Below are 115056 nucleotides of genomic sequence, written 5' to 3'. Positions count from 1 at the left end.
ACCATTTACTGCAGCCTGGCAGTCTCGTCAGATGTCGCTGACGCTGCAAACGCCCTCCAGCACCTCAACAACCATATGCCGTCGTTGTGCATTGTGTTACGTGTAACTAACCCAAGTACAATTGAATACACTCCACTATACGGCAACGATGAATTTGCAGGGTCCTTCGTCTGTTGGCACCTCATATTTCGCTTTGGTCTGCCTCAGGGCAGTGTTCTTGCACCACTCCTCATTTATGTTACGCGACAGACACCACTAACGGCAGCCCTTAAAAAGGAAATAGTTCACTTTCACGAAATTATTTTTTTTTTTGCAACGATTTATTATTTTTTATGTTCAAAATAATCAGCAAAGAAAATAAAACCTTTTTATAACAAAAGATTTTTTTCTATATTTTGATATAGGAAGAACTTTTCAGTTTCTGTAAGGCACACGCGATCCAGTATGAAAAGAGCATGGGTCCCGAAAATTCTTCAGAAACAGAGAAATTATCGCAGCCACCGGCATTTGGGCGATCTGCTCGATCTGATAATGTTCCCCTGAATGTCCTAATTGATCAGTACGAGAATTTCTCTAGAGTTCTCGTAGATAATTTCTCTAGTTTCTGAAAAATTTTCGGGACCCATGCTCTTTTCATACTGGATGGAAATATATGCAAGGCACACATCCTCAACGCAAGACACCTTTTTCGGGACGAGAAATAGAATATCTTTGCCTAGGGTGATCGTTGGGCTGTAAAAGCTCCTGATTTATGCTCGTCTCAGCCCAAGCTACGGAACTGCTATTCCAGTTCAAAACCCATGTTAAAAAGTGAAGTATTTCCTTTAAGCAGATTTCTTACTCTTGCAGGGCCACCGTTCCGTGCTTCTATAATCTATCCTCAGGATACTGAAATCCTTCTCCTCCACGCCTCAACCCCCCTCCGGGCTGGACAGGCAACTTTATCTCATGCGGGCTGCTCCCTTGGAGCGGCACCGCTGCTCCCGAGGGAGCGCACCCCGTAGCAGGGTGCAGTGAGTACCTTGGGGCTGGGTGGCCTGTCCTCTGGACGGGCTCAGCCCCGGCGACTCACTAGGGTGCCTGCCCAGACCAATGTCTCCCCCTTTATCCTATCATCCTCCCGGCTCTGAAATGGTCTTGCCAGACCGAAAGGGCCTAACCCAACAAAACAAACAAAAATCTTGCAGGGCCCGTGTAGGTATGGATGCGAATGACAGGAGACGCTGTGTATTGTGTGTAGTGAGGTGTGGTGTTTAGATCAACAAGCGGTCTTTTGAATCAGATAGAGCCCTTTCTTAACCCGCGCCGGGCCGGGGGGTGTTTGAACACCCCCCTGCGGTTTTCGCAGATATCTCAAAAATGGCAGCGCGGAGCGCCACCATTTTTGGCTCACCTGTTGGTGCATCATTTCCGCACATGTGAAAATTTCAGACCCAGGTCGCCTTAGGTCAGATCACCAGGTCACGCCAAGTGACCTCACCTCAGAAAAAATAAGAATGCTCGTCATAGCTACACCGACTGATCGATTGCCTTGAAACGTTCAGCGATTGATAAAAGCAACATTATCTATAAAATGTTAATCTCGGAATTTTGATATCGGTGACCTAAGGTCAGGTCAATTTTGCGGCCTCTCCATTATAAGTCAATGGGAGAAAATTGAAAAGCGTCTGTTTTGCACGAACGCTATTCTAGACACTCTCAACCATCGAGATGTAGGTAAAATTGACACACTGAACCGGGAAATGGCAACTGTGACCCCTCGTTATGTCCCCGAGGTCATCTCAGGTCACGAACAGAATCTAGCAGTTTTTCGCTAATAACTTCTGATAGATGCGTGCTAGAGCGATAAAAACGACTTAGTGTTCGGCTCGACGTTGTGGGTCAAATTATAGTTCATTCGACGCGTCTCGACGAGAGGAACACGATGCTGGCAAAAGTAATGTCATGGTTATGTCTTTTTTGAGTCAAAGGTTATTGCCGAAAATGCTTTGCGTAAAAACGGCTATTTTTGGAGTTTTTGCCCCCTGGAGGCTAAACCGTTGACCCGAGGTCAAATTTGAGAACATTATTCAGAAAGGTCTGTAAAAGGGCTATCGAATGCGCTTTTCCGCGGCGCTGTAGCTCTATCGGTTCCCGAGATAGCCGTCTGCAGTTTCCAAAATGTTGAAATAGTCAACCTTTGGTGACCTCTGGTGACCTGACCTTTGACCTGACCAAAAAAATAACCGAAGTGTTTTCGTCCTTATTTTTGACGTTCTTTCGATTGCCGGTTGCCGCGTGTCGCTACGTAGCCCAGGAGCCGAGTTAGAAGGGGGGTGTTCAGACACCCCCTCCGGCCCGGCGTAGAATCTCGGGGCACCGGCCCGGCGCGGGTTAAATAAAGAAGTCAATTTATGTTGAGTTCTTGCATATTGGTTACCTCCACTGCGCGTGTCACGTGCAAAATGAAAAGGTGTCAAATTTTCAGCAATTACAACTCTGCAATCACTGGCCCGATCACGCTAAAGCTTGGTTTGGATGAAAGCGCTCATCATGGCCATGTGCCTTGGTTTGGGTGATATTGCGCAGAGGCTACTTCCAGATCTCGAAAACGACTAGACCGATGGAGCTTTCAAACTTGGGTACATACACCATGGGACCAGCCACACTGCAGTGCACACGTCAGTTTGGATGTCCTTCGCACTTCTGCACGTGCAGGGCTTACCCTCGCGCTCGCTCGCGTGTCGCTCCAAAGTCCAAAATGCGTCTTACTGGTCTTAACCTGTCTTATGCCCGTCTCAACTCTCAAGGTTAAAATTTCATGAATGCTTCGAGTGTAACCTTTCAATCGCCGTCATGCAGTTATCGTTGCAATGCTTAGTTTCGGATACATGAAAGTATTAAACGCCCCCCCCCTCCCCCAATCAATTACGTTCGGGTGTAAATTCAGCCAAGCGCAAGTTAAAGGGGCATGGGGCATGGGGCATGATCCATGTCTTTGCCGCCACTGCAGTGTGAATGCTGCTTGCGACCTTCCCTGAATATCTTGCATGACATAGCTTTGGTTTCTAGTTATATACGTCACCCGTTGTAGGAACACCGTGTAAGTGTTTCGTGGTACTTCGCTCCTCATGTCTTCCATTCTTAACCAGTTACTTATCATTATATCAATCTCGCAGGGGAGGTAGGTACTATGGAGTTCCACAATAGACGAGCACGACTGAAGATTGCTGGGGATTCAGCCTACCTGTTTCTTTCATGGTTAACGAGGGATACACTGGCGTGCTTAGACTGACAAGCATTCTTCAACGAGCGTCTTAGTCATGCTCGTGTCACGTGTGCTGGTAAAAGAGCACGCGTTCGGCCGCGTGGCGACCGAACACGGGCCGGCCGCGTGGTGCCAGCCCTTTAGGACGGCGTCGCCTAAAGGGCTAGGCGACGCCGCCCACTGAAACGTTCCGAGGTCAGCTACAAGGTGGTGCCAAGGCTGGCGCTCGCATGTGCAATGCTGCACAATATTGTGGAGGAGCGTGGGGAAAGGTTCCGCCATCAGTGGCTGGGGGCAGCCGGCGCAGATGCCGCCGCCGAGCAGCCTCGGGGAATATCCCCCTAATATCGGGGAATATCCTCAAGTAGAAGCCTACATAGCAGCAGTTGCTGATCGTGATTCATGCTCATTGCTCAACTATCCATTGAGGCGCTAATCATCAAAACTTGAAAGCGAATGCTTAGCATTTCAAAAGAGACAATCAAGGAAATCCCATGTCGGCGCTGATAACGGAGCTACCTTCTGGTGAACGAATCGCGTCCCGCCACATGGCCCGCTGCACGGTGAACAATGTCATTTGGAGAGCACAGAATGACAGCGAATAAACCAGCCAAGCCATGTCGTAATGTCGAAAATGATGGAACAAATGTTGAGTACCAGGAAAGAGATGCTTCCAGCATAGCTCGAAGATGGAGGGAAAACGACAAACGTGATTAAACTCTAACCGTTCATGGGACAACCAGACTAGCTGACTTCTAGGCTGCTTTCAGCCTCCACTGGCTGCAGAGCGAGATAACTAATGCCGTATACCCAAAGAAACATTTGGAACCATAAGTAAGCGATGCTTCAAATACGAATTCCACCTGCCCCGACCGCGACCGGAGGTGGAACCGGACTGCACGCTGCCGGTGCGGCCCCCGCCGGAATCATGTCACAATCACGTGACCGGCAGCCACCAATGAGAGGGCCCGCTGCGTCCGCGCCCCTGGGATAGCGACTGTGCCGCAACGCAGCACGCCGCGCCGGCCGGTCGGCTCCAGCGTAATGTGGCCGTCTACCGGAACCCTAAAACAGAACCGAGCAGTGCAGCCCTTCTGCTCGATATTCGGTTGAGGTTCCAATTGCAAGAATTAATTCCAATGCGTAATGCGTTTTATCTCAAACGCAACTGTTATAGGAAGAGACAGGTGTTTCGCCGTTTAATGAAATTTGGCAGATATTGCATTAAATCGATTTAACCCTCGCCGGCCGAGGGGGGGGGGGCCGGTGCCGCCCCCCCCCCATAGGGTTTTTTCGCGATAGCTCCGAACACGCTGGCGATAGAGAGCTGAAACTTGGCATACCTGACCTTTGATCCAAGCCGCATCTTTTGACACCAACCGCATTTTTGGGTCAGGTCAGGTCACTGACCTATGACGTCAAAAGTTAACCTCTGCACGGTCTTCAGATGTCGCAACTTCGCAACGCCCTCACTGACAGAGGAGATGTCACAGGGAAATGAAACTTGCAGGATCTAGTATCGATTATGAGTCTCACAACTTGTATATCTCGGATTTTTCCTAAAGGTCATATGAGGTCAGGTCATTTTCGTGACCTCACCATTATAAGTCAACGGGGAAAAATGAAAACTGCTATTCTGGCGCCGGGAACGATCTCCAACTATCTCAAGCACACAGAATCGTGCTTTGATGCACTCCTTGCAAGGTTAGATGCGTCACTTTTGCAATGTTGACCTTCCGTGACGTCATTTATGACGTCATCAAGGTCATATTAGTTTTTCGTCAATAACTCCCGACCAAATTGAGCTAGCGAGTCGAGAAAGCCACCAATGGACTCAGGAAGACCTGCCGAATCGAATGATATGCGACATGACCTCTTTCGACCAACTTCGTGACCTGGGGGTGCTGACCTGACCTTGACCTGAGGTCAACACCCTAAGTTGACCTGACCCGAACAAAAAGTATATCATTCGACGCGCCTGAGCGAGGCGAACACGATGCTGCCAAAATCGCGGCTCTGCGGCTGTTTTTTTGCGAACTTATTCACCAAAAACTGAACCGTACCCTGGGGCACTTGACCTGACCTCAGAGGTCACCGGTTGACCTAGGACCTTAAAATCAGGTACCAATATCTGCGTCTCGTAACGGCGCACACGCTCGTTTTTTCCGCGACGCGCTAGCTCCACCAGGGGCGAAACGGCGAGGGGGGGTCGTACCCGCCCCCCCCCCCCTCGGCCGGCGCGTATGTAGAAAACCAATAGATCCGGCGAGGGTTAAGGACTAACGTATGTAACCGAACTTTGATTCGTTCCAGTTAGCTCTTCGGGCAAAAATGTTTGTTATGGACCAACCGACACTGACAGACATATTTTTATCGTCAAACTAACAAAAGCCGATCGAGGTCACATAATGTTAATGACCTTGAACCTGACTTTCCAGCAACCTTGACACCCACCATCATCCACGGGGAATTGGTGCATCATTTCACATCTTGGCACGTTTCTACTCGTAGTCACACAATGTTTGGAAACGTACGGATAATGTGCGCTGACATACACCGTATCGCCATTCTGGACTGATATGGTCTCGAGGAACAGGCCAGAGGTCAAAGGCCTTTGCGTCAGACATTGATTATTGAATTTTCAGGGCAGGTGTAAAATTGACCACCTAACTCGAGTGTCCTGAGAGTTTCGTCACCAACGGCCGCTTTTTGCTCGTCATTCGCGAAAAAACCGAGGGGGTCTGTCCGGTAAAATTAATAACATCCTGTTATGGAAAGAACGAAGGCGCATAGGCAGAGGAAGGGGGGGGGCGGCGGCACCGGGGCACTGGGCCCTCTTTTGATTTGGGCATTTTAACATTAGCCCTATGGGCGTTGCATGGAAAGAATGGGATCAAAAGTCGGCAGTGCCCCCCCCCCCCCATCATTGAAGGTGTTCCGCCGCCACTGCGAAGGCGTGTTTTCGATAGCACTGCAGTATACGAATACCTACTAACGCCTATTTCCTGACGCGCTTTGACAGATTACGACGGCAGCAGACGAGCGGCCACATTAGCTATTCGTGCCCGGTATGACGACGGACCGTCGGCACGAGCCGGTCACCACCTGCACAGTGCACTGTAAAAAGTTTGACACTTTTTGAGCCAAGCAATTTGACTGATTTAGCAACAGGGTGATTATTATTTAGATGTGCAGTGTGCACTGCGCTGCCGTGTATTGTGGTGCAATTTGTGACCTTAATATTTTTTTTTTGACAGAATATATTTATACTCGGCATGGTGATACAACTGCCTGTTTCAGAGCGGCTTTGGAAGAGCCCTGGGCCAGCTGACTGATCAATGACGTCATATCTCAGACCGCTCTCACAGCTGAACCATAGTGACGTCATGATCCGCCCACACCCTGTGACATGTTACATTCGGTGCTGTCACACTCCAGCACACCTTCACAGCCGGGCCGATGACGTCACACCTGTACAATGTATGACGTCACACTACCAGCTTTACCTCAGCTGTGCAGTTACATGATACCGACACAATGGCAAGTCTAAACGAAACACTAACACGGGACGGAGACGTTGGCCCCCGCCCGCGCCGCCTCGCACCCACGCGCGTCTTTCACGCGAGGCGGCGCCCCCTGACCACCAGCCCCACGAGCCACAGGCGGTCCGAGGGACGGGCCGGCGGCCCGGCCTGCCCAGCATATGCTGGGGGGCCGGGCACGGGTTGGCCCGGATGGGGTAGGGTGGGGGCCACAAATCGCACGAGGCGACGCTAACTCAATAATCACACAACGGAGCCAAGAGGTGCCACCCCTGGCCACATAGCCTCTTGGCAAGCGACAAGATCTCGAGTCCCCCAACCCCACCTCTCCCCCTCCCTACCCTCATTTCCTAAACGGCACTCTGTACATTCAGCTAAATACATCATCTATGGATATTTCAAATATAGTTGAGTGGTCCCTGTCCACTACAAATTTCCACCTCTCTCTAAATTTTTTCTAACGAATTTTTGTTTTTTGCAATTACTTCTTCTGCACGACAATGGTTTATGATCCCTCCTATTGCCCCGTTTAATGACGGTCTAATGTAATCTTCTCTTAACTTACATGATGTTATATATTGTTTGCAATAGTATCAAATTTAGGTACTACATCAGGGGCTTGTGCATACCCAAATATTACCGTGCTGACGGAAACAAAACTATCGGGGAGATTAAACTTATTCTTAAGCCGGGGCAGTACAACATCCCAAAGTCCAGTAACATCTTCACAGAGGTAGAAGAAATGTTGCAGGGTATCGACCTCAAAACAAGTTTTACACAGCTTGCTCCCTATAACGTTTCGGGACCAAAGGAATTTGCGGGTTGGAATATACCTGTGAATGATGCGATACTGCAGGGACTGAAGTTTAGTAGACGTGGTACATTTATATGGCAATTTATATATACTTTTCCAGCATTGAATATGAAATCCCTCTTCTTCCCACTTACTCTGGGCGGTTGGAGACCGCCATACCAAAAGGGAATCGTAAAACTGCTGGTTTTGAAGAGATCTCAAGCAAATTTCTTTGTCTGCACTAATATTTATAAGACAACAACTCCTATCCTCGGGGCTCAATGGCGTTCGATGGTCATGTTTAATTAAGTTTTTCCACTTCGTTGGTATTGCATTTTTAATGCTCTGAAAACTAAGGAAATGTATTCTAGCCTGTGGGTACTTTGTTTTGAACCTGTTAAAATTCAATAAGGATCCATCTGCTTCAACTAAATCATCAACAATTGTCACCCCTATTTCGTATATCTGTTTCAAAAGCACCGGCTTTCTATCTTCATTTATATTATCGTTATGCCAAATGGACTCCAGTCGAGCTTGCTTTGCACTTTTAACTTCCGTCGAAAACAAAGTCTGATATAGCTCAATTATTGACTTATAAAATTGCGGTATGCTCGCTTCTTTAACCCTATTCCTGGCGGGCTCCGCCGGGACAAGAAACTGGCGGGGGGGGGGGGCCGATTCGGCCCCCCCCTGAGATCTCGAGAACGAAGCAAGATAGCGACAAGCGGTAAACGGCATCGGATACGCACGGCCAAGATCTACAATTTTTACAAAGGTCATTTTCAGGTCAGGTCAAAGATGACGTCACAGGGGTCGAAAAAGTCAAAATGGCGGCGCTAGATATGGAGAGAGTTTTTCTCGAATAACTTTCGAATTAGTCCAGATAGGAACAAACTAAGGGCACCATCGTGATCCTCTCGTCAATCCGCATCGAATGATATATATGTTGACCTCGAAAGGTCAAGGTCAAAGGTTGACCTCAGGTCACGTGACCTCGAGGTCATCATGTATATCATTCGATGCGTCTTGACGAGCTGAACACAATGAGACCATCCACGCGTCTGTATCTTGTTCCTGTACGGAGTTATTGGCCAAAAACCTTTGGTGACCTTTGATGACGTCACATGACCTCACAGCTGCCCAACAGCAAAACAGACCTCAAGGTAGTGAAGGTTGATCGTATATGAAGTCATGTATGGTATATGGGGCCATTCCGACCCGTTTTAGTGGTAAAAACAGGGAGTTGATTTTTCCCCCATTGACTTATAATGGGGAGGTCGCGAAATTGACCTGACCTTAGGTCACCGATATCAAAATTCCGAGATATACAAATTGCACATACTGGTACCCTAACTAAACCCTGAAGAGAAGAAATTGATCGGTCAAAAACTCTAGCTCTGGCGTGATTGCAAACTTTTCTGAGGTAGCGTCACCAAACCGCCTCTGGTGACCTGACCTGAGGTCAGATCAACTCAAAATTTTCAGACATGTTGCGTAGAAGCCTTTTAGGAAAAGTCAGAAAATTTGAGCTTCTTAGCTCAACGCGTTTGGGAGATATAACCAAAAAACCTCAGGGGGGGGGGGGCTCCTGAGGCCCCCCCCCGCCAGGAATAGGGTTAACAAACCGTTTGGCTATATAGTTATCCATGGTTTGGCATTACGATTTTTCAGTAAGTCATTAAGCTTATATTTGCCAATGCGAGCCTGTAGGAGTTGGCACCACTGTGAGTTTCCGTTTGTGTACCTAAATCCTTTTAATCCATTGTAATCTCAAAGCTTCGTAGCTTTTGAAAACGTCAGGGGCCTTCAATCCTCCGTCCTGAATGTTAAGAGAGAGTGAACTGTGGGCGACTTTGGGTGGTCTACCTCGCCATATGAACTTCATAAGTAGACTTTGTATTGAGTGCAGATCTACTTTAGGAATAGTCGAGATTGACGTTACATAAACTAGCTTGGAAATCAACAAAGACTTACAAATGGTAATACGACCTTTAATGGTCATATTTCTTTGGCACCAGCTATTTGTTGCATTTCTAATACTCTGTATAATCGGCGCTATGTTCTCCTCATCACATTGTTTTGTGGCACTGTGAATGATTCCAAGAATTTTAATTTTAGAAACCGCTTCTATTCCACACACGCTTTCCATGTTGAGGCGTGTGGCGCCTAACCACATCATTTTGGTTTTGGATCTGTTGACTTTCAATCCTGATGCTTTTCTAAATTCATCTAATATCGATAATGCCTTTTGTAACGACTGCCGGCACTTCAAAAACATCGTCGTGTCATCGGCGTACATACTCATTTTGACCTCGGTGCCGCTTATTGAAATGCCATGAACTGCACTGTCCCTCCTGATTCTGTTTGCTAACATTTCGCCAACTAAATTGAAAAGCAATCCACTTAGTGGGGATCCTTGAAAAGTGCCACGGGCACAATCAAACCAGTCAGACGTGTAACCATTGTTGCAAACAGCAAGCAGCGCTCCTTTATATAAAAGCTTTATCCAGGCAATCACGTCCGGTCCAAAATTGAACGCTTCTAGCGTGTACCATATGAATTTATGTTCAATGGAATCGAATGCGCTTTGGTAATCGACTGCTAATAAAATGCCCTCAATGTCGTCAGCTTCACAATAGTTAATTACATCGGAAACCAATCTTGTATTTTCGCCTATATACCTTCCCTTCAGGAAGCCGGTTTGGTTCTTATTGACTATTTTGTCAATCACTTTATTCAATCGCATTACTATTACTTTCGGTGCGAGCGAATTTAGCGAGTGTCATTTGAGCGAACGTCATTTGAGCGAACCACTTTCAGCGACTGGCAACTTAGCGAATATCAAATTGAGCGATTATCAAATATAGCGATTATCAATTTAAGCGAAAGCTATGTTTCAGCGACATCTATTTCGTCGACTACAGTTTGAGCGACTGTCATTTCAGCGAAACACTTCATCGTCCCGCAACGGTGTTTTTTTTTTTTTTTACTTTTGCGAGCGTACGTACGACGAATGTTTCCGGAACTTTTCATGGTTATCCGGAACTGGATGGCGGATGTCACGTTCAAAGTTCAGACATCAACCTTCAAATTTAATGTTTTCAAATTTCAAATTTCAAATTTCAAATCCCCATGTTGTAAAATTTGTTCTTGCCCCAAGCAACGTACGAATTTCCAGATATTTGGGCGAGGTCCCTGAAACATAGACTGGACCCCCCTGTGCCGTCCCTCGAGTTTATTATTGGTCCTTGGCATTCCTTCCGTCGTCCTATCTCTCACGTTCCACATTTCCAGATCAAATTTGCAGAATCATGCAGAATGAGGCCAGATATTTTTGTGGTTTCCAAGCTTTAAAGAATTTGCCACGCGCAGCTTGAAGCATGACACATACCTACCAAGCGGGTATTCCAAGGGCGAGAATTCCCGAAAAGTAGCAAATGATTGACTTCCGTCGCGTTCGGTTTCGCTGTAACTGTATTCGCTCAATTGGTACCCCATTGACCTCCATATATTCGCTCAATCTGGTTTCGCTGATTCTGGTCCTCGCTTAAGTTGATATTCGCTGTGATTGAATTCGCCGACTTGGCAATCGCTGAAAAAGTCAATCGCTTTAATTGATAATCGCTGAAAAGGCTTCGCTCAAATGTCGTTCGCTGAAATGACGCTCGCTCAGGTGTCGCAGAACCTATTACTTTTGCTATTAATTTGTACATGACATCGAGGAGGCATATAGGTCTCTTATTGGTTATCAGTTTTTGATTTCCTTTCTTGGGAATGAGCGTTAACACTCCCCGCCTGTGTGTTACAAAAAGCTCACCGTTTTTAGCATCATTAAAATATTCCACTACAATGTCGCCTATCTCATCCCAAAAGAAGGAGAAAAATTCAGCTGAAAATCCTGAGACGCCGGCGACCTTATTTCTTGCCATGGTGGCTAGAGCAATACAGCATTCCTCTTTTGTTATATCTCCTTCACAGCTAAATCTATCCTCCTCGGAAAGTCTGGGATCATTATCACTGAGTGCAAAGGAATTCATGTGATCTGTTAGCACAGGATTTGATGCGTATAGTTGTTTAAAATGTTCTACGCATTTTCCGAGAATCTCTATATGACCGTAAACAAAAGATCCATCTTGATTTTGTAACACATCTATCCCTCTACGAGCTGATCTTTGCTGAACTGTCCTCAAAAAGTATTTAGTCGGTTTCTCACCTTCCTCTATCCATGCTGCTTGCGACCTTGTCATCGCAGCTCTACCTCTTACCAGCTTGATGTCCTCTAACTTACATTTTGCGACTTCGTACTTTTTCTTTATTTCTTCCGTCGGGGAGACGGCGATGAGCGCCTCCAGCTCATTCAAATACTTATACATGTCGCTCTCAGTCTGTCGTAATTCGCGCGCTAGCTTTTTACTCCTTTTAACCCTCGCCCCGTTGGGGGGGCCATTTTGGCCCCCCCTGTGGTTTTTCCTGAATAGCAAGAAAACGGCGGCGCGCAGCGCCGCCAAATTTTCAGTACCTTTCTGGGCATCAATTTGACACCTTCACACCAAATTTCAAGTCTTAGGTCACCTTAGGTCAGGAGTTATTGAGGTCAAACTGAGGTCATGTTCGAGCAAAAATGAGCAAAAAACATGCAATCTTGAAACGCTCACCAAATCTACAGTTATCAAGCAATTTCAAAGTTCTTTATATGGTCTAATAGACAAAAAGCGGCGCTACAAAACTGCTATCTCGGATTTTCAAAATTTTGGGTTTTTGACCCAAAAAATTTCAAAAAATTGATTTTTTTAGAAAAACTAAAAAAAATCCAAACTTTTTCCGAATTTCGAAAAAACCAGAATATATGTGATAGTCCCTGCGCTCTTCTATATACATACCAAATTTCAGATCGATATCTCGTTTTTTGGCCAAGTTATAGCGAAAAAACTGTTCAAAAATGATGACGTCAAATTTTTGAACTCAATTTTTAGCGATTCTAGACCTCGTACGGCAACACAAAGACCACCATTGAACTCCCCGTGACGAGCTGCATCGATTCGATACCCATTTTATGCAAAAATATCAACTTTGAAATTTGACCTTATTTGACCTGACCTTGACCTGACCTTGACCTGACCTTGACCAAAACGTGACCTAAGCTGGCCCCAAAGGCTGCCTGACCCACATAATCGCATTTGTCATTTAAAATGGACCATAAAACATGTATCACACGACACTTTCATATTGTGACCCCCCAGTGACCTGACCTCAGTGACCTGACCTGGTATCAGTGACCTCAACTAGCAAAATATGTGTTTGAAGAACATTTTCCCATCGATGATTTTCAATGAAATGCATTTTACTCGATTTTACAACGCATTTCTTGAAATGCCTGTAAACGGTGAAAATTGGACCTTTGACCTGACCTGTGACGTCATCGGTTTGACCTAGGTCAATAAAGTTGGGTCACAAGGTAGTTCCCTGATAGGGCTATCCAACACCGTTTGCCGCTTGTCGCTACGTTGCGTGGTTCTCGAGATCTTAGGGGGGGGGGCAAAATGCCCCCCCCCCCCCCAACGGGGCGCGTTGCTCGGCAGAGCCCAACGGGGCGCGGGTTAATAGCCGACACACGAATGTTACTCAGCAGCAACTCTACTTTGACGCCTTTCCATATAATCTTGTCATATGGTTCAAGCAGGTTTTTGGCTCTCTGGATCTCGGACTTGACCGTGTCCACAAATTCTGAATCATCTAACAATGCATTATTAAATCGCCATAGTCCAGGGCCATGGGGTTCCGCAGGAAGTACAAATTCAAGTATAACAAAATTGTGATCGCTTAGGAGACCTGCATCAATTTTTGTTTTCGCAATGTTATTGTTAAGTATGGCGCAGCTGATAAGGATAAGGTCTATTCGGGACTGTTGGAGAGGGTTTAGTCTTTTCCAAGTATGTATACCTCCTCTCCTTGGGATGTTGTACTCTCCAAGCGTCTTCTAACGAAAATTCGTCCAGTAATTCTTTAAGTTTAGTGCTTGCTCTGCTCTCCCGATATTGAGGGCTATCGCAGTCAAGGGGAGATTTAATCTTAAATTAAAATCACCTGCAAGAACAATATTTGAATAACAGTGCCCGTATAGAAGTTGTCTAAGCTGGCCAATAAATTCACATTTCACAGTCTGGTTATCCACTGCTGCAGCAGTGCTGGTGCATGCTGGTGCGTAGATACCTACTATAAGGACTTTCTGAGATCTAGCTCCTATCTCCACACACACTATTCTGCCTCCTGAGTCACTGTATACTCCTTTAATATCGTGTTCAAAGCCATTAGGCACTAATATAGCTACGCCCGCTTGACCTGATTCAGAACCGTGAGAGAAATAAATTTGCCCTGCCCACTCACTTTTCCACATTCCTTCCATATCTGGTCTAGAGTGAGTCTCTTCTAGCACTACCAAAGACTTTTTGTACGAAATACGGATATGTCGGAAAATTGAACGCCTCTTCACGCGATTTCTTAGTCCCCTAGCGTTGTACGAGACGACAGAGATCTCACTCATCTACCATATTACGGTAAGTTCCACCGCAAGGACCGCGCCGCCATGCCGGCGCGACAACCACACATAGACAGAGGCCATTACGCGATAAAGATATAACAACGACAAATCTGAAACCCAAGACAATGGAAAACAATACAGAGACAGTTTGGGTCATTCCGTGTACCCTCCTCCCTCCCCACCCTTCCCCCAATGCGACCGACCGCCGACCTGGCATCGGGCCAACACTCCCGACCGCTGCTGGTGAGATGCGCCCCGGGCGGCAGGGGCATTCCCACAAAAACACGCTGTCTAATTTAGCAGTGCCAGCGCAATACCGCTCAGCGACAGGTCACAGGTATGAAGATAAGTAGGAATAACTGACGACTACAGAGTTAATGAACACCGTATTGCGGACGCAATATTAGACGCTCAATCATTCGTCTTGACATGTATTTTAAGTTAGACTGACGCGTAAATAAAACAAATTAATAACTAACAAAAAACATCCTGAAAACAGCCAAAACAGATGAAAGTATTTTTGCGTCTGACCTTAAAAAGGGTCAAAACGTATAAATTATGCTCCGCGAGAAAAGCCACGTGAAATAACACATTTTGTTCAGAAGAAACTAAAAATGTTTAGGGCACTTTCAGAGGAACAGAACTGAAATTATCGCCTGGAACTAAAATAACGTTTAAAGCACTGACAAAAATATGTGAATTCGTAACATCCCGGCCTCTCTAGACCAACGCGTCTAGAACATCACAACGATTCACATATCACACGTCGCACGATATATTTACAGCCTCGACAGCATCTCGAGGCGTTAGAAGTGCCACGTCGATTGATGGCCCTGTCAGTCTCACATTCTCATCTTTCGCTAGCTTTGCCCTCAGCATCATCTTTGCACCACCATCAGTCTGGTACAGGCCTCTTCAAGACGTTCAGGACAGCCAGTTTCCTCACGGACCGGTGCAGCCTTCCGTGAGCGGTTTTGATGATGGCGGAGCGCACGATGCCGTCTCCACCCACGTAGACCCTCTCCACGATTCCTCGTGGCCAGAGTCCTCTGGGATGCTGATGATCGACGATGATGACGACATCCCCCACCTTGACGCTGCTAACCTCCCTTCTCCACTTGGTACGTTTTGCCAGTGTCGGAAGGTACTCGCGTACCCATCTTTTCCAGAAGTGATCAGCCAGCCGCTGAACCTGCTGCCACCGCTTTCTTAGACACTTCACGTGGCCATTGATTCCCACCGGGTACGACGGGGTGGCTCTTCCGATAAGGAAGTGATAAGGGGTCAAAACATCTTCGTCGTATGGATCCACTGGAACATGGAATAGTGGTGTTGAATTCATCACCTTCTCTACCTCGCAGAGAAGTGTCGCGAGGACTTCATACCTCGGCTTCTGCTGATTCAGCAAAGCACTCAGAGTCTGCTTCACTGTCCGGATGTGCCTTTCCCACACTCCTCCGGCCTCTGGATCACCAGGTGGATTGAAGTGCCACTTGATGCCTTCAATGCCCAACTTCTCCTTCATCGTTTTCTGGTCAATACTCCGGAGAGCTGCGTCCAGTTCTTTGCTTGCTCCCTTAAAGTTTGTGCCATTGTCTGACCACATCTCCTTTACGTTGCCGCGTCTGGCCTGGAAACGAGATATAACCAGGAGGGCGCTGTCTGTGTCGAGCCGATCCGCGAGTTCGAGATGAACGGCCCTTGTAGCGAAGCATCGAAATATAACTCCCCACAGCTTCATAGTGGTCCGTCCTTGGACAGCGTGTAGAGGACCAAAATAGTCCATACCAGTTGCCAAAAAGGCACCTCCTAGCATTGAGACCCTCGGCGTCGGCAGCGGAGCCATCTTGGGTTGGCATGGCTGAACTTTGCGGTTCTGACAAGTCTGGCACCTTGCGGCCACTTTTCGAATTTCTCGAGCGGCTTGAGGCACCCAGCACCTCTGTCGGAGCTCCACCAACACCGCGTCATGTGCTCTGTGACCCATTTTTTCATGCAGATGCTGTATCAGAAGTTGTGTATACGGGTGGTCACGAGGCAGGATCGGTGGATACCGAGCTGTGTTATCGATGTGAGGGCAGCGCTTCGTTCGAGTGTCGAAGCAGATCAGTCCGTCCTTCAGCACCGGAGAGATGCCGTTCAAGGCGCTCGTGCTTGCTAACGGCACGCCTCTCTGCATGTCCTGTAAATCAGAGGCGTACTTCTCCCTCTGGACCAGCTTCATCCACATCGTCTCAGCTTCGCTGAACTCGGCGGCTTCTTCTCGCTTACGTTTCAAGGCGATGTTTCTCCAGCGCAGGATCACCGCAACAGTGCGGACGGCGACTGACCAGCGTGAAAAACGCGCTGGGTCTGGCATGGCCTGTCGAACGTCTGTGCTTGTTTTGGCAGATGACGCACACACCAGTTTCGTTTCTGGGTCGTTCCGCAGCGTCTCTGCGACTGATGTCGTGCTGTCCCAAAGCCACTCCTCTTCCGGGGTACGGAGGAAATCGGGGCCAGACATCCATGGACCATTTCCTCGAAGATCTTCGAGGGCGTGGCCTCGTGAACCGCCGTCTGCAGCGTTTAGCTCTGACGGCACATAGCGCCACTGGTCAGGGCTGGTCGACTCACGAATTTCAGTGACTCTGTTTGCGACGAACACGTGATATCGGCGGTCGTCTGCTTTAATCCATGCCAGGACGTTTCTGGAATCTGACCAGAGAGTGGTTTTTGTCACTTTTAGTCGAGTTTCCAGCTTCACGGTCTCTGCTAGTCTTGTTGCCAAAACGGCGGCCTGTAGCTCTAGCCGAGGGATCGTGAGCGTCTTTGCCGGAGCTACACGCGACCTCGCGGCCACGAAGCTGACTCTGAAATGATTCTCCTGTATCCACCGATAGTAGAGTACAGCACAAAATCCCTTTTGGCTGGCGTCGCAAAAAACATGCACTTCAACGCTGTCGATGCCGGCCTCATGATCAAACATGTGTCTTGGGATTCGGATCTGGTTGATTTGTTCGAGCTCTCGCGTCCAATCTTGATACGGTTTCTCCCACTGGTCGGGAATCGGAGTGTCCCAGCCAAGCTCCTGCTTCCACAGCTGTTGCAGCAGAACCCGCACAGTGAGTAGCCACCCGGACAGGAAACCGAGAGGATCGAAGACGGACATGACATGAGAGAGCACTGTCCGTTTTGTGACTGTTTCTGGTGCCGGCTTGGCCTTGTAGATGATTTCATCAGTTTCTGGGGTCCATATTATTCCCAGGGCCCGTTGTGCCATGCTTTTATCGCCGAGACTGACGTCTCCGGAGGCACGAAGCACAGGTTGGAGAGTTTCAAGAACCTCTGATGAATTTGATGCCCACGGTCCGAGCTCGAAGCCTCCACATCTGAGAGTAGATGTGAGGTCCCGGATGAGGGCTGACGCCTTCTCGCTGGTCTCAGCGCCAGTGATAACGTCATCGACGTAGGTGTCATGGAGGATGGCGGCTACAACGTCAGGGTTATCTTTGCCAAACAGTTGACCCGTCTTTCGAAAGCAGTACCCAGCCGTACTGGGGGACGACTTGGACCCGAAGATGACCGTATTCGATTCATACGTGTCGAATGGTCCTTCACGACGTCCACCGCGCCAGAGAAAACGGAGACTGGCTCGGTCTGACGGCTCCACCTGAATTTGGCTGAACATTGCGACCACGTCCGAAGTGATTCCGATTGGCTTTTCTCGCCAGCGAAGGAGAATGCCAGGAATCGAATTGAAGTAGTCCGGTCCTCGCATGAGAAAGTCATTTAGACATTTGCCGTGGCTTCTAGCTGCAGCGTCCAGCACAAGTCTGACCTTGTTAGGCTTGTTTGCGTTGGTCACCGCAAGAAGCGGTAGGTACCACGTGTTCGGTGGCTCTTGCGCTGCTTCTTCTGTCGACAGTTTTCGTATGTGACCATCGCTTTCCATTTTGTCGATGCGCTCGTAGCACATCTTAGCAAACGTCGGGTGCCCTTCGACTTCATTTTTTGTAGAGCGATCCAGCTTGCGTTCGAAAGATATCGCTCTTTTCTCCGCCATTTTCCGGCTCTCAGGAAGCGTTTCAGCACCATTCTTTCGAAGCAGTGGTGCCGTCCAACGGATTCCGTCGTGGTGCACTTCTTTGTCCAGGATCTGCTCGGCTGCCTGATCTTCTGGACTGTACGCATCGTTCCGCTGAAACTTACAGCCAAATGATTCTGTCGTCCATGTAGACTTCACAAGATCATCTAGTTCGCGGCTCACTCCTTCACGGATGAACTGCACTGACTGGCGTGACACATCAGTGGCCGTCACGACTCGACCGGTGACGGTCCAGCCCAGCTCAGTTCTCTGCAGGATGGGTCCGTCACGAACCCGTCGCTTCGATTTAGAGACGAACCGTCAACTTCTGCGAGGCACGACCATTCGCCATCCGCTAGGGGCCGACCGCCGAGCCGAACGAAGAGGAGGGGACCGCAGTGCCGGCATCCCCATCCGGCCGCCGGTCAGACGTCAGGCGCGGAGCCGACGGGGACCCGGCGGAGGGCACGCCACCCCCGACAGGCGACGACGGCGGCCCGGCAGACGGCGACGACGATCCAGCAGACGGCGCCGCAGAAGGACAGGGGCCCGGCTGAAGATGCAGGGCGGAACCCGAAGCTCCCGACTGAAGTGGCGCAAGCGGCGGCGGCACTCCCTCACCACTATACGCCGCCGAAACGGCCGGCCCGCGACCGGCGGGCAGGGGCGGCCCACCTCCGACCGCAGAACCTCGCCCGGCGCCGGCGACGGCGGGGGCCAGCCCGGCACCAGATCGGCGGGCCCCGGCGGGCGGCACCGGCCGCCGGTCACGGCGCGGGGGCGGGAAGCGAGCGCCACCCAGGACCCTCCGCAGACCGGTCTGGTCAGAGACCAAAATGTTTTCGGCGCCCCGTTCTCGGCGACAGTAAACGACACCGCGTCGACTAAACACTGACGAGGTAATAGCACCATTCGATGGTTTTCTCGCCTCCAGCAGTTCATTGTAGATGGCTCTGTTGGCGGGGGTCAAACTCTCGTTGATGTAGAGTGGCTCTATCCGGTCCTCTCTCCCAGCCGCGGCCTCTCGCCAGGGGCCGGCTCCACCACCCGGCCCGCCCCGGAACCTTTGGCGGTTGACTTCGAAACGACCTTCGTAGATGACGTCACGAACCCGTCGCTTCATAAACTTAACAATCACTTTATTGTTGCTCTGCAGCCGATGTGCGGTTTGAATGTCCGAAGCGGACAGATGAAGATTTTCAAGCCGGCTATTGAGTGCATTTACCACCTTTTGTTCCATGTCTTCATTTGGGCTGCGTTTTTCAAACTCTGAACAAGTCAGGATCAGAGAAGAGAGCCGTCTATTCATATCCATGCTTTCCACTTGCTTTTGCAGCTCGCAGTTAAGCTTGCGTTCGGTTTCCAACTGTTTTGCGAGTGCTTTGATCTCGCTGTCTCGATCCATACCTTCACTCTCCAGAAGTGTAATCCGCTTCTCCAGGCGCTCGAATTTGACGTCAAAGGTTTTGATCACTTTTGAGATGCCTGCGTTGATCATCTCCTGAATGGAGGTCAGCGTGTCCGTGTTCAGGCTCACCGTAGCCGCGGAGCCGGGCTTGCCCGCAGCGGCCGGTCCGACCGCCCCGGGCGCGGCTGAGTCAGCGGACGCTCCGCCACCGGCGCCAGGCGAGCCGCGGCTCGGCGCCGCCCGCTTGGGCCGACGGCCTCCGACGCGGTGAACAGGGTCGGAGACGGGGGCACGACGCTTCCGACGCAAGCCCTCGGTCCCTGAGGTGGCGCAGTCGGTCGAGAAAATCTCGTCGCCGCTGTCCGAGTCCGAGGTCATAATGCCGGACCAGCTCAGGCGGACGGGACCAGCTCAGACGGGCGGGCAGGCTTCCCTCACTTGTTACTGGGCTCACTGTTCGACTGTCGCCAACGTCGCGTCGCCACCACGAGTCACAATTAAGCACTGTTTGTTAGGCCCTGCTCGGTACCTCCCACCGCCCGGGTACACGCACTCGCGCTCACGCCACCAGCATGCCGGGAGCCGCGGAGGGGCGGTCCGACCTTGGCCGGGGTCAGACGCCAACTCTTGTGACCTTAATATTGTTGCAATGTGATAAGGCATGATTTTGCGTGAGCTGTTTTCTTTCGTAGCATTTGTTCGTGGTTAACTTTTAGGTATCATATCGTGATTCGTAAATGATGTTTTCCTACATATAATTTAGCAAGCCACTGTGCAATTTCCACCTCCGAACCTTTACTTCGGGTGGTATCTCTAGTTGCTAGAATATTTTAACGTTTCCTTAGCACGGCGAAAACGAAGATAAAGCCCAACCAACGACTGTCCCGCCGAACATTCCGGCGAGGGGCTGAGGCGACGACCCCGCCCAGGAGGGCGTCGATGGGATCCGGTATGACCGTCGAACATTATGTCAGTCAGCAATCAGCATCAAACCTAAAATCTGTATTGTAACCACGATAGATGTGACAAGCGGCGAAAGCATAACAACCAATGCAGCAGTATTACGACAACCCAGACGAAAATATCATTGCTGATCAGTTAAACTACATCTCAGCTCACGTGGTAATAAATGCCGTAGAGGTCTCGCGGTCTCTGATGGATCACAAGTGAGCTACAGTAATTACGGACATCATATACGGATGACGGATCGTGCGTCATGTCCCGCATGTGCCGCAATGAGATCAGCCTCTGAGGCCGGTGCCATGGACGGATTTCCACAGGTGACCTTGCATTCGCTCCGCAAGGGAAAACATAGGATATGTGCACACAGACAAGCACTGCTGCCACGCGGGACGGTACCCATGGACAGGTGCATTAGTGACCAATAACACGGGCACCCCTTCTCTTCCACAAGACTGCCGACCGCAGTCTGCGGCCGCTTAGAAGTCGTCATCCTCGGCCTGCTTGGGCGGCTCCTCGGCACCGGCTTCGACGCCCTCCCCGGCGTCAGGCGGCGGCTCTGCTCCGTCATCGGGAGGCGGTGGCGGCGGCTCGGTGGCGTCGGCAGCGTCCTCCGGCGGGGCGGCATCCGCCGGCGGCGGCTCCTCGCCCCCGTCCCCTTCCGGCGGCGGCTCGGCCTGCTCGGCCAGCGGCCCCTCGCTGGGCGCGGCGGCCGGCTCCCGCACCAGGTTCACCTCCTCGTCACTGAACATGGCCGCCTGGGCCAGGTCGTCTGTCGGACACGCATTGTAGGAAGGTCGATCATTCAAAGTGCAGTTGTAGCCAGCACCGAAACTTGAACGTGTTGGGATTTGGAAACAACTGGAGTCGACATAAGCAAAAACGACTTCCATTCTAGCTGAAGGAGCCAGCATTAGCGAGAAGAATATCAAGATGAAATCATCAAACGAACACACTACGATAGGTACCCTCGCTGAGACCACCCGACATTCCCGTCGGCTCACCATCGTTGAGATCGAGGCTGGTGTCCGATCCGAGCTCATCGAAGTCGGCCTGCATGGATCCGAAGACGCGCGCGCCCGGTCGGCCCTTGGGCTTCTCGCCCTCCTCCGTTGGGGCCGTGAACATCATGTCCTCGGAGGTCTTGGCGATACGACCAAGGCCGATGTCGAGCTCCGAGTTGTCGGCCTTCTGGATCTCCTCCAGCTGCTGCTTCATCGCCGCCTGGGGAGAAGAGGTAAGAGGTGTTATGAAAGATGCGGATGCATGACTAGGAATAGGAATGCTTTCCTTAGCGTAACAAGGGCTAGAGGAAACGTTGCAAAGTAACCGTCAAATGTTTTGTCGAAAGTGCAACAGTGATATCAAACTCAAACAATCATTGCAGCAACGAGTTTACATCAGGGGCCATTGCCAATTTAGGAGGGTGGAAGCGCCACGCACCTGTCGCTCTTTCATGCGCGTCTCCTCGGTGCGTTCGTAGTCGTCCATCTCGGCCTCGAGGAAGGCCAGGCAGCGGAACTTGTCGATGTAGTCGGTATACAGCTTCTTCAGCTCCTCCTCCAAGCGTTCAAACTCGTCCATGAACGCAGGCCTGGAAGAGATGACCAGACATACACTCAGTGCCGAGTACGAGTTAAGTATAAAACCAGTATAACGCCTTTTGGGGCGACTAACGGAGCGAGCGAGGGGGTGAGTCTTGCACGTGCGAAATTTCGAGGGGGTACCTCCAGCTGACTTGTGCACGGCACCCTACTAACCGGTCTCTAGCGATGTGCCAAATTTGAGCACAATCGGCCCAGCCGTTCTCGAGATCTGGAAGCGGCACCCTGCACGTGCGCACGTGCAAAATGGGTCCCAACTGACTTTTGCACGGCACCCTACTAACCGGTCCCTAGCCATGTGCCAAATTTGAGCGCCATCGGTCCAGCCGTTCTCGAGATCTGGAAACGACCCCTGCACGTGCGCACGTGCAGCAGCACCCCAACTCTGGCACATGGATATACATTACCTAGTGGGTGCCTACCTACATGCCAACTTTCAGCGCAATCGGCCAAGTAGTTACCGAGATATTGCAACAATTACAAAAGTGACACCTCTTCATTTTGCACGTGGCACGTGCATAAGGGGTCACCCACATGCATCGGGAATAGTCCAATACTTGGTAGAAGGAATGAAGCTACCCTACAAAAATTACTGCGTGTAAATCGGTCAAGTGGTTGCTGAGATATAAGCCTCGCAAAAGCGTGACCACGGCCGGCCGGCCGGCCGCTCATACTCAGAAATTTCCGTTAATCTAAAGGCCGCCGTCCACTGTGCGGAACGCGTGCGGTCCGTACGGAATTTAACACAGAACCCTATGGGCGCATCCGGTCCGTACGGAAATCGTGTGCGTTCCGTGCGGACCGCATCCGAACGGCAATCAGCTGTTGATTTTCCGTCAGCTCTCCGCAAGCGTTTCGGAAGCGGTTGCTACGGAAACGAAATAACAAAGTCCGACATGTTGAACTTTTCTGCGGAGAACGCAGGCGGAACGGACGCGGACAGGTACAGTCTTCCGTCTTCGAGTTTTCAATTGCAAATTTAAGAAATAATTTCAACTGTTTCAAGATGAAGTAAGTAAACAAATTTTCCTTGACATGGCAGCACTATGATATGCTAGTAAATTGCTATATTTTCTTTTGTAATAACTGATAATTGCTCTTCACAAAGTGTCAGCAAGTGTCCGTGAGCTTTCCGTCTGCGGTCCGGATGCGGTCCGCATGCGGCGACATTCCTGACGGACTCCGGACGGAATTCCGTCACAGTGGACGGCGGCCTTAAGGAAAGACTACGCTCGCTTCGCTCGCTCCGTAACCACTTGAGGCAGCAAAACCACTATTTTTTCACAATGCAATTTTTAGCAAAACACTACTACCACTGATAATCTCCAGCCGTGTCTGAATCTGACCATACCTGACTTTTTTAAGCGTTGCCAGCCGCTTTTGACTTCGGTCCAGATCGGTCTTTTTCTTTTCGATCTTGGCATCCAAGTTGGCCTCATCGGTGGCGACGTTGGAGATGAGCTTCTTGTTCTTCTCGATCTCCTCCTTGATGAAGACGCTCGCCTTCGCAACGCTGGACTCCACGTCATTCAGCTCGATGTTCTTCGAGAGCACTTGCTGTCGCACTTCCTGAAAAGAGCGGTCACCTACATGACACAAAGCCACCAACCTCTGACCGGGCGGGAGCACGCACAGCGTCATCTATCGGTAAGTTGCAAGAGCTTCCGTATTTCAGGTAGGTCCAGCCTGGGTTCAGCTACCGACGAATAACGGCTAAATCAAAGAAATCCAGGATAAAACACAGCCAGCTTTCCATAAAACCAAGTGTGGAGCTCAATTTCAATCAAATCCAAACGCACACATGATATACCTAAAACTAGGATGGCATTTAGGTTGAACGTGCCTTTGCACATACGGTTGAGTCACCTGCAAGTCGCCATTTGCTACAAGATACAAAGCATCAAGTGTGAAAAAGAGACGCGTGTAAAATGCATGGTGAGTCGAGAAGGACGGGTCGTACGGTGAAAAAGGGCCAAAAAGTAAAAAAGAAACGTGGCCCGTCAACAAAAGCAGAGTGGTAAGCGGTGTCAGAGCGGAAAAGCACGACACGATAAATACGATAGTAAAGCATCCGAGCACTCAGCAGTCTCTTACCCGCAGGTCCACCTCGCGGCGCAGCAGGTCGAACAGCGTGGCGCCCTTTAGCGTGATGTCGGTGGCCAGTGTGCGCGTCTGCTTCAGCTCCTGGATCTGAGGTGAGTAAAACCATGGCGAGGAGAGTCAGGACTGCATGGGTTGGCGTGGGGTTACGGACGACAGACACTTGAACGGTCAGTTTGATCGATTGCTCTGCTAAATACTGGATACACTATCAACTATAAGAAAATATTCAATCACTTGTTGACGTAACAAAACCTTCAATAGCGTCAAATATGTGAATGGTTGTGGAATGAACAAAAACACAGCGGCTTGACGACGTTGAGCATGGAGTCATTTCCCGTTTGGACATTTTGAATTATTTTTTAATCATCAATTGGGTATTTTCTGCAGAGTCTGCAGTGAAATTTTCATCGGCCATTATTTGAGTATGCACGGACCGGGCAACAACCTGTTTGGATAAACGTCACGGCTGACGCAGTCCGTGTATCGCGGTATGTATTGATTGCCCGTCGCCAGGCTACGTCACAGAGGCGTACCACTGACCGTTGGGCGCTATACCGTGCATCGTGAACACAGGGCAAGTTCGTGGAAAGCGTTGCTTGTGTGGATCGCTTTCAAGTGACTGGAGAACGAAACGGAACAAAACTGGCCAGCAATTTTGCGTGACCTTTGACGGTGGCAAGTCGAAGGCTCATTCGAGATCGGTGTTTTACAAATAATTTTGCGATAGTTCGTGTTTGCTTTAATGTCTAAAGCAGCATGTCAGTTTTAAATTCGTCATAAAAAATGATCTCTTTATGCACTGGCGGATCCAGGGGGAGGGGCACTGGATCCGCCAGTGTCTTTATGACCTACAACAAGCTATAAGCTTGGATGCTGCCAGCCCAGCATAACAATCATGACTTGTTGAAGGAATAGAAGACGGCTTTAGACGACCTTTCGCAAGCAAATGCAATTAGGTGGACGTCATTTTACCGTCAGTCATACTCCGGACCCACCCGACTGCCGATGTCGAATGTGACGGGCAGCGCGGTCTCATCGGGCCGGTAGTCGCCGGCGCCAGAGTTGGACTTCATCGCCGAGTACAGCAGCGTGGTGATCTTGAGCAGCTCCTTCACAGCGTGGCCGTCCGCCTGGTAGATCTTCTTCGTGTTCAGCTTGATGTTGGCCGTAGTCGCCTGGGTTCAGTACGGACATGTCATGTTACTGGGAAAATACAATCGGGTCGCAAACTCATCTGTATATGGAAGAAAAGTAAGCTGTACGGAAAGTATGTATTTTTTTGGAACATCATGACTTAATATACGTTTTTAGAGGTAGCTGGCAGATTGCTAATAATTCATGAAAAATGTGGCACCTTCCAGCTTAGAATGTAGCTAAACGCGATATAACCAGGTACGAGACACCAATTCCAGCCCTCCGTCCCGACCCGGACTCGCCCTCCATCCCATTTGCCTCACCATGAACTGGGCCATGCTGCGGACGAACATGACACGCTCCTGTTCGGTCTCGATCTCCGTGGGCGGGTCGGCAGACGGCTCGTACCGCTTGGCCAGCCAGACGAGCACCTCGGCCACCAGCGGGAAGTTGGGGTTGCGGAAGTTCTCCAGCGAGATGAGGCGCGGGTAGCCGAGCGCGCGCATCATCTCGGCGAAATCTGAGGACGCGGCGCCGCAGCGGACGGTCGGCGAGCGCGGGGAAACAGCCGATCGATCTCGGATTGATCTTAACTTCTCCCCAGACTAACTCGTTCGCATTCATGTTCACGCTATACCTGGTCCGGACTGACGGCCACCCTCACCAGATAGCGGGCGGTGAGGTCAACCTTATCCCCGGTGCAACCTCTCCGGGATGACCCTTTGGTGACATGTCAATTGTCAGGTTGTCCCAACGGGACACTTCCGTCCCACCACCATTAAAGCGCGCTAGCTGGTGGCCCGTAGAATCCTATGCCTAAATCCTACCATCCCACAGCTCTTGTGAATGGTGATGAGACCGAAAGCATGTGCTACCTAAAAAAAACTTGACTCGCAAATATCACGCAAACGTTACTAAAAAGCTGCTAGTACTTCGGTCATTTGAGGTCATAAAGGTCAGGTCACCAAAAGTCATGACAGTCAAATTTTCCTGATTTCGACTTTTTTCGCCAATCTGCTCATAACTCGTGAGCTGGAAGAAATGCAGGCATAGGATCGCCGAAAATAAAACATTCGATGGCTGTCAAAAATATTTTTTGCTACTTCTAGGTATAACGTATCAAATTATTTCGCCCATCAGTCGATGCCATCGGTGGAGAATTGTAGGGAGCTGTGGGTGTTCGAGCAATGCAAATTTACCGCCCCAGGGCGCCGCCTTGGCTTTGGGGCCGCAGCAGACGGCGGAGGTCAAGCTCACCACGCTGGGGCGACGGATTTGCGGTGCCAGTCGCCAGAACACCCACAGTTCCTCACAGTTCTCCACGCATGGTCGATGCCTGATATTGAGATATGGACATCGCACAATGCAAATTGTTCTGTTGGCATCGTGGCCTAATGCTCTATGGCTCTATCTGTATTAGGGGCAATCCATGTCAACCGGGACAGCCAAAATCGGCCACCTCTGCGATTTTGTTCAAACTTGGTATACTTATTGGCTATTGGGTGAAACCTCTGAGGGTGAAAGGATTTTGTCATATGCCCTCGGGCTACAGAGATACAAGTCGCTAAACTTCTGCTTTTTGAGCAGAATTGGACGTGTATTGCAATCTTGAAAGATCTATAGCTTCAACATTTTTGAAGCTATTAATTTAAAACAAACTGAAACGTGTACATAAGGAGTTATGCTAGTAAAATTTGACAATTTTTACATTTTTGGTGATTTTGAATTTACTTTATTTTGAATTAATTTCTGAAAATGTAATTTGTGAAAAATGGGTACCCTTCGATTTTACTCAAATTTAGATATTGTCTTCCACTACACGTAAAGCACACGTGCTGAGAAAATTAGAGTGGGCCAACGATAACTTTGGATGATATAGCAACAAGTAGTGCAACGTAGCACGGGCGGTGGAAGGGGTCGATTTCGCTAACTCCACCTGTTTATCGCCAATAACTCACGCCATAATTATCATATTAACGTCAAACTTTCAGTATCTGTCCAGAATTGCATTGCAAATCCTCCCGTGCAAGAAATAGGTAAATCGGTCCACAACTGTTCTAGTAATAGCTGTGTAACGTCAAACATTCCTGCCGGAGCGGCTCGGCGGCCGGCGCCGGCCGTTGCCGCCTGAATGGTAGACTGTGCCGGCGCGGGACGGTTCCATCTTTGCACCGCGCTTCTCATAGGCGCGGGAGCCGGGGGGGCAGTGGGGGCAGCTTGCCCCCCCAACTCTGGGGCCGTGGGGGCGGTGCCCCCACAGCTTTGAGACGGAATACCACACTTTTTTTGCAAATGTTTTCTTTTTTTGTTGAAAAAGCCGAGGGGTGAAAAATAAGTGGCCTAAAACCGGTGAGAAAACTAGATTTGGGGGTACCCTACTATGCATTTCAGACCCCATGAGACCCTGTTTTTCGGCGATAATTTCTTCAATTTTTGTCCAATTAGCTTGAAATTTTGGCAGACCATGTTTCAGCTCAAGCGCCAATTTTTGTCAATATGGTCTCTTAACAAAATATCAAAATTTAGAGCACTTGTCGTTGGCTCGTAATGTTAATCAGTTTTTGCACCCGGATAGAGGCTCGCTCGTTGCCGCACCGGATTGGATAGGAGCGCTGGCCAATCACGTTATGCCGTGCTCAACTTGACTCCGCCCACCGGCCGTGACCGCGATGGGTCTATGCCGCTTCAGTCGGTGTCAGCACCGCGGAGAGGTCGCAGCGGGACCACATAATGGAGACAAGTTAAGCTGGCAACGTTATTTCGGGACGAAAGCCAAAAAATTATCCGTTCGAGGGCATTTGGTGTCCTCTTCTCCTTATTTTGGTATTTAAACGTCGAACCAGCTCAGAATATTCAGAATGATCAGAATCAAAGCTAGGATCTATTTGTATTGGAACGGAACCGGCCGTAGAAGGAAAGATAGATGGACTCTTGAACTCTGAATATTTATTTAAGCCGGAGTTGCACCTATCTCATCGTCAGGTTGGGTCAGGTCACTACCCGATTACCTATAAGGTCATGCGTAAGCCTCTGCATGACCAAAAAAATATTGATATATTTGGCAGCGTCAATAGATGTTTCTGAGGAAGGCGCAGAAAGCAACAGGGTAGGATGAAGAGTCTCGGGCACGGCCGATTGCCTGGGGCATCGCTCCCTAGCGAGACGACCGTATTCGTGATTCGTGAAGCGGTGCGGGGCGCCGGGTGGGGCAGAAGCGTAATGTGTCGTATGGTAGAATGTCATGTGTGTGTGTCATATTGTTAAGGCGTGCACAGAAAGAAATAGGAATGTGGCAGGCGGACGTTGGGCACTACACGAGAACGATCATCAAGAAACACAAAACTTTTTTTTGTTTGCAAAACTTATGTAGCAGTAGGTATGTCCTCAATGGTGAGGTAACTCAGGGGCGGATCCAGAAAATCTCCAAGGGAGGGGCCATTAGAAACCAGGAGCCCCCCCCCCCCATAATCCCACCTGTTGGAGGCCCCATCTTCCCACTTGTTGGGCCCCCCCCCCCCCCAAAAAAAACTGCGTCTATTGAGCTTATCTAGCTGTTCAGGCAACATCTCAACATCTGTGCAGGCTTGGAGGCCCTCTGTGCAGGTTAGGAGGCCCTGTAAAAGTGGTCATCTCTGTGAGTATAAGAGACCTCCAAGTTATGAAAAGCTTTACCAATCTTCTAACAAAGAAGTCTTCTCAGCTAGTCTTCTAAAAAATAACTAAGTGGGTAGGTTAAAAAAAACTCATCGGATTTCGGCCACTTTATTTTCAGGAGGCCCCCTTTTCAGCTTTTTAACTTTTTAACTTTTTATTTTATTTTTGGAAAAAATCGGCCAAGGGGGGCATGGCCCCCATGGCCCCCCCCTTGTATCCGCGCCTGAGGTAACTATCTCTATTCTCTAGGCTTTTACTTTTCATGTTTGCATTTCAACACATAAGATCTGGGGGTAAAGTTAGTCCGGCGACCTCCTCAACCGAAGTCGATGACAAAATGGATTACTCCTGAAGGTGTTCAATGCTTATGTTGCACCGGGATGATATGAATCGATCACACCGGCATACATTCCTAATCAAATTTCATATATCAAACACTTAAATTGCATCCTATTAATGGTGATTCTATTTTGCAATTTGAACGTAGTCTGACACGATACATAATTTTACGCAATCATTTGAAATCAACAACGTTTTTTATGTGCGCTTTTTCACAAGCCCCGAATCTTGTGTGGAAATAGATATTTTGTTGTGACTGAACAAGGTGTACGTATACATTTGTGATAAATGGAAAGTCAAGGGCTTCAGCTAGTGCGTTACTTATGCGCGCTATTTAGCTCATTCGATGAAGTTACGGCTGTAACGACAACTGCACGGCAGCTTCGCTCCATGCGAGCCGCCCCGGTGCGACAGCTACTGCCCCGCCCGCTCCACGCAGCCGACTGACCGGCCAAGGTCACCGCCCCGTCCGCCGGGAGGGCGGAGCTTAATGGTCACGTGTTTGTGACGTCACACCTACGCACGGATAGCCTCTACTCCACTGACGGATTTACGGGGCCGATTTTAACATTACGAGGCAACGACAAGTACCCTAACATTTGATATTTTGTTAAGAGACCATATTGACAAAAATTGGCGCTTGAGCTGAAATGTGCATTGTGAAAATTTGAAGCAAATTGGACAAATATTAAATAAATTATCGCCGAAAAACAGGGTCTCATGGGGTCTGAAATGCATAGTAGGTTAATCTCTATTATGGTGTGCCCCCCCAGTCGGAAAGTAGTTCCCGCGCCCCTGGCGCTTCTTACCGCTGATTAAGATCGATTCGTGTCAAATTTTGTGTGAAGGCTTTAAAATGTACAGGCAATCTAATGTTCAAATAAATATGAAAATCAACTGGTAAAATTGAATTATTAGGGTGCAAACTGCAAACACAATATGTGACTATGACGTTTCCCGCGTCGGCCGATCCCCGCCTCTGCCGGCGACATCTTACTCTTAGCAAGCCACAAACTGCCAAATTTATGGTAAGATTAACTAGAGATTCTCATAACACCACAAATGTCGTATAAAGGAAGAAATAGGAAAATCGGCCAGAGTCGCTTAGAGCTATGGGCGTATAAACGCAAAATAGTCACCAATAGCAAATTTGATTACCTACGTTTAACCTCATTTGATCTTGAATATATTGATCTAGGGCCATGAAATTGGCACACGATAAAGTTCCTCACCGCCCCATCTACAATTCAAATTCCTTTTTTAATACCTTTTTTGGCCAAACCTCCCCTAGCGCTGAGAGAGTCAGGTGTATTTTCTTTTTGCAACCAAAGAGAGGCGCTGCCCGGAGAATGCCCAATTTCATCATTAAAAAACTGGCTAACGATGACCAGCTATCTTCGTGGCTTAGTAGTAAGTGTGCCGAGTGTACCCACCTCGAAATCTAAAGGTCGCTGGCTCGCAGCGGGTCAGCCTGAAGTGTTCAACACCCATTTGTTTTTTAAGTAGCATCTGGCCAGCCGGCAACTGTCGCGAGGGCTAGGTAATGTTCGTACCTATCTAGGTAGCATTTGGCCAGTCGGCAACTACCGTGAGGGCTGTACATATTTACGCGTGTTACATTAGGTCAGGTCACGTCAGGTCAGCTTCGGTTTGCTTTGGTTTGGGGTAGAAAGAGGCATAGGCGGCGGAACGGGGGGGGGGGGCACCGGGGCACCGTGCCCCCCCTTGAATTCTGCAAGGGGGGCACCAATAGCAAGGTGCCCCCCCTTAAATTTGATGTATTAGTACCAGGAGCGGATTCGGGAAAACTCCAAGGGAAGGGTCATGAATCGAAGTGGTGCCCCTACCTATACCCAAAATGAAAACCTCAACGGATTTCGGCCACTTAATTTTGGTGGTGCCCTATTTTCAGTTTTCTATTTTCTTTATTTTTGGTTAGTCGTGTGATGACTGGTGCCCCTGCTAGGCCGCTGGTGCCCCTGGAAAGATTGTGGTACCTACCTACCCTACCCTGCCCCCTGACAAGCCCACGGTGGGCCCTGCACATGACTTAGGTGCCCATGGGCCCTGACAGGCCCGTGGTGCCCCTGACAGGCCTGTGGTGTCCTTGCTAGGCCTGTGGTGTCCCTGGGCCTTGGCAGGTCTGTGGTGCCCCTGGCGAGCCTGTGGTGCCCCTGTTAGAACGCAGGTGCCCTTGACAGGTTTGTGGTGCCCCTGACAATCCTAAAGTGCCAACGACAGGCTTGTGGTGCCCTTGACAGGCCCATGGTGCCCTTGCGAGGCTGGTGGTTCCCCTGCGAAGCCGATAGTACCCCTGGCAGGCCTCTGTTGCCCCTGGCAGGTCTGTGGTGCCTCTGGAAGACCTGTAGTGCTTTTGCTAGGCCGATGGTGCTCCTGACAGGCCTGTGGTGCCACTGACAGGCTCGTGGTGCCCCTGCTAGGCCTGTGGTACCCCTGGCGGGCCTGTGGTGCCCCTGTCGGCTGTCAGGCCTGTGGTGCTCCTGGCAGGCATGTGGTGACCCCAGGCCCAATGTCATGACCCATGTGACCTCCCCCCTGGGATTCGCCACTGATTAGTACTGCAATGGCTTCTTGGTAATTTGATACATGTAGGATTAACCCTCGCCAGGCGAGGGCCTTTTCCATAATTAGAAACGACAAATTTACAGGGTAGGTGGGTCCATGGGAGATCTCGCCCCTGGGAAAGTTTGGTGACTCTAAGTCAATATTTAGGGAGTTTTGGGGGTATGAATGCAAAAATTTTGCTTAAACATGTTAAAAGTTTTTCGCTTATAACTTTTTACCTAGCAAAGATAGAGCAAAAATAAAAGCACCAGTGAACTCAGGACGTCAGAGCGCATCGAATGGTATACTTTGTTACCAATTTTAGTGAACTTTGGAATTCAGTTGCCGCTAAGCTAGTCCAATTTTCCCCTGACCTTGTACCGGTTTTTCTGACCTGGTGACCTGACCTGAAAAGACTGGGACTTCAAATTTTCAGGAAAGGTGCGAAAATGTTGCCCCAGAGGGTATGCCAAATTTGGCGGCGCTACGCGCCGCCGTTTTTACGTTATTTGCGAAAAACTTTAGGGGGGTTGCATCAACCCCCCTCGTCGGGCGAGGGTTAATGGAATTTATCAAACGAGAATAAGGAAGAGACAAACACATAGGTACTTGAGGATCAGCTTAAAGTTAACCACACATATGGGGGTGTTCTGCCATTTTCGTTTAGTAAAAAAAAAATAAAAAAATAAAAAATCATCGTGTCAGGGCTGTGACGAAAAATAAGTGGCCTAAATCCGATGAGAAAACAGGATTTGGGGGTACCCTAGGTTTGGCCCCTTGAGCTGGTGCCCCCCCTTGTCTCAAATCGTTCCGCCGCCTATGGAAAGAGGCATCTCCGGGTAGCGCCTCTCCTTGGTTGCTAAAACGAAACACGCGAGTGCCAGACATTACGAAGTCCAAAAGACAGTTACGTAGACGTCGGCCCATTCTGGATTTTTTATATGATGTAGCAAATGCATAGGAGAATAAAATATGTAAAAATCAGCAAAATCGAAGGGTACCCATTTTTCAGAAAATCAAAATTTATTTTTTGAATTTTAATTAAGTTCACTAATTAGTTAATTACGTCAATATTGTTATCCTCAAATTAAAGCCTGACCTATCCCCTCCATTTCACACTTTGTCTCGTGGTGATATGTCTAAAATGTCAATGGTTATGGCGCTTTAAAGATGATAATGTGCCTTGCCTAAGTCAATGTTTGATGACGTGTATCTCGAAAACGTGACGTCATATCTTGACAAAAATATGTCTCCTTTCTTTTCACATGAAAATGAGTAGTTTCACAAAGTTTCGCAAAAACCGGAGGAGGTGAGGTTCAAAATGATCATTTTTTGTCCCACTTGACGTGGAATGCCCCATTAACAACGTCTATTTCATGTTATTGCCCACAAACATGTGACTTTGAACCTGGCCGCGGGACTTAAAAATTACACGCAACATGACCTGATCTACCTAGTTATTTTCCAATCACTTCTCAATGTCCTCCTGAATTATGCATTGCTTACAAAAAATGCCTTTCCTCAAAGAATTTGTTAAATCTTTTTCATTAGCTCAAAATGGGACAGAATGCCCGACAATTTAGAAAACACAATCTGTTGCCCCAAAACCGAATCTACCCATCGTGGGTTACAATACAATATTAACGGTTTGAGCATCAGCTTCGTTTGCTCTATAACTCCTTTTAATTGCTAATTGTGCCTACCTACAAAATCCCTTCTCGAGACGCCTTTGGAATCATCGATGGCTGCGAGTCGTGTGCATGAACTTAATCAAACAGAAAACGATTCATATACACTCAGTGTATTGCTCCTCGAAAAAACTTCATCGAGAGTGATAATGCTATATCGTACTGACTTGAGATAGAATAAATAAATGCACATTCCGTTGCACACTATAAGCTGCGTTAAATCAGACCATCCCGTGCTCTCGTTCAGTATCGTTCAGTTCTAGCTACTGTAGCGTCGGTTTCATCCCTGGAGTGCTCCTTTCACTTTCCATGATATAACGTAAAGAACAAAGGGAGCAAAACATTTCTACATAAGCGGTTGACTACTTGCCAGTAGCTGAAAGTCCCCACGAAACACAACCTGAGACACTGCTGCCACCAACAACCTGTCACAGCTGCCATCCTGACTGCCATGACTGACATGCCGATCACGTCAGGATCGGTCTCACTCGGCAGCATACACTGGCGCGTGGCAGAGCGGACAGGTCTGACGCACTGTGATCTCGCTCTCGAACGCCTGATGCTTGCACGTGGGGCACTCCCAGGCCTGGTTCGGGTCCATGATGGGCCGGCCGGACGCGATGCAAGACGGGAACCGTGTGCCACATGATGGGCAGATCGTTACCCAGTCGGGAATCATCGTCTCGCAGTGAATGCACTCGGCACGGTTGCTCTTGGAGTCCTTGGGACTGTACTTCATGAAGATCTCCATAGCGAGATCCTCATAAGCCTGACGCTCCTCCGGTGTGGCGTCAGGCAGGCTTTCCAGCCGGATGAAAGCCTTCGAGGTCGTCGAGAACGCACTGTTGGCGCAGCTGGATAGAGCTAGCAGACTGTAGACGTCAGCCAGTGGCAGGATCGTCTCGTAGTCACGCAGATGAAGGGCTGTCTTCATAGCAGCATCACGGGCGCCCTCGTACAGCTGTCTCTGAGCCAACAGGAAGAAGTGGTACGCTTCAGCACCTTTCCATGCGTTGTCTAGCACGCGCAGGTCTCCAAGCGCAGACTGATTTTCTGCCTCCATCAGACCCAGCATTACCGAACTCTTTTGACCCAGTCCTTTGCCCTTTGCGTTCATCATCTTTTCGTTGTGTTGTTGGACCATCAGGGCGGCGAGGACATACATCTTCTTGATCCTCATCGGTTTGGAACCTTTCTTCACCTCGAGGTCAGTGAGCTGGAAGAGCAGTTTGGCTGCCTCTAGGAAGTAACCAGCCTTCCTGAACAGTTCGATTGCTTGGATCCGCTTGTTCTTCGACAAGAGGTACTGCGCGTACTTGGCTAGGTACGAGCCCGTGTCCTGGATGTTTGTGGTGCGCGCCAGTTCTACAGCGTAGCGCCAGTTGTTGAGATACATGCACACTTCGACGGCTTCCTTATCCTTGTGGCATTTCTGGTAGGCCTTGACCGCCGGCTCGCAAAGGCCCACCGACGCAAACATCTTGGCGATTTCGGGTAGGGCCTTGTGATTCTCTGCGATGTTCTCCACCAGTTCCTCCAGCTTTTGGTAGTCTTCCATCAGGTAGTAACACTTGCAGAGCCGTTCTTCGTTCTGGTTTACCTGTTCGTAGTACTTCGCTGCCTGGTCCCATTTGAGGTTGTCGGCGTAGAAGTCTCCGATCTTGTTGAGCGCAATATGCATCAGCATATCATCGCCTCCAACACCCGTTTTCAGAAGCTGGACCACACGGAACCAGTTGCCCATCTTGCGGTGCAGATCGATGGCGAGGTCGCGTCGATCAGCATCAAGAAACGCTTTCTCGCTGTCCTCAAACTCACCGAAGTAGGCAAGTACCTCAGCCTGCTTGATATTCTCTGAGGAGATGTTGTTGAGTCGTTTCGCAAACTGAATGGCAGGATAGTCCTTACAGCGCACAAAAGCTGTTTCCGCGACCTCAGTTTCAAGCATTTCTAGTGCTGCCTCGCCGATGAGCCTCCACAGTCGAGGATGAGGATTCTCCTCGACGAACTCTTGTGCCTCTTTCAGACCGGTGTTCTCCAGGATCTCCTTGGTGTCTCTCATGGCCTTGCTTTCGAGCTGCGCCACCAGCTTAGGATGAGGACGATCAGGTCTAATCAGCACCTCATCAAGCTGAACAGTGGTCACCTCCAGGTCCTTGAACCTACACAGGTATCCAGAGCTGGCCACAGGCTCCTCCGGGTCCAGGTTTCGGAACACAAGCATGCGCGTCTTCTCCATCAGTGCGCACATGTCGGCATTATCCTCAGCCCAGATCAAGTCCCACACGTCTTTGCGCTCGAACTTGACCAGCTCACCAGCACGTTTTCCCTTCTCAGGGTCATTTCTTTCGAGGTCAAAGAAGTATAGGATGCCAGTCACGTCGATGAGCGAAATGCGCGTCGCATCGCAGTTCACTGCGATCTTCTGCGGACGGCACTCAACCGTGTAGCGGTTGCTGAAGATGAGTTGCGGCAGCATGTACACTTGCACCACACCCGACTCACGTGCGATGAGCAGCATCGTCTCATGACTTGCGAGACAGGTGATCGGGTCGTTGGTATGCTTACGGGCGGCTTGACGCTCATAGTGTCGCGAAGTTTCCACTCCCGAGATCATGTCGTCTACATGATAGACGCGTTCCTTGGTTTTCTGATCATCTGACTGTGTTGTGGCTATGTCTCTTGCCGAGATACCCTTGGGCGTGTGGTAATGCCAGACGAAAAAAGACTCACGGGACGCTGCGAACACGTGAGTTTTGGTCATCGTGACATAGCGTAGCTCCACATCTGTGTAACGCGAGTCGACTGGCGTGCCGATGGCGTTGCATAGCATCATCCCGAACTTGAGGTCTTGGTCGTCCTTTCGCACCAGAATGCAGCAGTGCTCGTCAGAAGCAGCCATGGCCAGCACAATGGGCGACGGTTTGTGGTACTTCTCGTTGTTCTTGACGTCCCAGAAGATGACATTGTAGTCTGCTTTACCAGGCGACAGGTAAGTGTAGACCACTGTGTTCAGGAAGTAGCACCACTTGTAGTCTGGCCGGATGTTTGCGAAGTAGATGAAAGAATCGACTGCGAGTGAGAGTCTCAGTGAACGGCCTTCCCACGCAACCGAGGCTAGCTGGCGGCCTGGAACCTTCAGCGTGCGCACATGATCACCGAACGGTGAGAAGAACATGACGGCGTTGCAGTCCTTCTCTCCCGACTGGGCTGCGTTGATGTTGCCGGCCACAGCTAGCATTGTGCCGTTGTGGTTCCACTGACAGTCGGAGACCGCCATGCCGGCGTCGATGATGACCGGTTTGTCGTCACTTTCGCTGCGCATGATCTGTACTTTGCCGTCTTCGTAGCAGACGAACAGAGAGGGGCATTCAGGCTCGATGTAGCCGAACCGGCCATTGTACCAGCGCAGGTTGACGATACGCACATAGCCAGTCGAGTTTTGGCCGTGACACATGATAATCATCTTGTTGAGGAACTCGCCCTGGCTATCGTACAGGTGCACCTCACCCGTGCCGATCGAAAACAGAAGCACATTTCCATCTGGTGACCACTCGACTCCTGTAAAGGACTGGCCCTTCAGCTCCTTGCCCCATATACGGTTGCCATCTACGGAGCCGACAATGACTGCTCCGTCCTCATAAACGATACAGATTTTCTCGCCTTCGGAGTTCCACGCCATACCAGTAACCACCGACTTGTTGCGGTTGTTGATCATCTCCTCGTACCAAGAGCCTTTGTAGAGCATCCAGACGATAATGAGACCATCCTGATCACTGGTGGTCAGCTTTTGGTGGATCTGGTTCCAGGTGATCACTTGGATTCGGCCCGAATGACCCTCCAACGTCTGATTCATGGACAGGTTGGAGGCTGCAGCCAAACCTTTGATCTTCTGGTCATCCGGTGCCTCCAGTTTCAAAACTTTCAACAAGCCATCGTCCCCACCACATGCTATGAAGCCCTCCGCTTTGTTCCATGATATCACGCTGAGCTGGATGTTGTTGGGGATGGCGATCTTTTTGCTCAAGTATATAAACATGTTGGCGTTTTAGTTGATCGAGTCAGCCAGACCAGGCAGCAAGAACTAGTCTGAAAGCAAGACAGGCATCTATCAGTGGCAAAGAAAATGAGCTTTAATCTGCATCGTATATACCCTTACATTACGAAAACCGCTGGAGACGAGACCAAACAAACTGAAAGCTCTCAGAGTTGGCTATTTAGATAGATAAGCAGCTCATATATCTCCATATAAATTGCATCATACAGTTACTAATAACGTCTTTCAACCAAGGCCATTCGTAATCGGCATAAGCGAGGTATAAGTAGGTGCTTTCGCTTATTTATAGTCTGGTCCACAAGAACATCAGATATGCTTCTGTAAAAATCACTTGCGCCGTGTCAAAAATGCAGATTCAAATGAATAGGTATATCGTTCGATATTAGGCATGCCTGTGATCTACCGGAGGCCATCAAAGCGTATAACGAGTGTACAATGCGTACAGCAGTCACTTTCAGCCAGCTCTAGTCACTGGTCGTTCCAAATTGCTTTTGGGGCATGCCCAAAGGGGGCATTACGAGTCAACTTGGTCTGGCTGACTCGTAAATTGTGCACAATCAATTGCAAAATCTCCTATAGCATTGATAGACACCGTGGTTATCAGTTGACCTATGGCATTTGCCATTGCCTGGGAGGTAGGTATTTATTACAATTTGAAGCGGAAGTTGTGGTGAAACTTTTGAACATACAAAATTATATCGTAAGTTTATTGTGGGGCGGGGGAGGGAGGAGGAAGGAAAAACGCATCTTATAAAACTGCTGACCGGGAGTAAAAACGAGGCTTGGTTGCGTCACATCCCTCACATCGCTTTTGGAGTGACAATCTGTTCCAAACTGGCCTATGAGAGTTGAAACTATTACCCTCAGTGCTTCTCAACTCCCAATCCATGTAGGATCTTCACCTGAATTACATGATTTAGCGGGCGCACAAGAGAACCCCGCCGTGTTGTTTTTTTTTTATCTAAGTGGAATCTGAAATATAATATATCACTTAATGCCTGTCTTGCTTTCAGAGCTTATTCGTCGTGACGAATATTATGTACGTACAGTCCACAGCAGAAGTAATGTGGGGTTTCAGTCATGGGCATGTTCTGCTTCTGAAGCTTAGGAACGATTAGCCAGACTACAATGAAACTTTGAATGTAGCTTATATGTATCGTCACCAGGGATGCGGAGCCGTGGAAATTTCAGACGGCTCCGGCTCCGGCTCCGGCTCCGGAGAAAAAAATCGGCTCCGGCTCCGGCTCCGGCTCCGGGTGAAATGTTGTGGCGGCTCCGGCTCCGGCTCCGGCTCCGAGTAAAATGGTCCGGCTCCGGCGGCTCCGGCTCCGGCGGCTCCGGCTCCGACTCAGTACATCCCCTATGCAATCAATTAAATACGGGTGGAAGAAACATTGGATTGGTTATACGCGTTACTCTTTGCCATGACCGGCTCACCGCGTCCCCGCGCAAACGCACCTCGGAGAGAACTGGCAGAACAAAGAACTAGGAAGCGATGGCATTGGAAACGCAGTCGCCGCGAATTGGAGTTCACTGAACCATCGTAAGCTGACACCAGTCTCGGCTGCATTGGGGGTGGGGTGGGGGAGGGGAAGAGACGGTGCTGGGAGTCGCAGTCCACTGCACTGGCTTGAAAACAATGGCCGTCACCTGATGACCGGTCCTCATGCTCTGGGGATGCAGTAGACGTGGGGGGGGGGGGGGAGGAGCAGACAAGAAGTTGATTGATTGCGTACTGTGGGATACTGGGGATATTCGGCTTTTTTCATTCACTTGATGGCCCATGACGTAAGTACCATGTTTTACTGCCTTGTACTGTCAAACCGAACTAGGTCAATTATTTTTTTCCTCTTCAAAAAATAAAAAGGAGCCGGAGTCGCCCCCTTTTTTGGCGGCTCCGGCTCCGGCTCCGGCTCCGGACTATATTGTTTCACGGCTCCGGCTCCGGCTCCGGCTCCGGGCAAAATATGCCGGCTCCGGCGGCTCCGGCTCCGACTCCGGCTCCGGCTCCGCATCCCTGATCGTCACCCTTGCAGCTGCAACTTTAGCTATTGACATCTTCTTTTCGATCACTCCGCATTTAAACAATCGCCAGTCAAAGCCAACCGTTGAGATTGGTAAAACCCTACATTACTTTAGCGGTGGGCTGAACATGCAACGTGATTCATGGGCTTCATGCTTTAATATCGAGATCGTTTGTAAGGTAAATATTTACACTTCTGATCCAACTTACCTACCTATACGTCTATGGGTAAGATCATGCTAGGTAAAGAAAGGTAACCAGCATTTTTTTTGTCCCGAACCTTTTTAGAGACACTAGCGATTAGCCCGCGCCCCAGTGTCAGTCTGGATTTTCCACGACCTGGTGTGTGTGTGTGTGGGGGGGGGGGGTGGGGTGTTGGAACACCCCCTTCTAACTCGGCTCCTGGGCCACGCATCGACACGCGGTAAGCGGCAATCGAAAGAACGTCCAAAATAAGGACGAAAACACTTCGGTCATTTGTTGGGTCAGGTCAAAGGTCAGGTCACCAGAGGTCACCAAAGGTAAAATGTTGACTATTTCAACATTTTGGAAACTGCCAACGGCTATCTCGGGAACCGATAGAGCTACAGCGCCGCAGAAAAGCGCATTCGATAGCCCTTTTACAGACCTTTCTGAGTAATGTTCTCAGATTTGACCTCAGGTCAACGGTTTAGCCTCCAGAGGGCAAAAACTCCAAAAATAGCCGTTTTTACGAAAATCGGGTTTTTGGCGATAACTTTTGACTCAAAAGAGCCATGACATTACTTTTGCCAGCATCGTGTTCCTCTCGTCGAGACGCGTCGAATGAACTATAAGTTGACCTTGTGTGGAGAACGAAATCATGGCCTCCCACTCCCCGATGGAGGCCCCAATTCCCTATCTTGTCTAGACTCTCTTTTTCACCGTCTGGCTCACTTCTGTCTTCCGTCTGGGTGTCTGGGGCGCCCAGCAACACGGGACCGTCGGCTCTTGGCCGTCGGCCACCCGGTCACGTGACGGCGTCCCGACACCCCATAAAAACCTATGTTTCCGTGAATACACTCACTCACTTCTCCGCCACCGTCTTTGCCGGACGTTGCGCCGGACCCGTCTCCGATGGCGGCCTTTCGCCGTCCAACATTGGTGGCAGCGGTACTTGAAAATTTGACCTCAGGTCAAGGTCATGACCTGACCGGAAAAGGTCATGTTGCATATCAGTCGATCCGCAACGTCGAGCCGAACACATCTAAGGCGTTCTCAGCGCTCTAGCACGCCTCTATCAGAAGTTATTAGCGAAAAACTGTTAGATTATGTTCGTGACCTGAGATGACCTCGGGGACATAACGAGGGGTCACAGTTGCCATTTTCCGGTTCAGTGTGTCAATTTTACCTACATCTCGATGTTTGAGAGTGTCTAGAATAGCGTTCGGGCAAAACAGACGCTTTTCAATTTTCTCCTATTGACTTATAAGGCCGGAACACAGCTAAGATGTCACGAGCAAAGGTCAAGTGTAATCAATAATCAACGCGTTTCAGCCGCGAGTTGGGAGCGCAAAGCGTTTTCCAAGCGGGACGCGTTTTCGACGCGAGTTGTGAGGGGTGAGACTAAATGCTTACTTCGAAATCTAAGCTGAGTTGCGGCATTGGCGGTTATGTGCGGCGTGTTTGCCGCATGATTAGTAAGCGGCAACCACTAAATTAATACTTTCAACCCTCGCCGGCAGAGGGGGGTTGATTCAACCCCCTAAGGTTTTTCGCAAATAACTCGCGTAAAAAGTGGCCGATCGCAACGAAACTTTCAGTAATCAGTACCCTCGCATTGATCAATTTTACACCCACCCTAAAAATTTCATGACCCTGACCCAAATGACCTTTGACCTGTGGCCTACTTTCCGAGACCATGTTTGGCCGGAATCGCGATTCGGCGTATGTCGGCTCGCATTAGCCGCGCGTTTGCAAGCTTTTCGTGGTATCAAACGTTCAAACATGTGATTTAATGTTGCTCCCATGCATTAGGGTGGGTGTCAAGGTCACCTGAAGGTCAGGTCAGGTAATTGACCTTTGGTGACCTCGGTTCACTTTTTCGAGTTTTACATGTTTCTAGGCTAGTTTTTAGAGCTGATTTCGAATTTAGCAACAATTTGAACATTTACGAAGTAGTTTTGGTGCATTCGTAACATGTTACGAAGCTGCAGAAGCGGTTGACACGTATTACGAATACCCGTCACGACCCCTACCGGTTGACCTGACCTGACCTGACCGACCTGGTCTAAATGCTTAAAGACGTCATCTCTGATCAAAACTAACACAATATTCGTGATCAGCACCCCGGAAAACCCCATGGCAGCCACATTTTACGACTTTCTAACTGGTCCCAATTTTCCCGATTTTCGGGTCATTGACCTGACCTGGAAGGTCACCCGATGACCTAGGACCCTAAACTTGGATATCATCGGCTTCCTCTCAAAACGGGCAACACGATCGTTTTTTTTCGCAAGGCTCTAGCTCGATCAGGGGCCAAACGCGAGGGGGGTCGTACCACCCGTCGTCGAAGGACGCAAAATGGCCTGTGCCGGCGAGGGTATCATCGGCTTCGTTTCGTCACGGGCAACACGCTCGTTTTTTCTGCGAATCTCTAGCTCGATCCGGCCAAACGGCAAGGAGGGGTCCAACGGACCCCCCCCCCTTATACGTTCGCGGCTGGAAAAACACCAATACGGGCGAGGGTTCAGGAGGGAAGAGAGTCGGTGACGGTCAGGGGCACTACATACAACACACAGAAAAATATTGACACCGTTAGCGGTGTAATTGCACAGTACATATCTGAGCACTTGAGGAAAGTTAATTTAGTCCCTTCCCCGCTTAAATTACTCGCGCTTCCAAATGAACACCAGGAAGAAGGTAATAGAACACTGTTAGGAGGGTTGGGTGTTTTACTACATCACACAGAAAAATATTAACACCGTTAGCGGTGTAATTGCACAGTACATATCTGAGCACTTGAGGAAAGTTAATTTAGTCCCTTCCCCGCTTAAATTACTCGCGCTTCCAAATGAACACCAGGAAGAAGGTAATAGAACACTGTTAGGAGGGTTGGGTGTTTTGCTACATGTAGTAACACCCAACCCTCCTAACAGTGTTCTATTACCTTCTTCCTGGTGTTCATTTGGAAGCGCGAGTAATTTAAGCGGGGAAGGGACTAAATTAACTTTCCTCAAGTGCTCAGATATGTACTGTGCAATTACACCGCTAACGGTGTCAATATTTTTCTGTGTGATGTAGCAAAACACCCAACCCTCCTAACAGTGCTTTATTACCTTCTTCCTGGTGTTCATTTGGAAGCGCGAGTAATTTAAGCGGGGAAGGGACTAAATTAACTTTCCTCAAGTGCTCAGATATGTATTGTGCAATTACACCGCTAACGGTGTTAATATTTTTCTGTGTGAAGCAGAGCACCATAAGCCGGTGACTGGGCTGACATACCATGTTTTGATAGCATGACTGAAACATACATTTTTGGGTAGCCAGGAAATCGCATGCGAGAGCCCATTCAAATTCTTACATCGACCTTTATATGCACCAGTCGCATACAGGTACGGGATTTAGCATACGATTTCCAGACAATCGAAAGACTGTTTGGAGCCACCAAAGGAAGGAATGAGTGAGATAAGTTGAAAGTAGGTATTAATTTGGTTCAAAATGATGATGTAGATAACCTAGTTATTTAAAGCTAAATATCTTATGACGAGAGCGGTTGGCATTTTTGGTGTGTGCACTGTGCAGTGTTATTCATTGAAAACCGGTCGGAGCGTTGGAGTCTTTAATTTAGTGGTCGCCGCTTACTAATCATGCGGCATACACGCCGCACATAACCACCAATGCCGCAACGCAGCTTAGATTTCGAAGTAAGCATTTAGTCTCACCCGTTGTGAGCTGAATCGCAAGTGAAAACACAGCGAACGAAGCGATTTCCGCGCTTGACGAGTTCGACGCGATTTGCAAGCGTGTGCTGTGTTCGGGCCTATAATGGAGAGGCCGCAAAATTGACCTGACCTTAGGTCACCGATATCAAAATTTCGAGATATACATTTTATAGATACTGTTACCCTCGTCAATCGCTGAAAGTTTCAAAGTAATCGGTCACTCGGTGTAGCTATGGCAGACATTGAAACTTTTTATGAGGTGAGGTCACTTCAAGCGACCTGGTGACCTGACCTTGAATGACCTTGGTCTGAAATTTTCACAACATGTGTAGAATTGATGTATGTAAGGTGTACCAAAAACGGCGGCGCGGAGCGCCGCCGTTTTTGAGATATCTACGAAAAACCGGAGGGGGGTGTTCAAACACCCCCCCACACTTGGGCGCGGGTAAAAACACCTTAGACGTGTTCACAGCTCATATCAACGCTCCGAATCGAGTGATAACACGATCTATCCGCCTGAGTCTCAATACCTGAGTAGAATTTGTCAAACATTGGGTCAAGTTTTCAAGCACAAATTTAAGATTAGATTGTACCTAGTTCATTCGGCACATCTCAACGAGAAAACACGATGCTTGCAAAATCTGACAGATGCAGACTTCGTGTTGAAAGTTTTGCAGAAAAACGTAACTCTACAAAACGTCCATTCTGACGGATTTTGCCCCGTCAATTTTGACGGGGTGCCAAACCGTCCTAAGGTAAGATCCGATGACACGATAGGGGACGGCGTTGTAAGGTTTAACACAGCCATCTAATATTTTTTTGCAGGGATACCTATTCTAACTCTATAAGTTAACGAGCTTTGGGTCTATTTGTCCGATATCGTCAACATCGGATAATTAAATTTCACCTTCAATGACACTTGCATGTTTGGGGTGTCCTGACCTTTGAGCCGATCTTAGGAATGACCAGAGCAGATACTTTATTCATGACGCTCTTTCTTTGACGCAATTTCCAGCAAATCTTGCTGCATGTCGCTACGCAGCCCATAAGATCAGGAGCCGAGTAAAAGGGGTATATGGCCAAGGATCGCGAAACGTCCCTCCTCCGCCTCCATGTGTCACAATGGCACCACTACCCCGGCGAGGGCTGAAAAGGAGCGCAATGGTAGTTAAATTGCTTTCGTAAATCGTAGCTACAGCGAGTGTAGTAAGTTATCGAAAGACGGCACAGGTGAAAGTCGGTCAAATTGTACAGACTTGACCTCCGCAAGCCAAACAGTTAATGAGGTCCTGACATCTGACATCCGGAAAAAAATAAAGAACGACCGATCGGCTTCTTTTTCACGCCATACTAGATTGAGACCTCATAGTTTACCAGCCACAGCCCACAGCGTCATCTATTATCTTATCGGCCTCACTTGGGCAATCACAAAATTTTACCCTTGATGACCTTCTGTGACCTCATTTAGCATGGGCCGTTGCTATGTTACCTAATACCTAAATACCTTCAAATGTACCCGGCGAGACCCATCGAGTGCTATTCTGCGCTTGTGTATTTCCTTCTAATGACTCTCATGGAACTATTTATGTCTATGAGCAGTGGCGGATCCAGGGGGGGGGGGGGGCATGGGGGCCATGGGCCTCCCGGGGGGCACCATCACGGAGTTTTTTTTTAATTCATCACGAAGGTCACCGACTTTAACCCAGAGGTCTCTTGAGGGGGCACCATCCAGAAGGTCTATCAGAATAGGGTACCGTTTTCGGGGTCTCCAGGAGCCTGGAGCCCCATTTCTATCCCTCGCCTCGGGTGGGGCCATTTCCATCCCGATTCCCGAGGTCCGCGGGGGCATAGGCGGCGGAACGGGGAGGGCACCGGGGCACCGTGCCCCCCTTTGATTTTGGCATTTTAACATTAGCCCTATGGACGTTGCATGGAAAGAATGGGACCAAAAGTCGGCAGTGCCTCCCCCCTTAATTGAAGGTGTTCCGCCGCTACTGCGCGGGGGCACCATCTCGAGTTCTCCGTGGGCACTATCCCGAGTTCTCCGTGGGCACCATCCCAAGGTCGGAAGGGGCACCATCCCGAGGTCTGAGGGCAGAGGGTGCACCGTCCCGAAGTCTCCGGGGGCACCATCCCGAAGTCTGTCTCTCTCTGGGGGCGCACCATTCTGAGGTCTCCGGGGGCACCATTCCGAAATCCGAGGTCTGAAGGAGCACTCTCCTATGGTCAGAGGGGGCACCATTCCGAAAAGTAAGTGGCCGAAATCCGTGGATTTTTTTTTGGGGGGGGGGAGGCACCAGATGCCAGGGGGCGCCACAATACCGTATGCCCCCTTCCCCTTGACGAAATCCTAGATCCGCCACTGTCTATGAGATAATTGATGTAGCCGTTGACCGTTATTTAAAGACATGCAGTTCCCGGTGCCTACATTTGGGGCCGGACGGATGCCAGCTCCTCTCGCGCCTACAACACGGCTAAGTTCAACATAACGATAACTGACAAGGCCAACCAGTCTCTAAGTAACAATAGCTCTTTCTGTTTTCACCAATAACTATTAAACATTAACAAACTTGAGGAAAATTGCAATAAAACAAATGGTTGGTAGGTAGGTAGGGCAAACCTAGGTACTCACTTCTCAGATCGCGGTAAGACATGGCTCGGAATCCTTGTCACTGGGCGTCTTGCAATCGACTATGGTAGGTATATCGTAGAATCGACACTCGTGTTGTCTATTTCCCTAAACTTTCTAAACCATTTCTAAATGCATACAAATTAACTATGAAATTAATCAGTAACAGCACGGCACATCAATCGTCTGCTTAGCTCCCGCTGAGTGCTAGTGACATCTATCGTAAAACTCGTAAACTAATTTCATCAATAACTATTGGAGGAGGCCTGAATTATTGCCGATAAAAATGATTTAATATTAAACATACTAAAAAAATGACCCTACGTTTTCCATGCGCTTATTTAGGTACTTTGCACAATTATTTCAAAGCAACTTAGACTTTTTATGCGATGAATAGCAATAATTCATATATAAACTGCACTAGGGCGCTTGTGGCGCTGGTAAAGAATGGCGCAAACATTGTTTATACCCACTCTCCCCCCAGTTCTCAAGTTCCTTTTGTGGGTTTTGCAAGCGATTTTGTGTGAGTTGTGTTTCAAGGTGGATGGTAGGATGTTTTTCGTTAATATCTGGTGACACTCCATATTTTTTTGTTATTATTTAAAGGAAACAGTCCACTTTCCTGAAATCAGTATTTTGCTATTGATTTATGATTTTTTATGCTCAAAATAATCATGAAATAAAATAAAACCTTTTTGTAAAAACAATTATTTTCTATATTTTAATATAGGACGAACTATATTCTATGTAAAATAATGTTTGACGCGGAAGCTTATTACGCATTGACCAATCATATTGCGTAGCTCAAACCTATGCATACTGCATTGGCTGTAAGCAGCACGCTGATTGGCTGACGATGACGTGGCTGCATTCCTGTGCAAGGCACGCATTCCTCTACAAGGCACTCTTTTCGGAACGAGAAATGGAATATCTTCGTCTAGGGTGATCGTTGAGCCGTAAAAGCTCCTGATTTGTGCTAGTCTCAGCTCAAGCTACGAAACTGCTATTCCAGCTCAAAACCCCATGTTAAAAGTGAACTATTTCCTTTAATTTAAATGTGTCGATTTGATTCCAAGTTAAGTCAAGCATCATTTGACTGCATACATATCGTAATGAGTCGTGAGCATGCTGTAGGTTTTTTAAAATTTTGTTTCAGTCTTGTTTGAATGTATTTATTGTATTTAATTTGCCCACATTCTATTTTATTTTTTGTCATGTCACTTTAATTATTTTTTTTTGTTACAATTGTATCGTTTTTTCCTTCTACTTCAACCTATTTTTTGGCTTCTTTGTCTTTTTTGAAAGTCAAAGTGTGTGCTTCTTCGTAGTGATTCATTACCCTTGTTAATGATTGGGGAATGAGGATGAGACTTGAGGCCAATTTTATCAGCTAAAATGACTGGTTGTGGCTATTTTTTGCCTCATTCGAAATACATTTTCCAATGGATGGCTATTTTTGTATTTGCTGAATCCAGATCAAGGCTGCAAAGTAGGGGATTCTTGATAAGATTTTGTGGGTGCAGGGGCGTGCTGCTGGTGTACATAGGTGTGGGGCAGTGGGGGCAGTCTGCCCCACAACTTTTCCTCAACTCAGTTGAGACAGATTACATGTTTTTTTGCAAATGTTCTCATTTTGTTCGTTTTGTTGATAAGGCCAAGGGGTGAAAAATAAATGGCCTAAAACTGGTAAGAAAATTAGATTTGGGGATACTCTAGGTTCCGGGAACTGGGAAATATTAGATATGTCCCTTCTCCCCCCCCCCCCCCCACCCCAGCCTGAAAGTAGTTCCTGTGCCACTACTGGTCTGTGGTTAGTGAGGATTTACCATAATTATAGTGCAGTGCAGAATTTTTGTTGAATGATGCAGGCCCTTAGTGGACTGGGAATGCTGGATGAAAAATGCTACAATTGCAACATGCATTTGTAAATTGTAGCAATGCTAGCTGCATCACCATATGCTCAGAAATCATAAAGTAACCATGGAAAACCATCACAAACACACTGCTGCTCATGCTTCTCTAAGGGATGATCCCTCATCCCTCTCCCATCCCTCTCCCAATGTTTAAATGAAATAAAACAACAAAAACTAACCTAACCTGACCTAACCTAAGGTAACCCAACCTTGCTTAGCCAAATTTAATCAAACCAAACCTAATCAAACCTATCAAAACCTAATCTCACCTACTGTGCTGTTACAGTTACCAGTGATGTCATCAAATAGATGGACCAGATACCTCTGCACTTATTACCTTATGATTCAAAGCTCTGATTGCATGAGAGTGTAAACTACTTAATGAAAGGCAGCAGTGCTACTGGCAAAGCTTGATGTGTAGTCAATTTGTAAGTTATATTGGAAATAATGATGTTATCTTGTGCTTCACTGACTAAAAGAAAAGTGCTCCTTCATCATATGACTTTTTTAATTGGTGCAAGATTTGTGGGGCGATTAATATAGCTCCTGTGCTGAACTGCTGCGCAGGGTGTGGCATTGCCTGGCCAATGATTCATCTCAGCAGGGCTGGCCAGGGAAGATTTGAACTTTATTCACTGTTTTGTCCTCTCACTAGTGTAGATTTATAGTTTTTGTAGTGATTTGATGATAGATGAGCATTGACATAAATTATTCATGTCATTGCAGAATATTTTACTCAAGCAACTGACAAAAGAGACAAAAGATTATCAGTCATGCCTGCACCTGTGGTGGATGATGAAAATGGCTATTCTCCTTTGGTGAGTGTCTTTTTGAAGCATTACTTGCATAACATAAACTGTTTCAATTACAATAATTGTAATTTTTGCAAGCATTCATTATGAGCAGGGTGTTATTTCTGCTAGTGTAAAATGATAAGCATTTAGCAAGGTACAAACTAACTTCATGCCAGTGAATATAAGAAGACATTTAGTTTTGGCTCTAGTGCATTACCCTAACTCCTAAGATACCACTTACCATATCATGCTTGTGTCATATCATAGAGGTTTCACATATATTGATTTTGATTTTGTTTCTAAATGAACTGTGATAAAATTTCAAAAAGTGTGTTAACATTAGGATATTGGACAATGCATGCCTGTAGGTAATTAAGTAAGTGTAATATTTCAAGCTCACTGGATGTGAAGTCTAAAAAGTAAGCTCATATGCTTGTAATATGGAGGACCTCTTCTTATTCCTTTATGGATACAAATACTATGTATTGGATCTGAGGACCTTGTTGATCTTTTTTCTTCTTCTCCAGATGGGCTTGGTGTATGTGTTCAATCTGATAGTGGGTACTGGTGCCCTGACTCTGCCCGCTGCCTTCCTGGAGGCTGGATGGGCTCTCAGCCTCTGCCTGATCATCATGCTGTCCTTCATGAGGTATGTCTGATGAATTCATAAAATATTACCTCTGTCACATATCATCGAACCGTGCTATTTGACTCATCATATTCTCAAATATTCTCAATGAGTGTGTAAACCTGTTGTTTCATGGCTGTTTGATGTATCTGAGACAGCTATCTTTGTGATAGTCACTAACTAGTCATGTGCTCTCAGTGCTCTCAGAGTCTGACATCGCGCTCTTTCCACTGACAGCTACCTGACGGTGACGTTTGTGATTGAGGCGATGGCAGCGGCCAACGCCATCATACACTGGCGCCGACAGCGGCAGCTGAAGCGGGTGAGTGCTGCGGAACCCGCGCCGGCTCGGGCGCCAGTGCCGGCTTGAGGTGGATGGCTGATCGTCGGCTATGAGCCACCCGTCCTGTCAGTGGCTCAGTAACCACCGTTCTCTGCTCTGATGTGAATTTTTCAGCAGTGCTTATTTAACCCTGCTGGATACTGAAGTGATGTCCTTCAGTATTGCAAGCTGTGTGCAGTCCATTCCCCTCTCGCTTTTGAGATGGTCGCCGCACCGCACCACCTTACGAGCTCGGACCTAGGTGCCGGCTCACCACTGCACTGCGTTGCACAGTTCTGAGTCTTCTCTCACCGCGCCGTAGCGTCTCTACCAGAGCGCCTATGACCGGGCTGACCACGCGGCGGTCGTTGCCGTCCGTGTTCCTGACCCGGTGTTGACCCTGCTGCCTTCCCCAGGCCGGCTCCCCTGAGTCGCCGCGCAGACTCGTTCCTCTGGAAGCCATTGTATGTAGCCGACCGGCCGGCTGTCCCGTGATCTCTCTGTAGTAACGCTCGGGCGCACGACCCCTGTGAACCCGCACATTGCGTCATGTCTCATCCTCCTGCCTGACCGCATGGCTGAGTAGCTGGCTATTTAGCTGAGCGGGGCTGAGTACTGCCTGTTGATTCGGCTAGCAAGTAGCTAGGCGATGAACTTTTAACGCATGGGTCAGGGTTAATTACAACATTATATGCCATACTTTTATCAGTTCAATTATCGGATCGCACTGGGTTTCGTCACGTGTGCCTTTTTATGCAAAGTGTGCAATCAGCCGTTACTATGCGAGCTCACTTTGTACTTGCTAGCGGGCAGTGAGATTGATATTTCGGTTGCCAAGCCGGTATTGAGTGGTGCTGAATATGCCAAACATTTACAGCACGAAGCGAAGCGTGACTTTATTTGGATTAAATCATTCGTCGTAACTCGTAAGACCCGTGTTTTTAAAAGGTTATGAGCTAAATTTTCCTCTTCGGCTTAACAGCGTTATGACGAAATACAGGCAGTTGTTTAGCTTAATTCGAACGGTGCTAAAATGAAATTAAATAAGCTTTAAAGTGGTAATTTAATTATATTTCTTATGTACAGTCCACAGCAGAAGTAATGTGTGGTTTCAGTCATGGGTATGTTCTGCTTCTGAAGCCTAGGAACGATTAGCCAGACTGCAACGAGACTTAAAATGTAGCTTACATGTATCTTCACCCTTGCAGCTACAACTTTATCTATTGAAGTCTTTTTTCAATCAGTCCGCATCTAAAAATCGTCGGTCAAAGCCATCCGTTGAGATTGGTAAAACCACACATTACTTTAGCGGTGGGCTGTACATATATTAGGTGTTTGTTTAATTCTTGCACGGCAATGTCAAGTCGGTTGAATTCCTGGAGTAAAAAAATTTAGCAATCTCTCAATACCGTTGCAACACTTACTGCATTTGCTGGATAAATATAACTGTTACTTGTTGAGTCAAGCATCGCGAACAGTCGGCTGAAATTTTTAGGGGCTAAGTTATGCCTTATTCCATAAACCTCGTACGAAAGATCTCTCTGCGTACGAGGACTAGAAATAGTCGGGATATGATTTTTCTTTTTTTCTTTTTTATACGTCTTCTGGTAGTTCATGCACTCAGTACTTTGTTCATCGTTCGTATCTCTCCGACCTTTCTTATCATTCTTCGTTATCTTTGATCTACGCCTGCTCATGATATATTCAGTAGCCTTCTTTGGCCGTCTTTGGTTTCTTTGGTCTTCGGTGTGATTTTCTTTTCTCAATATGAGTAAATGGCTTTGCATTTGAAACAGGGAAACACTTGACATTTCAAAGGTTGAAGTTTTTTTTTTGCGTTTTGATATCATTTAGGTAGTTCCGGTAGAGAAAATTAGCGTTTATATGATAAACCACACACTTCTTTGAGCACTATCTATAATGCATAATCGTTTGGCGATTAGCTTTTGTCTTTCTTTTTGCTTCCATAAAGTTAACTTTATCTATGTCAATATCTTTCTCGCACTATCTGTCTCTATCCATCTTCTTCGGTGTCTTGTTCTAATGTTCTGCATTGTAAAGGGATATTGATATTAAAAGTGATGCATTAGTTTTCAATGCTTCATCAAGTAGCTAATTACCTACTTCTTCGACTGTTTTGTTTCAGTGGGATCTAGTTAATCAATGATGCCTTGGGTTTGATATTAGTTGGTTCATAGCTATAAGCTTATGCTTCTATTGAACTATTGCAAGTTTGCCAACTCACGGCCCATGTATAATCTGAGCGCTGTTATTACTAACGCCCCTGCACTCACCCGGTGTGCCTTTGTGTAAGCGAGTGCCGTGGTGCCGGACAGCCGTGTGCATACCGTAGTGTGTCTGTTGTTCGCCCACCAGCAACTGGACTGCGTGTCGACGGAGGATGGCCCGTCGGACGCCCAGTTCGGCGTGGTCACGGTACCGGCGCGCACCCCCGCGCTCGCTCAGGTACGCTCCCCTCCCTCCCTCCCTCCCTCTCTTCATGTCTTCCTCCCACCCTGCCGTATCTCACCGGCTCCGTAGCTCCGTCTTCCTCCCTTCCTTCCCTCCTTTCTCCTTTATTCACATGTTCTCTCTCTCAGCCCTTGCTCTGACCGTGGGACTTCGTACCCCCATACCACGTTTGTTTTGTTTTGTTTTGTTTTTTTTTTTTTGGAGGGGGGGAGAGGATTCAGATTCACTCATCGATCTGCTACTCCTGGTCGGTCCGTTTGATTTCCAGCTGTGCCGCCGACGCTGCCCCGGCCTTCTCCGTTCTGATTCTGTATCGGTTGCATACGAGACCGGTCCATTGCTCGGCAGCCATCTACCAGCCCACTGTAGTTGGTGGGCAGGTTCACGGCCAATTGGCCATGAACCCGCCTGTCGTCTCCTTCATTTCAGCCCTCTGTTTGCTGTCATTTAATCCGTCTTCCACACGCTTACATAATATTTTACCCACTATTTCCTCTGTGCTAACTCTCAGTCCGCTATTTTTGTCATTTGACTCCGTCTCTCGTTTCAACCGATAGTCATTTCACCCTCTGTCAATGCATAATTAGCAGCCTACCTTAATCATCTCACCGTTTACCACGTCATGTCATCCGCATGTTACCTCCCATACGTCCTCTCCCCATCCTCCCCCATTTTCTCCACGCTGAACAATCGTAATGCGGGTAATACCACACCCGCTAGTGCATCCTGACAGCCGTCCGTTTGTAGCTGCGCTGGTGTATGTACAGTCCTCAGCAGACTGCGTGGTAGGTATTCTTTTTTCGACAAAACCAGTAATAACTCAAAGACTATGTTGTCAGTCGGTCGGAACTCACTGGAAATAGAGGCGCCATGCTCTACTCCTTCGATTGGGTATATCACTAAACAAAGTATATGCCTTGTGTGGCAACAAAATGCAAAAGTTTGTTTTGGGGGCAAATATAAACTTTTGGGTTTTGTTGCCAAACCGGATGGAAAATGAGATGGTAATGCCAATCTAAGGTGCGGAGTCTCGCGCATCTTGCTGTTATGATTTCCGAGCGACCGATAGCATAGTATCCGCGTTATTCTCGGTTTTGTCGAAGAAAGAATACCTACCACGCAGTTTGCAGAGGGCTGTACGTACGCCAGTGTTGCCTCCGGAGTCGTCTGTGGGAATCCATTGATGGGGCAGACGGCTGCAAGGCGACGGCTGGCGATGCCCGTTGTGTCCGCTGTATCCGAGTTGTGTCCGCTTCCATAGCTGGAGGCGCAGACGCTACTGAAGAGGGCGCTGCGCATTTTGTATTTGTCCGCAGTTCCGCGTGCTCGTATATCGCCGCTCTGTTGCGTCGTTCGCTTTTTCGCTTCTGATTCACATTCGCTTTTATTTGTTGTTTTAGTAACGCTTGCGAATGTATATCGATGATGTGCTACTTCTTTACCATTTTTTTCGTAATCTGTTTTCATTCCGTCTTCCGCTCAGTTTCAGCTTACAGTGTGGGGTGCGTCAATTCACGGATATTTTGGGTGCTTTGTAAGAAAGCCAAGAACAACGTACTCGTTATTATGTTCTTGGTTTCGCCTTGGCAACAAATGGTTTTCCCGATGGTCCGTTCTGATATTTTGTTGTGTCTGCTTTATATCCGCATTCCACGACACTGAAAATGTTTTTCCTTGTCTTTCAAATGTCATTTTTGTCCTACCGCTAATAATTTGTGGAAATAGGTATTCCTATTTAGTGTTTTTAATTAGCAGTTTGATTTTGCCCGATCTTGTTTAGTAATTCGATAAGAATGAGATGAATAATAATGGCTGATATAGAACTCCGTTATTTTCTGCGTCAATCGCTTTGGCTGCGTGGCTGTTATGATCTGTCGTGTGATATTTGATATCCTTCCTTCGAGTAACGAGCGAGTGAGTTGTCACATCGCCGGCTTACGCTCTTTATCAATTGCATCGTTCACGCCTGACTTTTGAAATCTTCATCAGTGCCTAACATTCAGTTCTAAGTTCCAAATCAAGTTCATGTGTCGGACACTCTGCCTCACCGTGACCTGACCGTGAGGCGTGCTGACCTGAGCTGACCTGCTGCAGAGAGCAGAGACGCCGGACGGCAGCCTGGGTGGCTCGGCTCGGGGCTCGACTGACGGCGTCGCCGACTCGGACTCTCTGGCCGTCTCCGAGGAGGAGATGCGTCTTCTCGAGCCTGGTATGTGTTGGGTACGGGTAATCAAATCGGAACACTGTTCGGTCACCGTTTTTTTATCAGCATGCTGAAAGTTTTGCCAGATATTGAAGCTTCTTGCTGGCGTTTCTCGGCTTGTTATAACCGAACCACGCACATCTACTTAGCAGGCTGGTAGCATATCGTTAGATGGCGACCGAACATCGCTGGAGCATTAGTGGGCCACGAGACCTTGTCAGCCGTGGTATGTGCGGGTCACTGCCGGCGGGAGATGTGTGATGCGCACTTCGCACATCGCCATAATGCGCTAACGTAGTTCGTGTTTGGTTGTTTCAGATCCCGTCTCGCTGAACGAATACTACAATATCACCGAGACCGTCGAGATGGGCAAAATGGCCTCCTTTTTCTTCTCCAGATGTAAGTCGGACAAATCGTCAGCCCATCGCCTAATGTGACTGTTTTCGGCACCCAACCCGTATAACGTTCGTTCATTGATATCCGGAAATAATACAGTGAATCACGTAGCTTGGAATGCACCAATGCTAACTAAGCGACCTTTGAGTGTCGCTCTTCCATACGAGCATCAAAATTTTGGAACGGGCTGTCAATTCTGGTTATACGTGCCTGATGTCATGCTATTCCGCTTTCAGTCGGCGTCAACGTGTTCTACGTGATGATTGCGATGTACCTGTACGGTGATCTGGCCATCTACGCTGCCGCCGTGGCCAAGTCGCTGCGAGATGTCGGATGGTCAGTAGCAAGGACGGTCATGATTGGTAGGACTTGCTTTGAATAATCATCGGGTTCTCTATGTCCAGCCCGTGGTGTGTTGCCGGGTCCATGCGTTTCTACATACTGCACACTTTCAACATTCAAACGTTGTGTTTCAGTACCTACGTGCCGGCTAACCACACGTGTAACGCCACCATTCCACTGTCGGACCCGTGCTGGACGGGCCTGGAGCTGACCAGATGGGACGCCTACCGCATCTTCCTGGTGAGTCAAATATAATACTTAGATAGGCACTCCGTATTTCTGTTGAGTCAGATAGAACGCCTACCGCATATTCCTGGTGAGTCAAATACAATAGCCATACTCCTGTGTGAGTCTCGAATGGAACGCCCACCGCAGTTTCTTCGTGAGTCTCAAACAAGAGGCCTGCCAAGTAAAACTCCTATTGTATTTTATTCCTGATGAGTGTTAGATGCAAATGTCTACCGAATGTTCCCTATGAATGTTACATACATTTCAAATAGCCCTACATTCACATTGTTTTTTCTTTTCTAGGTTCATATGAACAGGTGATGATATTTTTTTTTTGCAATCGCTTTAGCCTAAAACAGACTCTTTACGCAGTCAGGAAGTCGCATGTGAGAGCCTATTCAAATACATGGAAGCAGTAGCGCGCTCGCATCAATCGCACGCACCTCCTGCATGCGATTGATGCAGGCGGAATTATAATGTATTTGAATAGGCTCTCGCATGCAATTTCCTGAATGTGGAAAAGGTTTTTTTCAGCCTTACCGTCTATGTGTTTCATAGGCGGCGCTACGGGGAGGGCACCGGGACACCGTGCCCCCCTTTGATTTTGGCATTTTAACATTAGCCCTATGGGCGTTGCACGGAAAGAATGGGACCAAAAGTCGGCAGTGCCCCCCTTAACTGAAGGTGTTCCGCCGCTACTGATGTGTTTACCCACTTCCTGTTTAATTAATACCTACCATGGTCTCCCCGCAGAGCATATTTGTGGCAACTCTGGGCTCGTTCGTGTTCTTCAACGTGCAGAAGACCAAGTATCTGCAGGTGCTGACCACGCTGATGCGATGGGGAGGTGAGCGTTTGTTTTATTTGAAATAATTTATTCTTTTGATGGCGACCAGTTATGGTCCATAACATATTGTACCGTCAAACCGTGCTGCACCCATAGACTGAAACTGAACAAATAAGAATCTTTTAAGAATCCAAGTATTCCCTGGCGACAGCTCTCGACCTAAGTACTGAAGTGGCCTGTTAAATGTATTTATCATTACGCTGAATCGGAAATAACCAATCCATTTATATCCGCGTTTGATGAATGCCAGTGTCAAGATGGCTTTGTATGGGATGGGTTTTGTCAGTGTGCATGTGTGACGGTCCCCTGGTAATTAATGTAACATCTGTGGGAAGCTTTGGGTCTGGTGTTTATGCTGTGGGTTAGCCTTCGAGCTGTTGGTGGCGCCGTCATCTTTTCTGTTTGTGTGTCCATGTGACCTCTCTGTTGTCAGCAGTCAGATCGGCAGGTAGTCCTGCCGTTGTCTCTAAGACTTGCACTGTGTCTATGTAATTATAGCCTCCATTATCTGTGTATAACATTCTGCCCGATGGTGGTGTTGTCATTATCTGCCCTGTCACTGTCAGTAGGTATGTGACGGTCTCTGTTCTCTGTCGACAGCGTTCGGTCTGATGATGGTGCTGCTACTTTATCGTTATCGCTGTCCCTGTGTCTATTGTCTCTGTCTCTGCCCTCTGTTTTCTTCCTATGAAATAGCCTCCGTTCTCGCCCGACAGCGTTCGGTCTGATGGTGGTGCTAGCTCTGCGTCGTCTGGTGGCCGCCGGCCGGCCTCTGGGCCACCCGCCCTCGTTCCGCCCCGCCGGCCTGCCCACCCTGTTCGGCGTGTGCGTCTACTCGTTCATGTGCCACCACTCGCTACCCTCGCTCATCACGCCCATCTCAAACAAGAGTCGTATCACAGGTGAGCTGATCCGACCGGCCGGGCAGTGACGACACGTTGTGAAGGCACTTTTCTGGTGTCAACGACGAGTCTATGTGTTAACTTATGCGGTATGTCTCCCACTATACAACTTTATATTAGGTAGCTTCATTGTCATTAACAGCTTTTAGATGTATGCCGTATTCAGCTGGGTCTACGTATTGTAAATGACCCAGAATAAGCCGACTCTTCCAAACTGTCTACGGTTGCTGACATTGCTCGCTGCTGTAATTGTTTATGTTCGAACCTACGCCTTTCGTCTAATATTACCCCGTCTGACCCGTTCTGTCGCTCGCTCCTACAGCGCTTCTGGCGGCTGACTACGTCCTGATCCTGGCGTTCTACCTGCTGCTGGCCTTCACCGGCATCTTCGCCTTCCCGTCGCTGTACGACTTGTACACCCTGAACTTTGTCCCCTGCGACGAGGGTCAGAGCATCGGCTGGTTCGAGGTTCGTACTTCTTACAACACCGAGCATTATTGAAACCGCACTGATTGTGTTCATCTGAAGTAGAATTGATGTACGGTTTGTGTCCTCCCGATTGGAAATGCGTTTAAGTGGCCATCATTTACTGCGTATTTGATTGCTTTTCAATGAGATATTCTCATATACCATGAGTATTATTATAATTAGACGAACCCCCACTGCTTCAACATTTTTTATCGCTCTTTGTCCGCGACTCTTGGTCATTTTGCAATTCGCTGTGCCTGACCCGGCAGACCCTGACGTCAACCTGTTCGTCCCGTTACAGCAACTGCTGGACTACTTCCTGTCCATGTTTCCGGTGTTCACGCTGTCGACCAACTTCCCCATCATTGCCATCACGCTGCGTAACAACCTGCAGACACTGTGTCTGACCGAGGGCCGGCGGCACGGCGTGTTCGTGCGCCGCCTGCTGTTCCCGCTGCTGGCCCTCCTGCCGCCCGCCGTCGTGGCGCTCGGTAAGGACGGGGATCGGCCAGCACGGGAAGAGACGAGGGGAGATGTAGCGACTAGCGAGGGCTGTTAACTAACGTTCAGCATCGTGTCCTTTTGATAGTTGCACTGAATTTGCAATGTCTGTCGTCCCGTCTTGCTGCGGTTCGCCAGCATCTGCAAATATTTAACACTCGTGTCATGCGCCTTTATTCGAGGACTGTGCCCTACGCTATCATGTCCCCTATCATACTAATTTTTCTCCAGAACCTCCAACTGTGTCCTAACCTCCATCATGCCCCTGCCGCGCTGCAGTCATGAACCTCTGTGCCCTAACCCGTGTCCCCTACCGCTCTGCAGTGTTCCAGGACCTGCAGATGCTGGTCGGTATCACGGGCAGCTACGCCGGCTCCGGCATCCAGTACGTGGTGCCGGCCCTGCTGGCGTTCTACTCGCGGCGCACGACTCTCACCCTGATCGGAATGGGCGTGCGCAACAAGCACAGCAGCTGGTTCCAGCACACGGGCTGGGTGGTGTTCGTGCTGCTCTGGGCCGCCGTCTGCGTCATCTTTGTCACCGTCAACCACCTCGAGGACTGGTTCGGGTTCTAGACCCGCCGCCGCCGCCGTCCGGAGGGTATAGTTGAGGAATCGGGCCGGCCGGCTCAACCCCGAGGAGCTTTCAGTAAACATGGTGACAATGTATGGGGTCCTGGTTGTATTCTGCCGGATTTAGGTTGTATTACAGGTTGCAGTGTTTTCGCGGATTGGGCATGCCGGGGTGAATGTCCACACCAATACTCGAATTATGAGGGTTTAGGAGTTCTAAAATGATGCCAAGGTGGGGTAATGTTTGTCCTTTGGTAGGGACTGTACGTATTTCCAGTGCCACTGGCAACCCCTGGGGAATTCGAGCTCCTATTTATATTGGTGTTCCGGTAACGTATCTGTAGAGCGAGGCTGTTCGAGGTTAGTCACATTCCTCCTGAAGACGCACGTCATGTTAACGTTCTTAGATGCCACCTGCGTCTGTTTTAATATGCCGTAATTAACAACCGACCATAAGCGCTTTTCAAGCATAAAAGCAATGTACTGTTATACTCGTATACCTAAATGAGGCTTGCATGGGCCTCGCGTCTCATGCGCTTTATTCCATCTCTTGTGAGTTAATCAAACATTCGTTTATGCTTCCACGTATAGATGAAACTAGAATCTGTACACGAGCGTTGCATGACGTTATTGAGTTTAGTGTGTGAACCAATTTGTCTGTGATGTCAACTGATTTGTCACATATTTAATGAGATTACCCTATGAGTGACGCGCTATGAAGCTACTTGCCACAATCGTTGATAACCAGCTGTTATACGAGCTAAAGGCGTGCGGCGTACCTACTATTAATGTCACAGCGACAGCCGCAATCTCAACTTTGTTCGTCGTACGGCATAGAGCGTGCCAAGTCACACTAGTTATGTGTTGAATCGCCGTGTCCTGTTGTGGACTTCTGGAAGTATGCCCGCTCCCCAGTGCTTCGCGACAGCACAGGACCGAGCTAGCTGGGCCCTGTTTTAGCGCATGACGCTACCTGAAGATACCGGGTATTGACGCTCAGTTTTCTTGGGAAGGTACGCAGAATCACATAGTTTTCCTACGTTTCCATGGAAACGAGCGCCAATGCCTGGTAGCGTCAATTAGTAGCTTCATGCTGGCTGATTCAGGGCCCAGGACCACTTGGTGGTACACGGTGCGTTGGGAGATGACCACTAGTCAGTCATGCGTGACACAGAGGGTTAGATGCCACGGCCCTCGCTGCACATTTATCGGTTTGCCCTGAACTACGTACGATATTATATTAGGTCGGAAGGCATTTGACCAAACTAGACGAACGTGGACTTAATGTGGTAGTGGATGTCGGGATGTACTGTACATACAGAGTCGGGCATAGCTCATGATATTGCTCCCTGCTTCGGACTGCGTTATAACGTTCCTGGGTGTCGGACATGAGGTTTGTGTGAGTGGGTTGGTGGGCTCTGACGCCGGACAGGCCGTACAGTGCCGCCCGGTTGTCTCTGTGTGTCGTGTTTTGGGCAGTGTGAACGCACCTTGGTGACATTGCTGAGGGGCAAGATTACTTTGCTGAGGGGAACCTATCCTATATCCTGTGAAGGGAGGCGAAGGAAAGGAGACCAACGGCCCTATCCGATGTTGGAGGTCCTTGCGTCACCGCCGCCGCCACTAACCAGCTCGTCGATACGCAGTGTTGTGTTGCCTCACAGGTTTTGTGCTGTTCTGCGATGGTTGAAGCGCCTGGTGATGTAAGAAATATATTGTACACGGATCTGATCGATTGTTTTCTTGAAAATGATTAGTGTAAGTGGATTTAGTTTCTCCTGAGAACCACTAGCTGCGTGAGACGCCAGAGTTGGGCGAAGCACAAACCAAGATAATCACAGCAATATACAGTATTACGACAACGCGTTTTTGCCCGTGAGAAAAAAAGATCGTGTTAACATTTAAAAAACGAACATTTTATCGTCGCGCTAGGTTCCATTTCGGTGGGATGTGTCGAAAGTGTTACAAACGCTAACGAGTGGAAGAGGTGCTTCTGCTTCAGTGTGAACGAACAGGTGGGCTTGGAACACTTGTTGAGCTAGGTACCATGAAACCCAACAAACAATAAAAACTGATAAATTTCATCTATTCAACTCTTCACACTCCGATCCTCGCTCACGGATAATATGTTAAACACGATCTATTTACAAGTCGGCACATAGTGACGCCAGAAACAGATCTGGGAAGCGGGCGCCGCGTAAAATCGACCGAACAAAACACTCGCGTCTGCGTAGCCGACCTTCAAACAAATTTGGTGAAACAAGAATACACATGCCGTCCTCGGCGGAAATTTCCCCATCGTTGACGCCCACACCGTTCGCGGTAGACACCTCGTGCCCCGGCCTTCGGCAGCGTCTCGGGTTCGTCCGGCACCGCGCCACGACACCACCAGGTCCCTCGCCCTGCTGCGAGCGCGCACCACTTAGGCCACGTACGTGTACACTTTGCGGTCCTCCTGCGTGCGAGCCAGATACTCCTTTTCGATGAGCCCCTCGATGCGCTTCTTGATGACCACCGGCGACGGCAAGAAGCGGGACTTGAGCTGCTCAGTGACCTCGGCCACGAGCACGTTGTGCTGCAGAGTGCGGCGGGCCTTCATGATACGCACCACGGCCGCCTCGATCTCGTATTTGCGGTCCTCGTCCACTTTGCTGCGTGTCTCGCGCCGCTCGGGCTCCGACTCGCCCTTCGCCACGCCCAGCTGGATCTTGACGCGATGCAGCTTTGATGTGAAGGCGTCGTTCACGCTGAAAGCATGGCTGGGCTCTATTTCCTTCGTCTTGGGCTGCTTGACAAGGATGCGCTGTGTGGGCTTTCCGACAGCCAGCGACTGGAGGGCGCGCGTCAGATCTTTTTCCGGTATGTTGGTCTCGTTACGGATCTCCTCGTAGGTCAGACGCTCACGGTTGTTGAAGAGCATGAGGATGCTCATCTGGAAGGTGGAGACCTGGATGATGTGCCGGCGGGGACTGCGCGTGCCGGCCGCCAGCAGTGCCGAGTTGGAGCCGCCAGCCACAGCCAGGTCGGTGGACGAGTCGTCCGACTTGAACGGACCGTAGAAGACGGCGTTCAGGTCCGCGGAGCCCAGCTGCGCCTGCAGCGTCAGCTGCCGCCCCGTGTGCTTGGCCAAGTAGAACTTGCGGAAGGTCTCGAAGGCGGCCGCCGGCGCTCGCGGGATCTCCACCTTGATGTTTCCAGAGTGGGTGGGCCAGAAGCCGGTGGTCAGCACCCGGACTGTCAGGTCGACGCCGAACGGGTTGGCACCACCCGACTGGATGTGCTGCTTAAACTCCTCCATGATGGTGTTCGAGACTGTGATGTCCTTGAACATGCCTTCCAGCTTGGATGTGAACTGACATCCACATTCTGTCCTTAGCTTGGAGATCATGTTCTTCTCGTTGTCATCACTTGCTGACTTGTTGAGAAGCAGCCTCTTGGCCAGGTGCTGCTTGTAGTAGCGCTCGAAGACGTCTTTTTCCTGGAGGAACCGGAAGATGACCATGGTCTTGTCCAAAATGGCCTCAATCTCCTGTTCTGTGACGCCCTTAGCCCCCTTCTTCAGCCTGTCATCAATGAACAGAGACAGGTACTCAGGGGACTTGTTGTTCAGGTTCAAGAAGTACTCAAAATCTGAGGCAATGCGCTGTTTGACCATCTTGTCCTTGTTGAAAGAGTTTTTCAGGAAGTGATCAAACACATCCCTTAGGTCTAGCAGGCTCTGCACATATGTGATGGCATTCTTCCCACCATATGCAGGATCTTCTGCTACCAGTGCCCTACCCTGTTCCCTCAGGTAGGTAGAAACACAGTCAGCCAGAGTCTTCAGTCCATCTTGTACCCTAGACAAGAGCTTGTACATGCATGCCAGGTCATCTGTTTTCTGTTGTTTCAGCATGTGGACCACACCAGAGTTTTCTATCTCGACGATCGTCTTCATGTGCTTCTTGATCAGTTCCTCTTCCACCACCTCCACAATACGAGCCTCTGTTGACTCATCAAGGTAGTGAGATGCTCGCTCTGCCTCTTCATTTATGCGTGCTTCCACTTTCCTGATGTATGCTGATGCAGAGTTTTCAGCCAGGAAGTTTTGACTCTCCATTCTGTAGAACTCAGCAGACTGCTGAAGGAATGGCCTCTCAAAGTCTTCCTCATACACAGCCCTGCTGTCCACACCAAGAACCATCAGCATGCTGCATGCATTCTTCACTGCCAACTTGTCAATCACCTCTCCACGCCTCTCTCTCATGACCATCTTGAGAAGTGTTTCCCTCAGGTGATCTCTGATGCCACCATATCTGACAATCTGGTCCCTGAACAGAATGAGTCCCAGGTTGAACACATTGTCCACATTGTTCTGCTGTACATAAACTCTGTCCATGTACATGAGGATATCTCTGATCATGATCATTGATGTCTTGTGGTCATGCCACGCTTGATTGAGGGTTGCCAGGAAGTTGTTGTTCAACGATTTTAGCACATCCCCTCTAACTTTGGTCTCCAGATGCTGAGTTACAACATCTCTCAGTCCAGTGTACAAACGCTCACCATGTTTGTGAAGAACCATGGTGTATGCATTTCTGTACAGCTCTTCAAAGCTCAATCCACTGTTGTTCTTTTTCTGGATTTCTTGGATGGCATTCTTGAGGATATTCCAGATACCCTCCACATACCTTTCATCCATGGTCATCGGAAATGCTCTGATCCGCATCTTGGCGTCTTTCTTGGGTTGTGTCCGCTGCATCACAACTGGCTGTTTTTAGTATCAGTGAATGATAAAGCACACATACACTGCTACAGATGAATCTGCCTCCAGACTCAACGCTTCCTTTCACAGACTTCTAAATGCTCGCTGTAACTTCAGTTTCTGTTTCAGTCTCATAACGAGCGCATGATAACAAACGCAAGAAGTGGAGCAGAAACTTGACTCTTCAATAGATGTAAGTTATAAATTGTAGCTGACAAATCTAAAGAATAATATCGACTGCAACGACTCCACCTACACCACCACCAAATGATTATTTTTTCGTGTTTCTTGGTGTTTGTCAATTGATCCTCTGCTGGCATTGACCAAGGTTTTAACAAAACTAAAACTGCCTCTTGAAATGTAAATTACGATTTATACAAATATGAAGGCATTTTTTGAATTTTATGCATTTACTCATTGATTGTTAATTTTAACATTTGTGATTGAATAATGAAATTGATTTTTAAGCATTAAAATTACTTTTTAATATTGATTTTTTGGAAATATACGTCATCGTTTTCTGTCAGAATTGTCTCTTATGCGCCATCTGAGGAAAAATCGCATGGCTTCAATAGCTAAGCTCAAAACAGTTCACAAAACATTTCAAGTGTTGAGTTCGCAATCTCAAATTGCGATATTATTATTTTGATTTACGATTGTGTTACAGGTACAAGACCCAGCTTTTCCTTATATTGAAATTCGAATAATAAATAATGTGTTAAGTGCATGGATCCGAGAAAATGGATCTGGGATCTGATCCTATGGATCCTCTTACCTGGTACTCTTACTCTTACCTGGTGGGGCTCCTTCTGCTTCGCAGCCGGTAGTAAGGACTGGAGCAGGAGGAACCCGGATAGGATCAGGACACGCCAGTCACAGTCTCCCCACGATGATGTCCTGTAGATATGGCCAGATGACTGGAAAGTGTGTGTCCTCGTGGTATATGCCATTGGAAAACAACACTTATCGGTATGTTTGCACAAATATCGCGAGTCAGATGTAGTCGTACAATGTGTTACCTAGTGCCTGTGCGAGAAGTCGTTTGAAAGACGACAGATCTGAAGCGGCCACCACGGCCTCTGGCAAACTATTCCAGATAGCCACCCGACGATCTTGGATCAGGATCCGACAAGATCATAGATCCAAAAACGTTCTGTTTTGGTGATTTTATATGATCACACATCATATTCCATAGTGTTGTGGCGCTTATTGACTTGGAAACAATTGGAAACCTGGTTTTAAATGTTGTGCATGTCAGGATCCACTCACATAATAGATCAATGTTCTTGCTTTATCATCAGATTGAGATCCCATGAAATCATAAATCCAGGGTAAATTTGTTGTACCTGATCTGGTGATATCATAGCTCCTAACCCCGGAACCTGCAGAAAAGTTGTTTTTCTATCGCCATTTTGAGTGAATTTGTCGAATTTGATCAAATCATGACCATGTTGATTCCTAGTGGAAAATGGAAGCCTTTTCTCTGTGATAAGTGGACGCGATACTGCAAGTACCATCTTATACCGTTTTTCACCCTTAGTAGCGAGGGCTGCATTTATGCCCATATATAGTCATCAAAAGTCTATTATTGACCAATCCATTTTTGGATCTTCGCCTTGTAGTTTCCCCAACTGAAGTGTCCATCCTTTCAATTTCAATCAAGAGCTCAAGCTGGGTTTGGAGAGTCATCTAGAAGAATGGGCAGCTAGACTGTGTTTCATGGTCTGCTGTTGGCCACAAATCGAATGTTTTGTGAGCTAACAGCATGCCTGATGGGTTGTGGTCATAGGTTGGGTCATGCGACTAATGTCTGGTCACAGCTTTTCATTAGCTCTTGAAGCACAGTAGTTTACAAAAGTGATCCATAGCTGTGAAACAGAGCTCAAATCCTGCCCTAATTACTTTTCAGCTGTCTGGTTTTAAGGTAGTGCCCCTGCCTCCAGATTCATAAATTATGGCTGAGCCCAGGCAAGGAGTTTAAAAAGTAGCTTGAATGTTTTAATTTATGGATTGGCAGCCGGAGTCAGGAGTGCAGCACAGGCTGAGCAGCTGGGCATGTTGTGCAGCATTCACTCAGCCTGTTCAATCAGAATATGGGAGTGCTGAGATGTCAATTTTCAGCATTTTCATCAAATTTATAAACAAGTAACCTCTCTTACTTAACAAACTTCATTCTTCAACCCAGGCCATATATGAGACTTCTTCTGGATGTGGCTGCTGAAACCACATTGTCATACTTCATACTCAAAACCATACTCAAACCAAGCCCAGACCATACTGATTCCTTTAATGATCCATTGTCTTATACTGGGCACCAGAGCAGCCCAAGTCTTGGCTCTCACCACCAAAAATTTGATTTCATTGTTGCACCTACCAGCTGAGCTATGCTAAAGGCTCATTATCTTGCTGGCAGAGTCTCATCACCTGTACAGTGTACAATTCAGCATGATAAGTACCATGATCTTGCCACTTCTGATCAATGTTACCAACACAGTGCTCTTTCATAATTGGTGTTGATATGGGTGCCAATGACCCTTGCAGTCTAGGCCCTGGGGACCTAAAGAAATTATTGTATTTGATACCGACACTAAAGACAATGTCTACTTAATCTTGCTCCCGATGTTTCTTCACAGGTGATGAAGTCAAGATGGATGGTAGTAAGATGCAGGCAGTTTTGCTCCAGCTCCCTCTGATTGAAAATGAGAGGGAGAGATTGAACACCTACTTGGATAAAATAATTGAAAGAGTGAGGAGTCTCATATGTTGCATGTTGCTGTGCAAAATGTTTGTTAGCTGTATCCTTTGCAGCTCAATGTAGTTATGTGTGTTTGCCTGTAGGACGAACAAATTGTGTGCAGATTAAGCATCCATAAAACTCAATGTCTTTGTGTATAGTGTTGTGGACTGCTGTTCTTTAGAGTGCTAGAGAGTGTTCCACCTGCTGATTGTGCCCTGTCATCCACAGACAAAAAGGCTCAGCGCCAACCCAGCAGCAGCGAGAAGCCTGAAGCGCGAAAATGCTGAGCTGCTATGCCAGCTCACAGAATGGGCTGACTTGCTCGAGGATCATATAGCCTCGCATCAGTCGCCGTCACCCGCCGACGCGCCGCCGGGTCCCCCGAGCGTCGCCCCCAGTCAGTCGAGGACGGCCCGCTCGACAACTGACCTGAATGCCACGCTGGAGTCTGCCGTATCGTTCCACACGGCGGCGGCAGGCGGCGGCTCGGTGGCGGCTGGCGGCGGCTCGATGGGACCGGGCGGCGGCTCGGTGGCGGCTGCGGGCGGCTCAGTGGGGCCGGGCGGCGGCTCGGTGGCGGCTGGCGGCGGCTCAGTGGGGCCGGGCGGCGGCTCGGTGGGACCGGGCGGCGGCTCAGTGCGACCGCAGTCCCCTGTCAGTCGCGGCAGCACCACCGAGAGGCCCCAGCGGTGAGTGTCGACGGGCGCCCATCCGGCTGCTGGTGTTGAGCACGTGAAACTTCGGTATAGATCATCATTGGTGTCCTTGCAGTAAATTGCGGTAATTACCTCAAAATATTCCTTTTCGAGTCATTTATTATGTCTCGATGAGGCTATGGTAATCAGAGCTCAGACAAAGTTCCATGGCAACCAGTTTTGAGAGAAAAAAAAGCGTAATACAGGCGTGTAAGTGTCATATTCATTTTTCGTTGCAAGGCACACATGGGCTGGTATAAGCAATACTTCATTTTTTTTGTTTTTCACTACATTGACCTGAGGTTGAATGTCAATATTAACCTTACAGCATAAATTTTTGCATTGCTCGATGTGCCTTAACGCGCGCAAGCACTGGCCATTCTAGCATCCTCGACTGTTGGACGAGGAGGGTGGCTGCGGCCCCTTGTGCCTGTCCGTCAATTAAATTGGATCTTAACAGAAGAGTAAATGTGATGCACTGCACTTCACAAATAAGAGAAAGCCAACGGCTCCCAATTTTGAATTTTCATGTCATCTAATGATGTTATTCCGTGGCGAACAATTCACCGCAATTATCCATGGCCTGGTGATATATTTGTTACGAGCGAGCGAGCGCAGCGAGCGAAGCGAGTCTTTTCAATATAACGGAAAAATCTCAGTATGAGCGGCCCGTCCCGGCCCGGCCTGTAACGCTTTTGAGAGGCTTATATCTCAGCAACCGCTGGACCGATTGGCCTGCGGTCTTTTTTCCTGGGTAGCCCCATCCCTTCTACCCCGTAATTGACTACTTTTGATGCATCTCAGTGACCGTCGTGGTCGTGGCACGTGACACGTGAAAAGTCAAGGGTGTTCAAGCTGTTTTGCAAAAGTAGTGATTTTGAGATGCTCATATCTCAGCAGCTGCTTGGGCGATTGACTTGCGGTAATTTTTGTAGGGTAGCAACATCCCTGCTACCAAAAATAGGATACTCTCGATGCATGTGGGTCACCCCCACTGCACGTGCAAAATACAACAATAAGAGGTGTCAAATTTGTTCCCATTTTAATAACTCGGTAATTACTGGGGCGATTTCGCTGAAACTTGGCATACCGGTAGGCATCCACCAGGTAATGCATTCCCATGTGTTGCGGTTAGGGTGCTACTGCACGTGCGCACGTGCAGGGGGCGCTTCCAGATCTCGAGAACGGCTGGGCCGATTGCGCTCAAATTTGGTACACGGTTGAGGACCAGTTTGTAGGGTGCCGTGCAAAAGTCAGTTTGGACCCCGTTTGCACGTGCGCACGTGCAGAATGCCGCTTCCAGATCTCAGGAACGGCTGGGCCGATAGCGTTCAAATTTGGTACACCGCTAGCGACCGGTTGGAAGGGTGCTTTGCACAAGCCCGTTGGAAGTACCCTCTCGCCCTTCCGCACGTGCAGGGCTCACTATCTCGCTCGCTCGTTCTTCGCCCAAAAGGCGTTTTACTGGTGGTAAAATATGAGTAAAATACTCTCATATCTCAACTGTTTGTTTGTAAATGTGCTACTATCAGGCGCGGATCCAGCGGGGGGCGGCGGGGGCGGCCGCCCCCCCCCCTCCATCCGAAAAGGCGCCCATAGCCCGCGGCAGAGAGGGCGCCCCGAGCAGAAGAGCGGCGACACAGCAAAGGTTGATGAGAAATAGGCCGCCTCCAGCAGAAGTTGGGCTCACCAAGCAGGAGAGCGACGCCCAATTGCCCATTCCCAGCAGATGAGAATCGCCCCAGCAGCAGATGGGCGCCCGCAGCAGAACAGGGGCGTCTTATTACAAGAATAAAAAGATACCTTCTGTTCACGAGGGGCGCCCCTGGCAGCGGAAGGGCACCCCAGCAGGAGAAAGCACCCCCGAAGAGGAGCGACGCCCCAGCAACCGGAGAGAGGCCGCAGCAACATTCCGAGAGGAAGAGGGGCGCCCTGACAGCAGATCGGCGCCCCAGCAAAAAACGAGCCCCATAAGAAGAAAATGGGTGCCACTGGCAGAAGAGGGGCGCCCCCGGCAGCGGAAGGGGCCCAGCAGAAGACAAGGGTCTCCAGCAGGAGAGGGGCGCCCAACAGAAGAGAGGCGCCACAGCAAAAGTTGATCAGAAATAGGGAGTCTCCGGCAGAGGTTTGGCTCGCCAAGCAGGATAGGGGCGCCCCATTGACAATATCCGGCAGAAGAGAGTTGCCCCGGCAGCAGATGGGCGCCCCAACAAGCAGCAGTCGTTGGGCGCCCCCAGTAGAAGAGGGGTGCCTCATCACAAGAAGAAAAGGAGTATATTCTGCACAAAAGGGGCGCCTCTGACAGCGTAAGGACAGTCCCAGCAGAGGGGCAGTACCCCAGAAAAAGGAGAGTGGTGCCCCACTCCGAACAAAAGAGGGTGCCCCAGGAAAAAAAGAGGAGCCCCATAAGAAGAAAATGGGTGCCGCTGGCAGAAGAGAGACGTCCCCGGCAGTGGAAGGGCGCCCCCAGAAGAGGCGTCTCTAGCATAAGAGAAATGCCCTCTGCAGGACAGGGGCACCCCAGCAAAAGTTGGACAGAAATGGGGCGCCGGCCAGCAGAATTTGGGGTCGGCCAACAGGAGAGGGTCGCCCGGTCGCCCCATTCACAGTAGAAAAAGGGACTCCCCAGCAGCAACGGGGCGCCCTAACAGAACAGGGACACTCCAAGTAGAAGTGTGACGCATCAGGAAGAAGAGGGGCGCTTCTACAGAAGATGAGCGTCCCAGATAAGTGGGTTGCCTACAGCAAATTGGTCGTTCTTAGAAGAAATGAGGCGACTCAAGCAAAGTGGTCCTCCACATGAGGGATTGGGCGATCCAAGCAGAGGTTGGGCGCCCCCAGCAGAGGTGAGGCAAACCAGCATAAGTGAGACGCTTCCAGAAAAAAAGAGGGCCATCACTGGGAGAAGAAGGATGCACCAGCAAATGGAGGCCACCTGTTCGCTAATATTTTATTTTGCTAACGTAGCGGCGTCCATCTACGACTTATAACCCGCGCCATGCTGGTGGTCTGAGTTTTCCGCGTCGTGCTGGGGGAAGGGGAGGTCACGCCTCCTCGTCTAACTCGGCTCCTAGGTCGCGTAGCAACACGCGGCAAGCGGTTTTCTAGGTTAGGTCAAATAAGGTCAGGTCACCAAAGGTCATCAAAGGTAAAATGTTGCTTATTTCAACATTTTTCGAAACAATGGCACATAGCTCGGAAACCAATAGAGCTATAGTGCCGCGGTAAAGCGCATTCCATAGCCCTTTCAAATGTGTTTCTGTAAACTGCCCTCAGAATTGACCTCTAGTCAATGGTTTAGCCTCCAGAGGGCAACAACTCTAAAAATAGGAGTTTTACGAACAATATTTTCCTGCAATAGCTTTTGACTCAAGAGAGTCTCGACATAACGTTTACCAGCGTCGCGTTTCTGTCGTCGAGACGCGTCGAAAGGACTATAGGATGACCTTGAAAGGTAATTTTGAGAATTTGACCTGAGGTCAAGGTCATGACCTCACCGAGAAATGTCATGGTGCATATCAGTCGATCCGTATCGTCGAGCTGAACACAACTGAGGTGTTTTTATCGTTCTAGCATGTATCTATTAAAAGTTATTATCAAAAACTGTTGTTGACCTTTCATGACCTGAGATGACCTGTGGGACATAATGAATGGTCACAGGTGCAATTTTCTTATTCAGTTTGTTAATTTTACATGTATCCTAATGCTTGCGATTGTCTAGAATGGCGCTCGTCCAAAAGAGATGCCTTTCAGTTGCCTCCCATAAACTTACTATGGACGTCAAACCCCTTGAGACCCCACTTTTTTGCGATAATTTTTAAATGCGTCAACTCTTGTTGACAATATTCTGGCAATTTGTGTTTCAGAACCTGCCGAAACTTTTATTACTAAGGTATTTTGACGCCAAACGATTATGAAAGGTACTTCTCATTCACTCGTAATGCTAAGATCAATTCAGGCCCGGGCAGAGGCTTGCGCTCGGCCACACTCGAGCCCCGCCACCAGCGCCATCTGCTCTTAATGTCATCTACCAGCGCCCGCTACCGCTACCAGATACCGCCCACCATCAAGCCTGAATGGAGCGAGAGACGCGAGTGACCGGTCGCCGGGCAAGGAGCGCCGGAGGGGTAGGGCGGAGCTTAGCGCTGACGTCATTACGTGGCTCCACCCCATGAGCGCGTAGCCTCTACCCAAACAGCAGATTCGTTCCGTGAAATTTAACATTACGAGCGAATGAGAAGTACCTTTCATAATCGCTTGGCGTCAAAATACCTTAGTAATAAAAGTTTCGGCAGGTTCTGAAATCTGAAACATACATTGCCAGAATATTGTCAACGAGAGTTGACGCATTTAAAAATTATCGCAAAAAAGTGGGGTCTCAAGGGGTTTGACGTCCATAGTAGCTACCTATACCTAATGGAGATTGGAAAGGTCGCAAAACTGACCTGACCTTAGCTCACAAATATCAAAATTCCGAGATATAAATTTCATGAATATTTTTGCTTTCATCAATCGCTGACAGTTTCAAAGCGACCGATCAGTCGGTATAGCAACGGTGAGCATTTTAACTTTCTGGGGTTAGGTCACTTGGCATGACCTGGTGACCTGCCGTTGCACGACCCGGGTCTGACATTTATACAACATGTGCAGAAAAGATGCATGATAAGGTGTGCTAAAAACGGCGGCGCTGCGCACAGCTGTTTTTCAGATATTTGCGAAAAACCTGAGGGGGAGCATGACAACGTCCCCCAGCACGGTGCGGGTTTGACTACTCTCTATTTTGACGACGGTTTGGCGCCCCTTCGTATGAAGCGCCCCCAGATTGCCAAGTCGCAGTGCTGCGACTTGTCAAAATAGTCAAAATAGGGCTATTTTGACTTGCCGCGCCCCTCCCGAAAATTCCTGGATCCGCCCCTGGCTACTATATAGTAGTGTAGTGGTTATATAGTTAGCATACTAGTTAGTAATTATATAGTTAGTGAAGTAGTTAAAGTATATACATAAAGTAGCTTTAGATTCTTTGCTCATTGTGCTGTGGTGCCTTCGCAGCACTCCCGATCCGCACAGTGATTGCACGCGGACTGCGACTCTGGAGACGCCGTCACCGCCGCCGCCGCACAAGACCTGCCCCTCCAAGATCTCCAACAGTGAGGTGTCCTCAATTATCAATCGCCACCTGCTCAAGAAAAGTTTCGGACCTGAAAGTCCGAAAGAAGTGGTGCAAAGGTGAGCGATGTTGCGTTGTCTGCCAATTTGCTTCATATTTCACTCAGTAAGCCGTATTTTGTGCGGTCACGGCCTCACTCTGTCACACGGGCTGTGCGTGTTCACCGTTCTCTGCTCCTGTGCCCGGCCACGACCTCTCACTCTGCCGTGCTGGCAGCGCCTACTCGCCGTTCACGCTCCATGTCAGACCGCCCACTCTGCCGCGCCGGTTCTTCTGTCCACCGCTCACTCTGTCCCCGGTTTTGCCAGGCCGCCGCCGCTGGGTGTCGAGACCAGGGTTGTGTTTTCATTTCACGACGAGGACACCGGTTACACCTACCTGAACCTGTGGGAGGATACGGACTCGCTGGCCAAGCTGGCAGGGGATCTGACGTGAGTATATGCCAGACGCTAATGCCTCGTAAACCGCGCCCGTAAGCCGCAATAAACTCCAAAAGATGGCCTTATCATACTTTTTTGTATGCCTCTTGTGGTCAGCGTCTTTTTTGTTAGGTACGTTTAGTTGATAACAGGCGATGATTATGCCTTTGGACTGTTATAATATCAGGTTGTCTACCATAAATTGCTCCAGTTTCGATGTGTCACCGCGGTGAATCGCCAACTCTCTTCCCCCTGTGATGATGTCTTTTAGGGAGCTGGCGCTCCACCCGGCGCGGATGTCGCGTCTCCCCAAGCAGGGAGAGCTGGTGATCGCCGCCTGGAAGGGCGCCTGGTACCGCGCCAGGGTGACGGACGTGTTTGACAAGTGAGAACACAAGTATTTTATTTTATTTTAAAATGATCTTCATATAATACGTCTTGCTTAAAGGTAGTGTGCCACCTTTGAAAGATTTCCCATTTTATTTTTCCTAGGATAAGAAGCTTCTGTTTTTACATAATATCGCAAAAAAATGGGCCTGGAATAGTGCCTTTTTCGCCTAAAAGTTTATCGGTTTTTCGATATGTATAACAACTGTAGTGGGCTGACCTGCAAACAGGCGTCGGCAACAATCGCGAATGCGGCGCACATGTGACAATAAGCAAAGATCATTATAGAGTTACGACGTACGGGAATGAGTTATCAGCTGTCTAATCGTAGACAACACATTGTCGAGCCTTAAACTGTAAGCCTGTATTGGTATTGTTTCTTTTAATTGGCTGTCGAACATTATTTATGGTTTGAAATATGATTTTATGTAAAATAATTGATATGAAAAAGCCGTCTCTTAAGTTATGACCCCATTTCACCACACGCAAGTGGCAGAACTGACAATGATCAGCTGACGCATTTTTCTTGGCCGAACTCAGAGCGCGCGGCCCGACGCACCACCACCGCACCACAAAGTATGAGCAGAAGCCGCGCCCAAAGCCAGGGCCCCGGTAACGTGAGGTAGCCGAGTCGGGGCAGCGTGCGCTGACCCAAGCCGGGGCCGCAGCTTTGGGCGCGGTCTACCGCATCCCCGCGGGCAGCCCCGGGCTATCACATGACACCGGGAGGACGCGCGGCCCCGGCTTGGGTCAGCGCACGCTACCCCGACTCGGCTACCTCACGTTACCGGGGCCCTGGCTTTGGGCGCGGTCTACCGCACCACCTAACAGGCGTGTTCGAAACCGCAGGAGATGATGATGAACGGGTTTATCGAAACTTGATTGGATGAGCATATCGGTAATAGCGATTTCAGTGTGTGCATTTATTGTTCATAGTGGTGTGAAATGTGGTTGGGGTACGACCGACAACCCGTCGGGGCGAATTTCGCACTGGGGTACTCAAAATTTGAAGAATTTAAGACGTTTCCATGAGTTTTGAAGGTATGGATAAGTTCTAAAAATCCGGTTCTCCTTATCTGGGCCATTAACTCCATACGGTCCAGGAAAGCTGGCACACTACCTTTAAGCTTCACGGCTCAGTTCATTTATGTCATCATAGCAACCATTTTTTTTTTTAGCTGTATTGCGGAGTTAAATGTTTAGTAGAGTTCCTACCTTCCGTTTTGTTTTCTAAGGGCTCCGTAACCCCGTGCGGCACTGTTACATCGCCTTCCCTACTAACCGTCCCGCTCGCGTCCCGGCCGTAGGGGCGACATGAACTCGATGGTGGCTCTGCAGTACATCGACTACGGTAACAGCGAGCACCAGCCGGTGGGACAGCTCCGCTTCCTGCCTGACAAGATGAAGGAGGCGCCCGCCGCCGCCTACAAATGCAAACTGGTCAACGTGAGTACAGAACTGTCTATTGATGATTCTAGCCGCTCGTTTTTTTTTAACTCGGCAAAATGGGCGTTGTTTGAGCTTTGCCCACTTGGCTGCTGTTTTCATTGAATTATAATGTTATATTTTGTTTTCGTATTAGCTCGCGTTCGGTATTATTTATAAATTTATCAAGACGCTAAACCTATATCTAGTCAACTGAATTTGATGCCCTAGCTGCGGAATCGTTAAACAGTCGATATCAAGCACGCTGCCCCCCTCCCCATCTCTGCCCGCCGCCCATGTCTACCCACTCTGACCACCCTCCCCCTTTTTCATCCCCACAGCTGAAGGTGGGCGGCGAGTCGCACTGGCCACTCCAGCGGCGCCTGCTGCTGGCGCTGGCCGACGGACCCGAGTGTCGTCTGAGGGCCGTGCTGCGGCGCTCGCAGCTGCCAGACCTGTACGAGGCGACCCTGATCTCGGGCGTCACGGTCGGTTCCGAGCCCATGCAGGTGGACGTGGTGGCTACCCTGAATGCGGCGCTTCTGATCAACCCAGCCGCCGCTGCCACACAGGTTAGATGGTTGGGTAGTCTTGTGAGATAACAGGGCAGACGGTGGGGTAGTCTGCGTGAGATTGGGCAAGTTAGACGGTAAAGAAGCTGGGAGGTGGGGCAGGGTAGACGATGGGGCAGTTTGGGGGATATTGGGCGGGTCAGGTGGTGACGCGGCTCACGGCTGGAACGGTAACCTGAGAGAGAATGTTAGGCTGGTTAGATGTTGGGATGGCTTGTGCTGCAATGCAGGTGAGCCGGCGTTAGTTTTGACAATATTCGAGCGGCACCACCGACCTTAGGGGGTGGGTCGGTGAGTGACTGAGATGCGTGTAAACTGTGAACGACTTACTGTGTATGATGGAGGGAGGGAGGAACGATCACCGGCACCATTGAATGCTGTCATTGTGATGGCGAAGATGTGTAAATGTTTCCTGGATAGAACTATCTCATAATGGCTTGACTAATGCAAAATAAGTTTCGAAATTGAAGCGATAACATGCCTATATTCGCTATGCATACTCGTAGCCCCCCAAATCCCAATAATAAAACACATTCTGTCTCGTTGTTTATGATCTATACTTTGCACCATCCCTTGCCCAATAGCTCTCAGGGCCTTTTGTGCTGGAGCCGTGACCGTGGGTCAGTCAGACCTCCCGGTAACCAGTTTGTCGTCCCCGCGGCCTGGCAGATCGAGTCGGAGGAGCTGCAGCTGCGGCCGCTGCTGGTCCCCTACCGGCGGCCTGCCGAGCTGTCCCCTCCGGTGTCGGTCAAACCCGAACAGCCGCCGGAGGAGAAGGTACTCAGCTGGCTGGCCGGCCAGACGGCCAGCGGAGCACGCGCTGATCGCCCAACACCCACCAGCCGGCCGGCGACGGCGCGCGCCAGCCGAGACACGGCGGAGCTGAACATCAGGTCAGGTCGCCGCGGAGGGAGGGCATGGTGCGTGCAGATTGGGCGGAGAGAGCTTTGGAAACGGCATCCAGCGTTCATCCGAGTGATAGGTTCATCGCGCCTTGTTTCTTTTTTTTGTGCTGCTGAAGTTAGAACCTAATGCTCGGTGAGATGAAATTGTAAGTGTCAATATCGACTGGAATTGCAGCTGAACGCTTTCATTAATTGGAATTATTTCAGCCACCCTGCCATATCACTACTTTCTCACCTTTCTTAACCTTCGCCCCAGTGGGGGGGGGGGGCATATGTTACCACCCTGTCGCGTTTTTTGCGTGTAAATAAAAAACCGCGGCGCGTAGCGCCACGCCGCTTAGGGTAGCTTTTGGTACATCAATTTTGGACAATTTGTGGAATTTTTGACCCCAGGTCATGTCAGGTCAGGTCACCAGGTCAAGTTAACTGACCAAGCCTAAAAAAGTTTGCAATCATGTCCAGCCTGCAGTGTTTGTCAGAAAGGTTTTAAACTTGGTGGATTGCATGATGTTATGGGCGCCTACAATTTGAATATCTCGGATTTTTTATATCCGTGACCTAAGGTCTGGTCAGTGGCGTGAACTTTCCATTACAAGTCAATGGAGAAAAATGAAAATGCCTCTAGATCCGTGTGTACGCATAGGAACAGTCCAAATATTTCAGAATCACAATGATTTGGACCACCCGTGATGACCAAGGTGTCATTTTTGCTGATAGCCTCTAGAAAGGTCATCCGAGGTCATTTGAGGCTACAAACAGATTTTTGCCAATAACTCGCGATTGGAAAGAGATAGAACGCTGGGGCCTCTAGAAAGGTCATCCGAGGTCATTTGAGGCTACAAACAGATTTTTGCCAATAACTCGCGATTGGAAAGAGATAGAACGCTGGGGATGGTCTCATTGTGTTTGTCTTGCCGAGACGCATCGACTGATATGCAACATGACCTTTTCCGCTCAGGTCATGACCTTGACCTGAGGTCAAATTTTCAAGTTGACCTTTCAAGGTCAAATTATAGTTCATTCGACGCGTCTCGGCGAGAGGAACACGATTCTGGCAATAGAAATGTCGTGGCTCTTTGTTGTCGAAAGTTATTGTCGAAAAACGCTTTTCGTAAAAACAGCTATTTTTGGAGTTTTTGCCCTCTGGAGGCTAAACCCGTGACCTGAGGTCAATTTTGATATGATCTTTTCAAAAGAAGAGTTCAAGAGCTATCGATTGCTTTTCCATGCGTTTTTCTAGCTACCATAGTTCCTGAGATAACGACATGTTTTCTGAAGAATATTATGACCATTGGCAAATTTTGACCTTTGATGACCTCTGGTGACCCCAATATTGCTCTAAGATGAAAAATGACCGAAATACTTTCAAACGTACGCATTGAGAGCTATCGACTGGTTTTTACCGCGTCTTTCTAGCCCTCTTAGTTTTTGAGTTAGAGGTGGGTGGTAACATATGCCACCCCCCCCCCCCCCACTAGGGCGAAGTTGGCTGAGACCGCCACTTGCACTGGGGCGCGGGTTAATATGCCTCCGTGTCTCCCGCTCGTCAGTTTCGCGTCCTCGGAGAGCCGGCCGTCGCGCCGCCACCGTGTGCGCGCGCCGCCCGAGTACAGTGGGCTGCAACTGGTGTGGACAGCGCGTCCCATCGAACAGCAGCTGGTGGGCGACGGGCCGCACAACGTGATCGTCATGCAGTTCAATAACCCGGCCGACTTCTACCTGGGCGTCCGCTCGGAGCAGTTCGATGAGTGAGTGGGGGGGGGGGGGGGGGCTCGTCTAGGCACTGCTGGCTTTGTTTCTACGCTGACTGGGAGTTGGGGGCTTGACCGGTGTGCACCAGTAATCCTCTTGTTGTTTACATGATAATTTACTTTTGTTTTGCTTTTCATTTTCATCAATTAAGTTTTGACAATGCTATCCCTCACTTAATTGGTCGATTCGTTGATACCTTACTGTTGACGTTGGGCTCAACATATGAGCCTGCTGCGTAAGTATTATCTTTATAAATGCCTACCTACATTATGCCGAAGATGTTGCAGTCTCATGGAGCTGCATCTGTCCATCCTGCTTTTTACAAGTTGTCGATGACCTTGCCCATATGTTTTGTACAGGTTCGAGGAGCGGCTGTTCTCCGTGTACAGTCGGCTGCCGCTGCACCCGGAACAGGCGGTGCGCGACGCGCTACTGCCCGGCTCCTACTGGGTGGCGCGCTGGGAGAGACCGGGCGAGAAGACGCGCTGGTGCCGCTGCGTCGTACTGGAGGAGCGCAACCAGAAAGGCGGAAAGGTGAGGGCGGAGCGACGGAATGGTGAGGGCGGAACGGTGGAAATGGCGAGGGCGGAACGGCGGAATGGTGAGAACAGAACGGTGGAATTGGGAGCTGTAACGGCCGAAAGGCGAGGAAAGAACGGCTGAAATGTGAGGAGAGCGGCCGAAAGGTCAGGAAAGAAAGACCGAAAGGTGAGGAAAGAACGGCGGAAGTTGGGGTGACGTCCGTTCTGTCCTCACCAAAAAGGTGAGGTCAGAACGGTGGAATGTTAGGCCATGACTATTTGACCACTCTGAGCGATGAGCCGCATGCGTGCCGATGCGATACCGATGCCAGTGCGTGATATGTTGTGCTCTGGCACCGACCAGCCGAATGCAGCTGCTTACAACCCTGTCGCTGCCACTGCCGCCAGGAGCCTGCCTCTGCCAGCTACCCGGTGCTGTGGGTGGTGTCTGTATAGTGTACTGTATAACCCTGCCACTGCCAGCAGGAGCCTGCCTCTGCCAGCTACCCGTTGCTGTGGGTGGGGTCTGTATAGTGTATTGTATAACCCTGCCACTGCCGCCAGGAGCCTGCCTCTGCCAACTACCCGGTGCTGTGGGTGGGGTCTGTATAGTGTACTGTATAACCCTGCCACTGCCGCCAGGACCCTGCCTCGGCCAGCTACCCGGTGCTGTGGGTGGGGTCTGTATAGTGTACTGTATAACCCTGCCATTGCCTCCAGGAGCCTGCCTCGGCCAGCTACCCGGTGCTGTGGGTGAGGTCCGTATAGTGTACTGTATACTGTCACTGCCACTGCCGGCAGGAGCCTGCCTCGGCCAGCTACCCGGTGCTGTGGGTGGACTATGGCGACACGGACCGCCTGCCGGCCGTCAGGTTCCGGCCGATGACTGAGGAGTTCGCCGCCGAGCCGGTGTTTGCCGTCCACGCCCGCTGCGCCGGGGTAGGTGTCAGCCCTCACGACAGCGGTCCGTTGAGGGGTGTCTAAAATCGCCCACCATCCGCTGAATCATGGAGGATAAGAATAGGGAGAATACCAGCGGTGTGGGACTCCGAGGGCTGACTCGAACTAACTTAAAGTAATACTGTTTAAGGACCGCCAAAGCTTTGAGCAAAACATGAACGATGGACCGTACAACCAACATAAGCTGACCAATATGCTTTGTTAGATGATGTTTTGCATATGGTGTAGGGTGAACGACAATGCACATTAATTTATTGTATGACAGCTGATGAAATCATATCGACTGTCTTTGTATTATTGCCGCAAATGCGCATAGCTAAACACGATGTTAATGGAAACTGGTGCTGAATTAATTATGAAGAAGTACGAAGTGGACTGTTACGTAAACATAGACGTCTATTCTCAGCGGAGAATATTCTTGTTGCGTAAGTCTTGAATGTGCTGAATAACTATTTTGCTGTTGCGCCTTTTTTCCCCTCTGACAAACTTCTGTGTATTGAGCAGTTGAGCACCTGGGTGCGTGTACGGGTGTAACCGTACGTTTGTTTTCAGGTGTACCCGGTGGACGAGCTGGGAGCCCAGCTGGACTCGTACTCGGCTGAGGCAGCCACCACGTTCCGTGAACTGCTCCAGGGGACAGTGTGTTTGGCGGTGCCGGTACCCAGCGAGAGCACTACGTGAGTGTGCCGGCCGTGGACAGGGTACTGGCGGGCTAGCCGGCCTGACAGACCGGGGTTGGTGAGACCGTGAGTGGCGGGCTGGTAAAACCGGAGGGAATCAGACTTGGAGTGGGGGGCTCGTAAGACGGTAAGACCTAATGTGAGGGTCTGGTCTGGTCAGACCTGGGCGATGGGGTGGTCACTGACATGGGAGGACGTCATTGGAATGAGATCCCATCGGGAGTGACGTGGGGAAAATGAACGTTCTGTTCTGTACGCCCTGTAAAGTGATTGTGTGATGTAATTAGTGATATTCTGGGCTGCGTCATGAGTTACCGCGGTAGTGAGGCTGTAGCGCGACCGCGTCTTTGGTGTGACCCGATTTGTCCCCGCAGCGGGTGCCAGGCAGTGCTGCTGGAGGCAATCATAGATGGCTCGGACGACCTGATGTCGGTGACGCAGGCTCTTCTGGAGCTGGGAGTGGCGGCCATGCGTGATCCGGAGCTGGACCCGTCCTTCGCTGAGATTGAGGAGCAGCTGGCGAACGGACACACGACGACCGTACCCTCGGCGACGGCCAGTCAGGAGATCGCTAAGGTACGGACGTACTCGCCTCCCGGGTAGTTGGAAAGGCGGGATCGCTGTAGTGTATATGTGGTCTCAGAACTTTGGAATGTCACAATGTGCAAGTCCAAAATATCAGAGGGAGTGAAGCTACTCTCCGCTTGTTGTTTGAAGTCTTGTGTACCCTTAAATACGTTGGTATAGATTTTGTGATTGCATGAATGCATTTCAAATTCTATTTTTCTTCTTTCGTTCATTACTGAAATGCGATTCGTGCGTGCTCATCAAAATACTGCGTTAAATATATGAACGGGTGATTTCACCAGCCATTGACCTCATTGAACCACGCACGTTTTATTTCGCGTCACCCCGTTCCAACTGCACAAATATCCATGTAGTAATCTGCTCCGGTAAACCATAATTTGTCAACCTCTTATCAGCTGCTGTTAGCGCGGTAGTTCTCCACGTCGTGTGCACCATTACAATCATACCTACCGACTCATTGTAGCACCTCCGTTACGTGTCTCTCCACCCCTCCGCAGTGGGACCCGATGGGTGAGGACTTCACGTCCCCCTTCAACCGTCCGGAGGAGGACGGAGAGGCGGAGGTGGCCGGCCTGACGGGACGCCGGGACCCCGATGACCCGGGCGTGTGTCCCGTGTACGCGTCCGGCCGCCGCTGCTGGGACGGCATCGCCTGCCCCAAACGACACGTTCGAGGCGGTGAGTAACAGACGCGCCGAGGGGGGGGGGGGGGGATGGTGACTGGAGGGGTTGTTGGTGGTGCTGGTTGGATGCTATGTTTGATGTGTAGATTGGGGTTTGACCAGACATGGGATTTGATCCATGCCAGATTCCTTCAGATTTTCCTGCATACTGGTATGTTTTTAGTTTACCTTCTGCAATTCACTATTCGCATATTGATAATGCCCGGTCCGTATGATTTTAGCAACTTTATGGTGTACCTGTAGTCCGTTTTAGTTCAGTTCGACTCCTGAAGTTAGACACATGTTTTCACCGAAAGAAGTTTTTTCTCGCCTTTTGCTGGCTGGCTGGCGATGAGACGTTTGTTGTGCTCGATGTGTCCCGCCCATGATGATTTCATCCGCTCCCTTGCCCCTCAGCGCCTCCCTCACGCCCCCCCCCCCCCCTCCCCCCGGCCTCCAGGTGACCAGGAGCCGGTGACCGTCCTCATTCACTCGGCCAATCCGGAGCCAGTGGTGGTGCCGCGGATCGGCTCCACCGTCTACGTCAAGGTGTCGGCCGTGCTGAGCCCGGACAAGTTCTACGTGCAGCTGCCGTTCGGCGCCATACCCGCCCAGGAGGTCAACAGCGACCGTGAGTATTTCGGGAGAACGGCAGCAGCGGCTGTCTCAATTTTGAGCAGTCTGTAGCCAGACAGGCTTTGCCAATACTTACTGGAGAACGGAGATACGAGTACTTGGTGTCTTAGGTATATTATTTGATATTTGCGGGTGGCATTGGTGGTTGTCGACTCTCCTCCGTGAGTTCTTGTGGGAAAAGCTACTTGTTTATGTGTGCTTTGTTTCTATAGAAAAAAATTGAATGTAAGAGTATAAGGATGTAAGACTTACGTCTTAGTCCTACGCCACTGTGTCAGAATAATAGCAACAACTTTGGCCTGCACTGACATCTAAATGAAATTATAACATTTCATTATATTCATTTTTAAACCAAAGTCCCACAAACTCTTATCCTACCAACACAGAGTCCGACCTATGCCCTTCACTCCGCCGCTATCGGTAGCTTGATCTGGCCACCGTGCCACCCGACACCGCGCTGTGCCGCTCCCTGCACCCGGCCCCGCCCCGGTCCTAGCAACACCTGAGTCCTGCGAGCTGCTGCGTGCGCTGATACCGTATCTGATCCGCTCCCCCGAGATTTATTTGAGGGTTTGGCGCACAGTACGGGTGTCGTGGCAGCGCTATCGATAGTTGATTTGATAGTTCTAGTGTTATGAAACTGTTTGTGCCGGGTGGCGTTATCGCTGCTCACGTGTCAACACTGCGTTTCAATTACATTGTTAAGGGACTGATATATAATTAAATAGCGTGCATCATACTCAGTCTTCGATAATGCAGTATCATGACAACAGCTTGGCTTGATATTGTTGTCTGGCGCTCTGGCAATGCCGCTTTGTGAATCATCTTTGAAATGACTGACGTCCTAAGCTTATCAATGTCCTTTAACGACTGTCAAAACGCTAAGTCATGTGGCCGGCTTCACTGTTCACATGTTGGTGTACGTGATCGCTCGTACTTCTTACGACTTTCGTCGGATTTGTGCGCTAACTAGTTGTCAGGTAGCTTCGTGGCATGTCCTTGTGGCCAGTCCCTCCTCGTGTGACCTGTCCCATTGTTCTTGTGACCAGAATAGTTCATGTATGTACCCGTCTCTGTGACCCATCCCTGTGACCTGCCCTGTGACCTGTGACCTTTGTGACCTCTCTCTTCTCGTGCTCAGACGCCGGGTACCGACGCCGACTGGACATGGACGAAACACTGGAGTCGCTGTCGGCGGCGATGGCAGCGGCGTACCGGAGTTGCGGCCGGCGCCACTACAGTGCCGCCTGCCGGCCGGCGATCGGCGAGGTGCTGGTGGCGCCGTTCCAGGGCGGCTGGCAGCGAGCCATGGTCGTGGACCTGGCCGATGAACCCGAGACGGACCGGCTCTCTGTGGAGGTGAGTACCGACTACCGAGTCGGACCTGCTCCCTGTCGTGGAGGTGAGCTAGAGTCGGACCGGTAAGTTAGAGCCGGACCGGCTCACTGTGGAGAAACAGTCCGACCCACGCACTGTGGAGAGTCGAACCGGCTCGGCGGCTCACTGTATAGAGTCGGACAGGCTCACTGTATAAAGTTGGGCCGGCTCACTATGTGGAGTCGGATAGGCTCACTGTGGAGAGACAGACTGGCTCATGTAATAACTGTAGGGAGTCGGACTGGCTCACTGTAGTGACTCTGGAGAGTGGAACCGGCTCACTTGAAAGTCGCACCAGTTCACCGTCAGAGGAGTCGGACCCGTTGAGTTAAGAGTCCGGAGTCGGACCGGCTCTTGTTGGAGGCGAGTTCGCCGAGTTGCACCGCGCGGGATCCCATACTGAGCCAGTTTATACTCTGGGCTGTGGACGAGGGCTACGCTGAAGGCTGCAGGATGCGAGCTTCTGTTGCTGCAGCGTAGGTACTTGACAATCATAATATGTCTAATATTTGTATTTGTAAACATAACCAATCGGTATGATCAGTCTGTTGAACATCGCGTAAATTTCTGACACATTTAGATGTTTCGTTGGTGTGTCTAGTGGCTACTCAGTTTATTAACAAAATTGTTTTCAATTTGTTTGGGTGTTGGCAATGCGCATTTGTCGTAAGCTGGTTGAAGCATGTGCCTTTTTTAAGTGCTTGTTTGCCGTTTTACTGCAACTGTTTTCAGTTCTAAAAATTTGATGCTTGCAAAAACACTTTTTGTTTCTCTAATGGTTTGTAAAACGGAAGAAACCATAAATTAAATTGAAGATTTAGCATTCCGTACAGTGAACGAAACCCACATTAATTATGCCACCCTGCGTCGTGCCCTGGCACGTAATTCGAATAAAAAAGACGAACAATAAAGTAGCCACCTGAGAGGCGGGGCACGTACTCGGAAATTTCCATCATTCACTTTATGGATATGACTGTCACAAACAACGAATGGCGTGTTAGAGGAAAACGCCAAAGAACACACGTCACACGCAAACCTGCGCGTGAATGGTGCTCGTGGCTTGTTTCTTAGTTTTACGTCCGTTCCATGTGATGCGGGTAAACACCAGGAACAAGTCTGTTACAAGCCCTTGATGAGTGTGTGGCTGCGTTTGCGACAGGTGTTTCTGGTGGACCACGGTGTGACGATGGCCTGTGACGCCAGCGAACTGAGGGAGATGAAACAGGAGTTCAACCTGCTGCCGTACCAGGTAAGCGAGCCCCGCTGAGATCTATTGTGCCCTCTTTGTTCTCTCCATTCTCTCTGAATGTGATGCGGGTGAAACAAGAGTTCAATCTGCTGCCGTACCAGGTAAGCGAGCCCCGCTGAGATCTATTTTGCCCTCTTTGTTCTCTCCATTCTCTCTGAATTATTATCATAGTAACTGGCACACCCGAGTGGATTTGGTAGTGACAGGAAGCGGCAGTGCTGCCACGGAGACGGCCAGGCTGGCGTTCACAGTGCAGTCTCAGAGATGTGACTGCCGACTGATGACTTTGACTATGACTAATGACTGATTTGTGTTGACTGTGAGACTGACTGTACGGCACTCTCTGCCGGCAGGCGGTGTCGTGCTGGTTGAGCTGTGTGGCTCCGGCCAGCGGTAGCCACTGGTCTCCAAAGGCCATCAGTCGGTTCGTCAATCTGGTGAGTCGGCCCTGTCTGCTGGGCGCAGTGACGGGTCGCCGGCCGGACGGACAGCTCGAGCTCGACCTGTACGACGAACACCGCCACCTGAGCGAGATTTTAGTCCGCGAGAGACTGGCCGTACGCGTCCAGCGCGCTCCCCAGCCGGTCGGTAGAAAGCTGCTGCCGGTGTAGGCAGACCCCGGCCGAGTCGGCACTGCCGCTAGGCCCGTACAGGGGGACGTGATAATGGCTGTAAGATAGGTGAGAGACGCGTGAGAGAGGTCAAAAAGACGCGTGAGAGAGGTGAGAGGCAGTGTGAGACGTGCAGGGTGTTGATATTAGGACGTAGGAGCTGGGCCTGCCCGTTTTCGTGATAACTGCCTTTGCCACTTGATATTACAGTGCCTTAGTGAAGAAGTAAGCGTCACCCTAGTCTGAAGGTGAGTTCAGTGCTCTTGCAGTACCGTGATAACGATATAGACGCTCCCCAGCGCAGGCGTCAGCGCGTTGTCGGCAGGCTGTTTGCCAGCTCCTTTACTCAAGGACCAAGTGTGTGTTTCCAGTGAGGAGTCGCATCTCCCTGCGGAGCTCTGAGTTCCCTTTCCACTGAATATCATGTTGTGTACATTATGAGGTTACGTCATAAGCACAGAGTTTTCATTTTTATATGAAATACACGTTTACCTTTACAAATATTCATTGTTATCTTGTCGTTCTCGGCTTCGGAAAATCATTTGCATGGACTGAATACGATACAGAACAGTGATACCGTACCAGGCTATCGCACGGTGCAGTAATCATTTTATCCTATAGCGTTGCTGGTACAATTTACGTGTGAAGCAAACGCTGATCTCATGTTTGTAATACTTTTACGGAAAGAATTGAAGTTATCTTAATCAGTATTTTATAGGCGACAGCCGCATGTTTCGGGCTAGACGACACAGTTTCAGTTTTTGATGCTGGTAAAATAGCTGATTTGGACGAGCATTTAATCTCCGGTAACATATCCTGCCATTCTTGGTAACAGTTGCCAACGCATCACACAGTAATTTAACGATCTTTAAAAATGCAGCTTGTCAATGTTTGCTTGTCAATGTCATTCGTGACTCGGTGCATAGTCATCATTGTTGGTCCAAGCAGTAGCGGCGGAACACCTTCAATTAGGGGGGAGGCATTGCCGACTTTTGATCCCATTCTTTCCATGCAACGCCCATAGGGCTGATGTTAAAATGCCCAGGTCAAGGGGGGGGCACGGTGCCCCGGTGCCCTCCCCGTTCCGCCGCCTATGGGCCCAAGGCCCTTGCTTGGTTGGGTGGAATGTGGATAGCATCAACGATTCCTCCTTTGCATTCGGCAATAGACGGCGCCCACATCTCACTGGCATCTTGCTTGCTGAGAAAATAGAAAAATCAAACATAGCCCATGACTTCCACTCCACATCTGGCCGAATTGAAGGTCGTTTGAGGGTGTACCGTGCGTTTCATGATCAAGTGCATTCATGTTGGAGGTGTGTTAGACTGTTAGTCTTATCAGCACCATGTCTCGAAGGACATGCCCGACATGTTATCAGCTGGCGGTCAGGAACCCGCGACGCACTCGCAGGGAGTGCAGTCGACCGTCGACGGACGCGGTGGTGGCAGGGCAAGGACTGGGGACTACAGGCGTCTGAAGGTCGGAGGATTGTATTAAGTCGCCCCTTGGAGGTCAAAGGTCTGCAGTTGGTCGCCTTCTGAAGGTCGAAGGTTTGCAGTCGGTCGCCTTCTGAAGGTCGAAGGTTTGCAGTCGGTCCCGTGCCGTCTGTCGCTGAGAATGCTACACTTTGGCGCCGGTTGTCGTGTTAAAAGTTGTCAGGTGATGTGACATCGAGGTCCACCAGCCCATCGAAGTCTCCTCAGCCATGCAGCTGGACACCGGATACATGGTCGAGCAGATGCTCGGCATGTTCTACATCAGGAACGTGACGGCGTCGTTCGTCCCGCCACTGGAGCGGCCGCCCAGCTATCTATCGCAGGCGCTGCCCTGGTTCCTCATGCTGGTGTTTCTGGAGGCGGTGTTTCTGCGTCTGAAGGGACGCCAGTGGGATCTCAGCGACGCCGCCGTCTCCTCCTCACAAGGTCTGGCTCAAGAGGCCGTCCGTTACACCCTCCGCGGCTGCGAGGGCTGGGCCTACGTCTACATTTGGCAGCACTATCGCTGGTTCGACGTGCCCTGGGACTCGCCCGTCAGCTTCTGGTTCACCATGCTCGCTGTCGACCTGGGCTACTACTGGTTCCACCGGGCCTCGCACGAAGTGAACCTGGTGTGGGCGTCTCACCAGGTGCACCACAGCTCCGAGTACTACAACCTGTCCACCGCGTTGCGACAGTCGGTGGTGCAGCACTACTTCAAGTGGATCGCCTACATCCCGCTGGCCATCATCGGCGTGGCGCCGTCCATGTTCTTCACCCACGTCCAGTTCAACCTAGTGTATCAGTATTGGATCCACACCGAGGTGGTCAAGAGTCTGGGACCGCTGGAGCACGTGCTCAACACACCCTCCCACCACCGCGTCCACCACGGCTCCAACGTCAAGTACCTGGACAAGAACTACGCCGGCGTGCTCATCATCTGGGACCGGCTGTTCGGCACCTTCTGCTGGGAGGAGGAGACGCCCACCTACGGGCTCGTGCACAACATCGAGTCGTACAACCTGTGGACCATCCAGCTGGCGCACTTCCGCTGGATCGCGTCCGACGTGCCTCAGCAGGTGGGCTGGCGGAACAAGTTGCGCCGTCTGGTGTGCGGCCCCGGCTGGGTGCCCGGCACCGGCCGTCTGGGCGACTCTAGTACGTTCCCGGAGCCGGACCCGGCGCGGCGCCGGTTCGACACGGGCCGGCCGCTGTGGCTGCAGCTGTACGCCACGCTGCACCTGCTGCTGCTGCTGGCGCCGTCGGTGACGTTCGCGCAGCAGCACCTGGCGCTGCCGCCGCTGGGCGTGCTGCTGTACAGCGGTCAGCTGCTGCTGGCGCTCAGCTGCGTCGGCTGGCTGCTGGACGGCGCCGGCTGGGCGCCGCTGGCCGAGCTGGTGCGCTGCGCGCTGGCGCTGGTCAGCCTGGCCTGGGTGGGCGGCCAGTACCCGGCGGCGGCCGTCACCGCCGGCAGAGCCGTGCTCGCCGGATCCATGCTGCTCTGGCTCGGAGCCGTCTCCCTCGGCGACGGAAAGGCCAAGGCCAAGGCGCAGTAACGGCGCCTCGTGCTGAACAATGCTAACAACTGATGAAAACCGTGTTTCTGATTGTTACAAATATGAAAAATGAAATGAAACTAAATAAGTTATCATCAGAAGAAAAACTATACGTTGGGAGGATTTTTTTCATTACCGAACGAGTAGTTTTTTTTTGCATTTTTACGTTCCCATCTGCACCTCCCACTAAAAACTTTTTTACACACACGACACTCGTGAATAAAGATATTTCCCCACAAAATGTGTTTTATCCCCCGCCGTTTTTTCTAGTTAGGATTTTTCTGGGGAGGACACACACGACAGGTACCTATTGGTTGGTGGATGGGAACATGGGAACACCATTGCGACGCGCTGGGAACAGCAGCCCGATAGCTAGGCGATCTTTTTAGAATCTTGTGTGCATGTTCTTGCCTTGTTGGTTTTGGGCTGAATATACTACTAGCCCCTGTTTGAACAGCTACAGTAGATATTTTTCCTGATAAGGGCTTGGAGCTCTAGATTTCTCGAGGTTGGTTGTTTCTGCAATCTGTTGAGACGTCCGATTTTTGCGTTTTTGGCAGACTCTATGGAGAAACAAGAAATATGGTTTCCTGCCGTGAAAATTTTATCTTCCGTAGTAACTTTTATTTTAGAAGGAAACTTGTACGACATCGATTTTCCCAGCATCGTATTTCTCTCGTCAAGACACGTCGAAGATTTCAGATAAGCGGACATTATATTGGCATTTACTTCACAGGAACGCGTCATAAGGCTATACCTATAAACAAATATCCATGTTTGGTGAGGTCTCTGGCTCGGCGGCAATCTTGTATTTGTCTCTTCTCTCCCTTGCAATAACGGGTAGCGAGTGGTTCTGCTACTGCGCCTTGGTCTTGGCCTTTCCGTCGCCGAGGGAGACGGCTCCGAGCCAGAGCAGCATGGATCCGGCGAGCACGGCTCTGCCGGCGGTGACGGCCGCCGCCGGGTACTGGCCGCCCACCCAGGCCAGGCTGACCAGCGCCAGCGCGCAGCGCACCAGCTCGGCCAGCGGCGCCCAGCCGGCGCCGTCCAGCAGCCAGCCGACGCAGCTGAGCGCCAGCAGCAGCTGACCGCTGTACAGCAGCACGCCCAGCGGCGGCAGCGCCAGGTGCTGCTGCGCGAACGTCACCGACGGCGCCAGCAGCAGCAGCAGGTGCAGCGTGGCGTACAGCTGCAGCCACAGCGGCCGGCCCGTGTCGAACCGGCGCCGCGCCGGGTCCGGCTCCGGGAACGTGCTCGGGTCGCCCAGACGGCCGGTGCCGGGCACCCAGCCGGGGCCGCACACCAGACGGCGCAGCTTGTTCCGCCAGCCCACCTGCTGAGGCACGTCGGACGCGATCCAGCGGAAGTGCGCCAGCTGGATGGTCCACAGGTTGTACGACTCGATGTTGTGCACGAGCCCGTAGGTGGGCGTCTCCTCCTCCCAGCAGAAGGTGCCGAACAGCCGGTCCCAGATGATAAGCACGCCGGCGTAGTTCTTGTCCAGGTACTTGACGTTGGAGCCGTGGTGCACGCGGTGGTGGGAGGGCGTGTTGAGCACGTGCTCCAGCGGTCCCAGGCTCTTGACTACCTCGGTGTGGATCCAGAACTGGTACACCAAGTTGAACTGGGAGTGCGTGAAGAACATGGAAGGTGCAACGCCAAGGAAGGCTAGCGGAAGGTAAACACACCAGCTGAAATATTGCTGCACGACTGACTGCCTCAGCGCCGTCGCCAAGTTATAGTATTCAGAGCTGTGGTGCACCTGGTGAGATGCCCACACCAGATTCACTTCGTGCGAAGCCCGGTGGAACCAGTAGTAGCCCAGGTCGACAGCGAGCATGGTGAACCAGAAGCTGACGGGTGAGTCCCAGGGCACGTCGAACCAGCGATAGTGCTGCCAAATGTAGACGTAGGCCCAACCCTCGCAGCCGCGGAGGGTGTAACGGACGACCTCTTGCGCCAAGCCTTGAGACGTAGACACTGTAGCGTCCGCGAGGTCCCACTTACGCCCCTTCAGACGAATCAGCACCGCCTCAATCGCGATGAAGACGAAGAACCAGGGCAGCGCTTGCTCGATGTAATTCGGGGGATCCTTTGTCGGCGGGACGAACGACGCCGTCACGTTCCTGATGTAGAACATGCCGAGCACCTGCTCGACGTATTTGCCGACGTCCGGCCCCATGGCGAAGATGTGATTCCCTGACTCTGGCGCAAGATGTGTGTCCCTGACTCTGGCAACGTCCCACGGACCGCCTGCAGTCACACCCACCGCCAGACGACGACTGGCTCCACGACTGGCTCCGGTCGCCTCGCTCAACGCCCGGCTCGCCCGCGCGATGACCTTGTGATAAACAGTTGATAGAGCAGAGGCCCGCCTCCCACTTCATAAACACTCCACTCATGAGCGAAAAAAAGCCGATAAGACAGGACTGTGACCGATAGGAAGTTATTGCTTCATCTGAAGCCTGAAGCTCAGGTCCGATTGCCTCCCAATCGAATTCGGATATATTCGTATATTGTATATTTGGATTAGCTTGTAAACACACTGCTGCTTAGGAAGGTGCGGCTAACTCCGTCACGTGTCTCGAAGCGCTTTAGCGGCGCAGGCTAGTGGGCAGTGGCGTTGCCGTTTTCTATGAAGTGTGATGGAGGTGTGTTACATAACCTGCTAAATTCAAATATGGCGCACGAAAGTTTGTGTTTTGCTACAAATTGGTATGTTATGGTTAAAGGATTCACTTATGACCCTCTATGCCCTATGTTCATTTCGTCGTCGCATTGAAGAAATCGACTCCAAATGCTTTTGGTGTCCATCAAATGTTCAACTGTTGTCTGTTTGGGTCTTGTACAGCGGGTCTATTGCATGCGTTAGATCTCCGCAAATAGGGAGGTAGGTACTGCATGCTTTTTCAGGTTTGCATGTATTTGAATTCCAGATAAATATTGCTGGGTGGGTATTTAGGAGCTCTGCTATATTGAGCATTAAGTCCTTAAAATGCCTATGGGCAGGCTAGCCTGCTCATAAGAATAAGCACGTCTTAAAATTCAGAATGTCTCTAATCTCCATGTGCAGTGTGACCCTCTCCTGAGTTCGCGCGAGATATCAGTCTGTGATATCACGAGGCATGGCATGACATATGCAGCTATTATTCCTTTTCTCCAATTCATATAGATAAATCAGGTGCAGAAGATTGCTTTCCAGGCATTCCTTGTACCTATGTGCCAATGGTCAACTATACGCCGAGGACAAATATGTTGGATCATGTCATGTAGGGGAGAGTGGGGTGGGTTGTATCAGTTTTTACTCCGAGACCCATAACCTCGTAACTATCCGTGATAAACTCATTATTTCCATACTATCTCCTTCCTTGATTCTTCTGCTTTTTTGTGCAAAGTAACTTTTCCGCTACCTCTACTAGTTTTTCTTCTACGGTCTGCCGAATAGAACAATGTTTTTGATACAACTTGCCCCATGGCTTGGGTGAGTTGTATCACATGGTGGGGTAATTTGTATCACTATTTCACGTTTCAGGGAGTGTGCTTGCTACTGGTTTTGAACATAACAACAACATTAAATGGGGTTAATACAATGTATATGCTCAAAGGCTTCACTTTTATTAGACCAAACTTAGGTCAATCCGAACGAAACATCGAAACGAACGAAACATCAACAGACTAGACGCAAAAGTGACCCGTTAAGAGCAAAGCAGCCAACACATTGTGCCAAAATGGAACGAGTATTGACTAGCTACCTACAAACGCGAGCCAGGGCTTAGCTTTCGCGATCAAAAGCAACATACCCATACATACATACATACATACATGTTACAACATACCCCACCCGGCTCTGATACAACATGTACCTCGCCGCCATCTTGGAAAAAACTTCCTCGTTCTCAAAAACAGCGGACAGCTGGAGAAATCCATTTTCACTCACGCAGCCTTAGAACCTACCCTCACCACCGCTACGGAGATCTTTCAAATTTGTGCACATCTAAATGCCCAAAACACACATTTTCCTGCAACTTATTTTTTTAGAATGACATTAAAAAAACATAAAATCGGCTCTCACCTCGAGACGCGTCCACCCAGCCACACGACAGAACAGAGAAAGGTGGCGCCCGGAAAACCTCGTCGGCTGGTCGTGTCACGAGCGCTATCTATTGGATAAGTTTGGCACAATTCGCCCTGATACAACTTGGACATGATACAACTCACCCCGCTCTCCCCTATTACAAATAATAAAATAATCGAAATAACTATTTATCATACTTTTCTGTGCAGCATCTTTTCGGATGCCTTGTTATCATCGTTTGGTCACTCATCACTCATGTTCCGCAGAGCCGGCTGATCCCATACCCTGCGACCTTTATGGCAAGGCTGATGGCTTGTTATGAGCGTCTTCTGTCCCGGTGACAGCGGCCGCCCGGTGCGGGGCACTCATTTCACGGTACTGACGGCACACATGGCAGACGCGCAGCCGCAGTGGCAGATCCAGGGGAGGGCAAATAGGGCAATTGCCCCTCCCAAACGGCAAAATTTTAACACTACGCCTATAGACACTAGACAGTGCATGGAAAGAACCACTATGTTGTTATGGTTTGCCCCTCCCAAAACTCTGAGCTGGATCCGCCAGTGCGCAGCCGCCCGCAGGAGGGGAGGGGGGAGTATCGGGCATACTGCAGAGACATCAGGACGGTATTATAGAGCCGAGAATGATCGTGAACAGCAGTTGCAGTGGCGGATCCAGGGGGGGGGGCAAAATGGGCATTTGCCCCCCCCCCCCAAACGGCATGATTTTAACATTACGCCTATGGACGATGCATGGAAAGAATCGATAAATTGTTATAGTTTGCCCCCCCCAAAAAAAAACTCTGAGCTGCATCCGCCTCTGAGCAGTTGTAGATGAATGGCTTACTATTATAAAAATCAATATATTTATAGATGACATTAACATCTTTTACGTTCTTTATGGTGCAATGCCTGGATGAGGTCTGTACCATTACCATAGTACCATGTGACGTCGAAAGATTGTGGAAATGTTTGATGTTTACCTGTGCCACGCAGCAATGTTTATTGACGTTTATCTATCCGTTTATACATACTCCTGGGGCATAGATGTTATTTCCCCTTTTCCCGTGAAGAATGATAACGCGATAGAGCGTCTACCACATTCATCTGCACTTAACGCTGGAAGACTAGAAACCCGTGAATAAGACCACAAACATTCAGCCCTGGCATTTGCCGCAGAGCCAATTGTGTTAGGTCAGAGAAGCGGCCTTTTAAATGTAGGTATGTGATTTTTGGCATTTGGTACTTAAATCTGAAGCATAATAGACATTTCGATAAGTTCAGTTGGTAATCATCCAACGAAAGTTCCGAAGGACGTGAAGAGGGGAGCTGATCTCGTTTGTACAAATTATGACTTCTTTTCTTTTCCGACTCATTTATACTGGGCTCACTTTTGAATGAGGTAACGTGCAGCAAATGCTTTGCTTTGCTTTATCCAATTAGGCCACTGGCTCGAGAGTAACGATTGGCAGTGCTGACTAGCGTCAATTACTGCAGTAGGTAGGTACACTGAGTCTGCAGATCTAATTAAAGCTCTGACTTTTCAAGCATGTACTTAACGATTTTGTTTAGGAGTTTCTTTGCAGAGGATAAATTATTTCTAATAAGCATGACCCAATCATTCGCCCATCAATAAAAAATGTCTGCCAAGACATGTGAAAAGTTCAGCCTTCAAATAAATATAATTTCAGCCGCCCACATTAGTAAGCAAACAATATCCTTAATATACCGACATTTTTATTTCGTCGGTCGTGGTCGTGGGAGAAGTGGTGTTGAGCGAGACAGAGGGGCAGCGGGTCGGCGCGGGAGCAGCGCAGAGGGGCGGCTCGGGAGCGGCAGGGCAGAGGGGCGGCGCGTGGGGGCGGAGGAGGCAGAGGATCGCTCCTCAGTGGACAGAGTGGCCGTCTCTCGGCCGGCGGCGCCACACTGCCGAGCTGATTTGTGGACGATCATACACGTTATTGCGGTCCGGCCGGCTGGTTAATACCGGCCCGTTCGTCTCAGCCGCGCCGTAATGTGAGCCGACGCAGCGCTGGTCGCGCGGCGCCGCACACAGCCGCCGGGCGCGGATACGACCGGGGCGTTTCCCGAGCGGGATTCACTCTGTAACAGCGGGTCTGTTGACATAATAGGCCCGGATGTTCTGCCATGTAGAGCCTGTTGACATAATGGGACCTGCGCCGCGTCCCAACTGGCCTCCAGGCTCCTTCATCATGCATGACACATTAGCCACGTCTGTCGAGCGGCAAAATGCTTCTGACTTTTGTGCAGATAGGGTACTTGACGTTCATTGCCGTCGTCGTCGTCATATGGTGGTTTGCCACGGCACATTTCTCGTGCACTTTGCCACCATGTCTGATTGCTTCCGCGCTGAAGTATATGGCACTTTGGGTTCGATTGCCCAATTTCGCCGGCTGGAGCTAACTCTGCTCTACCTGTGGTGAGCGAATGACTGGATTATATTGGGTCATCTCGTTAGACATAGCCGGCAGAGTCAGCGAGGGTCTGGCGCATGCTGGATTTGGGTGTTTTCCTTTGTTGGAAGAATGCAGAGTGTTAGATAAGTGTGGCGTAAATAAGAAGTTTGCTGCCAACGTATTGGGCCTACGTAAACTCAGGTTTGGTAATACCTTCCTACACCTTCAAGTAATGCTGACAAGGCAAACTGGAACGACGATAAACATTCTGGGTAACTACCTTAGGAATACCGGGGAAATTACGGTCGGAATATGACACGAGACAGGATCTGGCCGGCAATCGTAGCCCGTAAATACTTTTATAATGTTTATTTTTCTGCCTATACCTATCGTGCTTCAATAAAACGCTTTCATCATTCTAACAAAGGGTGCTTAGGTACTGCTTGTGTCTTTAGTCTCGGTAAATAAAGATCAGCCACGCTACATAAAACAGAACTTACTGCAGACTTCAGAGTACTGGGTAGGTATAGTCGGTTAGCTACAAGGCTAGTCGCCAGAAACAATAAACGCAAGCAATCCTGTTCCAGGCAAAGCGTTTCATCAAAATTGTTACTATGCCTATCTACGAGAAGGTAGCGGATGGCAGCGGGATCCGTGTTATATTTCCGGGAGCTACCCGTCATGATTTCCTGCATCATCACTGCTGCTGTGCGCTGCTAATCCCTGCCAGTACCAAAGCTGAGCAACATTATCTATCGCTGCAATAATGCACGGCCGTCTATGTGGACGGGACGGCTGTCGACCCTGGGATTAGTTCTCGGCTCTCGCTTATCTTTACTGCGGGGACCATCATATCAGGCGACCTGGCCGGCCAGGCCACTTGTGCCCGTCGAAAGAGGGCCGGTCCCAGCGCCGGGCCGGGTTGGCGGCGACCAAATGTCGACGGTGGAGGCCATATCGGCGCCGCTTTAGGGTCATCTCAGGTTGAGACAATCTCAGCTGCCGCGACTGCTCGACGCCCGACCGGCGTCGATCCGTGCGTCGGTCTGGTCAGAGGGGAGAGTCGCTCAGCTCGCAACTCGGCCGCTTCTGACGTCATAATGAGAGAGGCAATTTAGTGCAGCGGTACCGCGAGTCAGACATGAGTTTCTCGCATTGAAGTTCATCATCTCGAGGCTTGCGATGGAGGTAACTCTGTGATAAGACCAGATCTGTTCATTGTATTTCCGCGGTAGTACGAAATGAAGGCGGAATGTTCTCCGGGCTCATTCATTTCTGGATTCTAAGGATGTGACCCCTTGATCCTCCTTTATCACACTGGACGACCTCGGCAGGCGGGATCGTCTAATTGCCTTTGGACGGCGACTGCCCTTACTGGCCGCCCATCATACCAAGGAGCTTTGCGCCCCCGACTCGTCTGGCCCGCGCGCCGTCCCACCTCTGGGGAGTCTCCAGCTGAGGGCACTCCTAGAGTGCAACGCCGCAGACAAAGCCGGCCTCAGCGGCCCTCTTCACCCGTGCGTGTAGCGTGCGGCTGCATTTTAATTGCTACATTCCTCCAGGATTTCTTTTCCTGAATGCCCTGAAGCATGCAATAAAAAACACGGTGCGCAATAATACAACTCCAGATCTGGCCGACTTCCTCCGTGGGCGTAATTTGGTTGCAACATTGTCAAGGAGACATGCTCGAGCTGGAATTTCAGACTTGGTTATGCGCCAACCAGAGAATGCCTAATTGCGGTGCCAGTGTTTTGTCGTTGGGATGTCGTTAGCCCGATGTGTTAATAATTTGCAAAGTTATAGTAAAATTTCACATATACGCGTAGGAATGCAATCCATCCATGTGCGCTTTCAACAGCCGAACAGCCTACTGGGTGCTCCTTCCAACAACCACAGCCGTCCGCAGTCGCACCCGTCTTAGCCCCTGGACAGGCGCGGCGATGGCCTGTCACTCGGCTCACCGCCGTCCGTGGGCGCGGCCCGGTCCAGAAGAGGAGTGGGAGTCTGCTGCGAGCTGTGGCAGCGGGTCACCGGGTCATTGATCGACAGCATCCGGCCAGCGAAACGGAGCGCCGTGAGACGCCCGACGCTCGGCTGACCAGAGGGGTAACGAGGAGCGCCAGTCTTCGTCCGCCGAAGGCACAGATGGACGCGGTCAGTGTGGACCTAATGATATCGGCCGTCGGGGCGTGAGCAGGGAGCTGGGATGGGTCGGAAGGGGGATGGGAGGTCGCTCAGCCACTCCCGGCTCTCGGTCCGACTGTCTAGTGTCTGCACATCGGCGAAGTTTTACGGAAACGAGAGGCGACGATGACATGGGGTTGTCCCATGAACAAAGGTGGCCTAAGTTTATCGAAGATCTGGCGGAGTGTCGTGTCCCGCGTCGCGCCGGTCTGCCTCAATACCTAGTTAACCCGCGCCTGGGGATTCCCGAACCTGAATCATTTGATTTCGGTGGCGCGGCGTCTGCCGGTGACCGGTCGTGGGTCATCTCGGTCAAATTGGATGATCTGACGAGTTTTATTGCACGGTCTCGGTCAGAGCAGACGGGATCAGCGGGCGGCGCCCACTACCATCCAACTCGACTGACTAATATAATGGAAACCCTACTCTGTTCAGTCGGTCGTTCGATCGCACGGAGGGCGGAAAGCCTATACGGATATCATGCAAATGACTCCTGATTGAATTGCGCTTCGTTGAAATGGGCTTTGTCGCGGTTGGATGGCAGCAGTGATATTACACATATTGATGAGTTCATATGAGTGAATAAAATGAGTCACAAAAGGAATCCTTCACCCCCAGCTCAATTACGCCTGAAGACATGTTCATTTTATAAAATGTACAATGTGCATGGAACTTACGCTACGTGATACGCATCGTGCATATCGTGCTTGTTTACTCACTATTTCTCCTCAGTGGTTTTACTCACAAGATAAAAATGAATCAATGCCTATGTATTTTATCAAAATGTATCAGAGTGATATAATCCCACAGATGAACCGCACAGAAATGCTCATTGCTATGTTTTGTCGATTAGCGTCAGACGTATACGTGATTACCAGGTCTATACGTATTCACCTGGCACATTTTCTCCAATTTATCGACAGTATCTGTCTATACGCCCGTTACAGCACAGCTACAGTAGGTATGCGCATTTGGACGTGGATCGTCTTATACGCTGTGTTTATTCGTACGATGGGCGCAAAATGACCTTAGTACGTAGTTGAAGCCCTAATTAACAAACAATTAGGTATTCGTATGACATTACGATCTTCTGATAACGTCCCGCTTGACATGAACACAAATCTGTCGCTTGTGGTCCTCCAGGCTCCGACGCGGGTTTGCGTATAACACGCCCTACTGGGGGGGGGAGGCTCTTCAGTTCATAGCCCCCTCCTAACTCCGAAACTACTGGGCCGATCGTTCAAAATTCAAACGGCGTCTGATAGCCTCGGAAAAACTATCGAAAGAAACCTGATTTCATTGACCTCGAGATCACTAATGACGTCACAGGTCAAGTCAAGTAAAAAAATATTAGCATTTTGACTTGTTCACATTTTGGGCAATAGCCGCCGTCTTACAAGTCAGATCAGGCTCATTTTGGGTTTACACACTCGTGGACAGATGCTTTAGATACGCTGAGGGTACCAAACTTGTAGGTACTTTGATTTTCAGGTCATCACAGTTCACGAAAATATTATATCATGCGTCGGTCACGTGACACGTGTTTTATGGCCCATTTAGGCCATAGATTTCGAATTTGATGTCGTTTGTGTCATTTGAGGTCATATTGAGTTGAATTTAGCTTAGGTCAGGTCACTTTCAGGTAAAAAAGGTCAAATTTTGAAGTTATAATTTTTCAACAAAAAGGTGGCTATTGGATGCAGTTTGAGCTCAGGAACACGATAGTGCTCTTTATACTCGTGTACGCCGTCAAATACGTACTGAAAAATTGATTTGAAAAATTTATCATTGTAATTTTTTTTGCAGTAATGTGTATAACTTGGCCATTTTTGAAGATATTTAGCTACAACTTACTAGAGTAAGTTTTAAGCATGTGGTCTATCACATATTTTCCGTTTTTTTTCTCGAAAAGTTAAAACGTGTTTGGAAAAAAAGATAGAAATATAAAATTTTAGTTTTGTTATATATAATTTTCAAAATTTTCAAAATTTTTAAAATCCAAGATAGCAGTTTGATAGCGCAGTCTATTTTGAGTCCTCTCATGCAAAGAAATTGGATCTAGCTTAAAAAAACTTAGCTCTTGGGAGCGATTGCCGTGGTTCAATGTTTTGCGTCGAAATCGGCCGAACATGACGTCACTCTGACGTCATTTCCAGCAGACCTATGGTAGCTACGAAGCTCATATTTTGACACAAGGTGTCAAATTGATGCAGCCGAAGGTACTGAAAGTTTGGCGTTGATACATCAAGCGATTTGGAAGTTATTGCAGAAAAACGGTAGGGGGGAGTGGTGCGCGGGTTAACACAACAGCCGCTCGGTATAAAGCTATAGAAAAAAGTACACCACAATGTCAACAGTGCACTACACACATCCTTCCTGTGTTGGCTGTCCAATGCAATGGCTTCTGAACGCGACTTAGGTGTACCTTTCCGGAATAATGGCATGCACATTGCACAGTGCATTTGCTGGCAGCATATATAGGTTATTCCCCTAACCCTCGCCCGTATTGGTGTTTTTCCAGCCGCGAACGTATAAGGGGGGGGGGGGGGTTCGTTGGACCCCCCCCCTTGCCGTTTCGCCCCTGATCGAGCTAGAGCTTCGCGGAAAAAACGAGCGTGTTACCCGTGACGAGAGGAAGCCGATGATACCTAATTTTAAGGTCCTAGGTCATTGGTTGACCTTGCAGGTCAGGTCAATGACCCAAAAGTCGGAAAATCGGGACCTGTTAGAACGTCGTAAAGTGTGGCCGCAATGGAGTTTTTCGGGGCGCTGATCACGAATAGCATGTTGGTTTTGATCACAGATGATGTCTTCATGCATTTAGTCCAGGTCGGCTCAGGTCAGGTCAGGTCAACCAGTAGGGGTCCTGCCGGGTATTCCTAGTAGGTGTCAACCGCCTCTGACAGCTTCGTAACATGTTACGAAGGCACCAAAACTACTTCGTAAATGTTCATATGGTTGCTAAATTCGAATTCAGCTCCAAAAACTGGCCTAGAAACATGTAAAACTCGAAAAAGTAAACCGAGGTCACCAAAGGTCAATGACCTGACCTGACCTTCAGGTGACCTTGACCCCCACCCTAATGCATGGGGGCAACATCATATCACATGTTTGAACGCTTGAAACCACGAAAAGACTGCAAACGCGCGGCTAATGCGAGCCGACATACGCCGAATCGCGATTCCGGCCAAACATGGTCTCGAAAAGTAGGTCACAGGTCAAAGGTCATTGGGGTCAGGGTCATGAAATTTTCAGGGTAGGTGTAAAATTGATTAACGCGAGGGTACGGAAAGTTTGGTCGCGATCGGCCGCTTTTTACGCGAGTTATTCGCGAAAAACCATGGGGGTGGGTCCGTTCGACCCCCCCCCCCCTATACGGGCGAGGGCTAACTCAGTTCCCAGCGGGCCTGCCACATAATATCTTGCAGTGATTACGGTTACCAATAATCTTGTTATCCTAATATGTATTACCGTGCGTTTTGATAAAAGCTTGGGATCCGAGAAACGACACATGATCTCGAATTAAGGATCCCTTCACGCAATGATGAAAATAGCACGACATTCAGTACATTCCGCGTACCTGACCTCTTGCCTGATGGAACTCTTGGGTCTCAGTATCCTACAATTCGTCACGTTTTTCCAGCTCTGGCAGACATTCGACGTCATAATCCTGACAGGTCTGTCAGCCACCTTTCAGCCACGGTCGCCTTGCGTCTGTTCTCACGTTACTGGTTACCGGGTGCACTAACCGACGGTGTGGTGCCGATTTCCAATAATGCACGGGACGCCTCCCCGGTTCGTGGTGGCCAGACCGGAGTCCCATGGATCTACCTATGGGGGCGCGGGGCGTCTGCTCCGCCCGACACGCTGGCCCTGTATGGCGGGTTGGGTCGTGACTGACGGGCAAAGCCGGGATAGCTACAGCAATGGTGGTCATTACATCCATGCGCCAAGGACGGAGATCCCACAATATTTACGAACGGTCCACCGTCCAGTGACCACCATGTCGGGAGACACATACGGTTTGCGGTATGTTTGGAGATACGGTCAATACCGAGTCCCGTATTGTCAAAACTCTCGTCTTGATTTTTGTCTTGAAAACCCCCATGATGGCTAACTATGTAGAGCTGCTGACTGTTGCGGAACATGTTGTATGCATTCGTGTTGCTAAGCACATTCTGGCAGAGTTCCAAGCCAGCCTTTTCTGAAAGGCTGTCTCTTCCGCCTCACCGCCTTTGATAGATACTTTTCCATCACGTGCAGACCTTCCTTCAGTTTGCCTGATGTAAACATGCAGCTCGGTCTTTGAGACTAACCGACGAATCTCCCACTGATCCATCCGGTCTAGCGAGCTCTTAGCTCAATATTTCATACACTTATTGGAATGCCGATCCAGAAGCACAGAGTGCCATCCACCGTTCCACATTGAAAGTGTTCGGCTCCTTCGCCCTGTTAATGGCTGAATAAAAAGGAAAATTTAACCCGCGCACGGGGGTCTGCGCCAACTTACAACCGACGGGGGGGGATGACCGTCCCCCCCCCTGAGATCTCGAGAACGAAGCAAGATAGCGACAAGCAGTAAACGGCATGGGGAACGGACGGACAAAGTCTACATTTTTTACAATTTTCAGGTCAAAGATGTCAGATGACGTCACAGGGGTAAAAAAGTCAAAATGGCGGCGCTAGATATGGAGAGAGTTTTTCTCGAATAACGTTCGAATTAGTCAAGCTAGAAACAAACAAAGGGCATCATCGTGATCCTCTCGTCAATGCGCATCGAACCATGTATATGTTGACCTCGAAAGGTCAAGGTCAAAGGTTGACCTCAGGTCACGTGACCTCGAGGTCATCATGTACAGGGTGTAACGAAATTATCCGGACATCTATTTTTTCGCCATATCTGCTCGCACAGTTTCTTCTTTAATGTGAGAAGCTGGAAAATCAGATGAATGCATACCTCTGGTATCTGCTCTCAACTCAGCAGTGACCTGACCTTGCGAAATGACTCCTGCTCTGAGTAAGAGTCGAGTCGCCGACGGGTTCATTTGATAGTTTTCGTTTAAGGCAGTGGAGAGAAGGGAGTACAGTCTCTCGTTTCGTAGTAAGGCTACGTGTTGGTGGCATGGTGGCATGAGTCAGAAGCTGGTCTGTCAGCAGCTGGACATCAGCAGCAGCCAGTAGCCCAGTAGCACATCTGCCTGAGGCGTAATAAGATGGGACTTGGTGGCAGAGTCAGCCCGGCCTCGATCGCAAAAGGTGCCCTTTGCCAAGTGGTGAGGAGAGTTGTCAAGATAGCGACAAGGAAAGGGCACCAATTAATCCGCAAACTGACTCGAATTCTTACCAAGGCAGATAATAAGAGGTCCCATATCATGATTCACCGTTACCCGCCCTTTAGCTTGGTTTTACTGCCCTTCAAACTGATGGAATCGACGGGAAAACAACCAGTTCACCACCTTTGGCCTCAGGTCAAGGCGTGTCCACTGGTCGAAGGAAGACATGAATGAGATGGCCTGGTCGGATGGGAATCTGTTCGAGCTGCGATATCCGTTGAGCCGTCAAATCGGCCATGTGTGGGCTGCCAGCAGCTCGAACGTGCCGGCCGTCGCCGGCGTCAAACATCCGGGCAAAATCCAGACCTGGAGCATGTTCAGCTGCTGTGTAATATTCAAGCTGCTCATGACGACACAGAAAACCACTATCAGTGACGAGTATTACCGGCGCAACATCCTGGCTAGCGATTGGTTGGAGCCACTCAACCAGACGGCACAAGAGGGCTCGGTTTCTGAACGTGTACCGATGCCTGATTCAAGCCGCGCAGTCTTCATGCGGGGCGGCGCACCACCTTCAAGTCCCTAGCAGAATGAGAAGTGATGCCGAGAGGACCTATTTTTCTTCTGGGCTAAAGGGCTATGGCTTTGGAAATAGTTCCCATGCAATTCCATCGATATCTTATGGACTATATTGTCCAGCAGGAATGAATGAGGGGACACCTGCCACCAGCGCCGCCCAACTGTGGGCACAGGTTAGTAAGGCGCTACTCTATATGAAACCCACTGTGCTGGAAAACCCAGTGGCGGGAATGCTCCAAAAATTTGTACCTGCGCTTTTATGAAAGGTGGCTATATAATAATTCAAAAGGGAAAATATCAGATTGGCTTGCTTCTTAATTACAGCGCGAAGAAAGATGTCCGGATAATTTCGTTACACCCTGTAGATCATTCGATGCGCCTTGACGAGCTGAACACAATGAGACCATCCGCGCGGCTGTAGCTCGTTCCTGTAAGGAGTTATTGGCAAAAAAAAACCGTTGGTCACCTTTGATGACGTCACATGACCTTATAGCTGGCCAACAGCAAAACAGGCCTCAAGGTAGTGAAGGTTGATCGTATATGAAGTCATGTGTGGTATATGGGGCCATTCCGACGCGTTTTAGTGGAAAAACAGGGAGTTGATTTTTCCCCCATTGACCCCATGGGGAGGTCGAGAAATTGACCTGACCTTAGGTCATCGATATCGAAATTCCGATATATACAAATTGTAGCTACCAACAACCTAATAACATCCTGCGACTTTCAAAGGCCTCCGTCATCCACTCTAGCTCTGACACGGTGGCGGAGTTGCAAAAAAGTGACTTGAGGTTGTGTCATTCAAAGTGACCTGATGACCTGACGTTAAAAGGCAGGAGGTTCAAACTTGCACACCATGTGTAAAATTGATAAGAGAATAGTTTTGTCAAATTTTGCGGTATTCACGAAAAACCTCAGGGGGGTGGATAACTGCCCCCCCCCCCCGTCGTTGAGCAGGTTAAAAAACCCTGTTCCATTTCAAGCTTGCGGCCGAAGTGCTCTGCTGAAAGCAGTGCATGACAGGGGCGCAGGAACTATTCTCAGACTGGGGTGGGGGGGGGGGGCACACCATAATAGAGATCAACCTAGGGTACCCCCAAATCTGGTTTTCGCACCGGTTTTAGGCCACTTATTTTTCATCCCTTAGCTTTTTCAACAAAAAACGAAAACAAACATTTACAAAAAAAGTGCGGTATTCTGTTTCAAAGTTGTGGGGGACACCGCCCCTGCACGGCCTCAGAGTTGTGGGGACAGTCTGCCCCCACAGCCCCCCCCCCCGGTTCCCGCGCCTATGGTGCATGATTTCCGCACATACAGCTCTTGCGCTCAAAGAAGCAAATTATTGAGCGGAGGAGTCAAGGCCCTAAAACATAGGGAGGAGCGAACTGCCGAAGAAAGAAAGAAACTCTGACCGCAAGCTTGATATGGAAAAGACAATAGCTCCCTCACATTTCTATTTTATCCACATAACACCACAAATATTGACAAGATTTCTGTCACAATTCCTAGTCAGTTATGCACTGTGCAGTATGTGATACGAAACGTAAGCACGAAAAGCTCCGCTTGTTTTTCAATAGAAAAACAATTTTAACGAAAAGTGTTTGTCCGATTTTCAAACAACCTGTGGTTATTTGCCAACTGTTAAGACGCAGTAGCACTGCATTTACATATGCATATGACCTCAACTCATCATATAAAACCGCCACAGGAAAAAAAAATGAAGAGGTTTCCTGGCAGAAAAAAAAAATGTTGTTTTTACTTACTTTTGTCTCGAATATATTTGGGAAAGATAGGAAAACACAAGAAAGGTGCTGAAGAGTAAAAGTGTTCTGAGATCGTGTTCCCGAGATCGTAGTTTTAATCGTCTTGCTGCAGAGTGTGGAATACGATTAAAACGATGAAAAATACAGCGAGTTAATAAAAAGTAAGCAACCGTGTAAAGGCCGTGTCCACCGGAAACCTTGCATTGGCTGATTGTCAAGTTCCAACTAACCAGGCCGACCAGGGGTGACCCAACACAGATAGCGGTCGTAATGACACAGGAGTCTACGGCAGACCAGAACACCACTCGACACAGCGCGCAGCGTGCAGGCACCACAAACCGAGTGTACCACTCACACTGTTTGCTCTAAAGAAAGACACTATAAGTTCCTCGCCACGCACTTTTACCCAAGCATACATAGATTTTCCATACCGTCGGCACTGCCTACTATGTAACGCATAACGCGATGCCCATCTGAACACAAAACGGTCTTGTGTGTGCAAACTTTTCCTATGATGTTTCGCGTTCGGAAAATCCGTTCTGTTATGCGGCTCTAAAAACGCTCGTTGGTAAGCGGCCTGTTTGATAGGAAGTGTCGGCACACTCGCCTCCGGTCGCGCCCTGGTCTGTATCAGACATTAGCGCCGTGCTGAAGGTCCAACTTTGTTGGATAGTGCCTCGCGTACATCCCCACTGTAACGATGAATAGATCAGCTCGTTGCACGATTCGCCAGAACAATGTGCCTGGCGGTGGGAAAAGTTTAGGAGGAACGGCTCGTGACGCACTGCGGGGTCGTTCCAATCGGCAAAAGCTGCATGTCAAATGGATTGGCTCGGAGGAAGACTATTGCATTCAGTTCTGTTAAGAATACACCAAAACGCTGGCTGATAATTGCCCCACTCATAAGCCTTGATAAGGCAATGACATGTGCATGGTGCAAACATACAAAGAGAAAAACTCGTATAGGATGTATGTATCTATAGTGCAATATGACTGAGTAGAGAAGAGGAAAAAGTCGACTGGTCTGAAAGTCGCTTGTCGACTGGTCTGAACTTTGCTTAGGGAAGTCTTAATCCTTTAATTGGCAGGCTTCTGGATATGAAATACAGAGAGGGGGAGCAGAGTCCACATCCTTCGGAGATCCTGAGATCCACCGAATCGATTTTTAAAATGCAAATGCCAATCGATAGCTCTCTAGTCTCTACCTGATCAACCTGATGAAAACAGACCTACAAATGAAACAAAAATGTCCGGATTCGAATTCAGGGGCTGTGGAGTATACTGGGCAAAATACAATTTTTAAGTAGTACATATCCTTGACTCATCACTCATCACTGCCACCATGTTTATTGATCTGCCTGTTAATGCAATCAGTGTCATTCGGTAGAGTAAGTACATCAGCAACTGAAAAGTATATGAACTGAAATTTAACCCGCGCCGGGCCGGGGGGGGGGGGTGTTTGAACACCCCCCCTGCGGTTTTTCGCAGATATCTCAAAAACGGCGGCGCTCCGCGGCGCCGTTTTTGGCACACCTGTTCGTGCATCTTTTCCGCACATGTTGTGAAAATTTCAGACCCAGGTCGCCTTAGGTCAGGTCAGCAGGTCACGCCAAGTGACCTCACCTCAGAAAAAATAGGAATGCTCGTCATAGCTACACCGATTGATCGATTGCCTTGAAACTTTCAGCGATTGATAAGAGCAACTATATCTATAAAATGTATATCTCGGAATTTTGATATCTGTGACCTAAAGTCAGGTCAATTTTGCGGCCTCTCCATTATAAGCCAATGGGAGAAAATTGAAAAGCGTCTGTTTTGCACGAACGCTATTCTAGACACTCTCAAACATCGAGATATAGGTACAATTGACACACTGAACCGGAAAATGGCAACTGTGACCCCTCGTTATGTCCCCGAGGTCATCTCAGGTCACGAACAGAATCTATCAGTTTTTCGCTAATAACTTCTGATAGAGGCGTGCTAGAGCGCTGAAAACGCCTTAGATGTGTTTGGCTCGACGTTGCGGATCGACTGATATGCAACATGACCTTTTCCGGTCAGGTCATGACCTTGACCTGAGGTCAAATTTTTCAAGTTGACCTTTCAAGGTCAAATTATAGTTCATTCGACGCGTCTCAACGAGAGGAACACGATGCTGGCAAAAGTAATGTCATGGCTCTTTTGAGTCAAAAGTTATTGCCAAACAACCGCTTTTCGTAAAAACGGCTATTTTTGGAGTTTTTGCCCTCTGGAGGCTAAACCGTTGACCTGAGGTCAATTCTGAGAACATTACTCAGAAAGGTCTGTAAAAGGGCTATCGAATGCGCTTTTCCGCGGCGCTGTAGCTCTATCGGTTCCCGAGATAGCCGTTGGCAGTTTCCAAAATGTTGAAATAGTCAACATTTTACCTTTGGTGACCTCTGGTGACCTGACCTTTGACCTGACCCAAAAAATGACTGAAGTGTTTTCGTCCTTATTTTAGACGTTCTTTCGATTGCCGCTTACCGCGTTTCGCTACGTGGCCCAGGAGCCGAGTTAGACGGGGGGGGTGTTCAGACACCCCCCCGGCCCGGCGCGGAATCTCAGAGCACCGGCCCGGCGCGGGTTAAGAATAGGCGGTTGCACCTGCAGAGTTTTGAGAATACGATGTCAGAGATATAAATAGGTCAGGAATGAATATATGAAAAAACGGCGATGATCAATGACACGTCCATGGAGACGCATCGATGAAACCATTGTGAGTACGGCCTCGAAGGGACCGAAACGGGTCGCGATCGATGGTCTCCGCTGACGCTCAATGGCTCAGCCAGTGGCCGAAATCGGGCCGCCAACCATGAATGGTAATTCTGATTTAGGGCCTCTAGGCGACAAAACGGCCTTCATGGTGTTAATTCGTGATGGAACTGCTAGCGTGATGTATGTAACATATGGATTTCGCTGGCTTGGTGAAGAGCGATCCAAAATGTGCGGAGGAAAATTGGAGATCGAATCATCAAGGGAGATTTATTTCATTTCGTTTAGATTTAGTTAGCCAGATGCTTAGTGAAGAACGATTTTCGACACACGCCTCGGCAATCACCATGCTTCTTGTTGTGTATTTGCCTTGACCAAGCTGGCCGGCAGGACTTTAGCTATTGCAGTGTTTTAGAGGACGTGTCAGTTGTTGTCTTCCATTTTCACGGGGCCTCTCTGTTGCCCATTTATGGCAGGTTGTTGTCAAGGTTGTTGTGTGTCCGACGTAGTGCGACTAACTGCGCAATATACAGCTCTAACCGAAGATGAAGTCTCAGCTATGAAGTAACAAGGACAAATTCACTTCACAACACTTCTAAAAGCCCTCACCGGTGGGAATGTTCGTAAATTTTAAATATGCTGCAAATGCCAAAAGACGTAATTATTTATCGAGATAATCACTAGAAGCAATTCTACTGAAAACGATGCCGGGCGTGGCACTTCACCGACCCCGCCGACATGACAGTAGTCGGGCGTGGCGCCCTGGCTGGGTAGGCTGTGCCGCCTACAGCGCCTGCTCGGCGGCACAGTCTATCTATCCAGGTGGATACGGTGAGCAGTGTGCCGTTGGCGTTCAGCCAGTCCCAGTTGATGTTTGTGACATCTGTATTTTATGCAGTTTAGAACTGTGCTAAATCAAGCTCTTAATTATTCGTTACTTGATGCATATATTTCAAGTGTACCGGTATAGAATATTTGAATGGTAAGCAGGACTACGTCAAAAGTTAAATGGATATTTAATTACTTCAGCAAAAGCTGCGCGAATATTGTTGATTAAATACGCCGGTAAACGAAATTGGTAGCGATAAGCAAACGAATCATAGGTAGCTAAGACTCAATCGATCGCAAAGTTTATTGATCACTTTGGTTTTGGCAGTGCATTATAGGCTTGAGTAATTGGCTGATGGATCAGGGTTGAAAGGTGGCATGAATGAAGAGACCATGTCTAGTCTTAAAACTTTCACTTTCAGCCGCCGCACTTAGCAAAGCCACACTAGGCTTATTTAGCGTTCGTTTAACTTTGCGTAAAAGATGTGCATTCAGAAACTTTAGAAGATTGAAGACAGGTTGTCTCTGAACATGCTTAAATGGTATAAGCCTGGCACTGGCCTCTATGCGGAAACTTAGCTACCGTTACCTGAACCTCGATAGATAGAAGTTTCCGGCCTTAGCGCTAAAATGGGCTTATATCTCTACCGTGGAAAGCTCAAGTGGTATCCATCGATGAGCTCCTAAAGTAGCATTTCAGAGCCTCATTCCTGCACGATATCCCGCTCTGAAATTGCTGCGGCTGCTTCCGGACCGATACCAAACTTCCCATATGTCTGCTGGCCCTGTGAGACTCAGCGGGGCGTTCTGGGAGTCGTTCACGCCTGAGCTGTCGGACACACGGCCACCTGAGCTCGGACTGCCCTGCCGACGGGCTCCGAACACGACCGTTCTGTTTCGGGGCGCTCGCCGGCTGTCTGTGCCGCTGCCCTGGCCAGCGCAGCGGTGACAGCTGCCCCGCTACCCTGGCCGGCAGGGGCTGCTGTCTCGCCTTCACTACAGCGGCAGATCGCCCCACACCAGGTGCCACAAACCTCCAGCGCTGCGGCGCTTTTATTGGCAAAGTTTTCAGATTGGCTCGACAGGGTCGGCTTAACAGGCCATTTAAGGGGCCGGGGAGGTGCCGGAGCCGACCTGCAGAGATAGTGTTCCGACTTGGCCCGGCGCTGAGCGGCGCGCCGGCTGGTGACCGCCGCCGCTGCCACTTCCGGGAAATGGACAGCGCGTCCTCAGCGGCTCATTTCATGTGCGGCCAACATATGAGCGAGCGCTGGCGAGGACCTCACCAAATGTTACCCCGGTTCGTCTCAAGACAGCCGCACTTATGACTCTCAGCTCCGAGACCGAGCTGAGTTGAGAGGAGGCACATTCGTAGAAAATATTGAACTCTGCTACAAAGAACTAAATTAACGTCTACGGCTTATATTTCAGCATTCCTACTTACTTCCTACTTAAAGTAAACTGCCGCGTATCAAAATAAGATTTTGGTGAAAAAAAATGAATGAAATTTGTTTGCAGCAAAACTCATAAATTTAACCCTCGCCCGCACATGCCATTTTCCCATCCTAGAACGCACATGGGGGGTGCCACCCCCCCCCCGCCCCATTTCGTTCCTGTTGGAGATAGAGCTTAGCGGTAAAGACCAAAAAGATTTTTTGGGAAAAGACGAATCCAATGATACCCAGTTTTACCTTCTCAGGTCAGTCATTGACCTTCCAGGTCAGGTCAAACTAAAAAATGTTGCTGTTTTGGGTCACCGTTGGATATCAAGTGCGCTGCTTATCAAATACCGATGACGATGCTGTTTTCTGGTGCCAAGCCAGCTTGAACCTCTGTGTCACACTACCCGACCAGATTTTTGCTGCTGAGGTCATTTCAGGTCAAGTTAGGTCAAGGTCAATTATATGTGTTTGTATATCTGTGTGTGTCTGTGTGTATACTGATGTGTGCACCGATTGTTTTTGGGTCCATATTACATAAAATCATGATCTGAGAAGCTTTTACCAAAAATGCAGTCAAAAAACTTCACAAAAAGTAAATTCAGCTTGCCTAAAACGCAATTATCTTAGATGACCTAGGTTGACCTTGACCCTGACCTTGACCCCTGTACATCGTCGAACAACATGTTCCATGATAGGTGGGAGGTAAGACTGACAAAAAAGGCCGAAATCAGGGTGTCAAAAGCTCACAAGGCCCATGGCAAACGCAAGATGTTGAGAATTGGCCATTTGGGTCATGACATGACCTGAAAAACAAGGTCATATCTCCGAAACCAAAAATCACAGAAACTTGAAATTTTCAGTGGACATCAAGAAAGGATAGAGGAGCAGCTATACGAAAAAATTAGCCTTCTAGCTCTAAAAATGTTGAGTGCAGAGCAGAAAGACTACCTGGCGGTGGCAACCCCCCCCATGTGCGGGCGAGGGTTAAGAAAACGTTTGCGTCAGTGATAAAAGTTGCACATGCCCAGTGCCATGAGAGCACGTCACTCTGCGCAATAGTCCTTCTAAGGAACACTAACGGCCTCTGCCATTTTGACTGCGTCTGAGCGCCAGCAGACTACATATGTGACGTCAATTATTCGCCTCAGGTCCGAGCTTGCCTGCGATCTGGAGTGGGATCGCCAGCTCCCTACGGATTATACTGGAGCTCGTCATTTGTCCGCCGTCATGGACTGATTTTCCTCAGACGGAGCCGCAGCCACAGGCAACCATACATCGCAACACAGCAATCATATGTGACAGCGGTAACCACGGCGAAGAAGACGACAAATGACAAATGTAATGGTCGGTGTAATATAATGCCGGGATAAACAAGTGTACTCCGGTAGGTACATCGCAACACAGCAATCATATGTGACAGCGGTAACCACGGCGAAGAAGACGACAAATGACAAATGTAATGGTCGGTGTAATATAATGCCGGGATAAACAAGCGTACTCCGGTACGGAAAAATAAACAGCAAAACTAAGTGCAGCTTTAGGCACAGCCATGCGAGCATACATAGCCAGTAACAACACACAAAGACTAGAGAAGCGTAACTAAGTATAACGCAACTCAGGCCCGTAAGACTGTCGGCCCGGGCATTAGAGGTCTGCACCGGCCGGCTGCAGCCGCGGCTGGCTGCAGCCCCACGGCTGTGGGCCGGGGCGGCTGCAAATATCTCCAAGAACACGGCTACGGCTGTGGCCACGGCTGTGAGATTTCAAGCTCAATCTTAAGTACTCCAATATAAAATTTTAAATCCTTAATCTCACATTCTGATAAGCAGTCTAGCCTGTAAAAATCATGCAAAGGATGCCCAGCAACATTGAAAGTGGTGAAGCCTTTGAAAACCTGTAATGGTTTTACCATTTGTTGTAGGGGAGTTTGCACTCTGGTACAGAATACTAATTATAGGTACCAATTGTTCCTTCATCATCAAGAGCTTGACAGTTTCAGAAAATGCAGCATGTTGCATTGTCACATCCCTCTCAAATCAATCTCACCTGGTCATTAGGAGAGCACCTTACAGCTATTGAAGATGAGCGTTCAATAATTCTTTCAGGTAATAGAAAAAGAAATCACGCCTAGGTAAAGGCAGGTAAAGGCTTCATAAAATATTATCTAACATAACTCTTAGATGTATTTCTGGATTTTCGGCAAGTCCAATTACATAATATAAAACTGGCGCTTTATGTTCTAACTGGTGTGTGAGTGACCGCTAACAGAAAATGCTGATCAAATAAGCCAATGGAATTAGATTATAAGTGAACATGAACCTTACTTACGGTTAATTCACATGATGGTGAAAACCCTGAACACGTAATTCACATGACGGTGAAAACCCTGAACACAATATTTCTTACGCGAGCTGTTGACTTTACTAATAAAATGACGTCTTCTTCTGAAAATGTATAAATTTGATACTTACTCTTTATTTGAAAGCAAGTTTTTGACTACGTAGCATTATTATTTATTAATTATAATTTTTATGGCTGTTTATAGTGACACAAAACAATTTATTGCCACTTCTTTGCTATTGACGTCATTAAAAACTCAAGTAAAATTTTTGATTAAAAGAGGTAATTGTGGCTCGCACGTCCTTGGGGGATTTGAGCGAAGATCATTATTTGGAAAAATCAAAATAGAAGAATGTTTTTCTTTCTTGGATGCTCACTAGTGTTTTGATGCCTTGCATATCAAATTAGTTTGAGACTTGCCCAGAAGGCTGCTTCAAGTCTGGCATATCACACCCCAGAAAATATGCAAGGTAAGAAAGAAGCAAGAGTTTTGACTAGACAATCTCTGTTTGACAGTCCATCAACTTGAGTTTCATTTTCCATACCTAACATTGATAATGAAAAGCATCATGGTCTGTTGTTCTGTCCCACAACCATGCTTCAGGATTTGGCATTAGATGTCTACACTGCTAGTGCTTCTATTCTGGTTCGTTGTTTATTGTTTCTGTTGTTGTAGGTACCTAGGTACCTACCCATCTTTCTTAACCCCTTGCAAGGGCTTGTGTAGGCAATAGGCATGCGTTGCGCATCAGGCTTCAGGCCTTCGGCCTAAAGCCAGATACACAACCACTTAACCTATGATGCTTCATGAGCTTGAGAATCTATAGCCGATTGCAATGTGCTTTTGGCTATATGTTTCAACTAAAAACAACTTATTATATACTATTTGGTTGCATTTCATTGAAAGTATCCACGGCCGGCTGACGGCTGGCTGCCCACAGTTTGCCACGGCTGTGGGCGGCTGTGGCTGTGGAGCCACGGCTGCGGGGCGGCTAGGCTGTGGAAAATTGCAGCCGTGCAGAACTCTACCGGGCATGCAAGCCATGCCTACTAGCGGATCCAGAGCAGCCTTTGCGACATATACCCCCTCTTACACCCAGATCGTTCCGGAATCGAAGAAAAAGATAGCATAGGCGTACACTCAGTTTCAAATATTTCAAAATGATGCAGCAAATTTTGTTGGAAAAAGCGTGTTGTAAATCATATAGCTTAAAGGGAAATCGGAAATTTTCCTGAAATAAAAAAAAAACTTATCGGCTATGCATCCCGAAGCGTTCCATACCACTGCCTTTTTAGGATCCTCTAGTGCACATACCTACGGCAGCTTATGCCGCCTGGCACACTGGTAATTGAATATTGCATATTTCATCTGCGCCAGAAGTGCGAGAGTGGGACCTCGCAGGTAATACGTTCCTTGTCTTCATGCTAGAGCAAAACGAGGCGAGATGATAAGATAGAGGTAGAACGAGGGATAGGAGATCGAGAGAAAGAGAGAGAGAGAGAGAGAGAGAGAGAGAGAGAGAGAGAGAGAGAGAGAGAGAGAGAGAGAGAGAGAAAGAGAGGGAGACAGAGACAGAGACAGAGAGAATACTCCACGGACTCTTGTTCGCCATGTTCACACTGCAGCACGGTATTGTGGCAGAGCGTCAGCCCGGCCCAAGCCGATCGACTTCCGACCGGGATGACGCTGTGCCTGGCGACACAGATAGCTCTGCGGTGCTCCTTCACAAGCTGCACCGATAGCCGCTTGTAGAGCGGATTCCAGGAAACTCTTCTTTTGTTCGGCTTTGTTTAGCCTCGTGTCTGCAGAAAAGCCGTGTTTTGATCAGTTTCGAAAGCAACTGAGTTTAGACTTTGTTGTTTTCTGGTATGTGTTGTTGATTAAATTTGTTTGATTTTCTCATCCATTCGTGATTTTGGTTCAATGTTTTCCAATGCATAGCGATGTGTCGAATTGAAATACTATTTGAGGAGCTGACAGTATCAAATATTTAGTATGTGCAATACAACGAGCAGCATGCCTGTGGGTCTTGTGCCAACGCCATGATGCTAATTTAGAGGTTTCACTTATTGGAATTATGGATGGATTCTGGCATCGAGTGAGTTCTACGAGGCAGGGTGAGGCTGGCCCCGGAGCCGAAGCCTGGTTCAGCAGGACATCCGACTTCAGACATCTCGGCACAACGAGCATCACTGAGCACTAGCCATAATGCATTATTGATGGGAAACGGGACATTCAGCGTACAAACATCGAGCGGATCTTCTACCTGGGCTTAAAGAAGGAAAATGTAAGTACAAATTTTTGCGAGACAGCACTGGTTAACATCTTCAGTACGTTGCATTCATTCAAGACTTTTCAAAGCTGCAAGCTTGATTGAATGCGCAACTACTCCCGCGGCATTATTAACTTTTCTCGGAATCTCCGTGTCGCAAAGACTGGTAACATTTCATTATCTCGGTATGTCCCCGTGTTCTTCACTGCAACTGGTGTGTGCAGTCTCAGGATATTTGTGGTGTTCCAACAGAGAGGAAATAAAAATCATTTCCACCGACCGGTGATACGTGTGAACATTTGACTGAGTCTCTGAAATCGACATCACTGGTTTCTCTATTTATACAATTCAGTGGCAATTTCCCTGCGGCGCGCCACCTCTGAATGAGTTGGACGCTGTTCAATCTGGCGCCTATGATTCGGTCGCCGCGGCAGATCACCCAATACCGGCGCGATGGGGACGAACAGCGGCGCAGCCACAGAGCAGTCCGTGCCGCCGCAGCTGTCAGCAGGCTTACTGTCCAGTTGAGCGGACTGCCGGCCGACCGACCGAGCCACCCTCCCCCTGCCTCACAGCTTATAACCACAGCGCGGTGGTATCAAACTTTGCGTTATTGTTTCGGACACCAGCTTAACAGGAGGGGTTACCCGTGGGACACAGCTGTGCTTTGTTAATGTACCTACTCGTTTTAAGTTACCATTATATTTCCTCTCCGTGAAGTCCCGCGCCCTATGTTGGTTATGCAAGTACATACATCTGAGACCTATTACTCTTCACGCGCCTGGTCTGCCCAGTTTTTGCCCCTGAGTGCCCTCCGCGAGATTGCTTCATTCACATCCTGCAGCTCGTTCCTCAAGATGCAACATCTCTCTCTCTCTCTCTCTCTCTCTCTCTCTCTCTCTCTCTCTCTCTCTCTCTCTCTCTCTCTCTCTCTCTCTCTCTCTCGTCTTTCGTTTTTTTTTTTCTAGGTACTTTCTCCGCTGGTCTTTCTCCATGTATCAAACTAAGACTTCATTCTCCCCTCCCTCTGTCTCTCTTCAGTCATTATGTCTCCTATCCTACCCTTGTATCTCCTCCCTCTACCCGGCAGGCCGCTCTGCCCGACTCATTCGCTGCTGGTGATTACATCAGTAGGGAGCGCGCCCAACACACCCATTGGCCTGCATCCGGGACCTCTGACGACATTACGGCTCTCTAT

At 49.3% G+C, this 115056-nt stretch overlaps 6 protein-coding genes across 11 annotated transcripts; 3 read left to right on the top strand and 3 right to left on the bottom strand.

The window, feature by feature from the left end:
* Positions 1-20581: 20581 nt before the first annotated feature.
* LOC122386869 (WD repeat-containing protein 35-like) lies at positions 20582-46599 on the bottom strand. 2 transcript variants are annotated; one of them, XM_043376553.1, is made up of 8 exons: positions 46256-46464; positions 25719-25915; positions 25257-25436; positions 24253-24348; positions 23510-23727; positions 21998-22148; positions 21559-21778; positions 20582-21326 (listed from the first exon to the last, which is right to left on the bottom strand). In XM_043376553.1, the coding sequence occupies exons 1-8, from the start codon at positions 46275-46277 to the stop codon at positions 21034-21036; spliced, it is 1377 nt and encodes a 458-aa protein (XP_043232488.1). In that variant the 5' UTR covers positions 46278-46464; the 3' UTR covers positions 20582-21033. The 2 variants fall into 2 exon arrangements, with proteins under 2 accessions (XP_043232488.1, XP_043232487.1); XM_043376552.1 differs by lacking the exons at positions 20582-21326; positions 21559-21778; positions 21998-22148; ... (2 more) ...; positions 25257-25436; positions 25719-25915 and adding an exon at positions 33739-37730 and having other exon boundaries at positions 46256-46599.
* Positions 46600-46700: 101 nt separating this feature from the next.
* On the top strand, positions 46701-60571 carry LOC122386868 (transmembrane protein 104-like). 4 transcript variants are annotated; one of them, XM_043376548.1, is made up of 14 exons: positions 46701-46775; positions 48892-48983; positions 49487-49608; positions 49825-49909; positions 52286-52375; positions 54476-54590; positions 54903-54983; positions 55217-55316; positions 55457-55562; positions 56304-56397; positions 57114-57299; positions 57622-57767; positions 58069-58258; positions 58593-60571. In XM_043376548.1, exons 2-14 carry the CDS (start codon positions 48939-48941, stop codon positions 58841-58843), a joined length of 1611 nt encoding a protein of 536 aa, XP_043232483.1. In that variant the 5' UTR covers positions 46701-46775; positions 48892-48938; the 3' UTR covers positions 58844-60571. The 4 variants fall into 4 exon arrangements, with proteins under 4 accessions (XP_043232483.1, XP_043232485.1, XP_043232486.1 ...); XM_043376549.1 differs by having other exon boundaries at positions 46734-46752; XM_043376550.1 differs by lacking the exon at positions 52286-52375.
* A 338-nt stretch (positions 60572-60909) lies between these two features.
* On the bottom strand, positions 60910-64123 carry LOC122386867 (cullin-3-like). Its single transcript, XM_043376546.1, has one exon. The coding sequence runs from the start codon at positions 63579-63581 to the stop codon at positions 61263-61265; it is 2319 nt and encodes a 772-aa protein (XP_043232481.1). The 5' UTR covers positions 63582-64123; the 3' UTR covers positions 60910-61262.
* Positions 64124-64147: 24 nt separating this feature from the next.
* LOC122386866 lies at positions 64148-85430 on the top strand. 2 transcript variants are annotated; one of them, XM_043376544.1, is made up of 19 exons: positions 64148-64251; positions 66218-66330; positions 66550-67010; positions 72066-72242; positions 72492-72614; positions 72874-72987; positions 74297-74435; positions 74756-74986; positions 75656-75879; positions 77442-77639; positions 78003-78177; positions 78966-79103; positions 79677-79801; positions 80179-80380; positions 80890-81070; positions 81515-81685; positions 82832-83049; positions 84227-84316; positions 84670-85430. In XM_043376544.1, exons 2-19 carry the CDS (start codon positions 66232-66234, stop codon positions 84925-84927), a joined length of 3324 nt encoding a protein of 1107 aa, XP_043232479.1. In that variant the 5' UTR covers positions 64148-64251; positions 66218-66231; the 3' UTR covers positions 84928-85430. The 2 variants fall into 2 exon arrangements, with proteins under 2 accessions (XP_043232479.1, XP_043232480.1); XM_043376545.1 differs by lacking the exon at positions 72066-72242.
* A 927-nt stretch (positions 85431-86357) lies between these two features.
* On the top strand, positions 86358-88193 carry LOC122386864 (alkylglycerol monooxygenase-like). The gene has a single exon (XM_043376543.1). The coding sequence runs from the start codon at positions 86633-86635 to the stop codon at positions 87956-87958; it is 1326 nt and encodes a 441-aa protein (XP_043232478.1). The 5' UTR covers positions 86358-86632; the 3' UTR covers positions 87959-88193.
* Positions 88194-88654: 461 nt separating this feature from the next.
* LOC122386863 (alkylglycerol monooxygenase-like) lies at positions 88655-90262 on the bottom strand. Its single transcript, XM_043376542.1, has one exon. The coding sequence runs from the start codon at positions 90138-90140 to the stop codon at positions 88815-88817; it is 1326 nt and encodes a 441-aa protein (XP_043232477.1). The 5' UTR covers positions 90141-90262; the 3' UTR covers positions 88655-88814.
* Between the last annotated feature and the right edge of the window lie 24794 nt (positions 90263-115056).

The sequence above is a fragment of the Amphibalanus amphitrite genome, unplaced genomic scaffold, assembly GCF_019059575.1.
Source record: "Amphibalanus amphitrite isolate SeventyFive unplaced genomic scaffold, NRLGWU_Aamphi_draft 000265F_arrow, whole genome shotgun sequence".
In the NCBI taxonomy this organism is placed as follows: domain Eukaryota; kingdom Metazoa; phylum Arthropoda; class Thecostraca; order Balanomorpha; family Balanidae; genus Amphibalanus; species Amphibalanus amphitrite.
Note: the sequence above shows the minus strand (reverse complement) of the source record. Positions and strands in the feature narration are given on the sequence as shown.

Excerpts from the sequence above, each read along its gene's own strand:
- LOC122386869 (XM_043376552.1), bottom strand. The coding sequence starts at position 37,680 with ATGTTTATATACTTGAGCAAAAAGATCGCCATCCCCAACAACATCCAG.
- LOC122386868 (XM_043376548.1), top strand. The coding sequence starts at position 48,939 with ATGCCTGCACCTGTGGTGGATGATGAAAATGGCTATTCTCCTTTG. Across the intron at positions 49,609-49,824 it reads ATCATGCTGTCCTTCATGAG|CTACCTGACGGTGACGTTTG; the intron begins GTATGTCTGATG and ends TTCCACTGACAG. Across the intron at positions 55,317-55,456 it reads TCGCTGCGAGATGTCGGATG|TACCTACGTGCCGGCTAACC; the intron begins GTCAGTAGCAAG and ends GTTGTGTTTCAG.
- LOC122386867 (XM_043376546.1), bottom strand. The coding sequence starts at position 63,581 with ATGCAGCGGACACAACCCAAGAAAGACGCCAAGATGCGGATCAGAGCA.
- LOC122386866 (XM_043376544.1), top strand. The coding sequence starts at position 66,232 with ATGGATGGTAGTAAGATGCAGGCAGTTTTGCTCCAGCTCCCTCTGATT. Across the intron at positions 78,178-78,965 it reads GCAACCAGAAAGGCGGAAAG|GAGCCTGCCTCGGCCAGCTA; the intron begins GTGAGGGCGGAG and ends CACTGCCGGCAG. Across the intron at positions 84,317-84,669 it reads TCAACCTGCTGCCGTACCAG|GCGGTGTCGTGCTGGTTGAG; the intron begins GTAAGCGAGCCC and ends CTCTGCCGGCAG.
- LOC122386864 (XM_043376543.1), top strand. The coding sequence starts at position 86,633 with ATGCAGCTGGACACCGGATACATGGTCGAGCAGATGCTCGGCATGTTC.
- LOC122386863 (XM_043376542.1), bottom strand. The coding sequence starts at position 90,140 with ATGGGGCCGGACGTCGGCAAATACGTCGAGCAGGTGCTCGGCATGTTC.